This window comes from Salmo trutta, chromosome 3 (genome assembly GCF_901001165.1).
Source record: "Salmo trutta chromosome 3, fSalTru1.1, whole genome shotgun sequence".
Taxonomy (NCBI): domain Eukaryota; kingdom Metazoa; phylum Chordata; class Actinopteri; order Salmoniformes; family Salmonidae; genus Salmo; species Salmo trutta.
This window is the reverse complement of record NC_042959.1, coordinates 43,099,702-43,227,657: the sequence shown is the minus strand read 5'-3', so window position 1 is coordinate 43,227,657 and position 127,956 is coordinate 43,099,702. Positions and strand designations below refer to the sequence as shown.

General features: G+C 41.6%; 6 protein-coding genes across 18 annotated transcripts; 2 read left to right on the top strand and 4 right to left on the bottom strand.

Annotated features, from left to right (window-relative positions):
- Positions 1–12,822: 12,822 nt before the first annotated feature.
- Positions 12,823–15,032, bottom strand: clec3ba (C-type lectin domain family 3, member Ba). The gene is made up of 3 exons (XM_029735044.1): positions 14,788–15,032; positions 14,490–14,588; positions 12,823–13,393 (listed from the first exon to the last, which is right to left on the bottom strand). The coding sequence occupies exons 1-3, from the start codon at positions 14,882–14,884 to the stop codon at positions 12,993–12,995; spliced, it is 597 nt and encodes a 198-aa protein (XP_029590904.1). The 5' UTR covers positions 14,885–15,032; the 3' UTR covers positions 12,823–12,992.
- A 9,813-nt stretch (positions 15,033–24,845) lies between these two features.
- On the bottom strand, positions 24,846–56,178 carry LOC115175598 (fasciculation and elongation protein zeta-2). Of its 3 annotated transcripts, XM_029734957.1 has the most exons (11): positions 56,156–56,178; positions 42,561–42,677; positions 40,345–41,293; positions 39,245–39,353; positions 38,919–39,035; positions 38,430–38,565; positions 38,057–38,328; positions 37,623–37,703; positions 27,173–27,248; positions 26,898–26,963; positions 24,846–25,916 (listed from the first exon to the last, which is right to left on the bottom strand). In XM_029734957.1, the coding sequence occupies exons 3-11, from the start codon at positions 40,650–40,652 to the stop codon at positions 25,900–25,902; spliced, it is 1,182 nt and encodes a 393-aa protein (XP_029590817.1). In that variant the 5' UTR covers positions 40,653–41,293; positions 42,561–42,677; positions 56,156–56,178; the 3' UTR covers positions 24,846–25,899. The 3 variants fall into 3 exon arrangements, with proteins under 3 accessions (XP_029590817.1, XP_029590827.1, XP_029590836.1); XM_029734967.1 differs by lacking the exons at positions 37,623–37,703; positions 56,156–56,178 and adding an exon at positions 53,706–53,799; XM_029734976.1 differs by lacking the exons at positions 40,345–41,293; positions 42,561–42,677; positions 56,156–56,178 and adding an exon at positions 53,706–53,783.
- Positions 53,113–70,655, top strand: LOC115175610 (protein cornichon homolog 4). 6 transcript variants are annotated; one of them, XM_029734989.1, is made up of 6 exons: positions 53,113–53,206; positions 53,723–53,791; positions 56,028–56,141; positions 66,628–66,740; positions 69,138–69,278; positions 69,472–70,655. In XM_029734989.1, exons 1-6 carry the CDS (start codon positions 53,138–53,140, stop codon positions 69,497–69,499), a joined length of 534 nt encoding a protein of 177 aa, XP_029590849.1. In that variant the 5' UTR covers positions 53,113–53,137; the 3' UTR covers positions 69,500–70,655. The 6 variants fall into 6 exon arrangements, with proteins under 6 accessions (XP_029590849.1, XP_029590859.1, XP_029590866.1 ...); XM_029735006.1 differs by lacking the exon at positions 53,723–53,791 and adding an exon at positions 55,047–55,125 and having other exon boundaries at positions 53,120–53,206; positions 69,472–69,610; XM_029734999.1 differs by lacking the exon at positions 56,028–56,141 and having other exon boundaries at positions 69,472–69,610.
- A 4,316-nt stretch (positions 70,656–74,971) lies between these two features.
- Positions 74,972–84,604, bottom strand: LOC115175587 (WD repeat-containing protein 26). Of its 2 annotated transcripts, XM_029734945.1 has the most exons (14): positions 83,913–84,603; positions 82,949–83,048; positions 82,696–82,752; positions 81,673–81,809; positions 81,200–81,297; positions 80,329–80,485; positions 78,148–78,286; positions 77,847–77,987; positions 77,483–77,602; positions 77,224–77,369; positions 77,029–77,107; positions 76,806–76,935; positions 76,313–76,507; positions 74,972–75,546 (listed from the first exon to the last, which is right to left on the bottom strand). In XM_029734945.1, the coding sequence occupies exons 1-14, from the start codon at positions 84,203–84,205 to the stop codon at positions 75,524–75,526; spliced, it is 1,815 nt and encodes a 604-aa protein (XP_029590805.1). In that variant the 5' UTR covers positions 84,206–84,603; the 3' UTR covers positions 74,972–75,523. The 2 variants fall into 2 exon arrangements, with proteins under 2 accessions (XP_029590805.1, XP_029590796.1); XM_029734936.1 differs by lacking the exon at positions 74,972–75,546 and having other exon boundaries at positions 75,577–76,507; positions 83,913–84,604.
- Positions 84,605–86,992: 2,388 nt separating this feature from the next.
- On the bottom strand, positions 86,993–114,558 carry LOC115175579 (adenylate cyclase type 3). 4 transcript variants are annotated; one of them, XM_029734892.1, is made up of 21 exons: positions 114,166–114,558; positions 112,297–113,851; positions 110,822–110,971; positions 102,555–102,697; positions 102,320–102,431; positions 101,895–102,022; positions 101,299–101,457; positions 100,772–100,937; positions 100,282–100,401; positions 99,634–99,776; positions 99,122–99,283; positions 98,919–99,006; positions 95,250–95,366; positions 94,647–94,915; positions 94,329–94,410; positions 94,003–94,161; positions 89,661–89,807; positions 89,348–89,461; positions 88,976–89,102; positions 88,740–88,864; positions 86,993–88,256 (listed from the first exon to the last, which is right to left on the bottom strand). In XM_029734892.1, the coding sequence occupies exons 2-21, from the start codon at positions 112,972–112,974 to the stop codon at positions 88,074–88,076; spliced, it is 3,372 nt and encodes a 1,123-aa protein (XP_029590752.1). In that variant the 5' UTR covers positions 112,975–113,851; positions 114,166–114,558; the 3' UTR covers positions 86,993–88,073. The 4 variants fall into 4 exon arrangements, with proteins under 4 accessions (XP_029590752.1, XP_029590775.1, XP_029590763.1 ...); XM_029734915.1 differs by having other exon boundaries at positions 100,282–100,398; XM_029734903.1 differs by having other exon boundaries at positions 112,297–114,558.
- A 2,497-nt stretch (positions 114,559–117,055) lies between these two features.
- preb (prolactin regulatory element binding) lies at positions 117,056–124,393 on the top strand. Of its 2 annotated transcripts, none has more exons than XM_029734879.1 (10): positions 117,056–117,251; positions 118,265–118,441; positions 118,671–118,860; positions 119,227–119,474; positions 119,577–119,657; positions 119,813–119,940; positions 120,058–120,231; positions 122,542–122,614; positions 122,702–122,861; positions 122,965–124,393. In XM_029734879.1, exons 2-10 carry the CDS (start codon positions 118,307–118,309, stop codon positions 123,057–123,059), a joined length of 1,284 nt encoding a protein of 427 aa, XP_029590739.1. In that variant the 5' UTR covers positions 117,056–117,251; positions 118,265–118,306; the 3' UTR covers positions 123,060–124,393. The 2 variants fall into 2 exon arrangements, with proteins under 2 accessions (XP_029590739.1, XP_029590731.1); XM_029734871.1 differs by having other exon boundaries at positions 119,224–119,474.
- Positions 124,394–127,956: the final 3,563 nt, after the last annotated feature.

The window sequence follows — 127,956 nt, the reverse complement described above, 5'->3', positions numbered from 1 at the left end:
GCCGAATGTACCCCTGTCCCAAGGATTCCGTGACGTATGTTTCCATAGCCACCGTCTCCTCTTGTGACAAGGGGTACACGTGACTCCTGGGAAGCGTAGCGTTAACCTGGAGATCTATCGCACAATCCCCTTGTCGATGAGGTGGTAATTTAGTCGCTCTCTTTTTACAAAAAGCGATCGCCAAATCGGCGTATTCAGGGGGAATGCGCACGGTGGACACCTGGTCTGGACTCTCCACCGACGTGGCACCTATGGAAACTCCTAGACACCTCCCTGAACACTCCTCCGACCACCCCTGGAGAACCCCCTGTTTCCATGAAATGAGGGGATTGTGACCAGCCAGCCAGGGGACCCCCAGCACCACCGGAAACGCAGGTGAATCAATAAGGAAAAAGTTAATGCTTTCCTTATGACTCCCCAGCGTTACCATGTCCAGCGGCACCGTAGACTCCCTGACTAGCCCTGACCCTAATGGTCGGCTATCTAAGGAGTGCACGGGGAAGGGGGAATCTATCGGCACCCGTGGAATGCCCAGCTTAATGGCAAGTCCACGGTCCATAAAGTTCCCAGCTGCGCCCGAATCGACTAGCGCCCTATGCTGGGAAGAGGGAAAAAAGTTAGAAAATAAAACAGGCAAAAACACATGACCAACAGGGGGTTCTGGGCGAGTCTGGTGCTGACTCACCTGAGGTGACCGAGAAGTGTTCTGCCTGCCTTCTCGACTCCCAGACTGGCTCCTCCAGCACCGGTCGGCCGTGTGTCCTCTCCGACCACAGCTGGTGCAGGAGAAGCCACCTCCTCCGGTGCCCCTTGACACGGCCCCCCCCCACCTCCATAGGGGTAGGGGCGGGGGTGCCCGGGGGTGGAACGGGCAGGACCCTCTCCGAACGCCCGCGGGCAGCCAGCAAATTGTCCAACCGTATGGACATATCAATCAGTTCGTCCAGGGACAGATTGGTGTCCCTACAGGCTAGCTCCCTGCGGACGTCCGCCCGGAGACTACACCTGTAGTGGTCTATGAGGGCCCTGTCATTCCACCCCGCTCCAGCAGCCAAGGTCCTAAACTCCAGCGCGAAGTCTTGAGCGCTCCTCGTCTCCTGCCTGAGGTGGAACAGCCGTTCACCCGCCGCTCTACCTTCGGGGGGGTGGTCGAAAACAGCCCGAAAGCGGCGGGTGAACTCTGGGTAGTGGTCCCTCGCCGAGTCCGGAGCGTTCCAGACCGCATTAGCCCACTCCAGAGCTCGGCCCGTCAGGCAGGAAACGAGGGCACTCACGCTCTCCTCTCCTGTAGGAGCAGGCCTGACGGTGGCCAGGTACAGCTCTAACTGGAGAAGAAACCCCTTGCACCCAGCCGCCGTCCCATCGTACTCCCTCGGGAGTGCCAGGCGAAGCGCGCCAGAGCCAGACGTCGTAGGAGGAGGAGATGGTTGTATCGGGGGGGGTGTAGGTGGAGAGAGGATACCACTCCTCTCCCATCGGTCCATCCTCTCCATCACCTGGTCCATGGCGGATCCGATGCGATGCAGGACCGATGTATTATGAAGGACACGTTCCTCCATCGAGGGTAGTGGAGTGCCCGCTGCTCCCGCTGATTCCATGCTCTTAGTGGTGCGGGATTCTGTAACGGCTTGTCTGTGGTGTGGCGGAAAGAAGCGCAGGAAGCAGCGAACACGGTGTGGTAATTTTAATTAACCACAACGTACAAAATTAAAGGGCTCCCAACAACAGGGAAAAATACAGCAACACAAGCACAGTCGAGCAAACTAATGTCGACACACAGAAAGACAATCCCGCACAATAGGAAGCGGGCCAGCTGAACTAAATAGCCCTCCTAATGACTAACTCAGGGCAGGTGAGAAAACATAAAAAAAAGGGAAAAACAAAAAGGGAATCGGTGGCAGCTAATAGGCCGGTGACGACGACCGCCGAGCGCCACCCGAGCAGGAGGGGGCGCCACCGTCGGTAGGACTCGTGACAGAGACTCACTTAGATCATTCTTATAGCAGCAATACAAGGATATATAGTGCCTTCAGAAAGTATTCACACCCCTTGACTTTTTCCACATTTTGTTGTGTTACAGCCTGAATTTAAAATGGACTAACTTGAGATTTTTTTTGTCACTGGCCTACACACAATAACCCATAATGTCAAAGTGGAATTATGTTTTTAAAATGTTTTACAAATAAAAAATGTAAAGCTGAAATGTCTTGAGTCAATAAGTAAGTATTCAACCCCTTTGTTATGGCAAGCTTAAATAAGTTCAGTGGTAAACATTTGCTATGTATGCAATAATAGTGTTAAACATGATTTTTGAATGACTACCTCATCTCTGTACACCACACATACAATTATCTGTAAGGTCCCTCAGTCGAGCAGGGAATTTCAAACAGGTTCAACTACAAAGACCAGGGAGGTTTTCCAATGCCTCAAAAAGAAGGGCACATATTGGTAGATGGGTAAAAATAAAGCAGACATTGAATATCCCTTTGAGCATGGCGAAATTATTATTTATAATGTAGGTGGTGTATACAATACACCCAGTCACTACAAATAGAGAGGTGTCCTTCCTAACTCAGGTGCCAGAGAGGAAGGAAACCGCTCAGGTATTTCACCATGGTGACTTTAAAACAGTTACAGAGTTTAAAGGCTGTGATAGAAGAAAATGGAGGATGGATCAACAACATTGTATTTTGTCAATGACTTTGTCATTTTGGGGTATTGCGTGTAGATAGGTGAGAGAAACAATCTATTTAATCCATTTTGAATTCAGGTTTTAACCAAACAAAATGTGGAATAAGTCAAGGGGTATGAATACTTTCTGAAGGCGCTGTAACATCTACAGAAGAGACAGGAATGCCTATGGGGGAGGTGTTGTATGGGATGCAAACGAGACTATTTTTCAGTCTGATCAACTATAGGCTACTAATAAGAGCAGCTGCATACAGCCTATGTGCACTGTCCATCTGGTCAAGGTAAACTAATTGGTAACGTTATGTATTTATAGTCCATTTGTGTGTCAGGAGAAAATGTGAATGTGATCAAATTTTGTTTATATTCAGAATTGGGCTGGCTAGGCTGCCTATATGTTTTTAATCCAAAATGATTAACTGGAATTAATGAGTCAACATAATAGTGATGACAGATGTGAGTAAATGTTTTGTAAGGCCTACAGTTGCATAGGCCTGCATGATGCAAGCATGCATAAAGCTAGCTCAGCCCTGTGAGTTCTATTGTCTATCAGTTGTTGTCTATGTGTCTGGGTAGAGGAAATCCCCTCCTAATCTAGTCTAAATATAATTTATATGAACAAATATAAGGTAGCTGCAGTTTGACAGGGTTTTTTTTCAGAGGTTTTTAAAAATCATATATATCATCCCCATATAAAACCTTCTTACAACTGATTAATCATTGTCATTCCTTGTAAGGTCCAGAGTTTTCCTAGTTAGGTTAACATATAAGGAAAAACTCCAGGTCCCAGGGGGTAAAAATTGCCCCACCGCTCTGGGACCTATGGTGGCACCAGTCTGCTTGCAGTTGTCAGCAATCGTCAGGTATGTGGATGATCAGGGCTTTATTCAGGAACGTTTCTTGGGATAGATTGATGTGTCAAGTGGGCGAGATGTGCAGTCTGTGTTTGACTTTATGAACTTCAAGATGTCTGAGTTTAAGTTGATAGAGAGACTCGTTGTCCAAAACCTACGATGGCGCAGCTGTAATGGAATGTATCTGCTATTTGTATTTACAGCTAAGTCCCCTTCTGTTCCCTGATTAAGAGGTGATGACTACTCCACTCCACTACCTTCGTCAACTTTCTCCTGACATGAACTGAAGCCACTTCTCATGTGTCCGCTCATCCATTGGCACATTGAATGTTTCCCCTCCAAGTACTGTGTGTACCCCTATCAATTTTCTCTTATTACACAATCACAATATTACACATCAATGTAATCAAACTGTGTAGTGTGTTTTGTTATTGTTTTTTGTCTTCCCAGTCAAATCCTGTCTTGCACTGGTCAAGCCTCTGAACACCTCAACTCATACCTTCATTCAATCACTGCTGTGATCACTTTCCAACACGTTGCAAGTAGCCCTCATTCCCATTCCCCATAATATTGTACTATAAATGTATTTTTAAATGATTTAGGTTAAAATAGTAAGTCTTTGACGATTTTTGAAACACACTTTGTTGTCTCCGTGCGTTCCGCGCCTATACTGTGGGTCTCCCATCCTCCTCAATTGTTCAGGGCACCAGCCTCCACTGGTGTTGCTGTCTATATTCAGAGCCATATCCCCTGTAATGCTTAGAGAAAATCTTACGTCAAGTGTTATTGAAGTGTTGTGATTGCAGGTTCACCTGCCTCATCTAAAGCCTATTCTTTTAGGGTGTTGCTATAGGTTGCTATAGGTGCTAACAGTCCGTATTTGTTCTATTCTAATAAGTGTGAAATGCTTGATAGTGTATGTGATGTAAACAGAGAGGTGTACTTTCTTGGGGACCTGAATATTGACCGTTTTTCATCAAGCTCTCTACTCAAGAGGAAGCTTCTCATTGTAACCAATACCTGTAATCTGGCTCAGGTTATTAATCAACCTAACAGGCTGTTTACAAACACTACAGGAACTATATCATCCACATGTATTGATAAAAATTTGACTAATACTGTTGAACTTTGTTCTAAAGCTGTATCCGTACCCATTGGATGCAGTGATTACAATATAGTGGCTATATCCAGGAAAGCCAAGGTCCCAAAAGCTGGGCCTAAAATATTTATCTGTGGATGATGTTAAAAATATCTGATATGATTTAAAAGGAGCATCCAGTCGCTGCACTTGATACATTTATTAAATTGCTTCTTCCAATAATGATAAACATGCACCTGTTAAGAAACTGACTGTTAGATTTGTTAAAGCTCGATGGATTGATGAAGAATTGAAAAATGGAATGGTTGAAAGAGATGGGGCAAAAGGAGTGGCTAATAAGTCTGTCTGCATATCTGACTGGCTGACTTACTACCAATTGAAAAATTATGTGACTGAACTCAACAAAAAAAAGAAGAAACTGTATTATGAAACTGTATTATCTGGATAATATGTGTGAAATGCTTGATAACGTATGTGATATCAACAGAGAAGTATATTTTCTGGGTGATTTAAATATTGACTGGCTATCATCAAGCTGCCCCTCAAGAAAAAACGTCAAACTGTAACCAGTGCTTGCAACCTGTTCAGGTTTTCAGTCAACCTACCAGGGTAGTCACAAACAGCACAGGAATTAAATCATGAACATTTATTGATCACATCTTTACTAACGCTGCAGAAATTTGCTTTAAAGCAGTATCTAAATCCATAGGATGTAGTGATCACAATATAATAGCCATATCTAGGAAAGCCAAAGTTCCAAAGGCTGGGCCTAATATAGCATATAAGAGGTCATACAATAAGTTTTGTAGTGATTCATATGTTGATGATGTAAAGAATATTTGCTGGTCTGTGGTGTGTAATGAGGAGCAACCAGACGCTGCACTTGACATATTTATAAAATGACTTATTCCAGTTACTAATAAGCACACACCCATTAAGAAAATGACTGTAAAAACTGTTAAATCCTCTTGGATTGATGAGAAATTGAAAAATTTGATGGTTGAGAGGGATGAGGCAAAAGATCTGGCAAATAAGACTGCCCAACTGATTGGTGAACGTACTGCAAATGAAGAAATCATGTGACTAAACTAAATTAAAAAAAAAAAACTATACTATGAAACAAAGATAAATTATATAAAGAATGATAGTAAAAAGCTTTGGGGCACCTTAAATGACATTTTGGGAAAAAAGCCAACTCGGCTCCATTATTCATTGAATCAGATGGCTCATTCATCATAAAGCCCACTGATATTGCCAACTACTTTAATTACTTTTTCAATTGCAAGATAAGCAAACTTAGGGATGACATGCCAGCAACAAACACTGACACTACACATCCAAGTATATTGGACCAAATTATGAAAGACAAGAATTGTACTTTTGAATTCTGTAAAGTCAGTGTGGAAGAGGTGAAAAAAGTATTACTGTCTATCAACAATGACCAGCCACTGAGATCTGACAATCTGGATGGAAAATTACTGAGGATAACAGCAGAAAATATTGCCACTCCTATTTGCCACATCTTCAATAAAAGCCTACTAGAAAGTGAGTGCCCTCAGGCCTGGAGGGAAGCTAAAGTCATTCCGCTACTCAAGAATAGTGAAGCCCCCTTTACTGGCTCATATAGCCGACCAATCAGCCTGTTACCAACCCTTAGTAAACTTCTGTAAAAAATTGTGTTTGACCAGATACAATTCTATTTCACAGTAAACAAACTGACAACAGACTTTCAGCACGCTTATAGGGAAGGACACTCAACAAGTACAGCACTTACACAAATGACTGATGATTGGCTGAGAGAAATTGATGATAAAATGATTGTGGGGGCTGTCTTGTTAGACTTCAGTGCAGCTTTTGACATTATTGATCATAGTCTGCTGCTGGAAAAACATATGTGTTTTGGCTTTACACCCCCTGTTATAATGTGGATAAAGAATTACTTGTCCAACAAAACACAGAGGGTGGTCCTTAATGGAAGCCTCTCAAACAAAATCCAGGAAGAATCAGGAATTCCCCAGGGTAGCAGTTTAGGCCTCTTGCTTTTTCCAATTTTTACTAACAACATGTCACTCACTTTGAGTAAAGCCAGAGTGTCTATGTATGAGGATGACTCAACACTATACACGTCAGCTACTACAGCGACTGAAATGACTGCAACACTTAACAAAGATTTGCAGTTAGTTTCAGAGTGGGTGGCAAGGAATAAGTTAGCCCTAAATATTTCTAAAACGAAAAGCATTGTATTTTGGACAAATCATTCACTAAACCCTAAACCTTGATAATAATGGCACCGAAGGAGATGACTCCCGGTTTTTACAATCCGGTAAATAATTGTGCTATTATGTATGTTTTTTCACATTATTTGTAGCTCATTTTGTAAATAATGTTTCTGCCACAGTGTCTTATGACCGAAAGAGCTTTTTGATATCAGGGCAGCGATTATTCACCCCGTACTGGAGGAACTCTTCTTCTTCAACGAGTCGGACATGAAGGATTTACTTCGGACGCCCGACAGGGCCCTCATCTCCGTCATTCGCAGGAGGAAAAGACGGAGATATTGGGGAAGCTGGTCCGGGTGCCTTGTAAGGATCCATCGCCGAGAGGGTAATGAGAGGGTAATCTACCTTTACCATCGGTCCTATTAGCCAAGGTACAATCAATCGATAATAAAATAGACAAACTACGAGCATGTATATCCTACCAACAGGACATTCAAAACTGTAATATATTATGTTTCACCGAGTCATGGCTGAATGACAACGTGATTAATATACAGCTAACATACCTCTGGTAAGACAAGGGGTGGCGGCCTTTGTATATTTGTAAACAACAGCTGGTGCACAAAATCTTTGGAAGTCTCAAGGTTTTGCTCGCCTGAGGTAAAGTATCTCATGATAAGCTGTAGACCACCCTATTTACCAAGAGAGTTTACATCTATATTTTTCGTAGCTGTCTATACACCACCGCAGACCAATGCTGGCACTAAGACCGCACTCAATGAGCTGTAGACGACCATAAGCAAACAGGAAAACGCTCCTAGTAGCCGTGGACTTTAATGCAGGGAAACTCAAATCCGTTCTACCTAATCTCTACCAGCATGTTAAATGTGCAATCAGAGGGAAAAAAACTCTAGATCACCTTTACTCCACACACAGAGACGCATACAAATCTCTCCCTTGCCCTCCATTTGGCAAATCTGACCATAATTCGTACTACACTGGCTCCGAAGCTCGTTGGATGTGGCAGGGCTTGCAAACTGTTACAGACTACAAAGGGAAGCACAGCCGCGAGCTGCCCAGTGACACGAACCTACCAGACGAGCTAAATTACCTCTATGCTCGCGTTGAGGCAAGTAACACTGAAACATGCATGAGAGCACCAGCTGTTCCGGATGACTGTGTGATCACGCTCTCCGTAGCCAATGTGAGTAAGACCTTTAAACAGGTCAACATTCACAAGGCCGCAGGGCCAGACGGATTACCAGGACGTGTACTCCGAGCACTAACCAACTGGCAAGTGTCTTCACTGACATTTTCAACCAGTCCCTGACTGAGTCTGTAATACCAACATGTTTCAAGCAGACCACCATAGTCCCTGTGCCCAAGAACACAAAGGTAACCTGGCTAAATGACTACCGACCCGTAGCAATCATGTCTGTAGCCATGAAGTGCTTTGAAAGGCTGGTCATAGCGCACATCAACACCATTATCCCAGAAACCCTAGACCCACTCCAATTTGCATAACGCCCCAACAGAACCACAGATGATGCAATCTCTATTGCATTCAACACTGCTCTTTCCCACCTGGACAAAATGCTATTCATGAGAATGCTATTCATTGACCACAGCTCAGCGTTCAACACCGTAGTGCCCTTCATAGCTCATCACTAAGCTAAGGACCCTGGGACTAAACACCTCCCTCTGCAACTGGATCCTGGACTTCCTGACGTGCTGCCCCCAGATGGTAAGTGTAGGGAACAACACATCCGCCACGCTGATCCTCAACATGGGGGCCCCTCAGGGTGCGTGCTCAGTCCTCTCCTTTACTACCTGATCACCGACAACGATGAGACAGCCTATAGGGAGGAGGTCAGAGACCTGGCCATGTGGTGCCAGGACAACAACCTCTCCCTCAACGTCATCAAGACAAAGGAGATGATTGTGGTCAACAGGAAAAGGAGGAACGAGCACGCCCCCATTCTCATCGACGGGCTGTAGTGGAACAGGTTGAGAGCTTCAAGTTCCTTGGTGTCTACATCACCAACAAACTAGCACGACAAAGCCTATTCCACAACAGACACTAAAAGATTTGTCATGGGTCCTCAGATCCTCAAAAGTTTCTACAACTGCACCATCGAGAGCATCCTGACTGGTTGCATCACTGCCTGGTATGGAAACTGCTTGGCCTCCGACCGCAAGGCACTACAGATGAGCTCTATACCAGGCGGTGTCAGAGGAAGGCCCTAAAAATTGTCAAAGACTCCAGCCACCCTGATCATAGACTGTTCTCTCTGCTACCGCACGGCAAGTGGTATTGGTAGTGCCAAGTCTAGGTCCAAAAGGCTTCATAACAGGTTCTACCCCCAAGCCATAAGACTCCTCAACAGCTAATCAAAGGGCTACCCAGAACCCTCTTTTATGCTGCTGCTACTCTCTGTTAATAATCTATGCATAGTTTCTTTAACTCTACCTACATGTACATATTACATCAATTACCTCGAATAAACCGGTGGCCCCACATTGACTCTATACCGGTACCCCCTGTATATAGCCTGGCTTGTTATTTTACTGCTGCTGCTTAATTATTTGTTTCTATTTTCTACTTATCTATTTTTTACTTAACACTTATTATAATTTTTTCTTAAAACTTCTTAAAGCATTGTTGGTTAAAGGCTTGTAGTAAGTATTTCACTGTAAGGTCTACACTTGTTGTATTCGGCGCATGTGACAAATAAAATTTGACATGATTCAACTAAATCTTGTAATAAATAATGTAGAAATTGAGGAAGTTGAGATGACTAAACTGCTTGGAGTAACCCTAGATTGTAAACTGTCATGGTCAAAACATATTGATACAATAGTAGCTAAGATGGGGAGAAGTATGTCCATAATAAGGCGTTGTTCTTCCTTCTTAACAACACTATCAACAAGACAGGTCCTACAGGCCCTAGTTTTGTCGCACCTTGATTACTGTTCAGTTGTGTGGTCAGGTGCCACAAAAAAGGACTTAGGAAAATTGCAATTGGCTCAGAACAAGGTAGCACGGCTTGCCCTTGGATGTACACACAGAGCTAATATTAATAATATGCATGTCAATCTCTCCTGGCTGAAAGTGGAGAAGAGATTGACTTCATCACTACTTGTATTTATGAGAGGTATTGACATGTTGAATGCACAGAGCTGTCTGTCTAAACTACTGGCACACAGCTCGGACACCAATGCATACCCCACAAGAGAACAGACTATGGGAGGCACACAGTATTACATGACTATATGGAACTCTATTCCACATCAAGTAACTGATGCAAGCAGTAAAATTATATTTAAAAAACAGATTTAAAAACACCTTATTGGGGACTGTGAAGCAACACAAACATAGGCACTGACACCTGCACACACACACACACACACACACACACACACACACACACACACACAATAACATTCGCACTATACACCCACACATACACATGGATTAAGTACTGTAGATTTGTGGTAGTAGTGGAGTAGGGGTCTGAGGGCACACAGTGTTTTGTGAAATCTGTGAATGTATTGTAATGTTTATAATATTATATAAACTGCCTTAATTTTGCTGGACCCCGGGAAGAGTAGTTGCAAGATCAATAATATAAAGAATTATGGAGAAAAAAAAACTTGAGTACTTTATTAAATGAAATTATGGGCAGAAAGACAAATTCAACTAAATGTTTAATTGAATCAGATGGCTCATTCATCACAAAACCATTTGATGTTGCCAGTTATTTGAATGATTACTGTAAGGACCGACGCTGGAGTACAGAAGCAGGTACGGGGAGTCAAACATTTAATCGGAACAGACATGGAACAAGACAGGAACAGCGTCAGCACACAGGTATACAAGGACATATGACAATCAATGCTGAAGTGGGGAACAGAGTGGGGGAACAGACAGATATAGGGGAGGTAATGACAGAGGTGATTGAGTCCAGGTGAGTCCAATAATTGCTAATGCTCGTGACGGGGGAAGGCAGGTGTGCGTAATGATGGTGGCAGGAGTGCGTAATGCTGGGGAGCCTGGCGCCCTCGAGCGCCAGGGGGGGAAGAGCGGGACCAGGCGTGACAGATTACTTCATTGGCAAAATGGACAAACTTAGGCAGAAAATGCCAACAACAAACAGTGAGCCATCGTATTCATGCATAAAAAACTAATAATGAAAGAAAAGCATTGTAAGATTGAATTTTGTAAAGTTAGTGAGGGAGAGGTGGAAAAATTATTGTTATCTATCAATAATTATAAACCTCCTGGCATTGACCACTTAGATGGAAAAGCTATGAGAATAGTAGCTGACTCTATAGCCACGCCTATATGTCATATTTTTAATCTGAGCCTAGAGGAAAATGTTTGTCCTCAGGCCTGGAGGGAAGCCAAAGTCATTCTGCTACCCAAGAACGGTAAAGTGGCCTTTACTGGTTCTAACAGCCAATCTACTGTGTCAGCTTGCTGCCAGCTCTTAGCAAATTTCTATGTAAACAAATTAACAATATACTTTAAGCATGCGTATAGAGAAGGGGACTCAACATTTACTGCACTGGTACAAGTGACTGATGATTGATTGAAAGAAATTGATATTAAGAAGATTGTGAGAGCTGTACTGTTAGATTTCAGTGCAGCCTTTGATATTATTGACCATAACCTGTTGTTGAAAAAACGTATGTGTTATGGCTTTTAAACCTCTGCCATATCGTGGATTCAGAGCTATCTATCTAATAGAACAGAGAGGGTATTATTTAATGGAAGCTTCTCTAATGTTAAACATGCAAAGTGTGGTGTATCGGCAGGGCAGCTATTCTTTTTTATTTTTACCAATGTCCTGCCACTGGCATTAAAAACAAAGCCTGTGCGTCGATGTATGCTGATGATTCAACCGTATAGGCGTCAACAACAACAAATAGTGAAATAACTGCAACCCTAAACAAAGAGTTGTAGACAGTTTTAAAATGGGTGGCCAGTAATAAACTGGTCCTGAACATCTCTTAAACTAAGAGCATTGTATTCGGTACAAATCATTCCCTAAGTTCTAGACCTCAGCTGAATCTGGTAATGAATGGTGTGGCTGTTGAGCAAGTTGAGCAGACTAAATTAATTAGTGTTACCATAGACTGTAAACTTTCATGGTCAAAACATATTGATTCAATGGTTGTAAAGATGGGGAGAGGTCTGTCCGTGATAAAGAGATGCTCTGCTTTTTTGACACCCGACTCCACAAAGCAAGTCCTGCAGGCTTTAGTTTTATCTTATCTTGATTATTGCCCAGTCATATGGTCAAGTGCTGCAAAGTAGGACCTAGTTAAGTTGCAGCTAGCACAGAACAGAGCGGCACGTTTTGCTCTTCATTGTAATCAGAGTGCTAACATCAATAATATGCATGCCAGTCTCTCTAGGCTAAGAGTTGAGTAAGGACTGCATCGCTTCTTGTTTTTATAAGTAACATTCATATGTTGGAAATTCCAATTAGTTTGCATAGTCAACTTCCACACAGCACTGACACACACACTTACCCCACCAGACATGCCACCAGGGTTATTTTCACAGTCCCCAGGTCAAGAACAAATTCAAGGAAATGTACAGTATTATAAAGAGCCATGATTGCATGGAACTCCCTTTCATCTCATATAGCACAAGTGAACAGCAAACCTGGTTTAAAAAAACCCGAATAAATCAACACCTCACAACGCCTATCCCCCATGTGACCTACTTGTTGTGTATGTACTGACATGTATGTGTAAATGATAGATGCAATCACACACACACACACTACATGTTAATATTTTTTACATGTATGTAAATTGTAAAGTATTTTTTCTGTAATGTCTTTTTCGTTTTTTTGTCGGACCCCAGTAAGACTAGCTGTCGCCATCGGGGATCCTAATAAAATACACAAAATATTAATGTATAAACAGTGCAGCATACCTTGCAGCAATGGATTTTTTTGTGTAATATAGGTTTCTTTTAATCATGTTGGTTCCACATTTCCACATTTCAGTGCTGAGACAGGTTATAATACAGATATTACAAAGATTATTGTGCATGCATTATATTTCCATATAGTGTAGATGTTAAGACTGATACAACAGAACAAAAGTGGTTGGCTCTCAGACGATATTGAATTCGCAAACAGACGCCTTCTCAGCACGACAGCTCTCATCAAACCACTTTCCATTGGCAGTGGTGGAAAGGATGGCACAGTTGTGGGTACGTCCACCGTCTGGTTGGTTGGTAATGTCAGTCTCCCAGTTCTTAAAGCGCAGGTTGGTGCCCGCCTGGTCGAGCCATTCCCCCTCGGTCACCATGTCATTGATGCCCAGCCAAATGTGTTCCTCAGGGCCAATGCTCCGGCGGACGTAGTCGACGAGCTGATCGTTGTCATCCCCTGTCAAAGGGGTGCTGATTGTGCCCCCTTTAGCAATGCAGTCATCGTAGGCTGTGTGGTAGATCTTCTTAGCGGTGTCGGCCAGGAAACACTTGCCAATAATCTTGATGCCTTTCAGGCAAACTGGAAGAAAATGTATATCATAGTTGGATTATTTTTACAGCCCAATATCCACAACACGTTGGATTAAAATACAAGATAATGGCAGAGACTGTGGCTCTCAGATCCGTTCATATGTATTGTACTGCCACGCAATGCCTTCAGAAAGTATTCACACCCCTTGACTTTTTCTACATTTTGTTGTGTTACAGCCTGAATTTACATAATAGGGGGTTTAATTTTCTCGCCCCAAACAAAAGAGCGAGGTGTTAACCTAAATAATACACGGGGCGAGACCCGTAAAACAAGTGCAACAGCACAGGTGCTCACAAGACCAACGGACATGGTAACAATAACCGACAAGGACAATGGAGAACAGAGGGCACATATATACACACACAAGACAGTCCGGGGTTGGTGGTAATGAATCCAGTTCAGTGACGCTTAGATTGCCGGTGACGTAGACCTCCGGAGCTGGTGAACGGAATGAGCAGCAGTACCGGGGGGATCCGTGACACAAATATTGTACAATCCAGGTGTGCAAAGCTCTTAGAAACTTACCCAGAAAGACTCACAGCTGTAATCGCTGCCAAAGGGGATTCTAACATGTTTTACTCAGGGGTATGAATACTGATGTAAATTAGATATGTCTGTATTTAATTTTCAATAAATGTGATAAAATCTCTAAAAACATAATTTTGTCATTATGGGGTATTGTGTGTAGATGGATGAGAACAAACAAACAAATTCAGGCTGTAACACAACAAAATGTGGAACAAGTCAAAGGGTATGAATACTTTCTGAAGGCACTGTACATATCAATACATGCATGCTTTATGGGCATACTTTATAATCGAGACCAACTGTTTGAACATAACATATTCTTCTGTTAGTACTTTAAATATTCATGTTAAGGCAACACCCCAAATTGAATGCAGACTAAACAACTTCCCTTGACCAATGCAATACATTCCCTGTTGCAGGGCACAGGTGCTCCCTGTCATGTGAAGTGGTCTCTAAGATCACTTTAGGGCACCACAATATAATAGGACAACCAGATCACTCATGCTTCACTGAGATTAGAGTACATTTTCAATATCAACAGTAACATATCCTTTACCTGATTGCAAGGCTTGCTGCTCTTTCAATAGATTCAACTCCAGCACTATGTTATCAATCTGTTTCTTCAGCTCCTCAATGGCAGCATTATTTTCAGCATCTATGTTGAAGAAATTGGAGAAGAATCAACAAAGTTTTACAACTAAAACTGTACCAATGAGGATGGTTCATGGTTGAGCAGTATTGTGCTCAACCTCTTATCTACCCAAAGTAAATGATAAACTAACATTGACTCAAACATATTGAGCATTTATAAAAAATATATTATTCTTTCCACAGAGATAAAATATGTGTCCTACCTTTCTTTCCGCCCTTTTTCTTAGATGAGGTCTGTTGGAATGTGGATTGCCCGAGGAGGAGAAGGCAAAACAACAAACGCACACCACTGACACGCATGGTGTATATCTTAGTAGCCTATATTTCCACTGCTGTGATGTGTAAATGACTGTTTATATTTCCACTACTAGCCAGGAAAAATATGTTTCGAGAATTGGCACTGTGGGAGTTGACAGAGGAAATCTCAACTTTGAGAGAACAAATGTTTTACTGATGTCAAACTGGCGTTTGTTCTTCTATTCTCTTTTTATTTTTATAAGGGGTGGCGCAGGATGTTCATTGATGACTTTCTAACCCTGTTGAGGCGGGAGTGACATTAGTTCTTTGTGTTAACATAGGTTACCCATGTGCTTCCTTTTCGGTTGCCATAATAAAACATTTAAAGGCCATTTTCTATTTTACCATTGGCCTATGTATTTCCCCTGCACCTTGTATTCTAAATTGAACAACAAGTTGTCGGGCTATTAGAATTAAATTATCAAAGCAGCATTAGTATAATCTTGTGTAAACATTAGGCCTATAACTGTTAGCCTTATGCATTTATTACCATAACAAAATGTGACAAAGTCGTATTAGTAAACAGGCACTCTTTATAGATATCTGTTATAATTGTAGTAGAATACTGGCTGAGGTCCAGGGAGTATGTTTCCTTTGTTCCAGGGGCTCCAATGGTCTATGGGTTGGGTGGATTGGGAGCTTCATCGACCCTGCATCTGGTTGTTCTCAGCTAGCTGGACAAGGTTTTTCTGACACGTGGCAGCCTTACACCATGAAAAAAGAGTGTGCTTTGGAGTGTGTGTTTGTTTTTGTATTTCACATGCACAGACCACAGATTCCCATTGTCTCAAACTTGTGGCCACGCCAAAATGAAAATATATCTCACACTTCATTGCTGTGGGGAGTATAAGAAGAGTTTATTTCCAAAACGCTATCAACACATTTTTCACATTTGTGTTTTTTCATCAGAAATGATTACTTATGGTACCTTTGTGTGTGTGTGTAAAATATTACTGCTCTCAGATTTTTTATTAATAGATTTAAAAAATGTTTTTTTGCAAAACGCTATACGGTGCCTGCAGTATTCACACGCCTTGACTTTTTTTTGTTACAGCCTGAATTTAAAATGGATTAAATTTAGATTTTTTGCACTGGCCTACACACAATACCCCATAATGTCATGACTTCCTCCGAAGTCAGTCCCTCTCCTTGTTCGGGCGACATTCAGCGGTCGACGTCACAGGTCTTCTAGCCATCGCCGATCCACCTTTCATTTTCCATTTGTTTTGTCTTCTCTTTCCACATACCTGGTTTCAATTCCATCAATTACATGTTGTGTATTTAACCCTCTGTTCCCCCCCCCATGTCCTTGTCCAGTATTGTTTATTGTAAGTGCTTGTGCACGTTATGTCTGGTGGGCATCGGGTTTTGTACCCATTTATTGATTGTTCTGTTTTCCGGTGGTTTTTATTATTAAACTGCGTCGTTGGAAACTCAGTTTTTGCTCTCCTGCATCTGACTTCTCTACCGCCAGTATGCACCCCTTACACATAATGCCAAAGTGGTACTATGTTTTTAGAAATCTTTACAAATGAATAAAAAATGAAAAGCTGAAATGTCTTGAGTCAATAAGTATTCAACCCCTTTGTTATGGCAAGCCAAAATAAGTTCAGGAGTATAAATTGGCTTAACAAGTCACATAATAAGTTGCATGGACTCACTCTATGTGCAATAATAGTGTTTAACATTATTTTTGAATGACTACCTTATCTCAGACTCCACACAAACAATTATCTGTAAGGGCCCTCAGTTGAGCAGTGCATTTCAAAAAAAGATTAAACAACAAAGACCAGGTAGGATTTCCTGATGCGTTGCAAAGAAAGGCACCTACTGGTAGATGGGTAAAAAAAATTGACATTGAATATCCCTTTGAGCATGGTGAAGTTATTAATTACACTTTGGATAGTGTATCAACACACAGTCACTACAAAGTTACAGGCGTCCTTCCTAACTCAGTTGCCGGAGAGGAAGGAAATTGCTCAGGGATTTTACCATGAGGCCAGTGGTGACTTTAAAACAGTTACAGAGTTAAATGGCTGTGAGAGCAGAAAACAGAGAATGGATCAACAACATTGTAGTTACTCCACAATACTAACCTAAATGACATAGTAAAAATAATGAAGCCTGCACAGAATACAAATATTCCAAAACATGCATCCTGTTTGCAACAAGGCACTAAAGTAATACTGCAAAAATTAAGCAAAGCAATTCACATTTTGTCAAAAATACAAAGTGTTATGTTTGGGGCAAATCCAATACAACACATTACCGTGTACCACTCTCCATATTTGCAAGCATAGTGGTGGCTGCATCATGTTATGGGTATGCTTGTAATCGTTAAGGACTGGAGAGTTTTTCAGGATAAAAAGAAACATAATGGAGCTAAGCACAGGCAAAATCCTAGAGGAAAACCTTGTTCAGTCTGCTTTCCACGATACACTGGGAGATGAATTCAAATCTACACTGGAGTTGCTTACCAAGAAGACAGTGAATATTCCTGAGTGGCTGAGTTACAGTTTTGACTTAAACTACTTGAAAATCTATGGCAAGACTTGAAAATGGTTGACTAGCAATGACCAACAACCAATTTGACAGAGCTTGAAGAATTTTGAAAATAATAATGGGCAAATATTTTACAATCCAGGTCTGGAAAACTCTTAGAGACTTACTGAGAGACTCAGCTGTAATCACTACCAAAGGTGCTTCTACAAACTATTGACTCAGGGATTTGAATACTTATGTAAATGAGACATTTCTGTATTTTATTTTCAATACATTTGCAAACACTTCTAAAAAACTGTTTTTACTTTGTTACTATGGGGTATTGTATGTAGATTGGTGAGATTTAAAAAAAGATTTGATACATATTTTATTTAAGCTGTAACACAACAAAATGTGGAATAAGTCAAGGGGTATGAACACTTTCTGAAGGCGCTGTATATCCATTGTTTCGGTGGAATGGAATATTTGTTTTCTGTATATTTGACTGTGATATGTGGTTGTCTCACCAAGCTGTCTTAATATGAATGCACTTAGTCGCTCAGGATAAGTGCATCTGCTAAATGTTTCATATACAGATCTCATATTACTGTATTTAATTATTTATTATATATATATATATATATACACACTACCATTCAAAAGTTTGGGGTCACTTAGAAATGTCCTTGTTTTTGAAAGAAAAGCACATTTTTGGCCCATGAAATTATTTTTCGATGAAATGTAAAAGGTATAATTTTACTGAATGATATCATAAATAGGACTGGTGGAGTTATGTCACACATGCAGCTAACACAGACATATGGAAATGTCTGCTCTACCCAAAATTACAACCAACTAATTGCAGCATTACCACAAAAATGGAAGAGGTAAGTAAGTAGAAGGGGAAAAAGTAAGGAACTTGAGTGTTGGCCCTGCATTAAAGAACATAAATGTTTACAGAAAAGTGTGGTAAATAAAAACATATACCAATATCATTTAAGGACCAAAAAATTGACAGCTGTGCCATATAAATTGCAAAATAGTTGGGAAGAGATTTTCGATGTACCCATTCCATGGCACATGGTTTATGAATTGAGGCGCAAAACAACGCCGGATTCAAAACTTTGAATTTTTCCATTTAAATTACTACGCAAAATTCTTGCAACCAATAGAATGTTATATTTATGGGGGATACAATCTTCCCAGCTTTGCAGATTTCGCTGTGAGGAGGCAGAGTCATTAGATCATTTATTTTGGTACTGTCCACATGTAGCTTGTTTTTGGTCATAGGTCCAGCAATGGCTGAAGAATTGCAACATTTGCCTAGAACTAACGCTGCAGATAGCAATACTGGGTGATTTGAAAAGTCATAGTCAATTAATCAATAATATAATAATTGTTTTAGCAAAAATGTTTATTTAATTTACAATCTGTAGATACTTTTGTGATACATCACAGCGCAGTTGAAACATATATGGCAAATATAAATCCAAAATGGATGGTGTTAAAACCTATTAGGGATAGGGGGCAGTATTTTCACGGCCGGATAAAAAACATACCAGATTTAATCTGGTTACTACTCCTGCCCATAAACCAGAAATGCATATAATTACTATATTTGGATAGAAAACACTCTAAAGTTTCTAAACTGTTTGAATGTGTCTGTGAGTATAACAGAACTCATATGGCAGGCCAAAACCTGAGAAGATTCTATACAGGAAGTGCCCTGCCTCTCTATCAAAAATACAGCATCTCTGCTGTAACATGGCATTTTCTAAGGCTTCCATTGGCTCTAGGAAGGCAGCAGAAAGTGGAATGATAGCTCTGCAGTCTCTGGGCGAAAAACAGCAGGGGTTTTTGTTAGTGGTCCTTCTGGGAACAATGACACTGGTACGAGACGAGTCCATTTTTTTCATTCACTGTTTGAACGGATACAACATCTCCCGGTTGGAATATTATCGCTATTTTACGAGAAAAATCGCATAAAAATGTATTTTAAACAGCGTTTGACATGCTTCGAAGTACGGTAATGGAATATTTTGAATTTTTTTGTCACGAAACGCGCCGGCGCGTCACCCTTCGGATAGTTACCTGAACGCACGAACAAACCGGAGCTATTTCAATATAACTATGGATTATTTCGAACCAAAACAACATTTGTTGTTGAAGTAGAAGTCCTGGGAGTGCATTCTGACGAAGAACAGCAAAGGTAATCCAATTTTTCTTATAGTAAATCTGAGTTTGGTGAGTGCCAAACTTGGTGGGTGTCAAAATAGCTAGCCGTGATGGCCGGGCTATGTACTCAGAATATTGCAAAATGTGCTTTCACCGAAAAGCAATTTTAAAATCGGACACCCCGATTGCATAAAGGAGTTCTGTATCTATAATTCTTAAAATAATTGTTATGTTTTTTGTCAACGTTTATCGTGAGTAATTTAGTAAATTCACCGAAAGTTTTCGGTGGGTATGCTAGTTCTGAGCATCACATGCTAATGTAAAAAGCTGGTTTTTGATATAAATATGAACTTGATTGAACAAAACATGCATGTATTGTATAACATAATGTCCTAGGAGTGTCATCTGATGAAGATCATCAAAGGTTAGTGCTGCATTTAGCTGTGGTTTTGGTTTTTGTGACATATATGCTTGCTTTGAAAATGGCTGTGTGATTATTTTTGGCAGGGTACTCTCCTGACATAATCTAATGTTTTGCTTTTGCTGTAAAGCCTTTTTGAAATCGGACAATGTGGTTAGATTAACGAGAGTCTTGTCTTTAAAATAGTAAAATAGTCATATGTTTGAGAAATTGAAGTTATAGCATTTTTTAGGTGTTTGTATTTCACGCCACGCTATACTATTGGATATTGGTGAGGCGTTCCGCTAGGTTTAAGAGATAGATGGGAGGGGTTGAATGGAGATGAAAGGGTGGGACTAATAACAAGATAGCCAATGTAAAACACACGGGGTCTGTAAAATGTATATAGGTTCAGAGATTTTGTGAAATAGCACAGTTACAGATAGAAATCAACCTGGATGGACATCAGAAATAGAGGAAGGACTAAAAACGAACAAAATATAACTATCGTAAAATAGATTGTGTCTGTAAAATGTGTATAATATGTATAAACTGTAGGTAGAAGCCTAAGTGTTATTGTTTATTAGTTTACTCCAATTGGGGGAAGGGTGGTTTGCGGGGAATAATAAAGGTATATTCTAAAATAAGTATGCATATCTAAGTAGGTATGTGTATGTATGTATGTATGTATGTATGTATGTATGTATGTATGTATGTATGTATGTATGTATGTATTATGTATGTGTATATGTATGAATGTTTATGTATGTATATGTATGGGTACGTACAGTATGTGAGTATATATATATATACTGCTCAAAAAAATAAAGGGAACACTTAAGCAACACAATGTAACTCCAAGTCAATCACACTTCTGTAAAATCAAACTGTGCACTTAGGAAGCAACACTGATTGGCAATAAATTTCACATGCTGTTGGGCAAATGGAATAGACAACAGGTGGAAATTATAGGCAATTAGCAAGACACCCCCAATAAAGCAGTGGTTCTGCAGGTGGGGACCACAGACCACTTCTCAGTTCCTATGCTTCCTGGCTGATGTTTTGGTCACTTTTGAATGCTGGCGGTGCTTTCACTCTAGTGGTAGCATGAGACGGAGTCTACAACCCACACAAGTGGCTCAGGTAGTGCAGCTCATCCAGGATGGCACATCAATGCGAGCTGTGGCAAGAAGGTTTGCTGTGTCTGTCAGCATAGTGTCCAGAGCATGGAGGCGCTACCAGGAGACAGGCCAGTACATCAGGAGACGTGGAGGAGGCCGTAGGAGGGTAACAACCCAGCAGCAGGACCGCTACCTCCGCCTTTGTGCAAGGAGGAGCAGGAGAAGCACTGCCAGAGCCCTGCAAAATGACCTCCAGCAGGCCACAAGTGTGCATGTGTCTGCTCAAACGGTCAGAAACAGACTCCATGAGGGTGGTATGAGGGCCGGACGTCCACAGGTGGGGGTTGTGCTTACAGCCCAACACCGTGTAGGACATTTGGCATTTGCCAGAGAACACCAAGATTGGCAAATTCGCCACTGGCACCCTGTGCTCTTCACAGATGAAAGCAGGTTCCCACTGAGCACATGTGACAAACGTGACAGAGTCTGGAGACGCCGTGGAGAACGTTCTGCTTCCTGCAACATCCTCCAGCATGACCGGTTTGGCGGAGGGTCAGTCATGGTGTGGGGTGACATTTCTTTGGGGGGCCGCACAGCCCTCCATGTGCTCACCAGAGGTAGTCTGACTGCCATTAGGTACCGAGATGAGATCCTCAGACCCCTTGTGAGACCATATGCTGGTGCGGTTGGCCCTGGGTTCCTCCTAATGCAAGACAATGCTAGACCTCATGTGGCTGGAGTGTGTCAGTAGTTCCTGCAAGAGGGAGGCATTGATGCTATGGACTGGCCCGCCTGTTCCCCAGACCTGAATCCAATTGAGCACATCTGGGACATGATGTCTCGCTCCATCCACCAACGCCACGTTGCACCACAAACTGTCCAGGAGTTGGCGGATGCTTTAGTCCAGGTCTGGGAGGAGATCCCTCAGGAGACCATCCGCCAACTCATCAGGAGCACGCCCAGGCGTTGTAGGGAGGTCATACAGGCACGTGGAGGCCACACACACTACTGAGCCTCATTTTGACTTGTTTTAAGGACATTACATCAAGTTGGATCAGCCTGTAGTGTGGTTTTCCACTTTAATTTTGAGTGTGACTCCAAATCCAGACCTCCATGGGTTGATAAATTGGATTTCCATTGATTATTTTTGTGTGATTTTGTTGTCAGCACATTCAACTATGTAAAGAAAAAAGTATTTAATAAGATTATTTCATTCATTCAGATCTAGGATGTGTTATTTTAGTGTTCCCTTTATTTTTTTGAGCAGTGTATATATACCCACATATATATCATTATTTACCCCAAAAATATATGGGGGATTGGAAATTATGCAGACAATTACATTGACGGAAGCTGCAATCTATCCGCAATATTAAAGCTGATCTACCCCCCCCCATAATAAAAAATGAAACTGGAACTAAGGGGTCTAGCCACTATTCCTCCTCCACCAAACTTTACAGTTGGCACTATGCATTCGGGCAGGTAGCATTCTCCTGGTATCCGCTAAACCTAGGTTCGTCCGTCGGACTGCCAGATGGTGAAGCGGGATTCATCACTGCTGAGAAAGCGTTTCCACTGCTCCAGAGTCCAATGACGGCGAGCTTTATACCACTCCAGCAATCGCTTGGCATTGCGCTGGTGATCTTAGGCTTGTGTGCTGCTGCCCATTTTATGAAGCTCCCGACAAACACTTGCTTCCAGAGGCCGTTTGGAACTCGGCTGTGAGTGTTGCAACCGAGGACAGATGATTTTTACGCGCTACGTGCTTCAGCACTTGTGTGGCCTACCACTTCGCGGCTGAGCCATTGTTGCTCCTAGATGTTTCCACTTCACAATAAAAGCACTTACAGTTGACCGGGGCAGCTCTAGCAGGGCAGAAATTTGACGAACTGACTTGTTGGAAAGTTAGCATCCTATGACGGTGCCACGTTGAAAGTCACTGAGCTCTTCAGTAATGATATTCTACTGCCAATGTTTGAATATGGAGATTGCATGGCTGTGTGCTCGATTTTATACACCTGTCAGCAACGGGTGTGGCTGAAATAGCCAAATCCATTAATTTGAAGGGATGGCCACATACTTTTGTATATGTAGTGTAGCTGTCACAAATGTATAATTTGTACATTTCTTTATTAAAAACTGAGTTATGGCCTCCCGGATGGCGCAGTGGTCTAAGGCACTGCATCGCAGTGCTAGCTGTGTCACCAGAGATTCTGGGTTCGAGCCCAGGCTCTGTTGCAGCTGGCCGCGACAGGGAGGCCCATGGGGCGGCGCACAATTGGCCCAGCGTCGTCCGGGTTAGGGAGGGTTTGGCTGGCAGGGATATCCTTGTCTCACTAGCAACTCCTGTGGTGTTCCGGGCGCAGTGCATGCTGACCAGGTCGCCAGGTGTACGGTGTTTCCTCTGACACATTGGTGTGGCTGGCTTCCGGGTTGGATGTGCATTGTGTCAAGAAGCAGTGCGGGTTGGGTCGTATTTTGGAGGATGCATGGCTCTTGACCTTCGCCTCTCCTGAGTCCATACAGGAGTTGCAGCAATGAGACAAGACTGGATAACATGAAATTGGGGATAAAAAAATGTTATTTATTACATTTGACTATGTAAAACCTAGCAGTACTACTTATTTCTCTGAGTGAGGTGGATGTGCAGCATTTTGCAAAAAAAACATGACTATTTGTCTCTGAAATGAAATCATCAAGTGATAGATTTTTAACAAATACATGTCTGTCATTGAACCACACCATGCCATGATTAGATAGTGAAAAACACACCAATCTCTTTAATTTCTTCAAACAATAAAAGTTAATTTACCGACATGTATATATGGTAAATCATATATCATTTTGGTATGAAACTCTTCATATGTTTTTTTGCAGATGAGGCCTCTATTAAACATGAGATATTCTGTCATGACATGTCTCCATTCATATGCTCCATTTAGCAATAGTGAATGAGTTTATCTCAGTTTACCATGATGAAAATTTGATCTTAGATATATCAGTTTTCTATCTTGAAATGTAACTCCATTTGGATATAATATGAAGCAGTGATACAAAGACATGATCTTTGTGTTTCATTCTCATTCCAAACCATAGTGATATTCTTGTGGTATCTTTAAGATCTTAATGGGGTGCCATGTGTTGGTTTGGTTGTCACATGGCCTAATTTGGTATATATCATCCCACTCATCATGCAATCATGTTCCCACCGGTAGCTACCTACTAGCTTGACCTAGCTGCCAAAATACCCTTCCATTTATTTATTTCATCTAGTTCCTCTCAGCTAGCTGGATATGGTTCGGCTGACACATGGCCAGCTGATAATGAAACAACAGTGTGTTTTGGAGTGTGTTTTGTATTTCACGTGTGTTATATGCACGTGTGAGTTACTCTTATCCTCAAGTATCAAGAAGCCTACTGCTGAGGTGAAAGACACTGGTACCAAAGGAGCCATCTCTCTCACATTTGCACAAACCATTTGTTGTTCCTCTTTCCAATGTTTTTCTCCTAGTTGGAGTTGGAAAAATGTGTTAACTGTCAATGTTTTATGATTTCCCATGTTCCAATGAGGATTAGACTACAGTGGCATTGAAAGAGCATGGCTCCCTGTTACAATATTAAAAGTATTGGCCAAGGGTATTGGCTAAAAGCAAGGTTGAGTTTGCATAACTAAATAAGTTTTCTATGTTGTTCCATATCCTCGTCATTGATGAATAGCTGGAGTATGCTGTATGAGCAAGGAGAAAAAAATGGAGTTGACTCAGTAATGAAACAAAACCAGATTAAATTGGGTTATTCATTGACTTTATACATTTATTCGAAATAAAATATTTACAAAATAAATTAATAGTTTAGCAGATAAGTAGCTTAGTATAATAACATTTGGTTAAAAATAAGTCAATGTACAAAAAATTCTGGCAAATACAAAGGCATCTTAATTTCTTGTGTATAGAAATATAATAATGCCCAGCTTGTGTGCACAGCCTTCAGACTGGCCAGGTCTGGGCTGCATGGTGCCTCTGATTCAGGGCTACAGTGAGTCATTATTTACTCAAATGCATAGCTAGTAGTCACATCAGTGCTCTGTAATTAATTACAGTTCTGTTCACATTACCTTTGCAATTCCTTCTAAGTATGACAATAATGGTACTACTACAGTATTTAGCTATGACTAAAAAATATATGTGCAGTGCTTTTAGGGAGGCCAAATGGTGGACTGAGTTGTGTAGAAAAATGTTAGTATTTAGTTCAAGGTTTATTTTATTAATGAAATGTATTTAAGCACTTTTAAACTAACCTAAAATGTTTCATATCCCTGATATTACAAGTGCTGTGGAGTGTAGCTCAGTTGTTTCTGAGACCTTCAGATTAGGTTAATCCAATTAAGACACAAACCTTTGGATATGAGTAGCTTCGATCTTACTTCAGGGCAAAAATGTAAGCCTCCCTATCATCCAAAAGGCTGTTGATATCAGCCACATACAGTAGATGCTACACTAGAATGTATGAGTATCTTTCTTATGACTTTGGGTACTGAATTTTACACTGTACTTAAAGTAAAAACAATTTAAAAAAATACTTGAAGTAGTCAAATACACAAGGTTTGTGAAATCACCATGCTCAACACGGAGAAAATAAAACTGAATGAGCTATAAAACAGCTATGGGTGTTACATAAAAAGGAGCAACTTGAGGTAAAATACCATGCATCATTAAGAATAAATTAAGTGTGCTCATGTTTTTATTTTTTATACTCTGAGCAAGTCCTCTTCATTTTGCTTGTTGACATTGAAACCAGATCCCTCACCTCGTTATCAAAATGTCAGTTATCGTCCTTCCAGTCTATGTTGGGCAAAGCACTGTGGAAAAAACACATATTAATGAGTATGGCTAGGACTAGTCGTGAATGCCAGTTAGGCTACTAAGGGAAAATACAAAGTAAGAAGTAGAACAGGCTTGGGTGGAGAAAAAGGAATGAAATAGTAAAACAGGAGAAATAAAATAACCAAGTACCTGTATCTAGGTTAGATCAGGAAAAGAGTTAAGGAATCCAAACACACTTGAAATAGATACGGCAACAATACACAATATGCCAATACAGCCATTTAGTATTCAGTGAGTCCAGAAAGAGAAATCGGTTCCAATGGTTGTAAAAGTAGTGATTCCCAGGGAGCGTTTTAGTAGAACCCGTAAGGTCCATTTGGGATCACTTGAGGATGTGAAGGGTTAGGCAAAGCAAGATCGTGGGTCAGGGATAACTTTGTGACACCAACGGGAGCAGCAACGGGGTCTACCATACCCTAAACAGCAGTAGTGTGACAGTGAGGGGTGGGGCAGGGCAGTGACAGGACACAACGGCAGGGTATGGTTACATTACACTAAAGCTCAGTGGCCACTAGGGGTGCTCTCACGCAATGAGTGAACTACACCACACAGTACAGTGTCTGAATGTGCGTCACAAACCTCTCTGTCCATGGCTCTCACACCAGAGCTAGCAAGTACAATGCAGCGAGACATTGAACAGAAAATTAAGAATGGAGAGAATTGTTTTTAAAGAAATGAATGAAGGAAAAAGGAGATCACTCAACTGTAAACTGCCCTGTACCATACACACAAAAGAAAAGGCACAACAACTTAAACAGTAGAAAAGCCTAGCTTAAAATAACCTAATGTGAAAATCATGAGTTATCAATAAACGTTATGTTCTTGAATTCTACAAAAACGCAGAGACAACAACTATACAAAAATGCAGAGACAACCGTATGCCAACAACACATAACTCACTGTAATATAGCCTACTAATGTTAAAATGTACATAGAGAGAGGCTGAGTATATTCACCTTTGAGAATGTAGTCTGTCAGAAGGCTGGGCACCTTGTCACTGTCATCTCTCATAGCTTGCAGGACTGCAACAGAAACACAAACCAATCAGAAAAATGTATTTATTCCAGGAATGTATTTGACCAGGGTATGTCAACCAACTATAACACTAGATAAACAACTGTACCCTGTACTTCAAGTAGCACAAATGTTTTTATTTATTTAAGATTCATGTGATGGGTGGGGGATAAATGCTCTGCACCTTACAGGTACCACTTACTAAGGTGCCACTTACTTTGGGTAAGGATCTGAAGATCTTCCACCGATGGAGGACCTCCTTTCTTCTCATATGGGATGACTGTGGTCAGATACTAAGATAGACCATGGGGTAGAAACAATACAGAAAAAGAGAGAATAAGTACAGTGCCTAGTGGAAGTGTAAACACCCCTTGTACACTTTTCAAAATGTTCTGCCTTAAAAATTCAATTACACATTATATTGTTTCAAAGTGAAAGAATTATAGAACATTTTCCAAATTAATACAAATAAAAAAACAAGTCTTTGCATATGTCTTCACACCCCAGAGTTAATACTTGGTGGAACCACCATCGGCAGGCATTACAGCTGTGAATCATTTTGAATGAGATCCTACCAACTTTACACAAATGTTCCTCTCACAGCTGTAATGGCTGCCAAAAGTTCTTCCACCAAGTATTAACTATGGTGTGTGAAGACAAACGCAATCAAGGCATCTTTGTTTTTTGTTCTATTTAATTAAGAACATTTTCTATAATTTTCCTTTACATTGAAATTGTGTAGTAGGCTGTGCAGATTGGTCGGGGGAAAAAAAATCTAATTTAATCCCTTTTTATGTGTAATTTTAAGGCAGAAACATGTGAAAACTGTGCAAGGGGTGTGAAGACTTTCACAAGGCACTGTACATGCTAAATACAATTGTTCAATTGCTGCTCCAATGTAGAAAGGCAATTAGTGATTTTTTTTAAGACTCCTTCTTAAATACAGCAGAGAGGTGAGACAGCGAGTAATTCATGTTCAGTTTATGGAAATGTGACGCTGGGTGGATCAGCATTTTTAGGTGGGACTTGCGAAGCAAAAGTCCAGACTTTAAATCTTCGTCATACTTCTGACATTTTAATATTATTATTATTATTATTTAGCACGCTACTCCACTTACACTATTCAAGCTAGAAACGCCGTTGAAACATTACATGTAGACTGGTCAGAACCAGTGTGCTTACATACAACTTTAAAATATATATATTTAATTAATACTTTTTAAAAAAAATACATTTTATACTTTTTAAATTGTAAATTTTTTTGACCTTCTTTTTGTCCTCCATCCACTTTCATGGCAATTTCCTCGACATTCTAAAGGCCCCATTGTGACATCATCAATTCCAACATTCCATTCACTGTAAATGAATCAATGCAACTTTTTACACAAATCATCTAATTTAACCATTTAGTCAACAACTATTACAAAATGTTAGAGCATATGAAATCTTAATCTACTTCTCTGCTTTTCAAATCTGAATGCAAAACAAAAATATCTTATTCTGATACAAAGTTACAGCTGTTTTAGTAACTGCATCAACAACATTTTCTGAAACCTTTTATAAACAACTGAAATTTGTACCACTTTAGACAAAAGGTTATGGGTATGACATCTTCGTCTATTTCTCTGCTATTCAAATCTGGCAACGGATTAGGAATAGCTTCTACCAATCAATAGATAGAGCTGTTTTAGTAACCCATCAAGTGATCTCTTTAAAGATGCAGTTAGTCATGTCAGAAGCTAGCAGGTTCATTACTTACCAACAGCTGCATATTCCATTAAAACTCAATCACGCTTTAAAGTTCACTTTCCTTGCTTTGTCTAACAACACTATCATGAATCTAGCAAATAAGTTGTGTGGGTTAGGGTGCGGTATTTATTTCGTTTCAAAGCACAAATGTTTGTTAGTATGTTTTTCACACTGGCTTTCGCCATGGAGGGAGCAGGCCTGCCAAGGCAACTGTTGCCGAAAAACAATTGCCTTGGAAAACAACTGCCACTGTTCACTCTTCATATTTCACCCAATCACTTCTCATCATTTTTTCTTCTTCTCCCACTTCTCATCAGTGTTGCCATGTTCGCGGTTTCCTTGCCAATTTGGGCTACTTGGAAAACGATGTCGCGGGTGAAAATGTACTGGTCGCGGGTTTCTGGTTTTTGGGATATTTCTAAATTGCACCGCAGCTGCCATGGTATTTTTCTTCAAACATATATATTTCACTGTGACCTGCTCCTGACTGTCAGGCAGTGAGTCATGCTGTTGCTGAGTGATTGAAAGATCAGGAGGGGTGTGTGTGCTGAGAGAGCACTACAGGTATTGGCTGAGTCAGGTGAGCGAGAGGAACGAGAGCAGCACGCGCGTACGTTGTGACAACTTTTTACCAGTTGTAGGTAGGCTATTTAGATTGTCATTATGGAGCCACCTATTTCCAAACCTGTTTCCAAAAAATATGTCCATACTCTAGAACTGATGCACATCAACAAATAATGGAGACAAAGCACTGGAAACGAATGACATAAATCCGCTTGGTTTAAACTGCATTCTAAAGTTGACTGCTTAGGTATCAAGCAAAGTGCTTTATGCATGCTCAGTTCATGTGTCTCGGGGGCTGCCCGAGTGGACATTTTTAATGGTAGTTATGGAACTTCCTCGCCTGGTTCTTTTTATGGGAAAAATCCTCAATGAAACTGACATTAGGCTAAATGTGGAGAATTATACATTTGCCTCTGTTGGCCATCAAGTAAACCTAGTAATATATATGCCATTGTAGGCTACCATTTTATACAGTAAATATGTTGAAATGACGATATCACTGGAGTCATTGCAAATCAATTTGTGCAACCTGTGTAGCCTATCTGGAGCTGGCGAACCAATTTAATAAATAGCCTATAACTTTGTTGTAGCCTTGTGTTATTATGAACAGTAGTCATATTAGGCTACAGGTGAAACACATTCAAAAAAATAAACTCTGGCTGTTGTTGACAAGCACATTAAGTTAATATATCTATTATTAATATTTAATTCAGTGATTGAAATTATGACCCCATTCTCTGTAGCCTATTCCAGCAGACTATTGGGGAAAGAAGCACTACTTATTGCGAAATTGCCTTGCTATTCATGTTGAATAAATTAGTCTGAATTTGAACGAAGCAAGCTGCTAAATCGTTCAGTTTACATCTTGTCTAGGATACTGTAGACTATCTGAAATTAGATATTGGCCTATCAGGGGCTTTATCTGAGCAAACTGTGGTAAAATTGAATTAGAATCAAAAACCCAGATTTTAGTCTGAAGCCTATGCCTATTGAAATGACAAGTCAATGGTGGTTTGTAGTCTTAACATCTGGCACATGATAACAGCACAATAGAAAAGAGCCTAACATTCATTTTTTTTTATGTTCATCCAAGTGTTTCTTGCTCAGAGATTTCGAGATCCTCTATTCAACTTTCATCACTCAAACTCCTGTAGGATTTATCTATAGTTATGCACATACACAAAGGGGATTTATTTACTTACAATTATAAACCTGGTATAAGGGCACAAGGCGAGACCCAAATGCAGACACAGGAGGCAGATGGTTGAGCTCCGATATGTATTATAACAAAGGGGTAGACAAAAGGCAGGTCGGGTACAGGCGAGGGGTCAGGTACAGGCGACGGGTCATAAACAGGACAGCAGGGGTTTAGTAACCAGGTCAGAGTCCAAATGGTACAAGACGATAGGTAGGCTTGAGGTCAGGGGCAGGCAGAGTGGTCAGGCAGGCGGGCTCAGAGTCAGGACAGGCAAGGGTCAAAACCAGGAGGGCGAGAAAAAGAGGGACTGGGAAAGCAGGAGCTGAGGCACAAAAACGCTGGTTGACTTGACAAACAAGACAAACTGGCACAGAGAGACAGGAAACACAGGGATAAATACACCGGGGAAAATAAGGACATGTGAAATAGATCAGGGCGTGACACCTGGTTCGAGCCCTGAATGCTGATTGTCTGAAAGCGGTGGTATATCAGGCCATATACAACGGGTATGACAAAACATTACTTTTTACTGTTCTAATTACGTTCATAACCAGTTTATAATAGCAATAAGGCACCCCGGGGGTTTGTGGTATATGGCCACTATACCACGGCTAATGGAATTATATTTTCTCTTGTCACATATTACTATTCCTTTATGTCATGTCATAGCTTGCAATAATTATTATTTTGAGGAAACCTGAATTTTACAAGTTAGTATGATATTCCTCCTTAATTGTCTCAATAGCGTTATGGAAAAAGGGTTTATTGTCTAGATATGGCAACTCTCTTGCTGAAAAAAAATTGGGGCTAGTTTTCAGGTCATTTGGGCGGGTTTTGAGTGGTCATTGGGCTAGAAATTATAGCTTGACCTGGCAACCCTGCTTCTCATTGCACTTCTTTCAGTTTTCACATGCAACAACTGTAGTTTAGACACTGACCACAACTACACAACTACTGACCACAACCACACAACTATTGACCACAACCACACAACTACTAACCACACAACTACTGACCACAACCACACAACTATTGCTCTTGTCTGCACTAGCGCTGGTCCAGCTCTGGTCCTGGGTGTAGCTAGCTAGCTGTCACGTCCTGACCATAGAAAGCTGTTATTTTCTATGGTAGAGTAGGTCAGGGCGTGACAGTTTTTTTTTCTAGTTTAGATTTTCTATGTTGTGATGTTCTAGTTTTGTATTTCTATGTTGGGTTTTTGTTTGGGATGCTCTCCAATTAGAGGCAGCTGGTCATCGTTGTCTCTAATTGGAGATCATACTTAAGTTGGTGTTTTTCCCACCTGGGTTTGTGGGAGATTGATTTTGAGTTAGTGTATGTTTCACCTCTGCGTCACGGTTTGTTGTTTTTGTTTTTTAGTTATGTGTATGTATTGCTTAGTTTCACAGTGAAAATAAAATGTGGAATGACACACACGCTGCACTTTGGTCTGCTCCTTCCTACGACAACCGTGACACTAGCTCTGGTCTGCACTATAAATTATAAACCCTTAAATTAGCATAAATTAGCATATAATACCCACCAACAATAGTTGTAACTCTTGAACCGTTCAAGCTAGAGACACCAAATCAGCTTTCACAAGTTCAGGCTATCCTAACCTCCCAACTAACCAATCAAACAATATTTTCATCTACCTACCTATTGAACTATAACCAGTCATCACCATTACTACTGCAAACACTACCACCAACTTTCACATGTTCAGGCTTTCCTAATTTATAACTACAGTATATACAATTGCATACATTTCCATAAAAGAACCCACCAACAGCAACTTCTGAACCGTTCAAGCTAGATACACCAAACCAACTTTCATATGTTCAGACTATCCTAGCTTTTCATCTACCTACTTTTTCAACTATAACCAGTCACCACCATTACTACTACAACCACTACAACTACTATAACATATTTCAAAACCATACACACTATAAAACAAGTTAGCAAACACACCACGTTTACTTCAGGAAATGTACTTTTAGCATGAAAATGATTTATTACCTAGAATTACAGCTAGCTATCAGTAGGTCTACATACAAATCTATTCTACATACAGTGTAGGGCTGTCCCAGACTAAAACAAATGTTAGTTGACCAAGAGTCGTCTGATTGGTCAACAACAACAAAAAAATATTTTTCCACATCCTTTGTTTGAATAAAATCAACTATACGTAGGCTACTGAGCTTGTCTGATGCTTTAAGCACTGCGATTAAAAATGAAGACATAAATTACTAAAGAGAGAGCCAGAGATCAATATAGCCACCCAGAAGAAAAACACCTGTTCCTGACCTTCCTCCTCCCGTTGTTGCTGGCTTTCTCATATTCTGTCTCTGCTGTTAAGCTCCTGAAGTTGCCGGTAATGGGCTACACCAGCGGTCGGCAACCTTTTCCATTTGGAGTGCCACGTTATCATACCATTTCTACTGATCTACATGCCAGTTATAATTTTTATATGCACATTTACATGGAACTTTAATTTAATGTAATTTATAATAGTCTTCATATCTCAAAATTAATGTTATGTGGTAAATCTAAATTATACCTAAATGAAAATGGCACAAATCTAAAAGTAACTTTTATTTTCATTGCCAATATGTAAAAATAACCTACATAAAGACAACAAATAAAAACATTGCAACCTGCAGGTAGAAAATATCCTGATAAAAATAAATATAATCTAAATCACATTGGCTATGCATGACCTGTCTACAAGGAACTTGTATTGTGTCAGCTATATTAACTTGGTCTGGCCTGAAGCTCCTGCTAGCAAACTTGCAACATTGTATAAAATATTCTGGGTCCTCAGAGTTTCCAGCTCCAGTGAACTCTAGACAGACAGACACAGCTGCAGGCTATTTTGCACAAGGGATAAGAAGTTATCAGGTAGACCTATTTTATGACGCTTCCACCGGATCAGAGCATGACATTTCTTCCCCTTTCATGCTGAGCGGTAATCAAAAAGGAGCGAGCTGGAAAGATGTTTCAAATAGGCTGTGTTGAGGAACAACTGTCATTCTCAATGGATGTAAAAACAGACTTTGTCTACTTGCTGCTTAATGCGAAGAAAAAATTACTTTCAGAAATTTCACAGTGATGGTGAGTTAAGACAATCATAAATAGTATTAGATCCTCAAATGGGAATAATTATAGACCTACATTTGCTCGCAGACCAAGTAGACTACTCCTACTTCTATATGCGTAATCAGTTGTGAGTCCTTTACTCAAGATTGACAGGAGTGCTCCAAACAAAAGACAAGTAATAAATTGACAACTCATAAATGGAATGAAATAAACCATAACGTTTTTTTGTCACCGCCTAAGTTGTGCACTCTGCAAACAATGTGTCCACTCCTACAATGACAACGGTAAGACTGTAATAATAATAATAATAATATATTGAGTGCATTAACTGTAATTACCGTAGCCAAACAAACATTGTAGATTAGAAATTATGGGAGTTAACAGTAAATGTACTACTGGTAATAATAATTTGTTTATATACTCTACATGGCCAAAGGTATGCGTCACGTGTGGCTCAGTTGGTAGAGCATGGTGTTTGCAACGCCAGGATTGTGGGTTCGATTCCTACGGGGGGACCAGTACGGAGAAAAAAAATATATGAAATGTATGCATTCACTACTGTAAGTCGCTCTGGATAAGAGCGTCTGCTAAATGACTAAAATGTAAATGTATGCGGACACCCCTTCAAATTAGTGGATTTAGCTATTTCAGCCACACCTGTTGCTGACAGGTGTATAAAACTGAACACATAGCCATGCAATCTCATAGACAAACATTGGCAGTAGAATGAAGAGCTCAGTGACTTTCAACATGGCACCGTTATAGGATGCCACCTTTCCAACAAGTCAGTTCATCAAATTTCTGCCCTGCTAGAGCTGCCCCGGTCAACTGTAAGTGCTGTTATTGTGAAGTGGAAACATCTAGGAGCAACAACGGCTCAGTCGTGAACAACGGCTCAGCTAAGTGCTGAAGTGTGTAGCGCGTAGAAATCCTCTGTCTTCGGTTGCAACACTCACTGCCGAGTTCCAAACTGCCTCTGGAAGCAACTTCAGCACCAGAACTGTTCGCTGGGAGCTTCATGTAATGGGTTTCCATGGCCGAGCAGTCGCACACAAGCTTAAGATCCCCATGTGCAATGCCATGCGTCGGCTGGAGTGGTGTAAAGCTCGCTACCATTGGACTCTGGAGCAGTGGAATTGCGTTCTCTGGAGTGATGAATCATGCTACATCATCTGGCAGTTCGACAGACGAATCTGGGTTTGACTGATCCCAGGAGAACGCTACCTGCCCGAATGCATAGTGCCAACTGTAAAGTTCGGTGGAGGAGGAATAATGGTCTGGGGCTGTTTTTCATGGCCCCTTAGTTCCAGTGAAGGGAAATATTAATGCTACAGCATACAATAACATTCAAGATGATTCTGTGCTTCCAACTTTGTGGCAACAGTTTGGGCATGGCCCTTTCCTGTTTCAGCATGACAATGACCCCGTACACAAACCGAGGTCCATACAGAAATGGTCGGTCGAAATTGGTTTGGAATAACTTGACTGGCCTGCACAGAGCCCTGACCTCAACCCCATCGAACACCTTTGGGATGAATTGGAATGCAGACTGCGAGCCAGGCCTAACCGCCCAACATCAGTGCCGACCTCACTAATGCTCTTGTGGCTGAATGGAAGCAAGTCCCTGCAGCAATGTTCCAACATCTAGTGGAAAATAGGGCTGGGCTATATATCGAATTAATGTTTAATTAATGTTGAACATCTGTTCAAGTAGTTGGAGACGGACAGAAGGTTGTATTCGTAACAATTCAACTGTTTTGCCTTGTCAGCTGAATTCAGAGCGTGTGAAATTATACCTTGATCCAATTTGGCTAAACTTGAAATATAAATATTAGCTGGCTAATTACTAACACGTGGGCTTGTGCTTGAGGGATTGTTTATGAGACCGGTGTTCATTTTCAACAATGCCTGATACATTATTAGTTGATGTGCATTATGCATGGTTCTGGTTAATTTTAATCAAAATTGGCATTTTTATAGACAGACCTGAAAGCCAGATCAGTGATTATTATAAAAAAAGAAGGTACAACTATTCTGATAAAATAATTAAATTATTAGTGGGTCTTATGATTGTTGAAGGCATATATTCAGCCTAGGTATAATTTCACAAGCTCTGAATTCATTAGATTATTGCTGACTGTTTAGAATACAGTGTATTTTACATTGTACATTGTACAACAAAGCTTATTTAGAGAAAACATTTTTTTTAAATGTAGATATATATTTGAGAAAATCGAGATATGAGTTTTAGGCCATATCGCCCAGCCTTAGTGGAAAGCCTTCCCAGAAGTGTGCAGGCTATTATAGCAGCAAAGGGGGGGACCAACTCCATATTAATGCCCATGATTTTTGAATTGAGATGTTCGATGAGCAGGTATCCACATACTTTTGGTAATGTAGTGTATATTTGCCACTGCTCGACTAAATAAATCTCGGTCGACCAACACAGCCTATCAACCAAACAATCGACCAGTCGACTAACTGGGGTCAGCCTTAATACAGTGCTTTCAGAAAGTATTCATACCCCTTGACTTATTCCACATTATGTTGTGTTACAGCCTGAATTCAAAATGAATTAAATATTTATTTTTCTCACCCATCTACACACACAATACCCCATAACAACAAAGTGAAAACATGTTTTTATTATATACAGAAATATCTAATTTACATAAATAAGTATTAACACCCCTGAGTCAATACACGTTAGAATCCTCTTTGGCAGCAATTACAGCTGTGAGTCTATCTGGGTAAGTCTAAGAGCTTTGCACACCTGGATTGTACAATATTTGCATGTTATTCTTTTAAAAATTCTTCAAGCTCTGTCAAGTTGGTTGTTGAACATTGCTAGACAGCCATTTTCAAGTCTTGCCATAGGTTTTCAAGACGATTTAAGTCAAAGCTGTAACTAGGCCACTCAGGAACATTCAATGTCATCTTGGTAAGCATCTCCAGTGTAGATTTGTCCTTGTGTTTTAGGTTATTGTCCTGCTGAAAGGTGAATTTGTCTCCCAGTGTCTGTAGGAAAGCAGACTGAACCAGGTTTTCTAGTAGGATTTTGACTGTGCTTAGCTCTGTTCCGTTTCTTTTTATCCTAAAACACTCCCTAGTCCTTGCTGATGACAAGCATACCCATTACATGATGTAGCCACCCCCATGCTTAAAAATGATGTGTTGTGTTTGAGGACATGAAGTTAATTTCTTGAAGTTAATTTCTTTGCCACATTTATTGCAGTTTTTTGCAGTTTTAATATAGTGCCTTATTGCAAACAGGATGCATGTTTTGGAATGTTTGTATTCTGTACAGGCTTCCTTCTTTATTCTCTGTCATTTAGGTTAATATTGTGGAGTAACTAGTATTGTGGGCCAGTGACACGAAATCTCAATTTAATCCATTTAAAATTCAGGCTGTAACACAACAAAATATGGAAAAAGTCAAGGGGTATGAATACGTTCTGAAGGCACGTAGTTCTTCATCTACCACACAAATACTTTTAAAGAGTTGTCACCACTAGATATTTCTCTCCCAAAATAATAGCTTACAACTTTCTAATCATTACATCATCATTCACCTAAAATCAAACTTCAAATGTAAATCGTGCATCTATTTATCTGAAACCCGCAGCATGATTGATTCAGAGTTTCTTTGCTTTCCTAAGAGTGTTGTCCACATGATCCTGCTTTTAATTCCCATCTTCTAACAAAATAATACTTTGTTCTATATGTTTCTTCTTTTAGTTTTCACATGCAGCAACTGTAGTTGAGACATTTTTGTGATCTAACTGCCCTACAATCCAAATTAATATGGTTGATATAGTAGTTTATCAAAGTAATTATTTTACTACAATAAACTTTGGCTATATGCAACTGCTTTGCTTTAAATAGTAAAGTAAAACGTTTTAAACTTCTACCACTAACACAAAAATACTTTTAAAGAGTTAAAGCAAGTCCCACCAATTGTACTTCATGTACAATTACCATCTAGCTGACCAACAAAAACACACACAGCACCAATGAAGAGGGCAACAGACAGAGAGAAAGAGAGAAATATAGGCACCTGTCTTTCAATGCCACCACTCCCAAAAGTTTGCCGGAAGCCATTTTGAATGGCAGAGGAGAGCCCCTCCATGCTGAAGCGCTAGAGAGGAAGGAAGTGATGCAGAGAAATGGGAAGTAAGAGGCACACAAACAGGAAACAAGCAGGTGAAGAGAGAAGGAACCATATGCAAGGTTTAAAAGGTCAATATCCCCAAAACAAGGAACCAGTAACTTAGTTTGTAAAAAGAGCAAAGTAATAAGGTATCAAGATAGTAATAAGGGGGGACATCTGCACAAGCAAGAAATAAGTTGTATAAGGTTTGAATACATTTTAAAAGGTTACTAAAACTGTCCACTTTGAATGTAAGCAATGCCATAAAACAGTGGATCAGTAGGCATTGTGTGTGTGTTTGTGTGTGTGTGTGCACGCACAGCATGCATGGTGTCACTCACTGATCCTAGTGCTTGTGTTCTCTCTGGTCGGCCCTGCAGGGCCCCGGCACCACTCTTGAGTTTTTTCTTTTTCTTTAGTAGTTCCTTGTGTTCCTTTTGTCTGTTCTGCACATCTATCAGGATAGAGATGAAGCTGTTCTTCACCTCTTTTTCAAAGTCCAGTTCGTCCCTGAGGGCCAGGTGTTGAATCAGCTCCTCACTGTAACGTCTGATGGCCGTCTCCACCTCCTCTAGCCGCTCATTCAGCTCTGATACACACAGAGTTTTCTCTCCTGCACACACACAGAAATGTAGCATAAGAATGCAAACACACTTTCAACCTCCCTCACACCATTTACACACGCACACACCTAACTGACAGAGATACACTCACGCTCTTCATAGCTGTGGTTTGTTCTGGAGCGCTGGATGTCTAGAGAGAGTGTGGAAAGGTCTGACTGAGAGGGGTGGTTCTGCTCTGCCTCCAGGTCAGGAGAGTCCTGCATCATCTCCTCTATCTCCTCAATAACCTACAATACACACGGTAACACCACACATTTGGGATCAATTCCATTTCTATTCCTGTCTGTTGCATTGGACATAGAATTTCTCCATGTAGTGCTATTCCATTCCTTGGAATGACATTTTATTCCTGAATTGACTGGAAATGTCAATAGAATAGACCCCAACTCTGGTTATCACACAAACACCGGCTCAGTCCACCTGTCATCTGTCTATGTGAAGAACATTCAAGCAACAGGCACAAGCCCCATACCCAGCTCTGCTCCACTGTATTCTATCTTTGATAAAGTGCAGGTCAGTCTTGGTCTATTCTAGGCAGAGCTGTGGGTTGGTAGGTTGGTAAATTGGTGGGTAGCCCTACCTGTTCTGCGGTGAAGAGGGGTTCGTCATTGAGGCAGGAGACGATGATGGTGTGCATGTCCATCTGTTCCCTCAGCTCCTCATCGTCGGACAGCTCCAGTGTTACATCATCCACCCTCTGACGGGTCAGGGGGAGGGGATTTAATCAAAACTAAATCCTGGCACAATGAAATCTGATTTTTAGATTGGAGCGATAAACAGATTGAACAGGAAGGTAGGGGCAGGGAGAGGGGGAGTGGTAGGGATATAGGGAGAAAGAGAGAGAGAGTGGGGGTGGAAGGAAAGGGGCAAAGAGAGAGCCCTCTATGAAGCAAGAACTTGACTCACTGGTTTGTTTTCGAGGTTTAGACTGGGGAGATGGAGGGAGCGCGCTCTAGACTGTTTCCAGTCCACTGCCATGACATTACCATAATTATCTGCAAGAGCATTCCAGATCCTGTGGGGGAAATGAGATGAGAGACACATAAACGTGAACACCACCGTCTGTAGGTCCAAAGCTCATGTAGAGAAGTGATAACTAACTTCTAATAATGGTCAACAGTGGTTATATTTGTGATAATGACACTGCACTGTGCATGTAGCCAAATATTGGTTACCAAGTGACAGATGCCACAAAGGCCACAAACATCTTACAAAAGATTTACCCAGATGATACTGTACATTTTCAATCAAAAACATACATTGGAAGCAGTAAAATGAGGACTAATCCTCCAGCTGTGCGATATGTTTGGGCTGTTGATAATGCTACAGCCACTGCTTTAAGACAGTATTATGAATAGTGAAAAGGGGAAGGGTGAGACATTAATATCTCATGTATCATTTATAAACAGCATAGTATTAGGCTAACTATTTATTAACCACAAACAGATCAGTGGGATCAACTATCTCTACTCAAGAAATTATCCAAATCTTTCATCTTTTAGGAGGGGATAAATGTGAATTGTCCTATTTATTCGAACTCCAGGGAAGGGTATTTGGGTCAACATTCTAATCCAGAGTTTAGTAGGATGTCTTTGTTAGGCATATTTGGGACACCATGCACTGACATGTTTTCAACTGACATTATGTGAGTTCTAAAATCTAGTTTGACGAAGAAGTCACATGACCACTGATAACATTGCTTATTGACAAGTCATCAGCATAACTGATAATGCAACAATAATGCATGAAAAGCATACTTATAAACGTAAACTGCTAGTGAAATTTATGTAGCAATACTGTAAGCCTATAGCAATATTCTCGAACAGGTGTATATATGATATACGCCTATCTAATACAATGTTGAATGTTGGCAGCTTGCATCAACTATCAATACACGTGACTGCATGTATGAGTGGAACGCAATAATGCAGAGCGAGACATTGAAATTTGATAGCATGTTGGAAGGGACGAACTAACTTTGGCCACGAGTCACTTCGCATACTCACTCGTCGTTCCTCAGTGTTGTATCCTCGGTGATAATGTTTACAGGGGCAATGTTCTCAGTTTTGGTGTTGAAATTTCGGAAACACACTGTCAATTTCTCGTCGAAATTGTTCACCAGATCTTCCATGGACTTTAAGCTGCCTATTTCGCCCGAAAAGCTATTGTTGAGCTCTGGAAGGACCTTCAGAACGCCTGTCACCTGCTCGACAACCAAGTTTACTCGGTCCATCCGAGTCCCCTGCTCTGAAATCGGCTCAAATTCCTTAAAATCGTGCCACTCATCATCGAAATGCGCAAGGGACACCGCCATGGCTGCCGCGCGAAACACCCTATGTGCCTCTGATGAATGATGTCTGCGGCGATGGAATGTCAGGACACAGCATCCTCCAGTGGGAGCTGTGGCTCCGTGGACCGGTTCGAAAACTATTTTTCGCCACCTCCAAGGTCCTAACCTCTTGGTGTTTGCAGATCTATAAAAACAGGATTGGTGCAAGCAATATGGTAATATAACAACATTCGGGGAGCATACGCCTTATTGCTTACACCCTTCTGGGTTTTACAGATCTGCAATCACTGAACACTAAGATCAAAGGAAAATGGAGCCAGGGGTTCCTTTCAGCCCGGGCTTCCCTCTCACAAAATGACCCTTTGACACAAAAACGTAGCCAAATGTATTGACCGAGATGGAGGCCAAACAAATTATATGGCAGTTTATTTTCAATAATCTAGAACATTAAATAATTTGTGGTCCCAAGACACAAACTATGGAATTTAATGACATTTACACAATAATAGTAGATAAGCTAGGCTCCAGTCAAATTCAGACCAGTCACCAGAGAATGACTAGACATTTTGGTGCTTCAGGGACTAATTTTACATTGGTTTGCAAACATTCTGAGCCAACACCATTTTGCTCTTGTATAGCAACACTACAAAGCAGCACCCCAACATCTGAAACAGAAGAAATAGGTTTCCTTAGAAAGAATGACAGAATGTTCAACTGCACAACACATGCATTACAACATAATTCTTTCATACTAATTAGCCTATTGTTAGGTAACACTTTCCTTGGCACCCAGCTTCATAGCATGTTATGACAGTCATAACCCTGTCATCATATGTCATAACTTGTCATAACCTGTCATATTATGGTCATAACACTGTCATGACCCATATATTTACACCTGTTGTGACATATATTGTGTTATTTTATGTTTGGTTATGACACCTACATAAGAGTGTCAAAACCCACATTTATTCAAATGTATTTTTCCCTGCCAAGAAGTTTCCTTTTGTTTGAAAATGTGTTTCTTAAGTTCTTTGTTGTTCTTGTTGTAAGGAATTCTTTACAGTCATGTTTTTTTTCATCATATTTTAAATAACTTGTAGAAAATACACTGTCATGAAGCATTATGACCATCCTGTGCCACTTCACATGGACTAAGAAAATGCACTTTATGATACTGTCAAGAAGCTTTATGACCATCTGATGTCACTTTACTTGGACTAAGAAAATATGCTTTATGACACTGTCAAGAAGCATTATGACCATCATAATCATATAGGCCTATCACGTACATGCCCTTATGTCAGTCATCAGTCAAAAAAAGGGTGTCTTGTCCTGCTTCTGAAATCTGCTCCTGCATTCATCCCAGCAAAAGAGTATTGGGGTAGGTGCATGTCTGACATCAATTTAGGCATAATTACAATTAATAATTTAATATGGTAATTTCAGTAAATGTTATATAACAAACATAATGTTGACAAGTAGGCTATGGTATAATGGAAGTCCCTCTGGATAACAGCGTCTGTTAAATTACTCAAATGTAAAATGTAAATGGAAAGGTTTGTCTTGTGTGGTAGGTTTTGTGAGTTGACACTCTTATGTAGGTGTCATAAGCAGCCATAAACTAACTACCGTGGTAGGTTTTGTGGGTTTTGACACTCTTATGTAGGTGTCATAACCATCCATAAAACAACCCAATATTGTCACAACAGGTTTAAATATAGGTGTCATGACAGTGTTATGGCCATATTATGACAGGTTATGTCAGCTGTTATGACATATTATGATATGGTTATGACCGTGTCATAACGTGTTATGATGCTGGGTGTCAAGTAAAGTTGTTATTGTTATTTATGTTGTCCTATAGTTTATTACTGTTGTTGGTCTGGTGCTATTATAATTGAGTAATCTTTGCAGTGATAAACACTTTACCTTAGTTTTTACCATTGCCTTATCAGTGCCAGAGGGACTATCTTTCTGCACCTCTCCCTTTTTGCAATTGGTTAGTCCGATCCGTGCATTCAAGATGAATTCCTTTCCAATCATAATCTGCATTAATGGCAAGAAAAAGTTCATTGGTTCAGTAACAATCATACATTAGACAACAACATACAGTAGGCTACAGCTATCCCTGACAACCATTATCATTACAGCATGACCAATTGAAAACATAAACAGCAGAACCTTACACAATTTCTATAACCATACAACCAAAAAGTGTGCTTAGCATACACTCCCAATTTTAGGGGAAACTCTGGCGAGCTCACCTGAAGCAGTTTGTACTTGAAGTTAAAAACTTTGTAGAGATACTCCTCATTAGATTTTTGGTTGAATGAGCCCAGAGCAAAGGCCATAGCTTCATTGGCCTCTAGCTGGACATTATATCCCAGTATGCTTTTAGTTGCCAGCAATAAACAAAGCAGTACCAATACCTGCAACTTTGGCACCGCCATGTGTCATTTCTATTCTCAAGGTACATTTACTTTGTAACTCAAGCAAGGCTGCGTACTGCTCTCCAATGGAATCTCTGACCTCCAAAATACACTAAAGAGTAATGGAGAATGGGTGTGGTGGCAGGAAATTTCACTGTTCACTTTACTAATAAAACATTTCATCAAACAGTGCAATCACAGTCTAATATTTGTACTCTTTTGAAGAACATATCAAGACTGTTTCAAGGATAGCTTTTTTTCCATCTACGTAACATTGCAAAAATCTGAAACTTTCTGTCCAAAAATGACGCAGAAAAATTCATCCATGCCTTTGTTACTTCTAGGTTGGACTACTGCAATGCTCTACTTTCCGGCTACCCGGATAAAGCACTAAATAAACTTCAGTTAGTGCTAAATACGGCTGCTAGAATCCTGACTAGAACCAAAAAATTTGATCATATTACTCCAGTGCTAGCCACCCTACACTGGCTTCCTGTTAAGGCAAGGGCTGATTTGAAGGTTTTACTGCGAACCTACAAAGCATTACATGGGCTTGCTCCTACCTATCTTTCCGATTTGGTCCTGCTGTACATACCTACACGTACGCTACGGTCACAAGACGCGGGCCTCCTAATTGTTCCTAGAATTTCTAAGCAAACAGCTGGAGGCAGGGCTTTCTCCTATAGAGCTCCATTTTTATGGAAGTCTGCCTACCCATGTGAGAGACGCCTACCCAAACATACAACATCTGTAAGTTCCCTCAGTCAAGTATTGAATTTCAAGCAAAGATTCAACTACAAAGACAAAGGAGCTTTTCGAACACCTCATAAAGAACGGCAGTGATTTGTTGATGGGTAAGAATAACAAATCAGACATCGAACATATCTTTATATATGGTGAAGTTAATAATTATGCTGTGGATGATGTATTAAACCACCCAGACACATCAAAGATGCAGTCGTCCTTCTGATCTCAGCTGCAGGACAGGAAGGAAACAGCTTCACCATGAGACCATCGGTGATTTTATTGTTGAGTTCAATGGCTGTGATGGGAGAAAACTGAGAACTGATAAACAACATTATAGTGACTCTACAATACTGACTTAACAGAGTGAAAAGAAAAGAAAAAATATGCATATGTATGCAACAAGGCACTAAAGTAATATGCAAAAAAAACACAGCATAGGAATACACTTTTTGTACTAAATGCAAAGCCTTATGTGTGCTTCTTCTTCTTTGCTATCATGGCGTTCGCACATTTTGATTGTGCATACCGCCACCTACTGTGCGGTAGTTGTGTGGTCAATCACTTACATTTTGTGATAAAACAATAAAAAAAGAAAGGGGGAAAGGAAAATACTGCACCACCAACTAACCCTACACGCACAGTACCAGTCAACCAGCTTCATGAGGTAGTCACCGGGAATGCATTTCAATTAACAGGTGGGCCTTGTTAAGTTCATTTATGGAATTTCTTTCTTAATGCGTTTGAGCCAATCAGTTGTGTTGTGACAAGGTAGGGTTAGTATACAGAAGATAGCCCTATTTTGTAAAAGACCAAGTCCATATTATGGCAAGGACAGCTCAAATAAGCAAAGAGAAATGAAAGTCCATCATTACTTTAAGGCATGAAGGTCAGTCAATCTGGAAAATGTCAAGAACTTTTAAAGTTTTTCAAGTGCAGTCGCTAAAACCATCAAGCGCTATGACTGGCTCTCATGAGGACCGCCACAGGAAAGGATGATCCAGGGTTACCTCTGCTGCAGAGGATAAGTTCATTAGAGTTACCAGCTTCAGAAATTGGCAATTAACTGCACCTCAGATTGCAGCCCAAATAAATGCTTCAGAGTTCAAGAAACAGACACATCTCAACATCAACTGTTCAGAGGAGACTGTGTGACTCAGGCCTTCGTGGCCGAATTGCTGCAAAGAAACCACTACTAAAGGACACCAATAATAAGAAGAGACTTGCTTGTATCACACTTGCTTGTATCACAATGTATCACACTGTATTGACCTAGGCCTACTACTCACCCTTGACCAATCATCCTCAACTCTCTTCACTGCCTCCATATACGACACCTTCTGTTCTACTCTGACCCTGGCAACCTCAACCTTTCTCTCTCTCACACTGATCCCCAGCAACATGGGCACCCCCACAATTGACACAGTTTTTTCTACCGATACTACAAATTCGTTCGTCCCATGCCATCCTGCACACTTCTCACATTTCCTAATCTCCCTCCTACACACTGCTGCAACATGACCATAAGCTTGGCACCTTAGTGGGTTCGGCACAAGTTATTTGGACTGACTGGATAACTGACATATTCTAACATGACTTTATCAGGTAAAGATTCTGCTTCAAAACTCAAAAGGACAGACAATGTCTTCTCAGTTTCACCACCGGGTCTGCGTCGTACCAATCAGAGGGCGTCACAGACACAGAGAATTTTCCATTTCAGTTGCTCCACCTCAACGCCACCCCAGTAATCACTCCTTTCAAAGGCTTCCTGCTCAGAAAAGCAAAGCAAGTCACAGGTCTTGTCCCTAGTCACATGAAGCAAGACATCCGCTCCCTCTGGACAGAAAAACATTCTAAGTCCACTTCGAGCTACCTTTACAGATTTAACAGTACCCAAATCATTTTCTACCCAGCCTGAGACTAAAGCCAAACGGCAGGGATCCACTTTCTCCAAAAATGTCCCTCCCACTATGTCACCTTACTTGTAGAAAAGTGGAGCAGAGCATGCTGAGCGATCTCCAGCTCTGAGGAGAAGGAAGTAACTAGAGAAAAGTTACAAGTTCCAGTCATCTCCTGTGATTTCCTTTAGTTAGCATTCTTTGCTTTTGCCAAGGCCAGTGTGCGTCCTTCAGAAATGTGAGTACATATTTCTTACTCTTCATGTGTTTATGTTGTGGACACACTCTGCTATGATTATTTTGTTTCTCTTTGTTATACTAATTGGTGTTTTTCAGCACAATAAGAGCTAAGACGTTAATATTTGTGGTAAACTCTACACAGTTGTGTTCTGTGAGTGTCACTAAGTAGGCGGATACCCCATTTCACGGGTGCACAATTCATAGATTAGGCTGCAGAGAGCAGTATGAATGGTCAATACACACAATAGACTGATTGGAAAGGTGATTTCCCACAGTCAAAGTCCTGCAATAAGAGCTAAGACGGACATTATGGATGTTAAACTGGTGAGTTTTTTGATGCTACCAAACACGCATTTGCACACTGCAGTCAGTGCGCAACAGAGCCAGAGGCGCTGTTAATGTCATTAGCAAGCAATTTGTTTTCTCAGCAGTTTGAGTAGTGTCCTGTCTGACAGTGAAATGTGGCTAAGTTAGCTAGCTCTTACTGTAACTTGGACTATGGAGTAACTAGCTACTAGTAGTGTTACAAAAATGTAGGACTGGCATTTGGATGTAAACTAACGTTAGCTAGCTTCTGTGTCAAGGTCAGCAGTTGTTGTTTGGTTCTAGCTAGCTAGCTAATGGCTGAAGTTATTTGTGTAACAAACCTTCCATTAACAAATATAGCTAACTCCCTTTCTTTGCTTTTTCGTTAGCTAGCTAGCTGACTGGTGTTAGCTAGCTACAGAGGTTAGCTGCTGGACTTTTGACAAGCAAGCTAGCTAGCTAATAATGTTAATAACAGCAGCTGTGTTGTTGCAAAGCAACCAAGTTGCTGACCTGGTTAAATAGAACTCTGAGATTTGGCTGAGTTGATTTGCAATCTTTTTTTTTGAAAGGTGGTATCTTGAACCTAAAAGAGTTCATTGGCTGTCCCCATAGGATAACCCTTTGAAAACCCCTTTTTGGTTCCATGTAGAACCCTTTCCGCAGAGGAGTCTACATGGAACCCTAAAGGGTTCTACCTGGAACTAAAAAGGGTTCTTCAAAGGGTGCACCTTTGGGGACAGCCAAAGAACCCTTTTGGAACACTACCGTAATTTCCGGACAATTAAGCGCACCTGAATATAAGCCGCACCCACTGAATTTTAAAAAAAGTATTATTTTGAACATAAATAAGCCGCACATGTCTATAAGCCGCAGGTTTCTACCGGTACATTGAAACAAATGAACTTTCCACAGGCTTTAACGAAACACGGCTTGTAACAAAAATAAATAGGCTTCAAGGAGCACGGCTTGTAACAAAAATAAAAAATTTGCAGTAAACAGTAGCCTAACAAGAAAGTAATTGGTCACCATCTTCCTTCTCCTGTGCACTGAAACCACTGAAGTCATCTCCTTCGGTGTCGGAGTTGAATAGCCTCAGAATTGCTTCATCCGATATTGGATCATTTTCATTGTCGCTCTCGTCACTTTCATCCGGAGGCAAATCCCCCGCTGAGCCCTCTTCAACACGCAGCAGTCCAGCCTTTCGAAACCCGTTGATGATAGTGGATTTTTTGACAATGCTCCACGCTGTCAGGACCCACTGGCAGACTTGACCATAAGTTGCTCTTCGCATGCGGCCCGTTTTAGTGAAGGATTTCTCCCCACTTGTCATCCAAGCCTCCCGCTGAACACGGAGCGCCACCTTAAATGCACGATTTACACTGATGTCGAGTGGCTGCAAATACTTTGTTGTACCCCCAGGAATCAGGGTGACAAAATGACTACCGTAATCAGAATGATGGGAAGTTTGAGAGCGCTCGATTTAATCTAAACAGTAAACAAAAAAGATGTTTGACCTTAACCCATTCGGCAATTTCATTGATCTAATGAAAGCTTCATGCCGCCAAAAAACTGAGCACGTCACAGAATGTGTTTTTTTGGAGAAAAAAAATTGAAAGCGGGAAAAATCCATATATTAGCCGCGTCATTGTTTAAGCCGCGACGTTCAAAGCGTGGGAAAAAAGTTGCGGCTTATAGTCCGGAAATTACGGTAAGAGTGTAGTGTAGGTAGATCCAAATGATATAGTACCACTTCTAATAGAATAACTTTGTAAAGCAAATAAAAATCAAATAAAAACCGATTTTTATCTCGCCTTTTTTTCCCAGGTGCAAAACCCTTGTGCCCTTGAGTCATGTAAAGTTTCTTCCTTTTCTCTCTTGCTCATTCTCCCTGTCGCTCACTCAAACTCACATACGTGTGCAGTTGCAAAGAAGAGGAAGAGATTTGCCAATAACACCCATTTCTAACAATGTTTGTTCCAGAAATGATATGCCAGACAACTTTTGAACAAGATAATATGTTATTGCCTCTTTACACATACTTACATTTCTACATGTAGCTTTCTTTTTTTAAGACTGCCAAGCTGTCCTCAATTGGGAGAACCTCTGTCAGGGACAATGTCCTCAGGATTATGGAGTGTGTGTTTCTAAAAGGTTGTATGAATATCACAACATGTATTAGGATTAAGCAAAACTTTACCATTTAAAATGGGTTAAAAATTGTCATTATCCAACTTCTGTCTAATGTTGATATCCTCTTTCTTAAAATGTTTCAGATTGATGACTAATTCATTACATTCCCACTTCAATATGAAGGGACAGAAGAGCAAACATGCCTTTGCTATGACTTTTTGTCGATTCTGTTAAAGATATTTTACTGTGCGTTACTGTTCTGTTGTGTTGTCATGACTGTCTTGTGAGGATCACAATGGGTCAGATCAGCTTGGAAATGGCTGACAATAACCAGACCTTCTCCCACTCGCAGAGGGGAGGATGGAACTGGTGTGGGTGTTTTGATGATACCTCAACACCCGGTCGTAAATTAAGCAGGAGAGGACTCTCTCTCTACCCTCCAGTATTGGCTAAAGGAATGTCCCTCCAGAGACAATGTCCCTTTGTCTCCTTTGCCCACCCAAAACTCTAACGTCCAAAAAGTGGATAATGGAACAATAATTCTAACATAAAGAATGTTGGGAATGGTCAGTGGGGAAATGTAGAAAACGAATGTCATATAGTTTTTCATTGTGTGATGTCATAAAAAACTGTATGGACCAAATTCTCTGTAACTTCAAAAGGAAACCCCCTTTATCTGTCAAGTTTCCATCCAATACGTTGTGCATAGGATATGAACAATGATGAAAGTATTTTTGTTAAGATAGGGATTTGATTTTAGGAGTCATAAGAGATAAGTTCTAATCATACCCTTTGCACATTAAGTAGCCACACCCTGAGTGAGGTCAGAAGAGCGTGTCAGACGGAAAGAGCCGTCCCTTTGGCCAGAGCGCTTAACAAGTCTTGGTAATGAAATTCACATTAGACCAGAAAAGTGTGGAGCAATCGCTACACGTCTGAAATGGTTGGAACTTTGAACCTCAACATGAGGTGAAGAAATAAACTCCTCTTCCTTTAGACCAGAGAGACGAAGAGCTGCAGCTCATGTCCATAGTGGTCAGAATCCTGATCCCTGAATAATCAACACGAGGAGGAGGTTCAGAATGATGAATATGATAAGAGGTAATGATTAATAAGGTGACTGTTTATCGATGAAATAGATATATACAGTTGAAGTCAGAAGTTTACATACACCTTAGCCAAATACATTTAAACTCAGTTTTTCACAATTCCTGACATTTAATCCTGGTAAAAATTCCCTGTCTTAGGTCAGTTAGGATCACCACTTTATTTTAAGAATGTGAAATGTCAGAATTATAGTGAGAGAATGATTTATTTAAGCTTTTATTTCTTTCATCACATTCCCAGTGGGTCAGAAGTTTACATACACTCAATTAGTATTTGGTAGCATTGCCTTTAAATTGTTTAACTTGAGTCAAACGTATTGGGTAGCCTTCCACAAGCTTCCCACAAGAAGTTGGGTGAATTTTGGCACATTCCTCCTGACAGAGCTGATGTAACTGAGTCAAGTTTGTAGGCCTCCTTGCTCGCACACGGTCTTTCAGTTCTGCCCACAAATGTTCTATGGGATTGAGGTCAGGGCTTTGTGATGGCCACTCCAATACCTTGACTTTGTTGTCCTTAAGCCATTTTGCCACAACTTTGGAAGTATGCTTGGGGTCATTGTCCATTTGGAAGACCCATTTGCGACAAAGATTTAACTTCCTGACTGATGTCTTGAGATGTTGCTTCAATATATACACATTATTTTTCATCCTCATGATGCCATCTATTTTGTGAAGTGCACCAGTCCCTCCTGCAGCAAAGCACCCCCGCAATATGCTGCTGCCACCCCCGTGCTTCACGGTTGGGACGGTGTTCTTCTGCTTGCAAGCCTCCCCCTTTTTCCTCTAAACATAACGATGGTCATTATGGCCAAACAGTTCTATTTTTGTTTCATCAGACCAATGGACATTTCTCCAAAAAATACAATCTTTGTCCCCATGTGCAGTTACAAACCATAGTCTAGATTTTTTATGGCTGTTTTGGAGCAGTGGCTTCTTCCTTGCTGAGCGGCCTTTCAGGTTGTCGATATAGGACTCGTTTTACTGTGGATATAGATACTTTTGTGCCTGTTTCCTCCAGCATCTTCACAAGGTCCTTTGCTGTTGTTCTGGGATTGATTTGCACATTTCGCACCAAAGTACGTTCATCTCTAGGAGACAGAACGCATCTCCTTCCTGAGCGGTATGATGGCTGCGTGTCCCATGGGGTTTATACTTGCGTACTATTGTTTGTGCAGATGAAAGTGGTACCTTCAGGCATTTGGAAATTGCTCCCAAGGATGAACCAGACTTGTGGAGGTCTACATTTTTTTCTGGGGTCTTGAATGATTTATTTTGATTTTCTCATGATGTCAAGCAAAGAGGCACTTAGTTTGAAGGTAGGCCTTGAAATACACCCACAGGTACACGTCCAATTCACTCAAATGATGTCAATTAGCCTATCAGATGCTTCTAAAGCCATGACATAATTTTCTGGTATTTTCCAAGCTGTTTAAAGGCACAGTCAACTTAGTGTATGTAAACTTCTGACCCACTGGAATTGTGATACAGTGAATTATAAGTGAAATAATCTGTCTGTAAACTATTGTTGGAAAAATTACTTGTGTCATGCACAAAGTAGTTGTCCTAACCGACTTGCCAAAACTGTCATTTGTTAACAAGAAATGTGTGAAGTGGTTGAAAAACAAGTTTTAATGACTCCAACCTAAGTGTATGTAAACTTCCACCTTCAACTGTACCTTTATAGAGTTTTAATCGGGAGATGCTAACTCTTTAAACAACTTATTCCATGGTGCCCCAAATCCTAATGAGTTAATTGTTACATGATTAATTTAACCAGGTAACAATTCAACATAATTAGTGGATTAAATAAATAAATCATCAGATTAATGAAGGTAAAGTCACGACAATGTCCTGCATGCCCACATTATGCCTATCATTAATTCATTTTCTTCTCTTTTTATGCTTACAGTAAGTGCCATGAAAAGCCAGAAAACTCAGTAGGTTGATCTGTTGCGGGCCCTCTGGAAAGTACTAAAATATGCCCTTGACTGCAGTGGTGTAGAAGGATGCAAACTATGTATATGAGCACCTTGCTCTTTTTTAAAGACATCTTTAAGCTATAACTGCCACAAAATGTGTCAACTAGCACCATGGAAATACCTATAGGCAGCTGATTCCACAAAGTTTCTTCAAGAATGTATTTTTCTAGTTTTCTTTTAAAATCTAAAATTGATACAGATGTAATGTGCTGATTCTCTTCATTGCAGATCTGACACATCACACGACTCTCCGAGAGCCACTACGCTCCAGATCACCTTCTGTGCTCAGAGGACCTTGTGAGACTCTGCCCCAACAAACCATGCTTATTAATCATTAATCAAATAAGACAATGGGCCTTTATATACTCTGTATCCCAGTCTTTCTATTCATGTAATGTCTGTGGGTGAATTTTGAAACAATTACTATATGCAGATGTGCGAAAAATTGTGATGTAGATTTGTTTTTGCCATTGCTTGATCTATTTAAAATGTAAGAATATGTTGCAGATTAACTTTAATTGGTGACTATGGAAACAAATAGAAATGTAATGAACAATGTTTTCAATATCCAACTTTATCCTCAGCAATGCATTTTACAGTACACTCTTAGAAAAAAGGTGCCATCTAGAACCTAACAGGTTTATTCAGCTGTCCCCATAGGATAACCCTTTGAAGAACCCTTTTTGGTTGCACGTAGAACCTTTTGGGGTTCTATGTAGGACCCTTTCCACAGAGGCTTCTACGTGGAACCAAAAAGGCTTCTTCCTGGCACCAAAAAGGGTTCTCCTATTCACTAGCGGTTCTGGGGTGGGCAGTGTCCCTGTGACAACAATTTTGGACCCCCTTGTGGCCCCCCTAAATGTGGAGTATGAAATAATTTTTTACAGAACTCATTTTTGCTATGTTCTTTTTTAAAATCCGTTATTAGACAGTGGCAAAGCGGGACACTAATTTAACCCACACATTTTCTAGAGGGACGGCTTTAGGCGGAACACAACAGTATCGTACCACATGCAAAACGATATGACAACAATAACGTCAAATGTAACTGGCCCCTCTAACAGTACAACTGGTCCAAGCTTGCCCCCCCCCCCCCCCCCAATTTGAAATGGTCTAGAACTGCCACTGCTCCTATGGGGACAGTTGAAGAACCCTTTCGGAACCTTTTAGAAAAAAGTGTACGTTATAAGCTGTAGTGAGGTGGTCATTTCCAGGTTATGATGAGATCTTAACTATGACCAGTAGGCTGCATAATATAGTGGTCACAATTATGACCAACTGGTCGTATGGTGGTCAGAAAAAAGACGTTATATTCTGGTGAGTAAAAATATTGTAATGACCTGGCTAGATCCTAAATGAACAAATGTCCAGACAGAGGATTGCGTTTACGAATTTACAATTTATTAACCAAACTCATCACAGGCTACTGTTTGGCCGTAGCCCACGCCAAATAAATCAAGGAAAACAGTATCAAACAAAGGTGACCCATCTCTTGTTAAGACCGGACGTAAAGAGGGAGAACAATGACTAAGTTATGGTCTTAAACTTGCGGTGCTCCACTCCCTTCCAAACTATCTACTACAGTACGAGAGGTGGCAGTATAGGTAAAACCTGACCCTTTGCACCAATTTCAAAATACCCGGAAATAGCAGTGAATGCGGAAGACGAAAGATGGAGGCGGCTGTGTTCATTCTATCGCTAGTCGACTGCTGTGCTTTGATTTTTCTGGCGGTGTACTTCGTATCCTTTTCTTGAACATTAGCTAATACGTTGTGTACTGGATCTCTATTACTATTCTTTGTTACAATCAATACGTTTTACCGCTCGTGCTTTGTGGGTACATGTCTGTGGCAGACAAGTGCTAGTTAACGGTGGCGGTGATTTAACCATGATCAAACGTATCAATCCAATCCCTACTGCTGTGTCTTGATAAACGGACGTTAGCGAACTAGCCAGCAAGGGCCAGTTAGCCAACGCCCTGTTTGTCCTTTGCACTTTAAAATGTCGATCTTCTGGCTGTCAACAGCAGTGTTGACATATTTTAGATGCAGTGTCTGCTGCTTGTTTTTTCCTAGCAAAAGTTCAGTGGTTAAACAGACTGACAGTCCTAGTTACTCACACATTCCCAAGTATTCAATGGCTTCATCGCTTGCGTTAGCTGACATTCAGAATATAGAGAAACTGTTACGGTATAGCTAAACGTTAGCCTTATACATCTCTGTCCAGACAGTTTACATACCTTAACTTCATGAATAGGTAATTACCCTCTCCGATCTAGAATGTGACTACATCAATGCACGAGCCTGCTGTTCGAAGTTAAACAGAGTAAGCACAGTTGTCATGGGTAATTTCCTTTCAAATATATAGTTTTGCATGTACACACAGCTAGCTAGCTCTCAAGAACCCAGGGGGCATAGCTTCCCTTTAGGGCTTTCGGTTAAAGGTGTAGACCCCAACTGGCTCACTGTAAACTATAATCCCGACACTGTTTTAACGGTTCGAAACATAACATCTCGTTTGCCATAAGGTTTTGGAAACATTTGGGACTGAACTTTCACATCAGCAATAAATAATATTTCAAATTTCAAAAGATACATTTGTGAATCGCAAATCGAGCATCACCGGGCCACATTTTGGTGTGCCGACGTTTCCCAATGTTCTTGAATTTCGGATTCGTTTTAAGTAATTGTTATATATGGCAGAGCACCCAGCTAATAAAGCGAGATATCCCACCTTGTTACCCACTCCACAAAGCCGGGAGGCAGCCTGTGGTCAAAACGAATGCAATAATTTTTTTACACGGATAAACGGCCCTACCGGGTCAACCGGGTGAGCTAAATCGAACTCCCAACATTGGATATTTTTTTTTTTACACAGCAGGGTGTAACTTTGATAAACTGTGTATTTTAGTTTTTTCGTCGCTGATATGAAAGTTAGCTGCAATATGTAACTTTTTGGTCACTGGGTCAAATTCCCATAGAAATGTGTGTTATAGATCTGTCATTCTCATTGAAAGCAAGTCTAAGAAGAGGTAGATATGTTTTATGTGCGAATTCTGTGCTTCCGTTTCGTTTTTGCGTCTTTACTTTAGGTTTTGTACACCATTTTCATTCAAACAAATGAAATTACAATATTTTTGGTTATGGAAGATATTTCACAGCTGTTTAGATGGTACAATGATTCTCTACACTATACTTGCTGTTTTGTTAGAAACTGACATTTTTATTAAGTTCCAAACATTTCCAAAACCCTATCGCAAGTGAGGCGTATTTACGTTTAGACAGAGCATTTGGGTAGGGTAAGGACATTTCCCACTGCAAAAAGGACGTGGAATGCCATAGAGCCCCACAGTGGAGGTGTCATAATACCAAAAACCTAACGGTCAAACAGGAAAGTGGTTCCAATCGTTTTCCACCAATCTAAAAATCCCCTATGGGAAAAATGAAACACTTAAAATAAGTGCTGTGTTTCGTGTAGGCTTACCCTGGCGTGATGTTTTCATAACCATGTTCTATCTCGGACAAGGTGATTTATCAATATATTCTGTTCCATTAACTCTGATTCGAAAATGCTAATTAAGATCAAAGTAGACATCATGCAAAACTACAAATCCCTGCAAGCACCTGCAGACCACCGCAAGCTGACACCTTCGCAAACAGGTACTGTGTCAATTTATAACTTGCACGAGACAGTTCACAGAATTGTCCATTTAAATTTATTCATTACTACATTTACCTAACATTAGATAGTTAATCTAGAGATCCTACATTTTGCCTTGATTCGATAGTCTCGTCCAGATCATCATGGCATTTGGAGTTCTTTATGATAGCCACATTAGCAGTAAACTAGCCTTTCATTTTGGGGGGGGGGGGGTAAATACAGGCAAATATATTGATAAAAGTAACTTTATCCTAGAGCAGGCGTGGCAAAGGCCGACCTGCGACCTGATTCATTATGGCCCGCGGACTCATGCTCAGATCACATAAAGAATTTGCGATAGTAAAGTATTTGTTATTCAAATTAAAAGCATAATGAATACTCGCCTTTTTTGTAATGATTTAACTCCGACCGCTTGTGGGACATTTATTTTGAAGGCACGTATAAGTAACAACTGCACGAGGACAGGCAGTGACTGACAGGCTGACACACATTACAAATAGTAGCTAGCTAGAAATTGGGCTAAAATTAGTTTTTCAAAGGAAAGTAGACAATGAATGTAGGGTGTTCCAGCAAGAGTGGACTTAGAAATATTTCTTTATTGAGGTATCAGGGAAAGCTGTGTGCAAAGAGAGCATCGCTGTCTTGAAAGACTACAACTTGGCCCGACACTTCCAGACGAAGCATGCAGAGAAATATAGGAATATGTCTTCTGAGCAGAGGCCAAGTGCATCGAAATAGTTGTTTTCTCAGTTGCAAAAGCAGCAAGGACTTCTCACAAAACTGCATTCAGCAAACGACGGAATTGCGAGTGCTAGCTAAGTACTGTCCTACACAATTGCTAAACATAGCAAGCCATTCGCTGAGGACGAATTCATTAAAGAATGTTTCATTGACTCTGCAGCAATACTTTGCCCCGACAAGAAAGCTGTTTAAAAATGTTTCCCTGTCAAGACGAACGGTGACTCGGCATGTTGAGGACATCACAAAGAATATGGAACAACAGTTGAAAAACAAGGTAAAGGATTTCACCTATTTCTCCTTGGCCCTGGATGAGAGCAGTGATGCATGTGACACGCCGCAGTTGTTGATATTCTTATGAGGCATAACCCCAGACTTTGTAATTGCAGAGGAGCTTACTTCGGTGCAGTCAATGAAGAGCACAACCACAGTGAAATATTCATTGGAGGAGGTTAATAAGTGTGTGGCAAAGCTGGGACTGAGTTTAGAAAAGTTAACCAGTGTGACCACTGATGGGTGCCCAAACTTCACAGGAAAAAACGTTGGCCTTTTGAAAATGATACAAGATCAAGTAGCTGAGCTGAACCAGATCAGAACATTATTTTCCTGCATTGCATTATTCATCAGCAGGTGCTCTGTAAATGTGTTCTGAAAATGAGCCATGTTGTGGATACAGTCACTAAAGTGGTAAACTTCATAAGAGCAAAATATTTAAACCACAGGCAGTTTGTCTCACTGTTGGAAGAGACAGTCGGATCATGCAGATTTCCCCTTACACACAAACGTGAGATGGCTCAGTTTGGGAAAGGTGCTTAAAAGGGTGTGGGACCTGAAGTCGGAGATTGCTGAGGTTTTGCAAATTAAAGGAAAATATGTGGATTTCCATCAACTGCAAGATAAAGAATGGTTGGCTGATTTTTGCCTTCACTGTGGACATCATGGCCCTCATGAATGAACTGAATTCCAAACTACAAGGGAAGAGCCTTTTTGCACATCAGATGTACAGCCTTGTCAAAGCCTTCAAGGGAAAGTTACTCTTCCTGACCTGCCACGTAGAAGCCAACAATCTCACCCACCTTCCGACTACTAGTCTGTTCCCTATCAGATGACCAGCGGTAGAAGTATACATCGCTGCTGCGTGCTTTGAACGGTGAGTTTTCTCGTCGTTTTGAGTATTTCAGATGTTGGAAAATGACATGCTGTTGGTTTCCTTTCAACTTCAATGTGGATAACACTCCCACTGACCTGCAACTTGAGCTTATCGATCTTCAGTCTGATGCAGTGATTGTTCTGAATAGTTCACCAATGTCCCTGACGAGGTTCTAGGCACCTGTCGATGAACAAAACTTTCCAAAGATTAGGAGTGATGCTCAGAAGATGTTTGCACTGTTTGGGTCAACCTATGTATGTGAACAGACATTTTCAGTGATGAAATATAACAAGTCAAGGCACAGATCATCTCTTACTGACTCGCACCTCTCAGAAATCCTGCGCATAGCGACGTCAGAAACTAAACCTGACTGCACTGCTCTAGTCAATGCCCATCAGAGACTTCATATAAGCCGCAACTTTTTTCCCAGGCTTTGAACCTCGCGGCTTAAACAATGACACGGCTAATATATGGATTTTTCCCGCTTTCATTTTTTTTTTATTTTTTTAAATACATTCTTTGACGTGCTCAGTTTTTTGGCGGCATGAAGCTTTCAGATTAGACCAATGAAATTGGCGAACGGGTTAAGGTCAAACAACGTTTTTGTTTACTGTTTAGATTAAATCGAGCGCTTTCAAACTTCCCATCATTCTGATTACGGTAGTCATTTTGTCACCCTCATCATGACAAAGACACAGAGAAATGCATATGATGCAGCTTTCAAGTTGAAGGCGATTGATCTGGCCGTTGGAAAAGGAAATAGAGCTGCCGCACGGGAGCTTGGTCTTAATGAGTCGATGATAAGACGTTGGAAATAGCAGTGTGAGGAATTGACTCAGTGCAAAAAGACAACTAATGCTTACTGCAAATTTTTTATTTTTTGTTACAAGCCGTGTTTCGTTAAAGCCTGTGTGAAGTTCATTTGTTTCAATGTACCGGTAGGCACCTGTGGCTTATTTATGTTCAAAATAATATATATTTTTTTAAATTCAGTGGATATGGCTTATATTCAGGTGCGCTTAATAGTCTGGAAATTACGGTAGTTGAAATGTAATGTTGAGCTCTCTCTTGTGTTTTTGTACATACCTGTTAACAATAGTTCTGTCTGTGGTGCTGAATGTTCAGTTTCCTTTTCTCTCCGTGTAGTACATTGCATGTTTAATAATGGAAATACCTACCAAAAGGAGAACATGGATGTGATTTACAGTAGATATCTGTCAACACAGTCATACACATGATGTATAATCCTGTAATATGATTCTGGCCCACGATGGCAAAAATATATTCTAATGTGGCCCTCCATGGAAAATAATTGCCCAGGCCTGTCCTGGAGAGATTTACACAGTTATCAAGAAGTCACTCAAGGGTAAGCCTACATGAGAAACAGCGTTTATTTGAAGTGTTTCTAAAATTTCCTATGGGGAAAAATGAATGGTGGAAAAATTATTGGAACTGTTTCCCTGTTCGACCGCTAGGTTTCATGGGTATTATGACTCATACTGTGGTATTCTATAGGACTCATGATAAGTACAAGCTGTGCACCTGAGTGCAGAGCAGACATGAGAAAGAATGTCATATTTTGTTAATGTTGGTATAGGTTAAGGGAGTGAACGATATTTAAAATAAGGTTTACATGGAGAAAATTGGACCTCTCTGAATTGAAAATGGATGGCCCTACCTTCAGTAAAATATATTTTACAAAAACCCTCCCTGAATGCTTCAAAAAAAGTTTTCAAAAAATCAACCCTCCCCTGTACCCAAAATAATAATTAAAACATAAAGTAGATGGCAACTTTGAATCTCCTGAACTGCCCCCATAGTCCTACACAGCACAGCTATTGGTTAAACTGCACACAAAAATGTTTTTGATTAGCAAGAGCAGAGCAGGCCAGGGCTCAGGTTTGGATTATCCATTGCAGTGTGTAATGCAGCCTAGTTTCATTTACACCATCCCAGCAGCTATCTTAGAAATATAACTTTGCTCTGTGTTTTTTGAGCATGCACTTCGTAGCCTATAGGCTATTGATCGTTTTATTGAGAACACACTAAATAGCCTATAGGCGCACTTGATATTGAGTGCCCAGGGGAGAAACCGAGATGAGGGGCGGCATCGGGCACACATGGATTTATAGCCTAATAAGCAACTACTTCTAAAACACAGAGAAATATTGACATTTCAATCAATTACAAATTACATGACCCTCCCCTGGACTAGATTAATAAAACACTAAACCCTCCACTTGACTAATTGAAAAAGCATAACCCTCTCCCATTTTCCTCCAGGTAACCGTTCTATAAATGTCGATCCATCCCTAAATCCATTTGAATTCAAATCACTTTTTGGCAGGATCCCTTTTGATTTAAGTAAAACTTTCCATACATGTTTGCCCATGGAAAAAGTGGTCGGAAAGTGACTTTTTGGACCTGATTGGCAAAAGGTTCAGGAGATAAAGGTGCTAAGAGTTGACCAATTATGCATACCCCACCATACCATGAGACATCCATGTCTTCTTCACTAGAAAAGATAGTTCAGTGTGATATCATTTTAAAAGCTTACAAACAGTGTTAAACTATTTTATTTATTGGACAAATATTTTTGGAATTCCAAATGTCATTTTGAAACCTTGAACATCAATTATCAAAAAAAGTGTACAAATATTTTTTCTTCATATTCTCATATCCTATTTCACATCATCTGAGGTTTTTGTGTTGTGCCGCCATTGGTTGAGACGCAACATGCTCTTGAATACAGGGTGGGTGTCATTTCAATCATAGAAATATTATTCATAGAATGGAATCAACCCTTTAGACCACTGTAATTTACATTTACGTCATTTAGCAGACGCTCTTATCCAGAGCGACTTACAAATTGGTGCATTCACCTTATGATATCCAGTGGAACAACCACTTTACAATAGTACATCTATATCTTTTTTGGGGGGGGAGGGTAGGGGGGGTTAGAAGGATTACTTTATCCTATCCCAGGTATTCCTTAACCTCTCTGGGCCAGTGGAACGCTTGCGTCCCACCTACTCAACAGCCAGTGGAATCCCGTGGCGCGTTATTCAAATACCTTAGAAATGCTATTACTTCAATTTCTCAAACATATGACTATTTTACAGCATTTTAAAGACAAGACTCTCGTTAATCTAACCACACTGGTTAGTTTAACCTGTCTGGGGTATGTGGGACGATTTCGTCCCACCTACGTAACAGCTACTGATATTCCAGTGGCGCGATTTTTGAATCGTTAGAAATACTATTACTTCAATTTCTCAAACATATGACTATTTTACAGCTATTTAAAGACAAGAATCTCGTTAATCTAACCCCACTGTCCGATTTCAAAAAGGCTTTACAACGAAAGCAAAACATTAGATTATGTCAGCAGAGTGCCCAGCCAGAAAAAATCAGACAGCCATTTTTCAAGCTAGCATATCATGTCACATAAACCCAAACCACAGCTAAATGCAGCACTAACCTTTGATGATCTTCATCAGATGACACACCTAGGACATTGTGTTATACAATACATGCATGTCTGTTCAATCAAGTTCATATTTATATCAAAAAACAGCTTTTTGCATTAGCATGTGACGTTCAGAAAACGCATAACCCCCGGCAAACTTCCGTTGAATTTACTAACAGTTTGCTAAATTACTCACGATAAACGTTCACAAAAAGCATAACAATTATTTTAAGAATTATAGATACATTACTCCTCTATGCACTCGATATGTCCGATTTTAAAATAGCTTTTCGGATGAAGCACATTTTGCAATAATCTAAGTACATAGCCCGGCATTACAGGGCTAGCTATTTAGATACCCACCCAGGTCAGCATCCACCAAAATCACATTTCCTATAAGAAAAATGTTCTTACCTTGCTTGTTCTTCATCAGAATACACTGCCAGGACTTCTACTTCAATAACAAATGTTGGTTTGGTCCCAAATAATCCATCGTTATATCCAAACAGCGACGTTTTGTTCGTGAGTTCTAGAATGCTTCTTCCCGGTTTCGCGCATGGCGCATTGGCGTGTCAAAAATGTCTAAATATTCCATTACCGTACTTCGAAGCATGTCAACCGCTGTTTAAAACCAATTTTTATGCCATTTATGTCGTAGAGAAGTGATAATATTCCGACCGGGAGTATGCATTGAGCCTAAACAGCCGAATAAAATTTCTCCTCAGAAGCGACTCATGCACGCGCATCATTCAAAGGTCCTCGGAGCATCCACTTACAAAAGGCGATAATATGTTTCAACCTGAGGCTCCCTCGTAAACCTTCAGTTATTTCGCGGGCTCTGAGAGCCTATTGGAGCCCTGGGAATTGTCACGTTACAGCTAAGATCCTTACTTTTCAATAAAAAGATGCAAGACGCACGACTCCTTGTCAGACAGGGTACTTCCTGCTTGAAACCTTGTCAGGTTTTTGCCTGCCATAGGAGTTCTGTTATACTCACAGACACCATTCAAACAGTTTTAGAAAATTCAGAGTGTTTTCTATCCAAACCTGAACAATAATATGCATATTCTAGCTTCTGAGTTGGTGTAGGAGGCAGTTAAAAATGGGAACATATTTTTCCAAAATTCTCAATACTGCCCCCTAGCCCAGACAGGTTAATCTAACCACACTGGTTGGTTTCAAAAAGGCTTTACAACGAAAGCAAAACATTAGATTATGTCAGCAGAGTACCCAGCCAGAAATAATCAGACACCCATTTTTCAAGCTAGCATATAATGTCACATAAACCCAAACCACAGCTAAATGCAGCACTAACCTTTGATCTTCATCAGATGACAATCCTAGGACATTATGTTATACAATACATGCATGTTTTGTTCAATCAAGTTCATATTTATATAAAAAAACAGCTTTTTACATTAGCATGTGACTAGCATTCCCACCGAACACTTCCAGTGAATTTACTAAATTACTCACGATAAACGTTCACAAAAAACATAACAATTATTTTAAGAATTATAGATACAGAACTCCTTTGTGCACTCGCTTTGTCCGATTTTAAAATAGCTTTTCGGTGAAAGCACATTTTGCAATATTCTGAGTAGATAGCCCAGCCATCACAGGCTAGCTATTTTGACACCCACAAAGTGTGGTACTCACCAAACTCCGATTTACTATTAGAAAAGTTTGATTACCTTTGGTGTTCTTCGTCAGAATGCACTCCCAGGACTTCTACTTCAATAACAAATGTTGGTTTGGTCCCAAATAATCCATAGTTATATCCAAATAGCGGCGTTTTGTTCGTGCGTTCAAGACACTATCCGAAGGGTAAATAAGGGTGACGCGCCCGACGCGTTTCGTGACAAAAAAAATTGAAATATTCCATTACCGTACTTCGAACATGTCAACCGCTGTTTAAAATCAATTTTTATGTCATTTTTCTCGTAAAAAAGCGATAATATTCCGACCGGGAGTGGTTGTTTTTGTTCAAAGAGAGAGAAAGTAAACATGGTGTCAGCTCGGGCACGCGCCTCAGTCTCATTGTCCTCTGATCGACCACTTACAAAATGCGCTAATGTTTTTCAGCCAGGGCCTGCAAAGCCACCATTCAGCTTTCTGGCGCCTTCTGAGAGCCTATGGGAGCGTTAGAAAATGTCACGTCATGCCAGAGATCCCCTGTTTTGGTTAGAGATGATCAAGAAGGCCATGAAATGGTCAGAGAGAGCGCTTCCTGTTTGGAATCTCTCAGGTTTTGGCCTGCCAAATGAGTTCTGTTATACTCACAGACACCATTCAAACAGTTTTGGAAACTTTAGGGTGTTTTCTATCCAAATCAAACAATTATATGCATATTCTAGTTACTGGGCAGGAGTAGTAACCAGATTAAATCGGGTACGTTTTTTTATCCGGCCGTGCAAATACTGCGCCCTATCCCCAACAGGTTAAAGAGGTGGGGTTTCAGGTGTCTCCGGAAGGTGGTGATTGACTCCGCTGTCCTGGCGTCGTGGGGGAGCTTGTTCCACCATTGGGGTGCCAGAGCAGCGAACAGTTTTTTGACTGGGCTGAGCGGGAACTGTGCTTCCGCAAAGGTAAGGAGGCGAGGAGGCCAGAGGTGGATGAACGCACTGCCCTTCTTTGGGTGTAGGGCCTGATCAGAGCCTGAAGGTACGGAGGTGCCGTTCCCCTCACAGCTCCGTAGGCAAGCACCATGGTCTTGTAGCAGATGCGAGCTTCAACTGGAAGCCAGTGGAGTGTGTGGAGGAGCGGGGTGACGTGAGAGAACTTGGGAAGGTTGAACACCAGACGGGCTGCGGCGTTCTGGATGAGTTGTAGGGGTTTAATGGCACAGGCAGGGAGCCCCGCCAGCAGCGAGTTGCAGTAATCCAGACGGGAGATGACAAGTGCCTGGATTAGGACCTGCGCCGCTTCCTGTGTAAGACAGGGTCGTACTCTGCGAATGTTGTAGAGCATGAACCTACAGGATCGGGTCACCGCCTTGATGTTAGTGGAGAACGACAGGGTGTTGTCCAGGGTCACGCCAAGGCTTTTAGCACTCTGGGAGGAGGACACAATGGAGTTGTCAACCGTGATGGCGAGATCATGGAACGGGCAGTCCTTCCCCGGGAGGAAGAGCAGCTCCGTCTTGCCGAGGTTCAGCTTGAGGTGGTGATCCGTCATCCACACTGATATGTCTGCCAGACATGCAGAGATGAGATTCGACACCTGGTTATCAGAAGGGGGAAAGGAGAAAATTAATTGTGTGTCGTCTGCTTAGCAATGATAGGAGAGACCATGTGAGGATATGACAGAGCCAAGTGACTTGGTGTATAGCGAGAATAGGAGAGGGCCTAGAACTGAGCCCTGAGGGACACCAGTGGTGAGAGCACGTGGTGCGGAGACGGATTCTCGCCACGCCACCTGGTAGGACACATTCCAAGAGTTAGCCGCGCCGGAGATGCCCAACTCGGAGAGGGTGGAGAGGAGGATCTGATGGTTCACAGTATCAAAGGCAGCAGATAGGTCTAGAAGGATGAGAGGAGAGAGAGTTAGCTTTAGCAGTGCGGAGAGCCTCCGTGACACAGAGAAGAGCAGTCTCAGTTGAATGACCAGTCTTGAAACCTGACTGATTTGGATCAAGAAGGTCATTCTGAGAGAGATAGCAAGAGAGCTGGCCAAGGACGGCATGCTCAAGAGTTTTGGAGAGAAAAGAAAGAAGGGATACTGGTCTGTAGTTGTTGACATCAGAGGGATTGAGTGTAGGTTTTTTGAGAAGGGGTGCAACTCTCGCTCTCTTGAAGACGGAAGGGACGTAGCCAGCGGTCAAGGATGAGTTGATGAGCGGGGTGAGGTAGGGGAGAAGGTCTCCGGAAATGGTCTGGAGAAGAGAGGAGGGGATAGGGTCAAGCAGGCAGGTTGTTGGGCGGCCGGCCGTCACAAGTCGCAAGATTGATTTTTTTTTTTTAGCTTTTGACATTTCAAATTAATTGAAATTTCTACTTCTAATTTCTACCACAAAGATGACCGCCCATCGTCGACTGTCAACTTAGTCATGTCTATTCTATTATCTATATTTCTATGATTTCAATAGGTTTCCTATGGATGATTGACAGTATAATTTAAAACAACAGATATTCCCATTCAAGTCAACATTCTCTGATGTGTGGACCTCCAACCATCTTTGTGGTACCATTCAAAATTTGACGTTTCAATTTTATTCCCATATTTGAACATTTATCAGCCAAAACAGGACATCCACCTTGTATTCAAGAGCATGTTGTCTTAACCGATGACACAACACAAACATCTTAGACTATGTAAAATAGGGTCTAAGGTACAATATATGCGATTAGAGCCACGTCCCACCCTAGTCAACAGCCAGTGGAATCGCGTGGCGCGAAATACAAATACCTCAAATGCTATAACTTCAATTTCTCAAACATATGACTATTTTACACCATTTTAAAGACAAGACTCTCGTTAATCTAACTACATCGTCCGATTTCAAAAAGGCTTTACAGCGAAAGCAAAACATTAGATTATGTCAGGAGAGTACCCTGCCAAAAATAATCACACAGCCATTTTCAAAGCAAGCATATATGTCACAAAAACCTAAACCACAGCTAAATGCAGCACTAACCTCCTAGGACATTATGTTATACAATACATGCATGTTTTGTTCATATTTATATCAAAAACCAGCTTTTTACATTAGCATGTGATGTTCAGAACTAGCATACCTAGTGAAAACCTCCGGTGAATTTACTAAATTACTCATGATAAACGTTCACAAAATACATAACAATTATTTAAAGAATTATAGATACAGAACTCCTTCATACAATCGCGGTGTCAGATTTTAAAATAGCTTTTTGACGAAAGCACATTTTGCAATATTCTGAGTACATAGCTCGGCCATCACGGCTAGCTATTTTGACACCCACCAAGTTTGGGACAACCTAAACTCAGAATTACTATTAGAAAAATTGGATTACCTTTGCTGTTCTTCGTCAGAATGCACTCCCAGGACTTCTACTTCAACAACAAATGTTGTTTTGGTTACAAATAATCCATAGTTATATTCAAATAGCGCTGTTTTGTTCGTGCGTTCAGGTCACTAACCGAAGGGTGACGCACGAGCGCATTTCGTGACAAAAAAATTCAAAATATTCCATTACCGTACTTAGAAGCATGTCAAACGCTGTTTAAAATCAATTTTTATGCTATTTTTGTCGTAAAATAGCGATAATATTCCAACCGGGCAACGTTGTATTCATTCAAAGGCTGAAAGAAAAAAATGGAGTAGTCTCGTGAATGCGCATCTCAGTGTCACTGTCCCCAGGCTGACCACTCACAAATTCTGCTGCTGTTCTTTGCCCAGAGACAGCAGACACCCCATTCCACTTTCTGGCGCCTTCTGAGAGCCAATGGAAGCCTTAGAAAATGTCACGTTACAGCACAGATGTTGTATTTTCGATAGAGATGCAACAGAAGGACAACAAATTGTCAGACAGGGCACTTCCTGTATGGAATCTTCTCAGGTTTTGACCTGCCATATGAGTTGTGTTATATTCACAGACACCATTCAAACAGTTTTAGAAACTTTAGAGTGTTTTCTATCCAAATCTGCTAATTATATGCATATTCTCGTTTCTGGGCAAGAGTAGTAACCAGTTTAAATCGGGTACGTTTTTTTATCCGGCCGTGCAAATACTGCCCCCTAGCCCCAATAGGTTAAAGGACATTATAAAAATAAATCTAGAAATTGTCAAACAATTTGACAACCCTGTTTTGTAAGGTTTTAAATGATATAAATCTCAACTGTTTTTCTTTTCCAGTGATGACGACATGGTATGGTGGGGTATGCAAAATGGGTTAACTTTGAGCACCTTTATCTCGTGAATGTTTTGGAATTCAGGTCCCTAAAGTCACTTTCTGAGCACTTCTCCAATGGTTAAATAGGCCTATGTATGGAAGGTTTCGTTCAAATTAAAAGGTGTGCAGTCAAAAAGTTATTGAATTCAAATGGATTTACCCTACATGTAGTTAGTAACTTTCAGCTTCCTGACTTATACCTCTGTGGCCCATTGTCTTTTATTGTGTCCTGTATGCTTGTACTCATATACTTTTCATAATGTGCATCTGCAGTGGGTTGTACCAGAGCTGGTAGGCCAGGCCCTGGCAACAGTGCTGATGCTTGTCTCCCTGCACTGGTTTGTCTTCCTACTCAACCTGCCTGTGGCCGCCTGGGACATGTACAGGTAAGTACGTTGTACCTATTGTTTGTTATGACAACTGAATGTTAATGACCAACGGCATCTTCTTTTCCTATGTGAGCACTAAAGACACTTTTGTGTCTGAGGAGTGAGGGGTTCCGCTCAGAGCTGTCATCAGTGGCTGTGTTGTAAACCTTACGATAAGATGTACTTCATTTTACATTTACATTGAAATTCATTTCGCGACGTCAGCATACGAACACAACACAATATACAGTTGAAGTCGGAAGCTTACATACACCTTAGCAAATACATTTAAACTCAGTTTTTCACAATTCCTGATATTTAATGCCAGTAAAAATTCTTAGGTCAGTTAGGATTACCACTTTATTTTAAGAAATGTCAGAATAATAGTAGAGAGAATGATTTATTTCTTTCATCACATTCCCAGTGGGTCAGAAGTTTACATACACTCAATTAGTATTTGGTAGCATTGCCTTTAAATTGTTTAACTTGGGTCAAGCGTTTCGGGTAGCCTTCCACAAGCTTCCCACACACTGGGTGAATTTTGGCCCATTCCTCCTGACAGAGCTGGTGTAACTGAGTCAGGTTTGTAGGCCTCCTTGCTCACACACACGCTTTTTCAGTTCTGCTCACACATTTTCTATATGATTGAGGTCAGGGCTTTGTGATGGCCACTCCAATACCTTGACTTTGTTGTCCTTAAGCCATTTTGCCACAACTTTGGAAGTATGCTTGGGGTCATTGTCTATTTGGAAGACCCGTTTGCGACCAAGCTTTAACTTTCTGACTGATGTCTTGAGATGTTGCTTCAATATATCCACATCATTTTTCATCCTCATGATGCCATCTATTTTGTGAAGTGCACCAGTTCCTCCTGCAGCAAAGCACCCCCCACAACATGATGCTGCCACCCCTGTGCTTCACGGTTGGGCTGGTGTTCTTCAGCTTGCAAGCCTCTCTCAGGTTATGTCGATATAGGACTCGTTTTACTGTGGAAATAGATACTTTTGTGCTCGTTTCCACCAGCATGTCAAGCAAAGAGGCACTGAGTTTGAAGGTAGGCCTTGAAATACATCCACAGGTACACCTCCAATTGACTCAAATTATGTCAATTATACTATCAGAAGCTTCTAAAGCCATGACATCATTTTCTGGAGTTTTCCAATGTGTTTAAAGGCACAGTGAACTTAGTGAATGTAAACCTCTGACCTACTGGAATTGTGATACAGTGAATTATGTGAAATAATCTGTCTGTAAACAATTGTAGGAAAAATTACTTGTCATGCACAAAGTAGATGTCCTAACTGACTTGCCAAAACTATAGTTTGTTAACAAGAAATTTGTGGAGTGGTTGAAAAACAGGTTTTAATGACTCCAACCTTAGTTTATGTAAACTTCCGACTTCAACTGTATTACATGCGGTACTGAAAACTGGAAAGTTAGTATACGATTCACCCACTTACATTTTCACATATTATACTGTCCGACAGTGTATTGGGCCTGCATCTGTCCTATGTCCCACTGTTTAACAGGCCTTGCTCCTATTCTTACTGAACAGTGGGACCCTTAATCTCCTTCTGGAGGGCAGCAGCTCAAATCATTGGGCAAGATTGTGTGTGGGGTCCTCTATGATGCTCTTGGCCTTGTCCCTTGCCAGTTTATCATAGTGTCTCTGAAGACCCCTGCATTGCAGCCCGTAGAGCTTGGACCCCAGGTTCACAGTCCGCCTGAGAATACCCTTATTAGCCACTGACTGCCCACCGTACCAGGCCAGGAAACAGAAAGTCAGCACTCTCTCTATATGGCAGGTGTAGTAGTTGGAGAGTGTCTAGGTGTTAACGTTCAGTTGTCTGTCTGCGCAGGAGGTACAGTCGTGGTTGGTCTTTTTTATTGATGTTCTGAGTGTTGGCATTAAAAGGGTGTGCTGTCCATGATGGTTCCCAGGTCCCTACAACTCAACACTATCTCTTCACCAATCAGGACTAGGTGGCTCACTGAGTCTGCCTTCCCCATGAAATCAGTAAGCAGTTTTGTTGAGTTTGAGGTAGTTATTGCACCAGTGATGAACCCTGTTTACATCTGTTTGGAAATGCAGTGTGTCATCTGAGGATGCCTGGTGGTGTCTGCATATTTCACTGCCAAGCAGTTCCCATCAGAGCCTTTCAGGTCATTGGTGCATATGAATAATAGCACTGTAGAGATGAGTTCCTTTTGGGTGATGTTGTTGAACTTGACATACTGCCCCCTGCTCAGCAGGAAGTCTAGCACCCACAAGTAATACTATAACTACCCTAACCCATGTAAGCCCCTTACAAACTCCCCAGCTCTTAGAGATATAGCCCACACCCAAGCTGTTACCTACAATGCTATGGTTGTTCTAATGTCTCGTGTGTTGTCTACCTATTGTTTATCTGACAGGGTTTGGAAGGTGCCCATGGGAAACATGGGGGTGTTTGACCCCACTGAGATCCACAACCGGGGACAACTAAAGTCTCACATGAAGGAGTCCATGATCAAACTCGGCTTCCACCTGCTCTGCTTCTTCATCTACCTGTACAGGTAAGAGATTGTCCCTTGCTGTCTGGGATTCTATATGCTAGCTGCTGTCATATGTTACAGTACTAACATAGCTAATCTTACTGCTCATTTATTTATTGCTTAGTACAGGATAACGTTTATGTTTAGCCTGAGCTTAAGTTTTGTTATTAAAGTAATTTCTTCACTTGTCACACGCTTCCTTTCTCCTCCACAGCATGATCCTGGCACTGATCAACGATTGAGATGCCCATGGCCGTTTTTATCCAATCGGCCGAATCACAAACTATTCAGTATGTGGTGTTCAATATGTTCTCAGTCCTCTGCTCAGCTGGAGTCACCTGACATTACACTCCTTTGGACACCTAATCATTGCTCAGACCCCCCTCCCCTCCATTACATACCTCTGTTCTCATAACTGCCCTGGAATTGTGTGTGCGTGTGCTTTTGTTCAGCCTGTGTCCAACAATGCTGTCCATGCACTGCTTCTCTGGGCAGATGGAAAACATGACAATCGTACAGGCTAGGTGGTGCATACGATTGGCTAACACATTTTCAGCCAAGAGCCAATCACATCCTCTTGCAGCCTGCCGAACATCATCTTTGATATGTCAATGCCATATTTGATTGTCATATTTATTTTTTTGTCTCTTGTCAACATGCTGGAAAATTCTTGAATTGAATATCCTTTTGCAGAATACTAACCTGTGTTTTGGCGATCTATTTCTATTATATTTTCTTGCAGTCTCTTAACATCAATAAGTTATAGATCTGACATCCCCTGACTGCTGAAAGGTGCACATTTGATTGGTATTATAAAATAAAAAGTGTACTCAGGGGAATACATGCACCTGGATTGGAAAATGTTTTTCAACCCTATTTTTATCACTCGACTGTGTATCAATGGGCAATATAACCTCGATTCAATCCGTAGCACTGAAGAGCTACGCTGTAGCGCGATTTCATTTAAGGTAATTTCCAATTGAGCTGACATGTAACATTGCCTTTAAATTTATGTAGTGCTTCAGATTGAATCAAATCCCTTGTCTGTATCATAGTTGTATTACATTTCACTATGTATGACAAAAGCACATTTACTATACATCACTATGTATGTTATTTGTGCAGTTTGAGAATGACCATGTTCCAGCCAAATGTATTTCTCTATGGGGAAGGGTGTGTGTTCAGATTGTTTAAATCAAACTAAAATGACTTTTTATTTGTGCTTTGGAAAATAATTTGTGGGGTTTCTTAAACTTGAAAGAGAACAATTGGTGTCTTTTTCTTGTGAGATTGTATTGAGGTAGGGCTAATACTGTAGTCCAAAGTCATGTTCTGAGAATATAATTTCCATGACTGTTTCGTAAGCTGCTAATCATTAAAGCCATCACGGTCTTAAAACCCTGAATGCTTTATTGAAAATATGCATACATAACTTCTCCTACACAACGTTACATAACAGTACAATCACTTTTTGTAATAACACTTAAATGCAAAACGGATTCTTCCAAACCTAATAATGGCTTCTCACCTTGCCAAACGTTTACAGCAAGGAGAGGGAAATAAGAAGCCCCAAAATAAGGTACGTCTCAAAAGAACAACTTGCATAAGCTGAACCTAGAACACATCTGTGATTGTTTTAGTGTTTGATCTGTACTGAGGTGTGTGGCGTGTGTATACATTTTTATATCTATCAGTCTTCTGTAATAGAACAAGCTGGTGGTGGCTGTAATGACCTGTGGGCAGGCGCTTGCCTGATGCAGGGGAGATCTGTGTCATAGAAAAATGCTTAGCCTATACGCTGTTCTTACTCTCATTATACATGCCATAACAGATACAGATATACAGCACATCAGAAAAGCTTATTTTGCTTGACCGTCCAACAGGAACAATGTATACATGTTCAGAATTATCTGATACACTTGTGTACAAATGCATTATACATACATGTTAAATTGTTGAAAAATAAATGGTTGAGTACAGGGAAAATGAGAAACAAATGAATTGATAAATGAAAACGATAGTAACAAAAGACATTTGTCAGTCTGTATTGAATACATAAATCAGGAAAAGGAAAAACAAAGCAGCAAATAAATGCTAATTTCACCACAGCTAGAGAAAAAGTGGATATACCAAAAATGTAAGCGATAAAGATGAGGGAAATGGAGGTAAAATGAAAACAGCACAATGGTGGACACACAAATGAGATCAAAGTCAAGGAAAACCCAGTTAACCCCATTGCTGTTAAGGGTGATTACAACCCAGTTCAAACAGCAAGTTTAAGCAATTCCTTCTCCACTACCTAACCTCTCCACAACTAAACTCAGCAAAAAAAGAAACGTCCCTTTTTCAGGACCCGGTCTTTCAAAGATAATTCGTAAAAATCCAAATAATTTCACAGATCTTCATTGTAAAGGGTTTGAACACTTTCCCATGCTTGTTCAATGAACCATAAACAATTAATGAACATGCACCTGTGAAACGGTCGTTAAGACACTAACAGCTTACAGACGGTAGGCAATTAAGGTCACAGTTATGAAAACTTAGGACACTAAAGAGGCCTTTCTACTGACTCTGAAAAACACCAAAAGAAAGATGCCCAGGGTCCCTGCTCATCTGCGTGAACGTGCCTTAGGCATGCGGACTGCAGATGTGGGCAGGGCAATGAATTGCAATGTCTGTGCTGTGAGATGCCTAAGACAGCGCTACAAGGAGACAGGACGGACAGCTGATCTTCCTCACAGTGGCAGACCACGTGTAACAACACCTGCACAGGATCGGTACATCCGAACATCACACCTCCGGGACAGGTACAGGATGGCAACAACATCTGCCCGAGTTACACCAGGAATGCACAATCCCTCTATCAGTGCTCAGACTGTCCGCAATAGGCTGAGAGGCTGGACTGAGGGCTTGTAGGCCTGTTGTAAGGCAGGTCCTCACCAGACATCACCGGCAACAACGTCGCCTATGGGCACAAACCCACCGTCGCTGGACCAGACAGGAATGGCAAAAAGTGCTCTTCACTGATGAGTCGCTGTTTTGTCTCACCAGGGGTGATGGTCGGATTCGCGTTTATCGTCGAAGGAATGAGCGTTACATCGAGGCCTGTACTCTGGAGCAGGATTGATTTGGAGATGGAGGGTCCGTCATAGTCTGGGGCGGTGTCACAGCATTATCGGACTGAGCTTGTTGTCATTGCAGGCAATCTCAACGCTGAGCGTTACAGGGAAGACATCCTCCTCCCTCATGTGGTACCCTTCCTGCAGGCTCATCCTGACATGACCCTCCAGCATGACAATGCCACCAGCCATACTGCTTGTTCTGTGCGTGATTTCATGCAAGACAGGAATGTCAGTGTTCTGCCATGGCCAGTGAAGAGCCCGGATCTCAATCCCATTGAGCATGTCTGCGACCTGTTGGATCGGAGGGTGAAGGCTAGGGCCATTCCCCCCAGAAATGTCCGGGAACTTGCAGGTGCCTTGGTGGAAGAGTGGGGTACCATCTCACAGCAAGAACTGGCAAATCTGGTGCAGTCTATGAGGAGGAGATGGACTGCAGTACTTAATGCAGCTGGTGGCCACACCAGATACTGACAGTTACTTTTGATTCTGACCCCCCCTTTGTTCAGGGACACATTATTCCATTTCTGTTAGTCACATGTCTGTGGAACTTGTTCAGTTTGTCTCAGTTGTTGAATCTTATGTTCATACAAGTATTTACACATGTTAAGTTTGCTGAAAATAAACACAGTTGACAGTGAGACGTTTCTTTTTTTGCTCAGTTTATAACCTCCTAAACATTCCCATTAGAAAGTTAGCCTCAGCACGTGCTTCACTAGGTCTAGCATGGAATCTGAAGAGTAAGAGCATAGCCACCATATAATCAAAAGCTATTTCGCTATGAACCACAGGTGGTCAAAATGGTTTCTTCTGGCAGCAGTGAGGCCTAAGCAACATGCACATCAACCTCACCATCCCATCCTTTGGGGAAACAAAGCTACATCCAATTTAAAAGGGTATTTTACTGTGTTAAAAAACACTAAACAAACGTAAATCATTATAACCATACAAGCATCTCCAAGATTCACTTAGATTTGTCGATTTTATATCCATCCGATTCAGTTAAAATGCCTGTAAGTCCTGTCATTTAAAAATAGCTAAAAGTTTGAGGTGAAATAAAATATGTCATTATTTTCAGCGTGTGAAAACTCCAATCTCATATACGTTGAGAGGTTTATTAGAGGCAATGAATAAACCAATAAAAAATTACTTTCCTGTTGGAAGAACAACATAGATATACAGTGCCGTGAAAAGTATTTGCCCCCTTCCTGATTTTGGCATATTTTTGATACTGAATGTTATCAGATCTTCAACCAAAACCCAATATTAGATAAAGGGAAGCAGAGTTTACAAAAAATGTAATAACAAAGTTATGCAACAACCAATTACCCTGTGTGAAAAAGCAATTGCACCCTTACACTCAATAACTGGTTGTGCCACCTTTAGCTGCAATGACTACAACCAAATGCTTCCTCTAGTTGTTGATCAGACTCTCACATCGCTGTGGAGGAATTTTCACCCACTCTTGCATGCACAACTGCTTTAACTCAGAGATATTTTGGGGTTTTCAAGCATGCCACAACATCTAAATTGGGATTAGGTCTGGACTTTGACTAATCCATTCCAAAACATCAAATTTGTTACTTTTAACCATTTTCATGTAGACTTGATTGTGTGTTTTGGATCATTGTCTTGCTGCATGACCCAGCTGCGCTTCAGCTCAGACTGATGGCCTGATATTCTCCTGTAGAATTCTCTGATACAGAGCAGAATTCAAGGTTCCTTCTATTAAGGCAAGTCGTCCAGCTCCTAAGGCAGCAAAGCATCCCCAAACCATCCCACTACCAGCACCATGCTTGACCGTTGGTATGAGTTCCTTACTGTGGAATGCAGTGTTTGGTTTTCGCCAGACATAATGGGACCCTTATCCACAAAGTTGACTCAAGTTTGCCAAAATGCACATGGACTTAGAATCTTAGAATGTTCTATGGACAGATGATTCAAAAGAATAACTTCTATGATGACATGGGTCCCATTACGCCTGGCGAAAACCAAACACTGCATTCCACAATAAAAACCTTAAGCATGATGGTGGTAGTGTGATTGTTTGGGGATGCTTTGCTGCCTTAGGACCTAGGTGACTTGACTTAATAGAACAAACCATGAATTCTGCTCTGTATCAGAGAATTCTACAGGAGATTGTCAGGCTATCCGTCTGTGAGCTGAAGCGCAGCTGGGTCATGCAGCAAGACATGATCCAAAACACACAATCAAGTCTACATGAAAATGGCTAAAAAGCAACAAATTTGGAATGGTCTAGTCAAAGTCCAGACCTAATCCCAACTGAGATGTTGTGGCAGGACTTGAAACGAGCAGTTCATGCTTGAAAACCCACAAAATGTCGCTGAGTTAAAGCAGTTCTGCATGGAAGAGTGGGCCAAAATTCCACCACAGCGACGTGAGAGACTGATCAACAACTACAGGAAGCGTTTGGTTCGAGTCATTGCAGCTAAAGGTGGCACAACCAGTTACTGAGTGTAAGGGGGCAATTACTTTTTCACACAGGGCAATGAGTGTTGTATAACTTTGGCTATGAAATAAGTATGTAATTGTTGAGTTATATGTTCACTCAGGTTCCCTTTATCTAATATTCAGTTTTGGTTGAAGACCTGATAACATTCAGTGTCAAAAATATGCAAAAGTAAAGAATTAAAAAGGGGCAAATACTTTTTCACAGCACTGTATATACCCTTACCACTCTCCACCACTACAGCCCTCTCTCTATATATCAACGTACTAATCATGACAATAAATAATATTATCAATAATAAATAATAAACTCTCGACGAGGCAGGTGAAGTGTGGCAGTCCTGGGATTAGCTCCAAGACGAAAGAGGATGGGGCCTGGCTGAACACAGGAGGTGCAACAGACATCAGACACTGTGAGCCACACAGGTAAGAGGAGGTGGGAGGCAGGTAAGAGGAGGTGGGAGGTCAGTCAAGGTGGCTGCTTGGTAATCAGTTAATTTGTGATTTGTCTGACATCTCCGCGTGTGTGACGTTAGCACCTGCCGCTGGAGCACAGCCCCAGAGCCAAACCTTCAGAAAGCAGCTGTCAAAACGCAATAGTTTCTCTGCTTCATTCGTTAGAGTCTAGTGTTTTTCTCCTGGATTCAAGAAGTAGTGTCTTCTGCTCCAAGGTTACTATCAGCTGTCCATGCTACAACATTCTTTCAGGGAGAGAGAGAAACAGAACAGCATTTCCATTTATTGTTTATTTTTGAACATTTATTTTTGCCCATCCCCTTCTTCAGATGACAAAAATAAACATTGTTCTTATTTTTTTTTTTCTTGTTACATGTAGTCTACACACGTTTTACATAGATGCCACTTTTTTTTCTTTTTACAGTAGTTACATAGCAGGAATAAAATTATTTGACATTTTTATATACAATACATCTATATAGAACAGTACTTATTATACATTGCGCTGTCAGTCATAACTATTATAAAACATGAGCTTTTAAAACCACCCCTCAGCTACTCTCAGTCCATCCCACCTATCGCCGTAAACTGCCCTTGTATGATTTCCATGTGCCATATATTTTTCACCTGTGCTGTTTCACATAAATTCTGAACCTGTCTAATCCTATAGGATCTGCAGATTGTATGTTAAAGATACATATTTTTACCCAAAGTACAATTATATTGTTGATTGATTATGGCTTTCCAAATCTCCCAACAATGCCGTATGTAGAGTTAATTATACAAGAGCACTTGCATGTATATTACCTTAACTTCTTGGTTCACCCCTACACAATAGACTTAAAAACCATTCAAATTGTTCTACAAATTGTATTTTACACCACTGTGTCTCATAATTACAGTGTAGAGGCTATGGTAATAATAGACACTGAACCCAAAAACATATGGCAGATATAAAGAGGGCTCTAGGCCACTAGTTAAAGTATGATGACCAGTCAAATAAATCCGTACCGCTTAGCCCCTCAGCGTCCTGGACATCAGGGAAAGGGGCGGGCCCCCAGATTCGGACGGTGCCGTCGTCTGAGGCGCTGGCCAGGAGACCGGGCACTACAGGATTCCAGCTCACACAGTTCACTGTACGTGAATGACCTGTCAACTCCGCGATGGGCAGCTCACTGCGCCTGTGCCAGATGTACACTTTGTGATCTGTAGATGGAGGACACACAGTATAAACCAGACCATGTGAGTGCTACACATTCGCCTCTACCTTTTCCTGGGTCATGTTCATTAGGCAACAAATGGAAGAAAACAGACAAACAGGGCAGGACTACCTGGCCTTACAAAAATAAATGTTCATTTTCCTTTGCAAACTGTTTGAAAAGGTTTTCTGTTGCATGAGCTAATAAACAGCCCTGATGTGTGAGTGAGTTAGTGTGGTTATAATACTGAAAGTAATGTCAAAGCATAATTTGGACACATCAACTAGAAGAGGACGGTGCCTTACCCTCACTCCCACTGGCGATGAAGTCTTCGTTGTGTCCTCCAAAGCAGGAGTGGATGGTGTAGAAGCCCTGTGTCACACCCTGATACTTCCTCACCAGCACCCGGTCATGTAGGTCCCACAGGTGCACACCCTACAGACAGACAGAATATTGACCGGTGCATTCTCAGACAGCTCGACATAATCCTAACCCCCCCCCCCCCCCAAGAAAAGCCAAACCACTCACCTGAGTAGCCACATTCAGCAGAGCTAACCTCCCGTTCTTTGAAACTGTGAAAGACATGATTGGATGGTCCTCCTGGACTCTGTGGAAGTGCAGCACAAACACAAAATTAAAATGACAGAACTTGCATAAGCACAGGATGGGCCTCGTACATATAGAAACAATGATTAGATATGACAATGGATGGGACTAACTCACATGTTTCTGTCCGTAAGGTCCTCAAAGTTGTAACCACGGATACGCTGGTGTGTGTCTGATGCCAGGACGGTCCGAGTGTCACCCAGGCACCACAGGCATTGAACCCTTACTCCTTCCCACGAGTCCAGCAGGTTACCATCCAGATCCTGGGGATAAGGTTATATCAACCTCAATGCACTGATTAGTCCCAACACACACAATAGCTCAATCAGCCCTTATGCTGAGACAGACAGGTCACACCCTGATGGAAGACACTCACACACTGGTAGAACTGGCCCCTCTGGCCTCCTGTGACGAAGCGTTTGCCGTCTGGATTCCAGGCCACACTGGTCAGACTGTCCTCGTGTGATTGGCTCATTTTTGTCCGCAACTCACCCGTCTGGCCAATGACAAGAGACATGGGTGAGTGAGCAGGGAGGACTATTTTAAAAACCTTTAAAAAAAAATGTAATGCCTAGTAATAACATGACAATAACAACTACCATTTTCATCCTGGTGAAAGTAAGATGTGGAAGTAATTTGTAATTTACCCGCAACACAATCATTGACGAATAGAACTTTGCAGAGGACTTTTTGATCTTTCCAACAGCAAGCTTTCTGGATAAAAAGTAAATCCACGTTACCTGTACATTCCACAGCCACAGCTCTGAGCAGTCATCGGGGCCACAGGCAATCAAGTAAGTGTCATCAGGGCTCCAGGCCAGGTATGAGACACCGTAGGCGTGGCCCTCTAGAGTCTTCATCAGCTTCAACTGGTGACTCTCCTGTCAATCAGCAGCACAGTTATCACCTCAGCTAATAATTTCCCCCAAAGTTCACATCTTCCCGCCTCCGCCACCCCTTTGAAATCCCCCTCTCTTATGCTCTGTTTACTAAAACTTATCAGCATGATAATGGTTCATCTGTAATGAGAAAGGTTCCTACTGTGTTGACATGCCACACAATGACTGTGGTGTCTTTGGATCCCGTGGCCAGTTTGGTGCCATCATTGGAGAACTTGCAGAACCACACTTCATTGCAGTGTTCGGTGAGGACCTGCTGGGTGTAGCAAGGGAACTGTTTCCTGCAGATAACAACACTCAGACGTCAGGGAGAGAGGACATATAGGAAAGAATAAGGTTTTGTTAATTCCAGGAATAGACCTTATCACCCTGAACGTTCTACCCAGCTAGTGTGGGTACCTAATATTTATTTTTTAAACAAGGGCAGATAATGACAATGCGCTAAGGTTTTGCATTGGTTTAAAGGAAGCACTTAATTTCCTACCCAGTTAGAAAATGTGAACGTCAGAAAACGAACATTAGTCAATGGCGCGTGAATACATATGATCTATACATACAATCTTGTGACATAACCACAATAGAAGCAAAACAAACTATTACTGGGAAGTAAGACCATTACAGCTACGGTCCAAGGCAAGGCAATTTTGACAGCCAAATTAAGGGAATGAACACAGAAAGGACAGATACAGTGGGGCAAAAAAGTATTTAGTCAGCCACCAGTTGTGCAAGTTCTCCCACTTAAAAAGATGAGAGAGGCCTGTAATTTTCATCATAGGTACACTTCAACTATGACAGACAAAATGAGAAAAAAAATCCAGAAAATCACATTGTAGGATTTTTAATGAATTTATTTGCAAATTATGGTGGAAAATAAGTATTTGGTCACCTACAAACAAGCAAGATTTCTGGCTCTCACAGACCTGTAACTTCTTCTTTAAGAGGCTCCTCTGTCCTCCACTCGTTACCTGTATTAATGGCACCTGTTTGAACTTGTTATCAGTATAAAAGACACCTGTCCACAACCTCAAACAGTCACACTCCAAACTCCACTATGGCCAAGACCAAAGAGCTGTCAAATGACACCAGAAACAAAATTGTAGACCTGCACCAGGCTGGGAAGACTGAATCTGCAATAGGTAAGCAGCTTGGTTTGAAAAAAATCAACTGTGGGAGCAATTATTAGGAAATGGAAGACATACAAGACCACTGATAATCTCCCTCGATCTGGGGCTCCACGCAAGATCTCACCCCGTGGGGTCAAAATGATCACAAGAACAGTGAGCAAAAATCCCAGAACCACACGGGGGGACCTAGTGAATGACCTGCAGAGAGCTGGGACCAAAGTAACAAAGCCTACCATCAGTAACACACTACGCCGCCAGGGATTCAAATCCTGCAGTGCCAGACGTGTCCCCCTGCTTAAGCCAGTACATGTCCAGGCCCGTCTGAAGTTTGCTAGAAACATTTGGATGATCCAGAAGAGGATTGGGAGAATGTCATATGGTCAGATGAAACCAAAATATAACTTTTTGGTAAAAACTCAACTCGTCGTGTTTGGAGGACAAAGAATGCTGAGTTGCATCCAAAGAACACCATACATACTGTGAAGCATGGGGGTGGAAACATCATGCTTTGGGGCTGTTTTTCTGCAAAGGGACCAGGACGACTGATCCGTGTAAAGGAAAAAATGAATGGGGCCATGTATCGTGAGATTGAGTGAAAACCTCCTTCCATCAGCAAGGGCATTGAAGATTAAACGTGGCTGGGTCTTTCAGCATGACAATGATCCCAAACACACCGCCCGGGCAACGAAGGAGTGGCTTCGTAAGAAGCATTTCAAGGTCCTGGAGTGGCCTAGCCAGTCTCCAGATCTCAACCCCATAGAAAATCTTTGAAGGGAGTTGAAAGTCTGTGTTGCCCAGCGACAGCCCCAAAACATCACTGCTCTAGAGGAAATCTGCATGGAGGAATGGGCCAAAATACCAGCAACCGTGTGTGAAAACCTTGTGAAGACTTATAGAAAACGTTTGAGCTGTGTCATTGCCAACAAAGGGTATATAACAAAGTATTGAGATAAACTTTTGTTATTGACCAAATACTTATTTTCCACCATAATTTGCAAATAAATTCATTAAAAATCCTACAATGTGATTTTGTGGAATTTATTTTCTTATTTTGTCTGTCATAGTTGAAGTGTACCTATGATGAAAATTACAGGCCTCTCTCATCTTTTTAAGTGGGAGAACTTGCACAATTGGTGGCTGACTAAATACTTTTTTGCCCCACTGTAAATATCGACAGAGTATAGAGTGAAGAGCCTTACCGGCTGCAGGCGTGGTCCAGGAGGAGGGACACAGAGTCCAGGCCACTGTCCAGTTTGGTGTTGTGGTAGAGGCAACGCTCTCTCTGCAGCTCCACAGCCTGCCTCAGCAGGGTCTGCAGCCGGCGCGGAGGCAGCATCACAGAGGGAGGCAGGTATGCTGCAGACAGGAGAAGGGAGGGAATGAGGCACAGTGTGATAAGATAGGAATGAGGGGAACAAAGAGAGAGGGAGAGAGATACATTGTTTAAAAGAAAGTCTATTCTTAAAATGTCACTCGGATAAGAAGAGGAAGAAAATATGTGTTTAAATACCATCAGTTCTGTTTCTAATCTGGAGTGTTAGGTTCTAAACGAACCTATTAAAACTCACGCACGCTTAATAAAGCTCAAACCAAGTTAATTCACCCATTAGGTCAATACAGCTGCGTAAGACATTTTCACACAAGATCTGATATTTAACCCTTCCTCCTATGCTGAGTCTCCTCCTACACATCTGAACAGTCAATGTATCGCGGTTGCTAGACAGAACCTTAGTGATATCCGTTCTTCCTCACTTCATCTGACCTGACCTCTTCACCAAAGTGCTCACTCCTTCCCAACTCACAGCTGTCATGTTGACTCGTACCAGACTGTCTTTTCTCCTCCCATAGGATCCCTGATGGCTAACAATAACATATCCGGACAGAATGTAAACGTTCTACATTTCCCACTCTCCCTCGGTGACATGAATAAGTATATTTCATATTCTCAGAACCCAACAAGAGGAATTCATTTGATAATAAAGGTGCACTCATCTTAAAACCAGGGGAAAGGCTGAATGTGAGGATGTGGTATGTGTGTGTGAGTATGTGTGCGTGTAAGATGGCACTCACTCTGTAACTTGTCCAGGAGTTTAGTGCGGGAGGCAGTGCCTTTGCCCTCCCACTCTGCCTTTGCTCTCAGGTCCTCTGCATGGCTGCACATCAGGTACCTTGGAAATAGATGACATCAGTATTAGGCTGCCCTGCAGGACTCACCCCCAGCACCACGGAGACAGTCAGCTAGAATAATGGGATTCCCTGTCTAACTCAAAATCAGCTAAAATTCAAAGAGGAGCAAAAAATGTTTCTTTAACAAATCCATATCTTCGACCATACTGAATGAAGATTTGGCTGTACTCCAACACAAACACTCCTCACTGATAGTTAGTTGCCACATTGCAATGGACGTGCGTCAAATTAGTTTTAAAAGGCACTACAAGTGACAGCGGTTTCAATTTCAAAAGAGGCTTAGCTATATCTCTGTGATCTAGGCCATTTCTTAATGGTGTGGTAGGGCATTAGGACTGTTGATCAGAGGTAGCTACCCGCTCAGGATGTGGATGCGCTCTGTGTTGTACTTGAGGGGAGTGAGCTCAGCTCTCAGGACTTGCAGCGCCTCCAAGACCTTGGCATCCTCCAGATACTCCAGGTACTTCTGCTGCAGGAGCAGGAACTTCATCCGCTATAGAGGATAAAATAAGACAGACGGGAGGAAAATATGAGTGCATTATGAGTTAAGCACATGCATCTTAAAACATATCAAAATGGTTGTCTATGAAGAAAATGTAGCCTACACATCCTACTCTTACTCTGACAAGCAATAGTTGTCAATGTCTTGTCCATTCTACTGTAGCTAGTGCTTAGTGATTAACCGAAATGTCAGTTATTCTTCGCTTTTTAAACAACTAATTGACCGATGTCAGTTCAATTATTTGAATTCCATTTTATTCAGGGTTTTTTTCTGAGTGCAATTTCTCTAGAGATAAATCAGATCAAGCCCGAACTGCGCAATGTAGTAGGGAGTTTCCAACAGGCCAATATTCTACATAGTTTGGTGCAGAAAACATGGTAATTACCTACAATGACCATAATCAACAAACAGAAGAACACACAATCAAGATGGATAGAGAGCAGTTGCTTTGTGTGGTATCGCTACCTCAAAATACAAAATCTAAGATTGATAGTTGGTAGCAGTCATAAAAGTATGCCTTATTTACTGTGAAGAACTACTAAAATAGTGATTTTGTAAGACAGCATAAGCATCAGCTCTATAGAGATGAGATGATGACGTGGAATGAAATAATAGCAATCAAATAGGCCTAAAACAAATGTAACATACAGAAAAACTGAAATATTTTATTAAATGTGAATAGATTATGGTTAATAAGTGATAAGCAGTAATTAATTGTTTTATTCTGTGTTACAGCATTCAACCCACATAATGCATAGCACATTTAATGTTAAAAAACAAGAATTGAAAAGTGTTCTTTTATTTTATTATATATAATCAAAACCGACCTCAAAATGCACCAATCACTCAGCACTAACTGTTGCACTGTTGGGCTTACCACAATAGCACTTGGAGAATGCATCAATGCTTTCAGCTCATTCAGGTCACTTTCAGCCTATAATCAAACAAAAAAAATAGACACTGGTTATTTTCTGTTTTCTAACTACTGTACATTTCAACTTAATAAGCGAAATTGTTGTTTAAAAAGTTTGAGGGAAATTAATAAAATAAGCCAACAAGCAGAACAGATGTGTTGTTTACCTCTAAGGTTACATGATTAAAAATAAAAACATCTAAAATGGTTTCATCACCTTGTCCCACTCTCCTTCCACCACATGGTTGCGGAACTTTGTGGCAGAGGGATGCTCCAGTCTGCAGCCAGACTCCTGCATCAACAGGTCCACTGTCTGACTGTAGATGAGAGTGGGAGGGTAAGCACATGCAAAGGAGAAATACAAAGTATTTGCAAATAGCATTATTTTATGTACAGGCATTCAACACTAAAATGTTTGTTAAATTTCTTATTTTGTCAAGAGCCCTGACCAGGTTATAAAAAAGTTATTCATTTGAATCATGTTTACTAACTTATTACTTGGTCAAGTACATCACAATGCCTGATCATTGTATCTTTATCAATGACTTGCAAAAGTCCTAAACAATTTGACTTGTGCTGTATCAAATATGTAGACATATCTTTAACGTTGGAGGCAAATGTTGTGACCGTTCAATTTTCAAAATTCTTAATGAAAACAGATCGATTTCACGTGACCTTGTGGCTTGATTGACATGCAAATACTATCGCGTAACCAAACATTCTCAAAGCATTCTGGACTAGATTTTCCAGTTTCCATGGTCTTGGCAACTCCCAAGAGTAATGTCATTATAAGCATATTTTTAATTACACTTAAACATATATAAGTATGCATATGGCTGATGATTCGGGAATTGTTGTTTCTTTAGGCTACTTAACCAGAAAACTGCATGTTCTTGTCATTTCATGGAGTCCCATTTCTGGACCCCCAAAGTAACAGTTAACGTTAGCTAGCTTCCTACCAAGACGAGCTAAATTGTGCAATGGGCCATCTTTCTCCCTTCATCAATTTTCTAAAGGACCCGTGCTGTATTCCATTTACCTCTACAAAACCCCTCTGTTTATCTCACCGAACTAGTCGCTGTCAACATGATGACTTGCTTTATTCGCGGTTATTATGAAGGACATGATTTAGCATCAGCTGACAGCTAGCTAGGAAGCGAACGTTGGCTAACGTTACTTACTTAAGTCCTAAATCGTGTAAATGTTGCCCTATAAGTCTAATGACATCTTCCTCTGACTGAGAAAGACGTTTCTTCTTTTTCACGGAGTTTGCATCCGAAGACACGGTGTTGTTGGATGCTGCTGGGGCTGGGATACCGTCGTTGTTACTGACAGAGTTCCCATTGTTTGTTGTGGATAGTCCATTAACGTTAGTGTGAGCTTCCCCGGCGGAGGACGACTCTCCGTTTTGCGCACTGTTGTTTAGGCAGGACAGCTCCGAATCTTGACCCTGTCCTGCCCCGTTGGCCTGCATTTTATTAATGTTGATGTGGGCTACACTGTGCAGATTGAATCGAATGACAGGAGCAACGGGTGAATTGGGAAAAGTTAAAATCCCCACAACTGTAGACAGGGCCGCTGACCCAATTGAAGCCCCAAGCCCCCCTGCTCCCTCCGCCACCGAAGCTCGGTATTTCTTCCGCGGTGGCGGCGACGCTCCACCGGTTTCCGAGTCGGAGGAAGCGGAGGCCAGAGTTAATTCACCAAGAGTGTTGGTGACAGAATGATGTGAAGTTGGGGCTAGCAAAGGTGTCAGAGACGAGACAATAACTCGTTTTGTCGCTGAGCTTCTCTTGTTATTGTTGCTCTTCAGACAGCTGCAGACCCATTATGGATATTGAGACGCAGTGACGTCACCGGAAATTCCGACACTCCCTTGTGTCCGGGTAGTCCATAGGTGGTGCCCTTGAAGTTCATACTGAACTTTGTTTGTTTCACAAGTTAATATACCTTTTTTAAACTTATATGTATTTGTTTTATATTTTAATTGATTCATTATCTATCGGGAAAATAATAACTTGTTTACGATAAAAGGGTAAATCTGCAGTTCTAACAATAACAGCGCCACAACGCAACCACTCAAATTCATAGACAGAGCTATGGATGCAAGGATTGACCATCCATGACGTCAAAATGATAGAATTAACCAGTTGAGGCTATACAGCTTTTGTTTCAAATTACATTGTTTACAAACATTGGAGTAAAACAGCTTATATTTTCAGTTCTGGTGGAGTATGACAATTGACCTAAACTCATGAGACAATATGTTATATTCTTCAATAATCAATGGATTATTATTATATACACCCGTATATATCATGAATTTAAGTCTAAAAATGGAAGTTGCAATTGCAGGTTGCCCCTCTGTTTTTTTCAAGCTACATCAAAAAGGGGACCTCTTCTCAGTAAGCAAAGTTAGTTGAAATGTCTTTTCAACATATTGTGCTCATTAGGTTCTGCAACTTCTACAAGCAATGGATCAGACATCACACTCTCACACATACGTGACAACTTTATGCTATCAAAAGAGGAGACAACAGACCTACCCAAAACACACTGAATAAAGAAAGTATTAGAGACAATGGTTCAAATTCTTTTTTTAATCAATACACTTGAAATGACAAATAATTTAAATGAAATACATTATTAACTTATCTTTAAACTCAAACCCAGATAGTTTACAGACCATTCAAAGTGCCATTTTATTCCCAAGCCTGAGGTTCTTTAAAATACAAATCGAGAAACAGCAAAGACCTGCATTTTGGCCACATATTCAGGGACCAAAGCCATTCCTTCAACATTGGCACTTTTACATTGGTTTAAAAAAGGAAATCTGTCCCTGACATCTGCAATAAATTAATTTAATGAACAGTAAACTGTATGTACAACTCAGACTCGTTAGTCCTTTATCCCTTCACTTTAAATAGAATCTCAGCATGAATGAAACTTAGTTATAAAAATATTAATTAAAGGGCCAGCAATGTTTTAATTTGTGTAAGGGGCAAGTGAAGACAGAGGGTTGTAGAAGAATAAACTATTGCGCTTTCATCCAATTTCGGACAAAAGACACTGATGGGGATACAATATGAGCAAAGGAAACTCACCCGCATCTGCAATACTGTTCACATATCCACCTTACATACAGTCAAACAAACAAACATACAGTGCTGTGAAAAAGTATTTGCCCCTTTTTAATTCTCTACTTTTGCATATTTTTTATACTGAATATTATCAGATCTTCAACCAAATCCTAATATTAGATAATGGGAACCCGAGTGAACAAATAACACAACAATTACATACTTATTTCATAAACAAAGTTATGCAACACCCAATGCCCGTGTGAAAAAGTAATTCCCACCTCACACTCAATAACTGCTTGTGCCACCTTTAGCTTCAATGACTCCAACCAAACGCTTCCTGGAGTTGTTGATCAATCTCTCACATCGCTGTGGAGGAATTTTGGCCCACTCTTCCATGCAGAACTGCTTTAACTCAGCGACATTTGTGGGTTTTCAAGCATGAACTGCTCATTTCAAGTCCTGCCACATCTCAATTGGGATTAGGTCTGGACTTTGACTAGGCCATTCCAAAACTTCAAATGTGTTGCTTTTTAGCCATTGATTGTGTGTTTTGGATTATTGTCTTGCTGCATGACCCAGCTGTGCTTCAGCTCCCAGACAGTCTGACATTCTCCTGTAGAATTCACTGATACAGCAAGTATTTTGCTACACCCGCAATAACATCTGCTAAATATGTGTATGTGACCAATAACATTTTATTTGATACAGAGCATAATTTATGGTTCCTTCTATTAAGGCAAGTCGTCCAGGTCCTGAGGCAGCAAAGTATCCCCAAACCATCACACTACTTGACGATTGTTATAAGGTTCTTACCGTGGAATGCAGTGTTTGGCTTTTCGTCAGGCATAATGGAACCCATGTCATCCAAAAACATATACTTTGACTCATCTGTCCCTCGAACATTCTTCCAAGAGCCTTGATGATCATCCAGGTGCTTCCAGTTCATGCTTGAAAATCCCAAAATATCGCTGAGTTAAAGCAGTTCTATATGCAAGAGTGGGCCAAAATTCTTCCACAGCCATGTGAGAGACTGATCAACAACTAGAGGAAGCATTTGGTTGCAGTCATTGCAGCTAAAGGTGGCACAACCAGTTATTGAGTGTAAGGGTGCAATTCATTTTTCACACAGTTGCATAACTTTGTTATTTAAATAAATAAAATAAGTATGCATTTTTTTGTTATTTGTAAACTGATGTTCCCTTTATCTAATATTAGATTCTGGTTGAAGATCTGCTAATTCAGTATCAAAAACGTAAAAATAGAGAAAATCCGAAAAGGGGCAAATACATTTTCAGGGCACTTCATTTCTACCCACCAGAATACCCATAATGGCCACAGGTGTCAGCTGCTCACAAAGACCTGGTGACCACAAACTCTAAAATACCATGAATCACTCTTGCTTTACAACATGCATGCACACACCTGCAATGCCTCCAAAAAACACAAAAACATTCAACCTGTCTCCAAATTCACACCTGAGGACTCACACCTGTACCCACTGTCAGAAAAGCCTCAGATGCCGTAAAGAAGTGAAATGTGCCAATGTAAGCCCAGGGGGGAAGAGCAGAGAACTGAGAAGGCATGTGTTCCAAATTCATAGCAAACAGAAAGAGGGCATGGTAACATTACTTGATTCCGAATCGGAAAAAAAGTGAGAAAGAAAACTTTCACTGCAAGCTGATTCAGCGCACACACACACACACTCTGCATTAACCTTCAAACACTACCATCTTATCTCAGGTCATCTTCATCTCCAAGCAGTTTGGAGATACTGTAACAAACACAATGAAATCCATTATTTTCCAAATATAAAGTATTTTGTAAAAGGGGGAAAGTATTCAAAATGAGGCATTTAGTCCAACAGCCTGGCTGCATCTGGCTTGAGTGATGGCATTGTAGTGAATACATGAATGTGTGTTTGTCAGACGATGTGTGTCTGAAGAGTGTTTGTCTAAGAATGTGTGTAAATATGTGTGACTATACAGTAGCGTGATATGTGTTCATAAGTCTGTAGTGCAAGTAGCTGAGCACTATTTTTGAAAAGCTTTGTAGTATGCAAAAAAAGTATTTGAACAGACAGGGTGGGGAGGCGGGACAAATCTTCTCTCTTTGCAAGATGTTCATATCCTCTTACATACTTTGCAATTCTGAAAGATGGAGTGTTGGTATAAGCATTAATTCAGATCTCACTTATACCTTAGAATGTATATTTCTGATTATGTGTGTGCGTTTGTGTTTCTGTGAGCGTTGACACGCAGGTCAGGAGTTGTCCACCACTTGGTGTGGCAGGGTGACCGAGGAGCTGTTGATGAAGGATCCCTGTTTTTCTCTACCCTTCAGAAAGTAGGTAAGCAGCTCTCCTTTCCCCTTCACAAAGATGGGTCCCCTCCTCACAAAACGGAATCCGTACTCCTTCAAGATGTGGTAGCAATCTTCCACCACCTGGGGGAAGCAGAATCACATTGCATTTTAGGTGATGAATCTCTGTATGCATACAGATCCAGCCAACACATGTGTTTTCTGCCCAGATTTGGTAATACTCTTAAAGATATTCCCTGATGTCAAATCACACGATCTAAATAGTAATCAAACAAAGTAGGATTATTCTTGTGTTATTATAGCCATCTGTGAGACAATGGCTGCATTCCAGGCAGACTACATTTCAGTCAACCAATGGTTTCATGCCACATCATCGACTGTGCAGTCGGGTATCAGATTGCTATATGTGGTTTTGAGATCATGCAGGTGACTGCAATGTATCAATCATTGTAGGCTATCAAGTGCTCCTGCTCAGTCCTCACCAGAAATCAGGTACATCAACGACCTTACGGGCCAATGCGCTACAGCTATAACTGATTGTCTGGTTGTCACCTCACTACTTATCACATCCTGCATCTCGTCGCACCCTGTATGGAGAGGCCTTACCTGGATGTTACCCATGACCCCTGTGGACTCCATGCGACTGGCCACATTCACAGTGTTGCCCCAGATGTCATAGTGAGGCTTCCGGGCGCCAATCACACCTGCCAGCACCCCCCCTTTATTCAAACCTGGGGAGAGGAGGAAGTATGGGATACATGATATGCATGCAGTACAAAACTAGGACACGCTCTCCATTCTCCTCTTACCTTAAAATATATGGCTGAAAGGTTAGCACTGACCTATGCGTAGCATAAAGTTGTTGAAGGACTGGTAGTTGATGTTCATGAGCGTGACCTTCATGGCCAGAGCAAAGTCAGCCAGATCTGCCAAATGCTGCCAGCGTTCTCTGTCAGTCAGCTCCTCTTTCTGCACAACAGAGCCCTCTACCTTAACCAACTTCATCACCATCATCAAGTTAAGTGAATATAATTTGATCACCGCCACCACTATGATCATCATCACCCATAAAATTAACATATCCTCTGTAAAAGATCAGTACTAAAGCTCTAGATCACATTTCTACACCTGCTACCACAAACAGTAGAAGATGCTCTAAACTAAGCCTCCCCTGACCCAGACCCAATGGCTGATGACCATGGTAATGAGCTGACCTTCAGACAGGCGTAGCCGTTGCTGACGTTGGGAGTGACACCTGATGCTGCCATGTAGGTGCTGCCAATGGTTTTGATTTTGGTGATGCAGCGGAACTGAGACTCGTCCAGGAGCTGTCAGAGGTTAAAGGTCACGGGTTGAAAGGTCAAGTCTCAAAGTGTTAGGCAGCATCTTTAATTCCCATACAGTGGCATGCATCGGGAATAGGGAGTAATAACATACAGTACTTCCATTGTTATAACAAGCTAGTTCCAACATTTGCACGACTGTTACAAGTCACAAAATGAAATTGTGCATTCATGAGATTCTTACACTGTCAAAATCGGAGATGATTTCGTTTAGGAACCTGAGGCACTCAATCCCCCCGTTGTTGATGCTCTCCTCTGTGTAGAAGTCCGAGAAGTTGGGGATGGAGGCGAACATCACCCCAATCTCATCATATGACTGGCTGTACAGCTCCTGGAAGGGGCATATGTTTCAGATTAACAGATGTACAGACATAGATAACTCAAGAGTATAACTCCAGCTGTAACCATTGCAATAGCTAAACAAACCTTACCTGTCATGCCCTGATCTGTTTCACCTGTCCTTGTGATTGTCTCCACCCCCTCCAGGTGTCGCTTATTTTCCCCAGTGTATTTATCCGTGTTTCCTGTCTCTCTGTGCTAGTTCATCTTGTATGTTTCCAAGTCAACCAGCGTTTTTCCCGTTCTGCTTTTTGCATTCTCCTTTTTCTAGTCCTCCCGGATTTGACCCTTGCTTGTTTCTGGACTTTGTACCCGCCTGCCTGACCATTCTGCCTGCCTTGACCACGAGCCTGTCTGCCACTCTGTACCTCCTGGACTCTGATCTGGTTTTTACCTTTTTGCCTGTCCACGACCATTCTCTTGCCTACCCCTTTGGATTAATAAACATTGTAAGACTCCAACCATCTGCCTCCTGTGTCTGCATTTGGGTCTCGCCTTGTGCCTTGATATTACCACTGTGATAACATGGGGGCTGATCACCGCACACAGTAACCGTGGCTGATACCTATTTCTCAACTTCAGGAACTTTACATGTATTGGTCCCACTTCACATTGACTGCCTTAAAACCTATGTATTTACTATATGTATTTACTAGGGCTGGCACAATTACCATATGGTTATGGATATATATAGCTTCATGAGGTAGTCACCTGGAATGTATTTCAATTAACAGGTGTGCCTTGTTAAAAGTTCATTTGTGGAATTTCTTTCCTTAAAGCGTTTGAGCCAATCAGTGGTGTTGTGACAAGTTAGGGGTGGTATACAGAAGATAGCCCTACTTGGTAAAAAAAAAAGCCAATTTTATGGCAAGATAAGCTCAAATAAGCAACAAGAAACAACAGTACATCATTACTTTAAGACATGAAGGTCAGTCAATCCGGAAAACTGCAAGAACTTTCAAAGTTTCTTCAAGTGCAGTCGCAAAAACCATTAAGCGCTATGATGAAACTGGCTCTCATGAGGACCGCCACAGGAAAGGAAGACCCATAGTTACCTCTGCTGCAGAGTATAAGTTCATTAGAGTTAACTGCACCGCATATTGCAGCCCAAATAAATGTAACAGACACATCTCAACAACAACTGTTCAGAGGTGACTGCGTGAATCAGGCCTTCGTGGTCGAATTGCTGCAAAGAAAACGCTACTAAAAGAGACCAATAATAAGAGACTTGCTTGGGCCAAGTAATAAACATTAGACCGGTGGAAATCTGTCCTTTGGTCTGATGATTACAAATTAGAGATTTTTGGCTCTAGCCGCCGTGTCTCTGTAAAACGCAGAGTTGGTGAACGGATGATCTCCGCATGTGTTGTTTCCACCTTGAAGCATGGAGGAGGTGTGATGGTGTTTTGCTGGTGACACTGTCTGTGATTTATTTAGAATTCAAGGCACACTTAACCAGCATGGCTACCACAGCATTCTGCAGCGATACGCCATCCCATCTGATTTGCGCTTAGTGGTACTATCATTTGTTTTTCAACAGGACAATGACCCAACACACCTCCAGGCTGTGTAAGGGCTATTTGACCAAGAAGGAGAGTGATGGAGTGCTACATCAGATGACCTGGCCTCCACAATCACTCGACCTCAACCCAATTGAGATGGTTTGGGATGAGTCTTCCCAAACATGCTCAGCATGTATGGGAACTCCTTCAAGACCGTTGGAAAACATTCCCGGTGAAGCTGGTTGAGAGAATGCCAAGAGTGTGCAAAGCTGTCATCAAGGTAAAGGGTGGCTACTTTGAAGAATTTCAAATATAAATTATATTTTGATTTGTTTAACACTTTTTTGCTTACTACATGATTCCATATGTGTTGTTTCATAGTTTTGATGTCTTCACTATTATTCTACAATGTAGAAAACAGTAAAGAATTAAGAAAAACCCTTGAATGAGTAGGTGTGTCCAAACTTTTGACTGGTACTGTACATGAACGACCAGCTGACTGAAGACAGGATGGCCGGCCATTCGTGCTGTTGAGTCAGTTTCTGCTGTAACATGGACTCTACAACGTGATGAAACTTTGTTGCTCCTTGCTGAAACATCCAAGATGTTGTAGCAAACAAGGCTTCGGTTGCCTAGGCAACACCCCACTCCCTGCAGCAGCAGCACAATGCAGTTAGGAGCAGAGGAGAAAATGTGCTTTTTAAAAAATATATATATACTGAGTGTACAAAACATTAGGGACACCTTCTCTCTCCATGACAGACTGACCAGGTGAATCCAGGTGAAAGCTATGATCCCTTGTTGATATCACCAGTTAAATCCACTTCGAATCAGTGTAGATGAAGGGTAGGAGACAGGTTAAAGAAGGATTTTTAAGCCTTGAGACATGGTTTGCGTATGTGTGCCATTCAGAGGGTGAATGGGCAAGACAAAATATTTAAGTGCCTTTGAACATGGTATGGTAGTAGGTGCCAGGCTCACCGGTTTGAGTATGTCAAGAACTGCAACACTGCTGGGTTTTTTATGCTCAACAATTTCCCTTGTGTATCAAGAATGGTGCACAACCCAAAGGACATCCAGCCAACTTCACACAACTGTGGGAAGCATTGGAGTCAACGTGGGCTAGCATCCCTGTTGAACACCTTCGACACCTTGTAGAGTCCAGGCTGTTCTAAGGGAAAAAGGGGGTGCAACTCAATATTAGGAAGCGGTTCCTAATGTTTTGTACACTCAGTGTTCACATGTTTCGTACATGTATTATAATTGTTTTGCTATTCGAACGGTTGTAACGGTGAACACGTTTATTTGACTGACTAATAACTTTCATCCAAAATTCCATTACTGTCTCAGCCCTTGTACTTACATTGTAGCTACATGGTAGGTGCGGTCAGGGCTATAAAGTGTAACAATTTTGGTCATATATGGTCCTAAATGCATTTACAGAGTTACATATTAGTTTCAAGGGCACAAAGTGTGCTTCAGAAGTAGATAGAATACTTCAAGGCCCAATATACAGTAGTCTATATCTCAATCGATAACAAAAAAAAAAAAGTAATTTAGAGCTCTGGGTTTTCTATATTTTTGCATATTGTTTTATACTGAATGTTATCAGACCAAAACCTAATATTACATAAAGGGAACCTGAGTTTACAAATAACAAAAAAAATGAATACGACCCCAAACCATCACACTAGCACCACCATGCTTGACTGTTGGTATGAGGTTCTTACTGTGGAATGCAGTGTTTGGTTTTCGCCAGGCATAATGGGACCCATGTCGTCCAAAAAGTTGATTCATGTTTGCCAAAACACACCTGGAAGATCAGCAAGACTCTTGGGAGAATGTTATATGGACAGATGACTGAAAAGTATAACTTTAGTCAACTTTTTGGACGACATGGGTCCCATTATGCCTGGCGACATCCAAACACTGCCTTCCACAGTAAGAACCTCATAACAACTGTCAAGCAAGTAGTGTGATGGTTTGGGGATGCTTTGCTGCCTCAGGACCTGGGTGACTTGCCTCAATAGAAAAAAAACATGAATTCTGTTCTGTATCTGTTCTACAGGAGAATGTCAGGCCATCAGTCTGTGAGCTGAAGCGCAACTGGGTCATGCAGCAAGACGATCCAAACAACACAAAGTCTACATGAAAATGGCTAAAAGGCAAATAAGTCAACATTTTTGAATGGCCTAGTCAAAGTCCAGACTGAATCCCAATTGGGATGTTGTGGCAGGACTTGAAACAAGCAGTTCATGCTTGAAAACCCACAAATGTCGCTGAATTACAGCAGATCTGCATGGAAGAGCGGCCCAAAATTCCTCCACAGCGACGTAAGAGACTGATAATCAACTACAGGAAGTGTTTGGTTCGAGTCATTGCAGCTAAAGGTGGCACAAGCAGTTACTGAGTGTGAGGGGGAATTACTTTTTCACACAGGGGCATTGGGTGTTGCATAACTTTATTTATGACATAAATAAAATAAGTATGTAATTGTTGTGTTATTTGTTCACTCAGGTTCCATTTATCTATTATTAGGTTTTGGTTGAATATCTGATAACATTCAGTATCAAAAATATGCAATAGTAGAGAAAATTAGAAAGGGCAAATACTTTTTCGTGGCACTGTATGCTTACCATGAAGGGGGAAGCAGGTACTGCATCTACAGTAGTGAAGCTGTCTCACCTCATCCCTTTTCTTGGAGCCCAGGAAGTGACGTGCTACATGCTCTGGCAGCATGTTAGTGACCAGCGCCTCGTTCCAGCGCCTCATCTCATACACCTTCTCCTTCTGCTCATGGACCTCAATCTTCCACAAGAACAGAGTACGGGCTAGCTTCTCCACCTAAAGTCAGGGACATGGTGGCAGGAGACAGGAAATAGGTTCAAATAGAGGTGGAGAGGTTAACAAGAATGGCGAGGAAGCAGAACATGTGTAAAATAGAGAAGGTAGTGATGACTTAGTGAGGTTGGAAGGTATATAACTAGTAGATTTCTGCCACAGCAACTTACATGTCGAGAAAAGTAGTAGAAGCTGATCATCATGATGAAGATCATCACAGTCATGGCATATTTGGAGGGAACCAGGTAAGACCTAAAAACAGAGCACAGAGATAATCAGAAATCACCGGCATGCTCACATTGTTTACAGAACAGCAATATCACACTAAACATGACAATCAGGGTTGAGGTCAATTTCATTTCAATTCAGTCAACTGAAATTCCAATTCCAGTTTTACTAATTGAAAAGAAATGATGACCACACATCCATAAACTGATGACCACCACCCACACCTGTTCTACAGCTTATAACACCACAACCACATCCACCTGTAGTCCTGGAAGCGGGCCATATCGTAGCGGTCAAATATGTCCCTCCAGCTGTAGATGTTGACGATGCCCGTTGCTATGGTGATGAGGAGCATGAGTGTGACCTTGACCATGTGGCTGACCTGCACCAGCATGGTGGTCGCCATGAGTGCCAGCACAGCGATGTAGCTGTAGTACTTGGGGTTGTCCAGACAGCCCTCCGCCCCGGATTGGACAACAGAGGAAGGAGGGGCAATTGTGGCGTTTCCCGAGGGACGGGGACAGCTCAGCTACAGGGCGTGGACAGAGAGGGGATAGAGGCCAAATGTCAACGCAAGGCCCGAGCCACCACTCAATCGAGTTCTAGTGCTTCCTCCAAGCTTACCTGGATCCCTTTTCCCATCGTGTTGCTTTATTATGAATTTAAAACATTTAACTGCAATGCGTGCTGTTGCATATGGACGGTATGCATGCATGTCAATACCAAAAACAGACCCTTAAGTCAAACCCAGGTTCATGGGAAGGCTTGTGTGTTGGCATGCTACTGCATAATTCAATACCAGAAAGCCATTGTTCTCAGTGTTGTGATTTTTTTCTACTGGGCTAACGATGAACGTTTCTCACCATGTCCACAATGTCGGCCATGGTGAGGATGAAGATTGCTGCCATGGCCCAAGTGTTCCGTGCCCAGCGGGTGTGGTCGATCCATGTGGAGAAAGACACTAGCCTCTTAGGGAAAACCTAGGAGGAAAAATAACATGTTGGTCATCAACAGTAATATCATTAACCAGTCACGTGAACTACCAATAATATCTATCATCATCATCATCACCACCACCACCACCACCACCATTGTTGTATTGATGTGGTTTTGAGTAATGTTTTACAACACTCTTTTATGACACCTGTGGTATATGTGGGGCAATGGCGGAACATTAAAAACGTTTTAACTATGGTTGATGGTGACGGTCGTCTTTGCTCGCTGTAACCAACAAAGTAATACAATTGTAAACATCATCATAATCATGTTCAGTTTTCAAACACATCATCAGATGGAAACCATAGCAGAGGTCAGGGTATTTCTCCGAGTGAGTTTGTACAGATGAAGATTATTAATTTGCGCCAGTTTGCTACAGCATTAAAAAATTAAATGATTATGTGGATTATAGTTATTGGACATTTCTGTTGGGGTTGATGCATTTATCATAAGAGAAAATCAAGTCTGAAATGTCAAAGTGGTAAACTGCAGAAGCCTTTCTAAACCTCAAATACACTACAAGTTGTACAATTCCTGCATTGCAGGAAAGTTCTCCTGCAACAGTAGGCTGTCATAGTAAATAAGAATTTGTTCTTAACTGACTTGCCTAGTTAAATAAAGGTGAACTAAAACAGGGTGTTCAAATTAAGATCATACATCTGTACTATAGTGACTTTCATGTTAGTGACAGTACAGTATACTACAATATAGTGCTGTATCTGTCAACGGTCATTTCAGATGAACTGTGACAAACCGAGGACAAGACATATTGGTTTTCCTCATTGAACCATCAATCATGCCATTAGGAGTCATGCATCAGTCCAACCAGAGGGCTTCTCTATGAACATCTATGATGAGCAGGGATTGATTTTCCATAGATAAAGAACAGTCACTGGAGTGGAACTACTGTCGCGCGAGGGGACTCAGATCTCCAAGGTTAGATCTGATCTCATTGGGTACAGTACATTCTCTCAGCAGCTGAACAATAATCTGGTCCAAATAGCTTCAAGTAAAAGCATTTCATTATGTAGCACTGAAAGCTCTTTTTAATAGGCTCTGGGGTGAATTGTATATGTGAGTGTGTGTGGTTTCTGGTGTTCATGTGGTTGACATTGTACTGTGACAGGCACAGACATGTTGACATGGACATGCATTTCGCCCTCGATATAGTAGTTGTTTATCTGTTTGTTTATGTGTACAGTGCATTCAGACCCCTTCCCCTTTTTCCACATTTTGTGACCTTATATTTTTATATAATATTTTTTCCTCATCAATCTACACACAATACCCCATAATGACAAAGCAAAACAGGTTTTTAGAAATGTTTGTAAATATATAAAAAAAACTAACACAAATACCTTATTTTAAAAAACATCGTTAACTAGGCAAGTCAGTTAAGAACAAATTGTTATTTACAATGACTGCCTACCCCGGCCAAACCCTCCCCTAACCCAGACGACGCTGGGCCAGTTGTGTGCCGCCCTATGGGACACCCGATCACGTCCGGTTATGATATAGCCCGGGATCGAACCAGGGTCTGTAGTGATGCCTCTAATACTGAGATGCAGTCCCTTAGACCGCTGCGCCACTTGAGAGCTAATTTACATAAGTATTCCGACCCTTTGCTATGAGACACGAAATAGAGCTCAGGTGCATTCTGTTTCCATTGATCATCCTTGAGATGTTTCTACAATTTGATTGGAGTCCACGTGTGGTAAATTCAATTGATTGGACATGATTTGGAAAGGCACACACCTGTCTATATAAGGTCCCACAGTTGACAGTGCATGTCAGAGCAAAAACCAAGCCATAAGGTCAAAGGAATTGTTCGTAGAGCTTCGAGACAGGATTGTGTCAAGGCACAGATCTGGGGAAGTGTACCAAAACATTTCTGCAGCAATGGTCCACAAAAGCACAGAGGCCTCCAGCATTCTGAAATGGAAGAAATTTGGAACCACCAAGACCCAAAGCTGACCGGCTGGCCAAACTGAGCAATCGGGGGAGAAGGGACTTGGTCGGGGAGATGACCAAGAACCAGATGGTCACTCTAACAGGGCTCCAGAGTTCCTCTGTGGAGATGGGAAAACCTTCCAGAAGGACAACCATCTCTGCAGCACTCCACCAATCAGGCCTTTAAGGTAGAGTGGCCAGACGGAAGCCACTTCTCAGTAAAAGGCACATGACAGCCCGCTTGGAGATTTCCAAAGGGCACCTAAAGGACTCTCAGATCATGAGAAACAAGATTCTCTGGTCTGATGAAACCAAAATTGAACTCTTTGGCCTGAATGTCAAGCGTCACGTCTGGAGGAAACCTGGCACCATCCCTACGGTGAAGTATGGTGGTGGCAGCATCATGCTGTGGGGATGTTTAAAAGCGGCAGGGACTGGGAGACTAGTCAGGATCAAGGGAAAGATGAACAGAGCAAAGTACAGAGAGATCCTTGATGAAACCCTGCTCCAGAGCGCTCAGGACCTCAGACTGGGGTGAAGGTTCCCCTTCCAACAGGACAAAGACCCTAAGCACACAGGCAAGACAACGTAGGAATGGCTTCGGGACAAGTCTCTGAATGTCCGTGAGTGGCCCAGCCAGAGCCCATACTTGAACCCGATCGAACATCTCTGGAGAGACCTGAAAATAGCTGTGCATTGACCCTCCCCATCCAACCTGAGAGAGCTTTAGAGGATCTGCAGAAAAGAATGAGTGAAACTCCCCAAATACAGGTGTGCTAAACTTGTAGCGTCATACCCAAGAAGACTTGAGGCTGTAATCACTGCCAAAGGTGCTTTAACAAAGTACTGAGTAAAGGATCTGAATACTTGTTTTTGCTTTGTCATTATGGGGTATTGTGTGCAGATTGATGTGGAGAAACATTTTCATACATTTTAGAATAAGGCTGTAACTTAACAAAATGTTGAATAAGTCAAGGGGTCTGAATACTTTCTGAATGCACTCACTGTATGTGTGTGTGTCTGTGTGTATGTGTGTGTCTGTGCGCACACGGTGCACAGATACAGTGCATGGGGTCCAAAACCCTTGTGGACAATGTGGGGATGGGGGAGGAGTGTTGCTGTTAGGGTGACAGTAGCAGTCGATAGTGGTAGCTACATAACTGTCTGTAGCAGTCAATACATTTGACTTTCCATGACCTGGCTCATGATGTTAGATCAAAAGTGTTGATGCGTGACAAAAGAACGAACGCATGGGGTGCTGATTAGACACATTCTTTACCACATTCAGCTGACGTAACATTGGGAGTGTATGTACACATCAAATGCACAGCATCATGAGATGCTTAGCACATCTAAGTTATTTAACTACGGTATGTTGATCCACTATCACAACTACGTTATTTTTAGTCAAGAGTATACCACAACAAATATCTTCATATCTACAGATTTCTTATGTTGTGGAAAATGTTCTATGATAAATTATGATTTGGCTGTGGGTTAACTGTTGCTCGCTCTGAAAGGCTAGCTGCTCTCTGGTTGGATGTTGAGCAAGGTGTGATAGTGGAGCGGGGGGAAGGGGCACTCACTCGAGGGAAGATGGCCGCCAGAGAGCAGACAGTTAGGACGAGCAGCAGGACCTCTCCCACAGCTAGGGTCACGTAGTTTGCTATCATCCTGTCAACCGCAAGAACACACAGAACATAAGGAACACGAGAGAGAGAGAGAGAGAGAGAGAGAGAGAGAGAGAGAGAGAGAGAGAGAGAGAGAGAGAGAGTTTAGGTGAACTCACCGAGGGTCTATGAGGACCTCCATGGCTGCAGTGAACAGGAGCACTACACAGGAGCAGCTGAAGGCAGCTCCGCTCTGCTTCTCCTTTTCTACAGAGTAGCGGGTCTCCAGCTCAGGGTCCACAAAGCGCAGGGACAGGCGGTTGGTGCGTTTCCCCTTCAAACTGACAGGGCAGAGGGAGGGTTCACGCGGTCTGTCTGCTCACATAACAGAGGATTCATACCTGGCTGCACATGGCTCACTCACACACCCTCTGCTACTGGGTGTTTCTCTATGACTATCCCACACACGCGCATCCATAGATACACACAGGCTGGCAAAATTCTGTGAATTTTAAATAAATTCCCTGGTTTTCCCAAAATGCCTGGTTGGGGGATTCCCGGAATCAGGAGGGAATAAGCATGATATCCAGAATCCGCCAAACAGGATTTCAGGAAAAGCAGGGAATTTATTTAAAGTTCCTGGAATTTTGTAACCCCACACACACCTCACTCTCACTCTCTGTCTACTCACGCTTGTACGGTCTCTCTCTCCAGCAGTGCCTCATTGAGCAGTTTGTTGAGCTCCTGTTCGTTCTCTTGGGCATCAATCACCCTCTCGGCCAGGTCCCGCAGTCTTAGCCTCCGCCGAGGGTTGGGGAACGAAGGGTTCACCACCTGGAGTCACAAGAAGGTGGCATTCCTGTTCTGTCATTGTACCACCCACTGGATGTACCCCGATTCTCCACACTTCTTCTAAAGTGTGCACTTGCACACTCCCTCTTATGGATTTAACAATGGTCGAAACTCTCTCCAGCCAATACTTACACCAATTCAATGCTTTTAGATCCATGATTGGGAGTGTGCAAGTGCACACTTAATGAGAAGGGTGGAGAATCTGGAAGTAGCCACTCTTCATTCAGGTTTGAAGTGGAGAAGGTAGCACACGTTGGAGCAACTCCTGTCTTGGAGACAGCCAAAGTATTTGGAGGTTTTTGTACTAGCCAGCACTAACACCCCTAAATTTACAAATCGAGGTCTAAATATAAGACAATAATTTGTTAATCATTTGAATAGGTGTACTAATCCTAAACTGGAACAAAGGCCTGCACACACTGTGCACCTGTAGGACACAGAGTTGTAATCCTGTGTGTTAGGGGTTACAGTAAAGGTCATATGTTACCCGTGTGTCCAGCTCCTCTGGCTCGTCTGGTGTGGTGCAGGCTGTGTGGACACTTCCATTACACTCAGTGGTGTTGATCAACAATGGTGAGTTCCCATTGGATGACATCACAGACAACTTCTGATAGGAAACGAAGAGACAGGAAGGAGGAGAGAGAGAGAGAATGTGAGGTGTGTTACAGTGACTGTGGTGTGTTGACAGGAGGAATCTGGAGAAAAAAAATATTGACATTTTTGTAACGCTTTCTTTTACAGCCTGTTGTAAGCTGTTACTTACCTGGTATTTTCATGGTATTAACTAGGAAACTACGCTGGTAATTACCTCAAAGAATTCAACTAAATTGGTGACTGGTACCAAAGTTAAAGACAAAAGTTACTTCTTAGTAACTACTACCTGGTTGTAAAATAAAGTTTTACAGAGGTTTTATCTCAGTGAGAGGAACCTGTAAGAATAAAGGTTGAATAAAACTAGGCGCTGAGGCAATACTCACCACCCCGTTGATGCCGTTCTTTCCCAGGGGGCCCTTGGGCACCACCACCAGGTAGGAGTCGATGCCCCTCTCCTTCAGGTACTCACAGCGGTCGCCCCCGTTCCCCGGCTCCATATCAAACTCCCCGTGCAGACACTCCATTGTGGCTTGGGAGATGTGCACACGCCTGCCGCAAAGGTCAGGGGTTATAGGTTATAGGTCAGAGAGCCTGGCATATCAATGGCAGGGCAGGTGGGGGCTGACCCTATGTCCTCCCTATTGCAAACTTTGAATAATTCCTGCTGTCACCCTCTTATTTTATATACAGTACATCAACATTTCCTTACAGACTTCATAACTTATTGCTAGCAATAATTAATTTTGTATTGGTATACAGGGTTTGTATTGGGCACAAACACATTTGACAAATATGAGTGCATGAGGCAGGTGAATCTTGCCTGTGCATCATCTAAGGTTGTAGTAAAGATCTGTAAATAGAGTTAGGGAAAATGTTATAACTTAGAGGGGTTTAACCAGTTCCTTTTTACCCCGGTATTCCTCCCGCCTCCATCTTATTGGCCACGGTGACGTCAGTGGACCAGACGTCATACTGCCACCGCTTCTGTCCCAGGACGCCCCCCAGGACAGTGCCAGTGTGTACCCCCACACGCATGTCCACATCTGTCCCGGTCTTCTCACGAACATACCTACAGGACAACACAGTCACCGTGACACAGAGCCAAGAAGAACCACCCTAGCCAGTCTTTCTCCTACCATTTGTTTTGCCTCCAGCACATCACATTATTCCTACTCTATGTGCAAATCTCAAATGACACCCTATTCACCACAAGTACAGAAGGACCTCTGAGATGTGAACACGTCTGAAAAGGAAGTCAATCGGAATACTGAAAGGTTTGGATTTAAAAGTGCATCAAACCGTTGTAGAAAATATGAATTGTGGATTATTTTCTCAGCATTTATCCAGATACTGTAGATGTCAGACCTGTTTTCAGCACATGAAAGTAATAGGTTCTACAGTAGTATACTACCTTTGACCCTAAGTGGGTGAATAGGATGTCCTTTGACACAGGCAGCCTATACCACAAATTACTCTAAAGTTTCTACAATCCACATTTCCACTCACGAAATGGCCTCCACCATGGCCAGGCCCATCATGATGGAGCAGGCAGCGTGGTCCTCTCTGTAGTCTGGCAGGCCACAGATGCAATAGTAACAGTCGCCCAGGATCTTTATTCTCAACTGGTGGTATTTCTACACAAAAACACACACACACACACACACACACACACACACACACACACACACACACACACACACACACACACACACACACACACACACACACACACACTGAGGTAGTGGAGAGGCTGGAACATTCAAATAAGTGATTTCATCTGTATGTGAAATAATGTGACTATTCATTTAAATGAACTTTAATCTATAAATAAATATGTTTAAAAGATTAGTATACATGCCATCAAATATACATTTTTAGTCAGTAAGTAATATATTTATGTCTGTGTGTGTGTGTGTGTGTGAGTGACTCACGGCAGCCAGCTTGTCAAAGCGGGCAAACAGTTCATTGAGGAGCTTGACCAGCTCATGGGCACTGCATGATGATGATAGCTGAGTGAATCCCACAATGTCTGCAAACAAAATACTGCAGGAGAAAGGGGATTACATGCAGTCATCACATCATCCTATTGGATATCCTGCCACTGTGTTATACAACATAGTATACTCTATAAGTTATGTTCTCCTAGCCATAGGTCTATAGTCTTACCTGACGTTTTCGTGGCGATACATGTACATGGTGTTGAACTGCTGCATCTCCTTCTGTCCAGTCTGACTGGCTTCTTTCTTCTTCATGTCCTGTAACATCTCGTCTGCTATATGCTTGGGCAGGATGGACAGCAAGAGACGCTCCTGTGGATGACAGGGAGAGTGGTGAGGTTTCAGTCGATATGAGGAGACTCTAAAGAGCCTCAATAGACGCATGCACAGCTTACAATAAAGGCACTTCCTTTTGTGTGATTGGCAGCAGAATCAATCAATGACTCAATCAGAATCAATAAAAATTCAGTGACCTGATCAAACTACTTTCTATAACAAAGGAAACTGTCCATTGCCATCCCAAAGCCTCCACTTCCATGTATATCTACTTCTATCACCCTTCAACCAATAGATGTGCTCAAACAGTACATACAGTGCATTTGGAAAGTATTCCGACCCCTTGACTTTTTCAACATTTTGTTAAATTACAGCCTTATTCTAAAATAGATAAAAATAATTGTTTCCCCTCATCAATTTACACACAATACCCTATAATGACAGAGCAAAAACAGGTTTTCGACATTTTTGCAAATGTATTAAAAATAAAAAACAGAAATACCTTATTTACATAAGTTCTCAGACCCTTTGCTATGAGACTCGAAATTGAGATCAGGTGCATCCTGTTACTAATGATCATCCTTAAGATGTTTCTACAACTTGATTGGAGTGCACCTGTGGTAAATTCAATTGATTGGACATGATTTGGAAAGGCACAAACCTATCTATATAAGTTCCCACAGCTGACAGTGCATGTCAGAGAAAAAACCAAGCCATGAGGTCAAAGGAATTGTCCATAGAGCTCCGAGACAGGGTTGTCTTGAAGCACAGATCTGGGGAAGGGTACCAAAACATTTCTGCAGCATTGAAGGTCCCCAAGAACACAGTGACCTCCATCATTCTTAAATGGAAGAAGTTTGGAACCACCAAGACTTCCTTGAGCTGGCCCCTCATACAAACTGAACAATCAGGGGAGAAGGGCCTTGGTCAGGGAGGTAACCAAGAACCAGATTGTCACTCTGACAGAGCTCTAAAGCTCCTCTGTGGAGATGGGAAAACCTTCCAGAAGGACAACCATCTCTGCAGCACTCCACCAATCAGGCTTTTATGGTAGGGTGGCCAGACGGAAGCCACTCCTCAGTAAAAAGGCACATAACAGCCCACTTGGAGTTTGCCAAAAGGCACCTAAAGGACTCAGACCATGCGAAACAAGATTATCTGGTCTGATAAAACCAAGATTGATGTCACGTTCTGACCTGTAAAGGTGTTATTTGTTAGTGTTTAGTTTGGTCAGGACATGGCAAGGGGTATTTGTTTTATGTGGTTCAGGGTGGTTGTGTGTATGTGTCCATGTAGAGAGGGGTATTTTATTTATTAGTCCAGGGTTTTGGTTATTGTTCTATGTTAGTTTATTTCTATGTTCTGTCTAGTCATTTGTATTTCTATGTTTAGTTAATTGGTGTTGGGGCCTTCAGTTGGAGGCAGCTGTCTATCGTTCCCTCTGATTGAAGGTCCTATAATTAGGGGTGTGTTTGTATTGTCGATTGTGGGTAGTTGTATTCTGTTTTGTGCTTGTCACGTGACAGAACTGTTAGTGTTGTTTCTGTTAATTGTATACGTGTTTATTTTGTTTCTCCTTCTTATATATTAAAAAGAGAAGATGAGTATACACTTCCCTGTTGCGTCTTGGTCCTCCACACACAACACGTGTTACAATTGAACTCTTTGACCTGAATGCCAATCGTCGCATCTGGAGGAAACATGGCACTCTCCCTATGGTGAAGCATGGTGGTGGCAGCATCATGCTGTGGGGATGTTTAAAAGCGGCAGGGACTGGGAGACTAGTCAGGATCAAGGGAAAGATGAACGGAGCAAAGTACAGAGAGATCCTTGATGAAAACATGCTCCAGAGCGCTCAGGACCTCAGACTGGGGCGAAGGTTCACTTCCAACAGGACAACAACCCTAAGCACACAACCAAGACAACGCAAGGAGTGGCTTCGGGACAAGTCTCTGAATGTCCTTGAGTGGCCCTGCCTGGACTTGAACCCAATCGAACATCTCTGGAGAGACTAGGGCTGTGGCGGTCACAAAATTTTGTCAGCAGCTGATTTTCAAGCAAATAACTGTCAGTCTCACAGTAATTGACCGCTAATTAACATAAAGACATTTAGCATCTCCTGGCTTCCACACATACAAGCCACTGATGCTGACCTTCTGAACATCTACATTTTAAAAAGTTTAATAAATCCATGTAATATAGCCTACACCTTCACAATAAATCCATGATCTATTTTAGAAAATATAGTACATTTCAGAAGAACAGAATAGCATACTCTGAGTTTTCCTTATGTTAGGTCCTGATCTGGCTATTCCAAATGGCTGTGGGCTACACTAGTCCATTCAGCAGACAAGATTTGCTTTGAATTCCATGGCATTATTTTATAGTATGAAGAATACAATTGAACAAAGCTGAAAAAAATAGATTAGGAAATTTTCTTTGAGGGAGTGCGGATGCGGCTCTTCTGTGATGAGCGGTTATCAAAGAAATAGGTATTCCTATATGCTTAATTTAGAGTTAATATTGTAACTTTAGTTGTTCTACAAACATTGGGCTATATGTTTTGATTGTTAATAAACTCAGCAAAAAAAGAAATGTCCCTTTTTCAGGACCCTGTCTTTCAAAGATATTTGGATTTTTACGAATTAACTTCACAGATCTTCATTGTAAAGGGTTTCAAAACTGTTTCCCGTGCTTGTTCAATGAACCATAAACAATTAACGAACATGCACCTGTGGAACGGTCGTTAAGACACTAACAGCTTACAGAGGGTAGGCAATTAAGGTCACAGTTATGAAAACTTAGGCCTTTCTACTGACTCTGAAAAACACCTAAAGAAAGATGCACAGGGTCCCTGCTCATCTGCGTGAACATGCCTTAAGCATGCTGCAAGGAGGCATGAGGACTGCAGATATGGCCGGGGCAATAAATTGCAATGTCCATACTGTGAGACGCCTAAGACAGCGCTACAGGGAGACAGGATGGACAGCTGATCATCCTCACAGTGGCAGACCACGTGTAACAACACCTGCACAGATTCGGTACATCCGAACATCACACCTGCGGGACAGGTACAGGTTGGCAACAACAACTGCCCGAGTTACACCAGAAACATACAATCCCTCCCTCAGTGCGCAGACTGTCCCCAATAGGCTGAGAGAGGCTGGACTGAGGGCTTGTAGGCCTGTTGTAAGGCAGGTCCTCACCAGACATCACTGGCAACAACGTCGCCTATGGGCACAAACCCATCGTCGCTGGACCAGACAGGACTGGCAAAAAGTGCTCTTCACTGATGAGTCGCTGTTTTGTCTCACTGGGGGTGATGGTCGGATCCGGGTTTATCGTCGAAGGAATGAGCGTTACACCGAGGCCTGTACTCTGGAGAGGGATCGATTTGAAGATGGAGGATCCGTCATGGTCTGGGGCGGTGTGTCACAGCATCATCGGACTGAGCTTGTTGTCATTGCAGGCAATCTCAAAGCTGGGAAGACATCCTCCTCCCTCATGTGGTACCCTTCCTGCAGGCTCATCCTGACATGACCCTCCAGCATGACAATGCCACCAGCCATACTGCTTGTTCTGTGCGTGATTTCCTGCAAGACGGGAATGTCAGTGTTCTGCCATGGCCAGTGAAGAGCCCAGATCTCAATTGAGCACGTCTGAGACCTGTTGGATCGGAGGGTGAGGGCTAGGGCCATTCCCCTCAGAAATGTCCAGGAACTTGCAGGGGCCTTGGTGGAAGAGTGGGGTAACATCTCACAGCAAGAACTGGCAAAACTGGTGCAGTCCACGAGGAAGAGATGCACTGCAGGACTTAATAGTGGCCACACCAGATACTGACTGTTACTTTTGATTTTGACCCCCCCCCTTTTTAAGGATACATTCTATTTATGCTAGTCATATGTCTGTGGAACTTGTTCAGTTATATCTCAGTTATTGAGTCTTGTTATGTTCATACAAATATTTACACATGTTAAGTTTGCTGAAAGTAAACACAGTTGACAGTGAGAGGACGTTTCTTTTTTTGCAGAGTTTACATTGTAAGGCTGCATGATGCGACTCTAATGATGATTTGAAAAAGGTTGCTTGAAAGGCATGAGCTCTGCTTTGTTTTTTGTGCAGGCTGTACACACTACATCAGTCACCCATTCACAATTTGATAAGCACTTGATAATGCCTAGAATTTCACAGCAGCATCCCGTTTGTGTGGCCGTAATGCACCCTAAAAAAATCTATGCCTTTTGCACCAAGTGGCCGTTGTGATGGAGTGCTGCATGCTCCATTACGTGATCGGGTCTTTCTCACAGGCTACAAGTGAAGACAGACACATTGGGGATACAACTGTGCGCGTCCTTATCCAATTCCTAGGTGCATATTGAAGATATTTACTTGTGATATTTGTGATATTTACATTTACATTTTTTCTAAATTTGCAACAAAAAAACTGTTTTTGGTTTGTCATTATGGGGTATTGTGTGTAGATTAATGAGAAAAAAACAACAATTGAATCAATTTTAGAATAAGGCTGTAGCATAACAAAATCAAGGAGTTTGAATACTTTCCGAATGCATTGTACATGTTATAATCACATCCCATGGTATGTATTAGAGATACGAAACTGCAAAATACTAATCCTTTACATGGTTCTACTCTGATTTAGCCACTGTCTCCTGTATTCCTGACCCAGAGTTGGCTCTAGAAAATGTATCCTCCTTATGCAATTCCTCTGGCATATAAACAAGCCCCTTTTAAACAATTCAGAGTCAAAGATAGAAAACCAAGGGTTAGATCTTCAGAGCTATCTGAGCTCATTCAGATGCGAAATCAGGCCTGGGCCAAAGCAATGAAAAAGGACTGGAAATGTTTCAGACAATTGCGAAACAGATGTACTATCTCGATTAAGAAAGCTAAATCAAACTACCTTTTAAGCTCTATATCCGACTGCTGGTGATCCTTCAAAATTTTGGAAAACAGTAAATGCACTGAAGCGTACAAATTCCTCTTCTTCCCTGCCTAAGCAAGTTCTGTCTGACTCTGGCATCATAACTGAGAAGAATGGGATAAGCGATGCCTTTAATCATAATATTATCCAGGCAGGCTTTTTATTTGCGAGAAATTGTGGTTTAATTGACCCTGGTAAGTCAATCAACTGCTCTTCCTCTGCCAGCCTCAACTTCTAGTGAATCTTTTTTTTCATTTCAACAATTTACTATATGTGATGTGCTAAATGCCTTGCTTAAGACTGGTAAAAAAAATCCGCTGGGGCTGATATTCTTGATCCATTCTTGCTGCAGATCTCTGTCCCACTGATTACTGAATCAATAACCCATATTTTTTACCTGACGATTATATCTGGTACTATCCCCAAGGTTTGGAAGGCCCATGTACTCCCCCTTCACAAACGTGCAGACCCTTGTGATATAAATAATTAAATCACCCTATTTCTAAACTTTCTTGCCTTGCTAAAATATTAGAATCTTTGATTAATTTTACATTTTAGTCATTTAACAGACACTCTTATCCAGAGCGACTTACAGTAGTGAATGCATACATTTCATGCATTTTTTTTTTTTGGTACTGGCCCCCCGTGGGAATCGAACCCACAACCCTGGCGTTGCACACACCATGCTGGCGTTGCAAACACCATGCTCTACCAACTGAGCCACAGGGAAGACCTAATTCTCAGATAAGATCTTTCCTATTTTTAAAATGTATTCTAAATGTACATCAGTCGGGTTTTAGACCAGGTCATAGCAATATCTCTACTAGATCCCTAGTTATAAATGATGTAGTTAACTGTATAGATAAAAGGCAACATTGTGCTGCCCTCTTCATTGGCCTGTCAAAGGCTTTCGATACTTTTGATCACTCATGGCTAATTCAGAGCCTTTCCTCAATTGACCTAGACCAGATTGCATGTAACTGGTTTAACAAATGTATTGACAGATAAAACTCAATGTGTATTTCTACTGATGGTGTTAAATACGGTTTCCTGGATATTACGAAAGGTGTCCTACAGGGGTCGATTCTGGTCCTGGGCTTTTTAACATTAACAATATCGACATGCTTTAAAAAAAACTGCACTTGTATGCCGATGATAGTGTTGTGTATGCTATTACCCCCAACGTTGACCAGGCTCTGTCTGAACTACAGTCTGCCTTCATTGTATTATAGAAAAACTTTATTGACCTGGAATTAGTATTGCATGCAGGTAAAACTACGTGTAGGTTGTTCTCTAGAGCACATAAAAATAACTCTGATGATTGAAGCATGTCATTTGGATAGTGTCCATATTGATTGTGTCCCTGGTTACAAATATCTGGTTAGATTTAAAGCTGTCTTTTAAAAAGCATATTGATGAGTTAAGAAGTTGCGAATAAAAATGGTCTTCTATAGAAATAGGTCCTGCCTCTCGCTAAATAGTAGAAAGCAGATTGTTCAGTCGATGTTCCTATCGGTCCTAGACTATGGCGACATCATCAATATGAAGTCAGCTGTCACTTCATTAAAGCTGTTAGATGCAGTTTAACATAGTGCACTGCGCTTTATTACGGGCTAAAATGTTTGTACTCGCCACTGCATTCTTTTGATTTATTAGGATCCCCATTAGCGACAGCTAGTCTTACTGGGGTCCGACAGTTGGTTGGCCCTCTGATGTCACGTAGATTGATACATTGCTATGTTTTTATTTAGAAAGCCCTTTTACAAAAAGTCCCACTGTACCTAACTTATTTACTATACTTTAGACATACGAGTTACCACACTCGGTTTCAGGGATGGCTAACTCCGGAAATTCCTTTGGTTGCTACTGAGTTAGGTAAATCAGCTTTTAGTTTCATTGCAACTTATTTATGGAATAATCTTCAAAATGTTCTTAAATTTGATATCTGGGTGCCTCTAGGGAAATTCAGTAAGCTGATTGAGAACCTTATTTTTTATTTTTTAACCTGACAAAGGCTTATTACTGATGAATGTGTTTGTTTTTTATGACCATGTTTTTCTTTCTGCTTGCATTTTGATGTGTGTATTTTGTCATTTCTGTAATTCAGGGCTTATCTGTAAAAGAGACCTTGGTCTCAGTATGACTCCCTGATAAAATAATAAACATCCAAATGGACAAGCATGATATATAATCACGTATTACACAGTACATAGACATATAGGCCTATAACTTTTCTCCCTGTTAAAAGCACTGTCTCTATACACAAATCTGATTGGCCTAAAACTATCACTTATCGCCACGTAAGTCCATCTGAACAGATTCCACCCTTGATGACCCAAGACCAGAAACATAAACATTGGAAATCACAAACGCATCAGGCAAACAAAAGCCTTGAGTTCACACACACGTGGAGGGAGGAAAACAAATAACGTGGCAGGGTTTTTCTAAGTTCTTATCAAAACCTGACGGAGAGAGACAAAAAAAATGGGCAAGCGAGTCAGCAGTGATTACTGCGGACATCGTCTCAGGAGGCCGGTCGCCATAGTAACCTGCAGCGACCGGATGCTCCTTGATTGGCTGGCGGCCCTTGTATCCCAGCAGCCCATGCTTCTCCATTAGTATTCTGGGAGAGTCTCTCTCTCTCCCTCCTTCTCTCTCCCTCCCTTCCATAATCACCCCTTTCCTCTCAGCGCTCTCCCTCTTTCTGAGCTCTCTATAGCAGTGACCGTCTGTTCCATAAATAGTAGCAATCAAGAATGCCCAATGGCCACAGCTGTGAGACGGGGAGGGAGGGGAAGTGACTGCTGACACAGTGCTAACTCAAACAGACAAAACATGCACAAGCACACACAGACACTTGTGTGCGCGTTTGCGCGCACGCACACACACACACACACACATACATGTAATTAGCTTAGTGAAGTGTACTGTAACAGTAGATCAAATGGAGCTGTAGATACTAAGAATTTTGTTTAAATTCCCTTTGGCTTCAACATAAATAAAACAAGTCTGAATCAGAATCACATACATTCAAACCAGGGCACTACTCTGGCACTGCCACACGCTCCTCATTGCCCCCCACTCTCAAACCTACCAACCTCTGTCACTTTTCTCTCTCTGCACATGTTGTCTCCTGCCCTATATTGTATATTCCCCTCTGTCCTCCCGCCATATGTTTTTACCAACACTTCCTCCCTGTCTCAGTCTGTCAATCTCACCTGTTGCTGGCTCTGTTCCTCCAGATTGAGTTTGACCTCCAGGGACTGCCGTGCTTCCAGGAAGGCCTTGCGGTGTTTCCGGTCTGCCATGTAGTAGGACATGACGCCCACAGTGATGGCACACACATAGATCACTATGTTGGCCAGCAGCTGGAGAACGCCAGAGTCATTAGGCACACCCATTTACACACAAGCATGCACACAACACCTGCACTATAACAAACACACAAACAGGCACGCACAGTAAGCCTTTCACTGTTAGTCTACACCTGTTGTTTACGAAGCATGTGACAAATACAAATTTGATTTGACGTACGGACGCACGCACACACTCTGAACGCTGTGGGGAGGACTCTTGTGTAGCCTTATCATGACCTAGGCTAGTGGTATCTTACTGAATTGCTGCAGCCATGAATGTGGCAGACAGGCAAAAAGAAACCAGCATTCTAAACCATTACAAAACTCTTATAGGTTGCAGTGAGGTGGATACTGATGAGTTAAATTTCAAACAAAGTTTGGATACTGCACTGTTTTGTCATTGAATAACACTTTGATTCGCTCAGATTGAAGCTCTGATAGGGTGGTTGGCCTTTTATTGGGCTGCCTGCCTCCCATTGGATTAATGTGACATTATGATAAAGACATGAGCATACTGGGAACCAAAAACTGTGGACCATTTGAGAACAGTATTGATGTCAAACAAGAGAATGACCTCTAAAATAACAAATATAGACAAATGACAAAACCACAGAGGCTTTTTTGCCATTGATAATTCTACCTCAGACTCTTTTAGTTGGTAGGAGACACTAAAACCTCAGCCTCTGCTCTGTCACCGAAACATTTGATACAGTCAGCCTGTTTGCAGACTCATCAGTAATGCCTATTCATTGTAGATGCTGTAAGACAGGGCATCATGTGACATAAATAGTACATCGACTGGAGGCTAATCTTCTGCATGATGAAATTATTTCAACACACCATTTGATGTGATCAGGAAAGCTAGTATGACTTACCTGCACTGTCATTATAATCAATATCTAGCCTCTTTTTAAATCTGCTGTATATACCCTAGTAATTGCTCATCATTCCTTGAGTTGCAAGTACGGCATGTTGCACTGTTCCTAGTTATTTTATGAGCTACTTCACAAGATCTGTTCACCTCTCTCTACCTGCCACCCTACAATCTACTGTACCCCCCCCCACACACACACACACCTGCCCGTCTCCAACTCCACCTGCAACTTCATCCAACTCGTTATGTGTCCACCCACCTCAGGTGTTTCCTGAACTACTCTCACCCATCTCCCTCTCCACCTGCAACTTCCTTCCCATCCTGCATGTGTCCTCAGCCCCCACTCTTACCTGTCTCCCACTCTACCTGCAACTTCAATCCCCATCACAACTCACCCACTCTCACTCCCGCTGCAATTCATCCCCCACCCAAGCAGTGTCATCAGCCCTATCCCCACTCTCACCTGTCTCCCGAGGGCAGCCCCCTGGATATCCTCCTGCTGCTGCTGAGCAATGGTGACCCCCAGCACTAGGGTGTGGACCCCGCATGATACGGATGTGATCAGCACAATGGGCGTGAGCCGCAAGGGCAGTGTCAGGAAGAAGGAGAAGCTAAAGAATGCCTGCCAGCCCACTGTGTCACTGGCCTGGTGGAAGCGTGCATAGTTCAGGCCCAGGTAGCAGAAGATCTGGGCCGCTATCAGCACCCACAGGGCGTAGGGCACCACACGTCGCGAGATGCGGTCCGGTAGCAGGCCGTAGCGGCACAACACATAGAGTAGGATGTCTGATGCCAGGCCCACTGATGCCACCACCACAGAGGCCAGCTTTTCGCCTGTGTAGACCACAGCGCACATGACAATGATGTAGCTGTCAAACAGGGCAGCAAACACAACCAGAACCAGCAGGGTTTCGTGTCGCTGCCGCCGGAAATAGGTCTGATAGAGGTTCTCCAGAGAGTCGGGTGCAAAGGTGAGACGCATGAAGCGTGGGAGGCAGAGGCAGCACCCTTGGCTGCGAACTGTTACCTCGTGCGTGCGCCCCACGGCATGGCCTGGGTCCGATGGTAGGGTCACAGAGCAGTCCGCCGAATACTCTGCTGAGTACTCCGGCTCTGAGAAGGCCCTGTTGCGAGGCATCATGAATAATGACTACGTTTTGTATTCTTCCTGTGACCTCGTCGTAAAAAAGTGGAAATGTGTTTGTAGTTCTGCAGGAGGTGTAAAATTCCTCAAAGTACTGTTGTAAGGTTCAAACGTAGGCCTACATCATGCTCTCTCATTGGGTTCCCTTTTATTCTCCTGTGTGTAAAACTGAACCCTTTGCCCTGAGGTGTCACGAATGTCCTTTAAATCCCACGTAGTGTCTTGATTGTCAGGATCTGCACTTTGGAATAGCTTTGCTCACATATTTGTTACACGCCTCTGACAGTGTCAGTTGATTCACCAATCCAATGTTCTCCAAATGTAGGCCTAAGGCAAAAGGAGATTTAAAGGGTCTCCTGGACCATGTTAATTTTCCTCAAGTGAGCCCATGGAAAATTCGCTAAGAATAAAGTGGGGGCGATAATATAGCTTTGTTTCTTTTCGAATACAAAACTTTGTTTACATTGCCACCCTTCTCTCCATATTCATTGTATCAAGGTCGTCACCAATGTTCACATGGGGTTTCCATGGTGAAAACTCAAAAGAAGTGAAGAATATGGGATGCTGTTTGATCATGAATTGTGGCCCCTCCACCTGAGATAACGCCTGACTAGCAATCCACGTTGGGAAAAACAGGGATTTTTAAGAAAATGACTGGGAAATATGGACAGCCTGTGCAAGTTGTGCAAAAGAGGCCTAGATTCGTTTCTTCTTTGTAGTTGACAGACTGATACCGAGAGCAATGTCTGTCGTTCCCTTCCAATATTTAGCTTGAGAAAACTGCGCCCCTGTCCTCAGTTGATAATAACCCCGGAGCACTATGCGGGACTTCTGATTTTACAGTGCACACAGGAAATCGGCTACATGTTGCGCTCTATGAAAAAGAGAAAAACGATAGAACTTGTAAAATGGATGTCCAAAATGACACCATCAAGACTATCCATTTAAAATACTTAACAGTCTTTTTCTGCCGTATTATTAAGCAACCCGGTTTTCAAGCCTACAGTATAAGGACATCATATTTACATATTTCTTGCCCTCATTACACATATTGATGAGTTTGTTGCCTGTGATTTCAGGGTTAAATCGTGTGGCTACATTTCTATTTTGAAAAGGTGCTAGAGGACTGCTATTGTCATACCCACTTAAATGATCGAATGACTGAAAATAATAAGCGTCATTATTTACCCATTCTGTATCCATTTAACATGTGGTGATGGCCAAAGATGAACGTGATCTTTCAATGTAGGTTTTCATTCTCCAGTGACTCGACGTTTGGCATCTCCTGTCTATCTATCGCTTTTAAAATGCCGCATGTGAACAGAGATTTTGTACCAGATGCTGTAAAAACCATCCGCATATTGTTGCATCCGCTTACAGAGCCATGAAAAAGCCACTTTCGATCTCCTATAGGTGGTGCTCGCTCTTTTAAGGATTAGATGTCACTTGTAATCAAAACAGTGCATTTGGGGTGTTTGTTATAAGAATAACATGAACATGTCCCTCTCGACGAGTAATAGACTACAATGGACTCTCGCCTTCTGCAGAAAACACGGAACAGCTCTGCTTTTTCGCCCTCGATCTTCACTTTCTACCCCTGATAAGCCCGTCCCAGTCTTTAGATCACCCCCCCCCCCACCCACCCCTTGCCTCCCATGTACAAAGTCAGAAATAGGGACAGACAATTCCAAATAGGATAACTAAATGTAAATAGCATATGGTTATTCATTATGACTGGATGAACTAATATGACACTTTATTTCATTTTATTGATTAATTGCCATTAAAGCTCGCGTAATGTTTTCCCGCCTCCTGGCCATACCACCGCAATGTCTGAGTGCACTAATTGACTCTGACCATTATCACATCAAATGATCTACTTCTATAGGTAAATAAAGGTTTAAAAAAAGAAGAAAAAAGGTTCTAAGCCTGGGCCTACCCCTGGATCCAACAAACACCGTAAAATAAATATGCATGTCACTTGAACCAGTCTTTGGGAGGGAACAATTGATAGCGTACTTATCGACAGCTGTTCCCGCATCGGCTTGAACAATCTAAACAAGAGCAGCAGTCCGTTACACAACATCAGTTTATTTTGCTCACGCCCACCCTATTTCAAATCAAAGGTCACTTACACAGTTTAGAAAAATCATATAGCAAAATCATGCAGCGAAATGCTTGTTACTAGCGCCTAACAATGCAGTAAAATGCCAAACAGTGTGTGTGTGTGTGTGGAGCAGGAACTGAGTCTAGTCTAGGTGCTCCAGGGCTGTTCATGCACCATAAGGCGTCGTTGTTCATTATTATTTTTTGACTATGAGATGCGTTCAGGTTGTTGTGTCTGGTCATTAGTTTGTGTCCCAGAAACGCTACTGGCTGTGCCGAACCTGCCCGAGACCGGCTTCTTTCGTTGACACTGCCATTAGACCTGTATTGATTATTCCACTGAAACCCTGTATTGAACGTGTGATCAATACCCAGACCATTGACCTTCTTTTTTTTTTTTACAGGAAAGAAACTCATCAACAACATCTCCCTGCCTCTCAGGCCCAAATTGAACATTCATACTTCCCCCTGTATTCATCCTCTATAGTTTGAGGTGTGTGATACCCCATATCACAAGGTCCTCTCCCTTGTCACTATGCTCCCCCCATAAACACACCCCTTGATTTTACCTTGGAGAATTAACCTACCGCTACCGATATGTGCCTAGAGTGATGCAGCCCATTGAAATATATGAGGCTTGTAGGTAACACTCTGTACAAGTGATTCATTAATTGCTGGATTCCAAGACTAATGTTGCCGTGGAGAGACAGATTTCCCCAGAGAACAGCCAACAATAATTATTAAGCAGTGCTCTTTACCACCAGCAAAGGCTGAGGTAGGACAGATGACGATGGTGTGCAAAATTAGACACAGATTATGGGAGGCAATGGATTAGGGTACATCCTTTAACAGTTGACAGATGATTATGTAATGTCATGATTTTATTCAGAGGCATAACAATTGATTGCTTTGCTAAAGCTTATTACACAAGTCCGGTTTTCAAAATGACCTCTTCCCAGTAGAAATGGGAAAGGGAAGGGAGTGACAAATGAATCCTGTTTATTGTGTCTAACCATGTCTCTCATCATGTGAGGGTTTTCTCTAGATTCACAAATAAACATTGTCCTATAACAATATCACAATCATGCTCTCAGTATCACTATTGTTTAAGAGAGACCATTTTTTTCATCATCCCTCTCATGTGATTAATACTCCAATACACTGTAACTATTTGAATGACCCTGTTGGGCAGAATCAGAATAGAACATCAGATGTGCATATTGTTTCCCATTGCATTGGCCACCGAGGATAAAGAAGAAACAGATTATTTGCACGAGGAAAGTGTTATTATCAATACATTGTTTGGCCAATAAATGCCTGTGTAAATCTTTTCTGCTGTCCATAATCTACAGAAGGTTTTAGATCTATGTAGAATAGAATACATCTATGTAAAACATTTGTTTGCAAATATTTGTATCTTGTTTTGCAATGCTATTAAAATGTTTATTGTGTTTAGAAAAAACAACAACAATACAGTTCAATCAATACAGTGTCACAGAACAATGAGATAGATGTTTCACCGGATATATAAATCTGAAACCTCCGGTTGGCATTTCCACTCACCACCAAATATGGTTATGAGAGGAAGCCCAGTGGCTGGCAGTGGGAGAAGGTGGAGTGAGATGGATTTTGGATTTCCCCAAACTAGAATCTGTTATGAACAGAGTGGACCAAGTTTTGGAGACTTTACCCTTTGCCAAAGTTAAAAATACATGTATAAAAATGCGTTGTTTAGTAGCGCAAGAACAAATTGAGTTATTGCACACGCACACTTCACAGAGTAGACGTTACCGAACGGAAATATGCAAATACATGCTAGAACGCACCAATAGGATTTCGCTAGCTCGTGCTTGGCTCTGCCCACCTTGCTTGTTCTGCCCACTATGATTACTTTTCATCCATTGGAAACGACAGGGTGTGGTCTATCTAGGGATAGTTCAAATGTTTTTTTCTGACAGTGTACGTACAGTGTACGTAATGACGTAATCGCTCAGATTGCACGCTGCTGACGTGTATGTAGGGAAGTAGCAAGCTGGCTACCTAGCTAGCTAGCAACATTAGCGTTATTTTCATTAGATATGTGCAGCCAGTGACAGCTCACAATGGGAATAATAGCCAACTAATTGAAATAATTGGCATCAGAAGAGAAATCGGAGCAGATTACACAGGTAGAGTTTGCAAGACCTCAAATACATTAGCATACACTACCCAGTGCACCATTCAAGCTCAATTAGCTAACGTTAATGATTGGCTGGCATGCTAAAAGCTTAGATGGCGAGTTAGCTAGCTAGTTAAACTGTCTTGTACAGATTTATTGTGCAGTGACAATTGCTAAGATTTCAAGTTATGTAGCTAGCTAGCTAACAAGACTTTCGCGATGGGATGTTTAGCGAGCTAACATTAAAATAACAAAACCTGTTCTAGTTAGTTAGCAAACGATGTAGCAAGCGCCTTAGACTTGACAGGTAGAAGATACCATCCCTACAGTTAATCTTGTTTACACCTGTGGTCGTAACGGAATCATGGTTACATTAACACACCTTGGAGTCGGCGCGAGATATGGGTCGGAAAACCTACTTAATTGCAGGGATGGGATATGCCACTGCACTCCAAATGTTACATTTATCCACACTGCTCCATCGAGAAGATTGATATACTTTTCATCCTCAGCTAGCATGAAGCCAAAAAGGGCAGTTTCCCAGAAAAACTAGCAGTATTTCAATCTTCTCAATGGAGCAGTGTGGATAAAGGTACAATTTGGAGTACAGTGGCATATCCCATCCCTGCATCGAGGTACGTTTTCTGGCCCAAATCTCACGCAGGCTCCATAGGGTCTTAATGTACCCAGCTCAGTGTAAACACCTGTAATGGTAGGGTCAGGATCTTCTAAAACAGGAAAAATATGTGTACTGTCTTAATACACAATTTTCCACCACCATTTTCGGACAATTTAGGATGTTGCAAACCGTGTTCAGCCAAGGGTGTGCAGCATCCTAAGTTGTCCGAAAATTGTATTTAACTTCTGGCTTCCCACGGACTGTTTTGTGCAACCAAATACAATTGAAAGCAACACTAGTGTATATAAATACACCCGCATTGCTAAAAGCAAGGATCTAGCTACTATTGTGTAATTATATTTTTTTGTCTTCTATTTTGAGTTTTCATGCATCTGTTTCTACAGACAAGGAATTTGCCCTGAAGTGGATTGATTCCTTCAAGAGCCATGGGCAAACGGAGGATGCCAGACCTGTATAGGGCCCCCTTCCCCCTCTACACAATCAAAGTGGACCCCAAAACAGGATGGGTGATCACTGCAGGAGGGGGAGGCGGTTCCAAGACAGGCATAAAGAATGCAGTGGTAAGCTACTGAATGTTTAGGTGATCATGTAATGGTTTTGCTCTACGGGCACAATCTCTCCATTTTTAGTCGCTTCTCTGTCTTCACACCCTTTTACATTGCATGTATTCTGTAAGTGTGAAAATGCAGAAACATTGTAGACATTGTGATTCAGAATTGATTTTGATCTAATTAAATCTGAGTAATGTTGTACAGTATTTGCTAAGTTAAGTTGGGACTGTCTTTTCAGCACTTCCTGGGTTTGGAGTTGGTAGGAGGCCAGCACTGTGCCACCCTGGTGCACTCTCATGACACAGACACGCATGCCACCATGAACCTGGCAATAGGCGGGGATGTGATCGCCGCAGGGCAGGACGGCAGATGCAGCCTCATGCGCTTCAGACAACGCCAGCCCAGGGGCAAGGCCGCAGCCAAAGACGGTAAGGAAGGGACACCCCCAAAAACCTGGCATTCACTTTTATAAACCTCTTCATACACAAAGTTCAAATTATCTTTACAGATACATTTACTGTAACATCATTCCTATCTTACATTTAATCTCTTACATCAGTGTTTCTCAATCCTGGTCCTGGTGACCCAAAGGGCTGCACATTATTATTTTTGCCCTAGCACTAACACACCTGATTCATCTAATCAATTCATCATCAAGCCTCTGATTATTTAAGTCACGTATGTTTGTGGTAGGGGGAAAAAACAAAAATGTGCACCCCTTTGGGTCCCCAGGAGAATGATTGGGCAACACTGCCTTACATTAACACATCACTATGCTCCTTATTTTCCAGCAGGGGGTGGAAGTGAGCAGGGCACAGCTAGGAGAAGAGCTGGGAAAGGGGGTAAGGGTAGTGAGGGAGCTGCTGCTAGGGGCAATGTGTCTGAGATGAATGATAACACCACCCAGATCTCTGTTGACTCGTTTGGGGAGGTGCAGTCGGACCTCAACCCCCAGGACCCCCTCCAGAAGTGTGTGAGGTTCAGTCCCGATCTCAGCCTCCTACTGACTGGCGGGACAGACGGACACATCAGAGTGTGGGAGGTGAGTTTAAGTTATGCCAAAATAGCCGCCATGTTGCGACTTCTCCCCAATTGTTACTGTGCAGGTTTTAGCTTGACTGTAATGCCTCTGCTCTCTCACCAGTACCCCTCCTTAAAAGAGAAGTTGGACTTCAAAGCCCACGAGGGGGAAATTGAAGACTTGGACATCAGTCCGAATAACAAGGTACTAAACAGCTAATAAGTATATGACCTCGATGTCTGTCTGTCTGTGTGTGTGTGTTGGAATCACAGTAATGAAGAGGTTATTAACATAATGTGCAAGCTAAACTGGTAAGTGTTTTCTGACCTGTGTCTGTGTTATTTTGTGTTTCTGTGTAGCACCTTGTGACGGTGGGCCGGGACTTTGCCTGCAGTATATGGAGTGGCAACCAGCTGGCCATGAGCCTCTGTTGGCATGAGAAGATGCCTCAGATAGCAGCAAAGTCATACCGCTATATGTCTTGCAGGCAAGCACATACCCCTTTCTCCTACGAATTTTCATATACCCTGTTACATCACCGACATATGGCTCTGATCCAATAGCCACACTAGCATACCACATGTTTTTTCGCTCTCCCGTTTAGGTTTGGAAAAGTCGAGGACCAGAAAGACACCCTGAGGCTCTACACCGTCCAGATCCCCCACAAACGAGACAGAAAACCTCCACAATGCTACCTCTCTAAATGGGACGGCCAGAATTTCCTACCCATGCTGACGAACCCCTGCGGCACTGAGGTCATCTCCACCCTGGCTGTCAGGTGAGAGAGGATGGAGAATGATACCTAGGATTCAATTCATCTTTCCTTGCCCCCTTCTGAATTGGAGAAGGTCCCTCCCCTCAGACCTTGTTTTCCAATGCATTTTGAGAAGGCAAATCGGAAAGGATGCGAGGAATTGAGCAAAGATGAATTGAGAAAGAGCCTTATTTGTTAATCTCTGATAAGGTTGCGTAACTGCTGCATTGCAGGTATTTCTCTGTGACGTTACTGTGTCATAAATGTAGGGCTGATATGGCCAAAATATCATATCACAATATTTCTCACATTTATGATATGTTTTTGAATAGTAAAAGTTCTAAAATTTGCTTTATGAGTTGTGCATGATCCTAGGGTGGCTACACATACATTCTAAGTGATTTTCAAAGGGGCTTTCTCTATTCTGTACAATCAAACTTCAACCAAGAGTTGATCTAATTTGGCAATTTCCACACTGCCACATAGGTGTGCACAATATGCACAAAAAAATCAAGGCCTTATTTTTAACTAAGTATTGCGATTTAGATCAAAACACTTGGGTGTTGGAACTGTTTGAATCATGGAAATAGAATGATTATTCTACACTCACTGGAGAGTTTTAGGTACATCGCCCCGTTCACAAAAATGGATTGCTCCTACAGACAGTGAGTTACGTGGCTTGCTATATAAAGCAGGCAGACCGGCATTGTTACTGTTCGACTGAATGTTAGAATGGGCAAAGCGAGTGACCTAAGTGACATTTAGTGTGGTATGATCGTCAGTGCCAGGCATGCCGGATCCAGTATCGCAAACGTCCGCCCTCATGGACTTTTCACGCGCGACATTGTCTAGGGTTTACCGAGAATGGTGCGACAAACAAAAAATATCCACTCAGCAACAGTCCTGTGAAACAGCTCGTTGATGAGAAAGGTTGAAGGAAAATGGCAAGAATCTTGCACTCTGACAAACAAATAACAGTGCAGTACAACAGTGGTGTGCAAAATGGCATCTTGGAACGCACAACTCATCAATCCTTCTCATGGATGGGCTATTGCACCAGACGACCACACCGGGTTCCACTCCTATCAGCTAAAAACAAGAAGAAGTAGCTCCAGTGGCCACGCAATCACCAACACTGGACAATTGAGGAGTGGGAAAACATTGCCTGGTCTGATGAATGATGTTGCGTCATGCTGATGGCAGAGTCAGGATTTGATGTAAGCAGAATCCTTGGACCCATCCTGCCTGGTGTCAATGGTACAAGGTGGTGGTGTACTGGTGTGGGGAATTTTCTTCCTGGCACACATTAGGTCCCTTGACACCAATTGATCAACAAACATTTCCAACACCTTTGTAAAATCAATGCCTCAAATATTTCAGGCTATTCTGGAGGCAAAGGGGGTCCAACCCAGTACTAGTTGGGTGTACCTAAAACTGTCCGGTGAGCGTTAGAATGTAATAGTGGGCACTTTGAATACACTGTTTGACATGTCAATGAATGAAAAAGCCAAGCAGGCGTTCTTCGAACTTGGAATTTTAATACTAATAGGAGGCGTTATTGTGACAGGGTAGGAACCAAAGTGTTGGTCAGTGTTTCCCATGGGAGTGGAACCCTATAAACTTTGGCTACATTAGAAGTTTCTCTTACTTCATGTAGCTAGCTAATATATTCATGCTTTGCCTATTCCTCTCTGATTTAGAAAATACTGTTACATAAACAACATGCTGATTTAGGCCTACACCAGCACTGGTGTCAGGCTGTATTAGCTGTATTAGCTAGCTACATTTGCTCTAACTCAGTACATTTATTATCTACCTAGCGATTCGCATTAACGGCTAACACGATTATTTTAGCCACAACTTTCTAAGAAAAGACAAACTAGCTGTTTGCAGTCAGTAAGATACAAACTAATAGTGTAATTATAGAACACTTATATTAAGAAGCAAAGTGGAAAGCAGCATCACTGTCATCAACATATTGTTGCATCTGCTGCATTGACCATGCAGTGAACTGTCGGCAAATGATCTCGTGGTCTAACAGCAACTGCGCTCCTTCAGTGACGGGGCAGAGCTTGGGGAGAGGGACGACTCAAGTTGCGGAGTAAACTATAAAAAAAACGGAGTGGCGTATCACATTTTAACAAACCAAACATTGAAATACCATTACAGAAGGTAAAGTAAAAACTCAAACTGGTCTGTGCATCAATACCGGTGTGTATATAGTAAAATACCGTATACCGCCTATCCCTGAATAAATGTAATTGTTGTAGATATTTGTTCTTCCCTGTTAACCAGGAGTCAGTGGCTCTTTTTTATTCTCGCTGTGTTCCACAGTGACTCTGGAACCTTTCTCGGCCTTGGGACAGTGACGGGATCAGTAGCAATCTATGTCGCCTTTTCACTACAGGTAGACAAACACACACACACAAATAATTAGCTGCCTTAGATTATCCCTGTGTAACTCCCTATTTATCTTGTCTCATTGTCTTTGTAGAAGTTGTATTATGCCCAGGAGTCCCACGGCATTGTGGTGACCGATCTGGCTTTCCTGCCTGACACTCTCAAAGGCCAGAGCCTCAAAGGGAACAACGAGGCAGCCATGTTGAGTGTGGCTGTGGACAGCCGCTGTCAGATGCACACTGTACGAAACCGAAGTAAGTGGTTTGAATTGGTAGCATTGATTTAGCATTGTGAGCAGTATTGTCTTTTCTTTCACCCTCCTTCGTTCTCTCTCTCCCTGTATCTTCACCATCCCAGGATCCTTCCCTATCTGGTTGGTGCTGTTCTTCTGTGGCCTCATGGTGGTGGGAGCTGTCCTGCTCCTGCAGCACCTCTTCCCAGGATTCATTTAGACATTGACGGGGATGTTAATTGGAGGGAGAATGAAAGAATCCCAGACCGCCCTACAATCATCTTCAACAACCACAACCTCTGAAGAACTCCCCTGACGCAACTCAACCCTGGAACACGCATCCATCTCCTACCTATAGCCATCTTAACACACTTACCAAACCGTGGAACATTTTAACCACACTTGCCCAACCCTGGACTACATCTACTAGAGCCATTTACCCACTCTTAACTCAACCCTCCCAACCCAACGACATTCCCTATATCAATTACTATACCCTTAACCAATATTTGAATGCCCCCATCCTTTCCTGTCACCCCCTAGCCCTGATTCAGGACAGCCCAGTTCACCCCCAATTCTGCGAGACTCAAGAATTTCAATTTTTTTCATGATCTGTATCAATCAATCTTCTTTTTGATTTTATACCATGGTGGGGAGTTAAGGGCTCAGCTTCAGCTCTATCATCATCATGAATGTGCAAGGGGTGGGGCCTTTTTATCATAGATATTTAAGAAAATGTACAATTATAAATATAAAATGTAAATCATTGCTCTGTCAGTCTCCATCTGTCCTGTACATACATAAACACACACTTGTAATTTTAGCAAGTTGGTTGGATAACATTTCTGCATATGGATTTTCTGTACCAGTTTCCATTGAGGCCTGTTTTTCCTGCTTTGTCCACTAGTGGGCATCATAGACCATATGGCTTTATCTAATATTGTTCAACCCAGACTGGAAAGCAGGCCAGGCAACAGGGCATCGTGACCTTCAGGAAAAACTAAATCAATTGTGTTTGTGGACTCCCCTTTAGCTCCATTTCCAATGTTGAAAGACCGGGCAAGTTGAGTTCTTCTCTGAAGGCTCCTGTATAGTATCTCTAATCGTCATTAAACCAGATTGACAGGTGGAAGGGTGGTCTTTTTCTGCTCCACACAGCTCAGTAGATGTGTTTATGTACAACCATTCAGTCTGGGCCCAGGGCTTGCTCTGATTTGTCAGAGCTAGACCGACTGATTCATATTAATGAGGTGGTCCTGAGTGCTCTAGCCACTCTCACGTGTCATTTCACACTACTTAGCTAAGATAGAAGAAAGCGATAATGTTCCTAAATAAAAGATGAGGCAGTGTATGTGATGTTTTTCTGTATCTTGCAGAGTCTGCATACTGTATATCAGCATTGTATGGTCTTTTGTAGCATGGCATTCAAGATTCTGCATGTTCTAGACCAAAGCACCATGGAGAGTGCTTGGTTTGTTTCAAATGGCTGACTAACACTATCATCAAGCTGTATAGTTCATCTGTGTTTGTTTCAACCAATTAAACATTTTATTGGAATCTCTTTTGTCGAGGCTTAATGGCCTTCAGCTAAAGAGCTTTAATGATTTTCTCTTCCACTTTCTTCACACTCTTTAAAATAATGCCACCAGCTTGGTTCTGGCCCCTAGTCTCACCACCATCCCTCTACATGCCTGGCCTAAGCACTTGCGTTGTTGCAGAGATGGAAAGGTTGCTGTGATACACTGGGACGTGTTCATTAAGCACCAAATGGAAGACGACGGACTAAAACAGAGAGGGACTGCCTGGACTTATCCAATAAGAAAGGTACATTTTAGTTTCCCATTGCAAAACTTTTTAAAAAATATTTCTGTTGTGTGCCCTTATTGAACATGACCCAGGGGCATAATAACAGGGCACAAGGTTGAAAATATTGGAGATACAAATTAGAGGTATAAATGGACATTCTCTACCATGTGGAATAAAGAACTTTGTTATCTGGGACATTTTAAATGTTTGGTCCCACCAGTTCACATAATAACTTTTATAGGTGCTTTGCCAGTGACAACAAAAACACTTCTTTAGGAAGCAAGAAACCTTGAGAGGCTTGCATTGCTGGCATGTTGGCCGGAATATTGTTTGGCTTTGGCATACACGACACAGTGGATGGGGTTTTAGCCTTAAGCCAGCCAGCAGTTGGATTACAATTTTTTTGATCAAAATTGACTTGCCAATTTTCCCTCCTCAACATCAAGGCCTTTGATCACTGATGGGTAGAACTTCAAGGAGTGTGTGCTCTCTACCTCTGTTCAATTTCTGTTACAGCGGCAGGCAGAATATACCTGTTAAAGGTCGAATGCAGACGGTTTTATTTCAATATCAAATCATTCCTGGGTAACAATTAAGTACCTTACAGTGATTATTTTCAATTAAAATTATCAAAAACAACCAAAAATTGGGAAAGAGCAATTTCTCAAGCAAGAATTTTGTTAGGACTGTCTGGGAGTGGTCTGAGTGGGGAGGGGAAAACTGAAAACTATCTGTTCTTGGCAGAGAGGTTTGGAACTCTTTCTTATTGTTCTATTAACCTGGCAGGCCAAAACTCCATCCCACCAAGACAGTCAGAAATTCCAGGCAGTCTTTTCAAACAGCTCTTCCACTAAAAGGGTATTATCATAATTTTCACAATTTCACAATATTATTCCAACCTCATAGTGTGGAAGTATATACAGTATAAAACACAGGAAATCACATTTTTGATTGCACTGGGCCTTTAAAGGCATTCTCTGGTACTTTTGTATACTTTTTAGCCAGTAGTCTGAAAGTAGTGCCTGAAAATTGCGTACTATGTGCAGATATGTGCACCACCTCATTGCTCTCCCTGCCGAACACTGAGTCGTTGGGCCTGCCCTGCAACCTCAAATGCTAACACTGGGCAGGCCTCTTGCTAGCTGTCACTCAAATGCAAGGGGCTGAAGCTCATTGGCTAGAACACAAATTGCTAGGGGGCTGTCCCATATAGGGCAAATGTAGGGAAAATGTCACGGGACAATTTCAAGAAAACAGTTGCTTTCAAACGGGATTTTGTGGCTAATTGTGGTAAGACAGTCATTCTGCTCATTGATTATGAATGTGTAACAGGGTTGGTTATGTTTCTACTTGACAGAGCAGAAATATGTATTTGATGTTTATGTACACATTCTGCTTGGTTGAATTTACATATTAATAAGGTGTTATGCTATTGGTCATGCCTGCAGATAGGAGGAGATCGCAAATTTAAATTCTTCCTACTCTGATATTGACATTCAAGTGGTAAGTCACGTTCTAAAATACTGTATTCTATTTCCATATTTATAATGTGTAAGAGTTCACTGTGCACATGGCCTGATGTGTACAGTGGCTTGCGTTCACCCCACATTTTTCCTATTTTGTTGCCTTACAACCTGGAATTAAAATCGATTTTTGGGGGGTTTATATCATTTGATTTACACAACATGCCTACCACTTTGAAGATGCAAAATATTTTTTATTGTGAAACAAACAAATAAGACAAAAAAAACCATAAAACCTGAGCATGCATAACTATTCACCCCCCAAAGTCAATACTTTGTAGAGCCACCTTTTGCAGCAATTACAGCTGCAAGTCTCTTGGGGCATGTCTCTATAAAATTGGCACATCTAGCCACTGGGATTTTTGCCCATTCTTCAAGGCAAAACTGCTCCAGCTCCTTCAAGTTGGATGGGTTCCACTGGTGTACAGCAATCTTTAAGTCATACCACAGATTCTCAATTTAATTGAAGTCTGGGCTTTGACTAGGCTTTTCCAAGACATTTAAATGTTTCCCCTTAAACCACTCAAGTGTTGCGTTAGCAGTATACTTAGGGTCATTGTCTTGCTGGAAGGTGAACCTCCATCCCAGTCTCAAATCTCTGGAAGACTGAAACAGGTTTCCCTCAAGAATTTCCCTGTATTTAGCACCATCCATCATTCCTTCAATTCTGACCAATTTCCCAGTCCCTGTCGATGAAAAACATCCCCACAGCATGATGCTGCCACCACCATGCTTCACTGTGGGGATGTTGTTCTCGGGTGATGAGAGGTGTTAGGTTTGCGCCAGACATAGCGTTTTCTTTGATGGCCAAAAATATCAATTTTAGTCTCATCTGACCAGAGTACCTTCTCCCACATGCCTTTTGGCGAACACCAAACGTGTATGCTTATTTTTTTCTTTAAGCAATGGCTTTTTTCTGGCCACTCTTCCGTAAAGCACTCTGTGGAGTGTACGGCTTAAAGTGGTCCTATGGACGGATACTCCATTCTCCGCTGTGGAGCTTTGCAGCTCCTTCAGGGTTATCTTTGGTCTCTTTGTTGTCTCTCTGATTAATGCCCTCCTTGCCTGGTCTGTGAGTTTTGGTGGGCGGCCCTCTCTTGGCAGGTTTGTTGTGGTGCCATATTCTTTACATTTTTGAATAATGGATTTAATGGTGCTCCGTGGGATGTTCAAAGTTTCTGAGATTTTTTTATAACCCAACCCTGATCTGTATTTCTCCACAACTTTGTCCCTGACCTGTTTGGAGAGCTCCTTGGTCTTCATAGTGCCGCTTGCTTGGTGGTGCCCCTTGCTTTGTGGTGTTGCAGACTCTGGGGCCTTTCAGAACAGGTGTATATATACTGAGATCATGTGACAGACCATGTGACACTTAGATTGCACTCAGGTGGACTTTATTTAACTAATTATGTGACTTCTGAAGGTAATTGGTTGCACCATATCTTATTTAGGGGCTTCATAGCAAAGGGGGTGAATACATATGCACGCACCACTTTTCTGTTTTTAATTAAAACATTTCTTTTTCATTTCACTTCAACAATTTTGACTATTTTGTGTATGTCCATTACATGAAATCCAAATAAAAATCTATTTAAATTACAGGTTGTAATGCAACAAAATAGCAAAAATACCCAGGGGGAGTGAATACTTTTGCAAGGCACTGTATATACAGTGTATATGTGTATGGTAATTGTTAGATATTGGGGGAATCCTGGGATCTGCTTTTGTATGTTATTGCTGTAAGAGCGAGTTGGCTAGCATGCTCTAATTGTAATGGTCACATTAGCTCCA

Excerpts from the sequence above, each read along its gene's own strand:
- clec3ba (XM_029735044.1), bottom strand. The coding sequence starts at position 14,884 with ATGCGTGTCAGTGGTGTGCGTTTGTTGTTTTGCCTTCTCCTCCTCGGG. Across the intron at positions 14,589-14,787 it reads GAAAAAGGGCGGAAAGAAAG|ATGCTGAAAATAATGCTGCC; the intron begins GTAGGACACATA and ends TCTTCAACATAG. Across the intron at positions 13,394-14,489 it reads GCAGCAAGCCTTGCAATCAG|TTTGCCTGAAAGGCATCAAG; the intron begins GTAAAGGATATG and ends ATTTTCTTCCAG.
- LOC115175598 (XM_029734957.1), bottom strand. The coding sequence starts at position 40,652 with ATGGCGGTGTCCCTTGCGCATTTCGATGATGAGTGGCACGATTTTAAG. Across the intron at positions 39,354-40,344 it reads ACAACACTGAGGAACGACGA|GATCTGGAATGCTCTTGCAG; the intron begins GTGAGTATGCGA and ends TTTCCCCCACAG. Across the intron at positions 38,329-38,429 it reads AAACCACAGCTATGAAGAGC|GAGAGAAAACTCTGTGTGTA; the intron begins GTGAGTGTATCT and ends GTGTGTGTGCAG.
- LOC115175610 (XM_029734989.1), top strand. The coding sequence starts at position 53,138 with ATGGAGGCGGCTGTGTTCATTCTATCGCTAGTCGACTGCTGTGCTTTG. Across the intron at positions 53,207-53,722 it reads TTTTTCTGGCGGTGTACTTC|GTAATTACCCTCTCCGATCT; the intron begins GTATCCTTTTCT and ends CTTCATGAATAG. Across the intron at positions 66,741-69,137 it reads GCCGCCTGGGACATGTACAG|GGTTTGGAAGGTGCCCATGG; the intron begins GTAAGTACGTTG and ends TTTATCTGACAG.
- LOC115175587 (XM_029734936.1), bottom strand. The coding sequence starts at position 84,205 with ATGCAGGCCAACGGGGCAGGACAGGGTCAAGATTCGGAGCTGTCCTGC. Across the intron at positions 80,486-81,199 it reads ACTCCTGGACAAGTTACAGA|CATACCTGCCTCCCTCTGTG; the intron begins GTGAGTGCCATC and ends TCCTGTCTGCAG. Across the intron at positions 77,988-78,147 it reads TTGTGTGGCATGTCAACACA|GAGAGTCACCAGTTGAAGCT; the intron begins GTAGGAACCTTT and ends GCTGATTGACAG.
- LOC115175579 (XM_029734903.1), bottom strand. The coding sequence starts at position 112,974 with ATGATGCCTCGCAACAGGGCCTTCTCAGAGCCGGAGTACTCAGCAGAG. Across the intron at positions 101,458-101,894 it reads GCCATGGTGGAGGCCATTTC|GTATGTTCGTGAGAAGACCG; the intron begins GTGAGTGGAAAT and ends GTTGTCCTGTAG. Across the intron at positions 99,777-100,281 it reads CAGAGGAGCTGGACACACGG|GTGGTGAACCCTTCGTTCCC; the intron begins GTAACATATGAC and ends TTGTGACTCCAG.
- preb (XM_029734871.1), top strand. The coding sequence starts at position 118,307 with ATGGGCAAACGGAGGATGCCAGACCTGTATAGGGCCCCCTTCCCCCTC. Across the intron at positions 119,941-120,057 it reads TACCGCTATATGTCTTGCAG|GTTTGGAAAAGTCGAGGACC; the intron begins GCAAGCACATAC and ends TCTCCCGTTTAG. Across the intron at positions 122,862-122,964 it reads GCACACTGTACGAAACCGAA|GATCCTTCCCTATCTGGTTG; the intron begins GTAAGTGGTTTG and ends TCACCATCCCAG.